The sequence below is a fragment of the Silene latifolia genome, chromosome Y (assembly GCF_048544455.1).
Source record: "Silene latifolia isolate original U9 population chromosome Y, ASM4854445v1, whole genome shotgun sequence".
In the NCBI taxonomy this organism is placed as follows: domain Eukaryota; kingdom Viridiplantae; phylum Streptophyta; class Magnoliopsida; order Caryophyllales; family Caryophyllaceae; genus Silene; species Silene latifolia.
The window spans coordinates 147393088-147537266 of record NC_133538.1 but is presented as its reverse complement, the minus strand read 5'-3'; the positions used below and the strand labels follow the sequence as shown (position 1 = coordinate 147537266).

At 40.4% G+C, this 144179-nt stretch overlaps 2 protein-coding genes, 2 long non-coding RNA genes and 1 other non-coding gene across 5 annotated transcripts; 2 read left to right on the top strand and 3 right to left on the bottom strand.

Annotated features, from left to right (window-relative positions):
* Positions 1-55839: 55839 nt before the first annotated feature.
* On the top strand, positions 55840-64102 carry LOC141626687 (uncharacterized). Its single transcript, XR_012536277.1, has 3 exons — positions 55840-56177; positions 56274-56334; positions 63717-64102. It is a non-coding gene; the product is annotated as an uncharacterized LOC141626687 (long non-coding RNA).
* On the bottom strand, positions 58804-60809 carry LOC141626686 (uncharacterized). Its single transcript, XR_012536276.1, has 5 exons — positions 60726-60809; positions 60370-60630; positions 60158-60261; positions 59521-59588; positions 58804-59110 (listed from the first exon to the last, which is right to left on the bottom strand). It is a non-coding gene; the product is annotated as an uncharacterized LOC141626686 (long non-coding RNA).
* A 19924-nt stretch (positions 64103-84026) lies between the features above and the next one.
* Positions 84027-87632, bottom strand: LOC141629139 (uncharacterized). Its single transcript, XM_074442189.1, has 5 exons — positions 87311-87632; positions 86116-87192; positions 84416-85995; positions 84168-84238; positions 84027-84096 (listed from the first exon to the last, which is right to left on the bottom strand). The coding sequence occupies exons 1-5, from the start codon at positions 87630-87632 to the stop codon at positions 84027-84029; spliced, it is 3120 nt and encodes a 1039-aa protein (XP_074298290.1).
* A 30420-nt stretch (positions 87633-118052) lies between these two features.
* LOC141636430 (small nucleolar RNA R71) lies at positions 118053-118158 on the bottom strand. Its single transcript, XR_012541042.1, has one exon. It is a non-coding gene; the product is annotated as a small nucleolar RNA R71 (small nucleolar RNA).
* A 10808-nt stretch (positions 118159-128966) lies between these two features.
* On the top strand, positions 128967-130042 carry LOC141629138 (uncharacterized). The gene is made up of 2 exons (XM_074442188.1): positions 128967-129261; positions 129402-130042. The coding sequence occupies exons 1-2, from the start codon at positions 128967-128969 to the stop codon at positions 130040-130042; spliced, it is 936 nt and encodes a 311-aa protein (XP_074298289.1).
* The last annotated feature ends 14137 nt before the right edge of the window (positions 130043-144179 follow it).

Genomic DNA, 144179 nt, shown 5'->3' with positions numbered 1-144179 from the left:
AAAATGGATTAAAAGAGGTAAAATGGTTAAAATTAGTTAAATATCGAATTAAGCCATGATATTTTAATATGATGTTACATGCAAGATTTACAGAGTGTATGTAAATTTCTAGATTAAAAGATCTTCTTTAGCATGATTTATGGATTTTTGAGTAAAAATGGCATAAATAGTGACTATTTTAGCAAAAATTAGCTAAAACGTATTGAATGGCTTGAGAAAATTATTTTAAGTTCCATTAATATCCCAATAATCAGATCTAAAGTTGTAAAAATTATTTGTTTAATTTTCGTATACTTTATACATTTTATGAGATAAACACGATAAAAATGCAACTATATTATCTCAAAATTAATTCGACAATTTTAACCATGATTTTTGACATTATGAGTGTCATGGATTTATTCCAGAATGTTCAAAAATTTAAAATTCAAATTTTGAAACTTTTATGATTTAATTTGGATTTATTTCATAAATATTGTGTTTTTAAGGTAAAAAATGAGCATAAAATTAAATCAAGTTGAATTATTGTCAAAAATTTAGTGATGACTGATTTTTGAGTCCTAAAATGTGTTAGGATAATTAACTTGAGCTTAGATGTGATTTAAGTGTTAATTAGTGATTTTAAAAGGTTATTATCACGCATTTCCATGAAACCGGGTTATATGTACGACATAAATTAAATAGGGCGATTTGGCACATGATTTTGCATGATAGGTACATATTATAATGCTGAATATTTCAATTGTTGAATGTCTTTTATTTATGTAATTTTGAATTATGTAATTTTATCTTAGTATGGCCTTAGTTTTAATCGATATTACCCGTAATGAAAGGGAATATTGATTTGGTTGTAATTTAATGTGATCTCGTATCACTTTTATTTTTATTTCATTATTTTTTCCATTTTACAAATATATAATAGGAATAGCTTTGTATTTTTATTATTATTTGTAATTATGGAGCATCTTCAAAGACGGTGCCATTCGGAAATGTGATCCGACAAAGAGGTGTCTTGGGAGGCGTGCCACTTGAAGATTCAAGGGACCAAAGGAGTTGGTTTCCGAATATGTAATAGATTATTTGATTTTCTATTTTAGGAAGGCCATACTAGGAATTTTATTTATTGCTTTGCATTTCTTTTAATATGTTGCATGCATCGCCAAATCGCCATAACAACACATGCATATCATATCGAGTAATCGACCGTGTCAATTATAATTATCGTAGTTCACCGCTTTAGTTCACTTAAAATGTGATAGATAATAAATTGACAAGACCTCTCACATATAATAATTGAGATAAAGCCTTACCAAATAGTAGAAACCCATGAAGTACCAATTTCATGAGGGAGTTAATCCGGTTTCACCGAAATACAAACCTTGTTACGTTGGCGAAGTGGGGTAGTAAAAAGTTATTACATCGAAATTTGGATTGAGCTCAACGGAAGTATTGTTGACCGTAGTCGCAAGTGTTCCGGGCTAAAGATGAGAATTAGAGTAATTTTTATCGACCGAGAGTTCTAAAAGTAGAATCGATTAAAGAGTTAATCCACCGAGTTATATTAATAAGGGTTTAATCGGCTCACCGTGCCCGAGTTGATATGAATTTGGATCTCGGAATCATTTATGTAGTTGGGTGGAGGTCACTATATAAATGTTAAAACTTGTTTAAAAAAATGTTTACAAGTTTAATTAAAATGACAAATGTTAATATTTCCTTTACCTCCAAAATTGTAGTTGATTTATATCACAATGGATCCATCACAAGCAACAACACCAATTACCGTTGAGTCATGTCACAACTTATTCGACGAAATTTGCTCCAACCACCAACTCGATACTACTAGAGAGCTTCATTTTGGGATCGGTTCCGATGGAAATCTCAATTTCATCACTTCCTCCATACCTCCTACTATTACTAGGCCTTATGTGAATGCGTCTCAGGTAGGCCATGTCACTAAGTCTATGAGGTCCCTATCTTTGAAAGAGAAGGATGCCGAAGTAAGTGGGAGTTCAAGCAAGCAAGTTCTTGCTACTAATGGGAAAAGGTTCAAAAGGAAGGGAAGAAAAGGGAGAAAAATCAACAATGGTAAAGGGGCCAAAGTTGATGATAAATGTCATTATTGTCATGGCATGGGACATTGGATGAGAAATTGCCCCATATATTTGGGAAATATAAGGGATGGACTTGTCATTCCACTTGGTAAAATTCCTTCTGAGATTTATGTTATTGATGTAAATTTCACTTCCACGACAACATGGGTACTAGATATTGGTTGTGGTTCTCACCTTTGTAATCATTTACAGGGGCTAAGAAACGTGGAAAAGCTGAACAAAGGCGATGTTGATCTCCGACTTGGAAATGGAGCTAGGGTAGCGGCCGCGTCCAAGGGTACTTATGTACTCGTTCTAGAGAATGGATTTCAATTGTATTTGCATAATTGCTTTTATGTACCTACTCTTTCTAAGAACATTATTTCAGTTGCTATGTTAGACATAGATGGCTTTAATTTTGCTATCAAGAACAATTGTTGTACTATTTCTATAAATGACTTGGTCATAGGCCGAGGTTCATCTATTAATGGTATTTATGTTCTAGAAACATCAAATCCAAGGAATGACATCTATAACATTCAAACCAAGAAACTCAAATCAAGTGATCCAAATGAGTCGTACATTTGGCATTGTCGATTGGGTCATATCAATGAGAATCGCATTAAAAGGTTAGTTTCTACTAACGTGATCAAACCATTTGATTTCCAATCATATGGTATATGCGAATCATGCCTCCTAGGTAAAATGACTCGTAATTCTTTTAGTGGTAAAGGGACACGAGCTAGTGAACTTTTGGGCCTTATACATACCGATGTTTGTGGACCAATGAGTATCACCGCTAGGGGTAATTATGATTACTTCATTACCTTCACCGACGATTTGAGTAGATATGGGTATATCTACTTAATGAAATATAAGAGTGAAGCTTTTGAGAAATTTAAACAATTTCAGAATGAAGTTGAGAACCAATTGAACAAAAGGATAAAGACACTACGATCTGATCGTGGTGGAGAATATCTCAGTAATGAATTTAATTCACACTTGAAAGATTGTGGCATTGTGTCACAACTCACTCCACCTGGCACACTACAACTAAATGGTGTAGCCGAAAGGAGAAATCAAACCCTACTAGATATGGTTCGATCTATGATGAGTCAAACCGAGTTACCTAACTCGTTTTGGGGATTTGCAATCCAAACTGCAATTAAATCATTAAACATTAGTCCATCAAAAGCAACCGAAAAGACACCATATGAGATATGGAAAGGAAGGGTTCCTAATATATCCTACATGAGGATTTGGGGTTCTGATGCTTACGTTAAGGTAAAGACAGACAACAAGCTAGCCCCACGATCCGAAAAATGCATCTTTGTGGGTTACCCTACCACCACCCGAGGTTACTACTTCTACAAACCTCAAGAGAACAAAGTGTTTGTGTCTAATGAGGCTGTCTTCTTAGAAAATAATTTTATTTCTAAGAGACAGAGTGGGAGAAATTTTGAACTTAATGAAGTTCAAGAGACACAAACCGAAGTAGAGACAAATGGAGAGGCACGTGAAGACGTTCCTTCGTCATCTAATTCGGAAGTCGTTCCTCAAATAAGAAGGTCGGGTCGACAAATTCGCCATCCTGATAGATACGTGGGAATTATCGAAGAGGATGGGAGTCTTGATGTGTTGCTTCTAGAAAGCGACGAACCTGCTACCTACAAAGCTGCAATCTCTAGTCCTAATTCAGCTTTATGGCTTCAAGCCCTGGAATCCGAAATAAGTTCTATGCATGAAAATCAAGTCTGGAACATGGTGGATTTGCCTGAAGGAGTGAGACCTCTTCAATGCAAATGGATATTCAAAATAAAGAATGGCATAGAAGGACATGATGATGTCTACAAGGCTAGGCTTGTTGCAAAGGGTTTTACCCAAGTTCAGGGTCTTCACTATGATGAAACCTTTGCTCCAGTTGCCATGCTAAGATCCATTCGGATAATGTTAGCGATTGCTGCATTTCATGACTATGAAATATGGCAAATGGATGTAAAGACCGCTTTTCTAAATGGGTATTTAGAAGAGGAGGTGTACATGTTACAACCTGAAGGTTTTGTAGATCTGAAAAATCCTAACAAAATATGCAAGCTTAAGAGATCCATTTATGGTCTTAAGCAAGCATCTAGAAGCTGGAATCGTCGATTCAATCATGTTATAAGAGAGAATGGTTTCACTCGAAGTATTGAGGAACCATGTTTATACATGAAGTTCAGTGGGAGAAATGTTGTGTTCCTAATATTGTATGTGGATAACATACTACTTATTGGAAATGATATTCCAATGTTATCCTCTGTCAAGGAGTATTTGGGAAATTATTTCCAAATGAAGGATTTAGGAGAAGCACAACGCATACTAGGTATCCGGATCTATAGAGATAGATCCAAAAGGATATTGGCATTAAGTCAAGAATCTTATATTGAAAAGATTCTTCGACGTTTCAGCATGGAAAAGTCCAAGAGAGGCTTGATTCCTATGGGTAGTGGAATTATTTTGAGCAACTCTCAATCTCCTTCCAAACCCGAAGATGTTGAACGCATGAAGTTGATTCCTTATGCTTCCGCTGTAAGATCAATCATGTATTCCATGATATGCACTCGTCCAGATGTCTTGTATGCTTTAAGCATGACAAGTAGATATCAAGAGAATCCAGGTGAGAGTCACTGGACAGCTGTGAAGAATATCCTTAAGTACTTGCAAAGGACTAAGGATTCTATCTTAGTGTTTGGAGGTGACCCCGAGTTATGTGTTAAGGGTTACACAGACTCGAGTTTTCAAACAGATAGAGATGATATGAAATCCCAAGCTGGATTTATATATATGCTCAATGGTGGTGCCATAAGCTGGAGAAGCTTCAAAGAAGCTGTGATTGTAGATTCTACTACGGAGGCTGAGTACGTTGCAGCATCAGAAGCTGCTAAGGAAGCCGTGTGGATTAGGCAATTCATGGAAGGGCTAAAGGTAGTTCCCACTGCCAAAGATCCTATCACGATCTTATGTGACAATAGTGGGGCGATCTTTCAAGCTAAAGAACCCAAGTCTAGCAATAAATCTAGACACGTACTTAGAAAATTCCATGTAATTAGGGATTTTGTTGAAAGAAAGAAAGTAGCGATTTGTAAGGTTGGAACGGTTGACAACATAGCGGATCCATTGACCAAACCTTTATCGCAGACAAAACATGACCATCATGTTGTATCCATGGGTCTAAGGCGTATGCCAAATTTGTATTGGATTATAAGATATGAAATAAAAATCTGAGTTTTTGGTTCATATATGATAATCGCATTTGTCGTTTGAGTTTATACAAACTCGTTTATTTATAACCTTGTTCTATCCAAATGGGTTGTGGAGACAAATTGAACCCCATTAAAGTGAATTGGATTAACATGGTATTCGCCCATAGTTACTTATATGAGGTGACGTCTCGAAGTGACTAGAGTGTGATGCGATTGATGGCAAGTTCAAGTGCCATAGAGTCATATGGGATGACTAGTCGATCACATAGGCGGATCAGTATGGGACAATCGTCGGCAAGCGATGACCGCTTATAGAGTTCTGGTAATTCATAAAGGCTGGTCGTGGCAAGAGCTACTATAGTTTTCTTATGAGTCAATTCTTTTGACTAGAGACTATTCGCCCAAGTTGGCACAACTTCTAATTAGCTTTGATTTATACTCTACGATTTCGTAAATGAGGTCAAAGTGGGTATATTTTGGGTTATGATGGACTGTGGCTGAACGAAGGGAATAGGGCGATAGGAATTGTCCACCCCTTGTCAGGGTTGTTTGAAATCTCAAGGCCACTCGAGGAGTAGTTAACTGGAAATGCGTGGCCACGCTCGGAAAGCATCTATGATAGATAATTCCGGTCAGATAGTTAATCTCCAGATCGAGAAAACCACTCAAGATATGATCAAATGTAAGTACGACCTGCAAGACACCTTGCATTGAGTGGGAGATTGTAATAGGACAAGAGAATTATTGACGCACACTTGTCGAAGACAAGTGGAAGATTGTTGGGAAATGTGTCCTCAACAATAGTGCGATCACATGATTTAAATATCATTATTAAATCTCATACTAAGAATACGTGAGGGATGAATCTTTATACAGTCGACTGACCGTCATTAATCGGTAATGATTGGCTAACTAGAGTTTGACATTAGTGTCGTGTGACGGTGGTGGTCAGTTGATCCCTTTAGGTCACACCTATAGGATGAGGCCCAAATAGATATTTAATTAATTGTATGCGATACGAATTAATTAATTCCTTAATTGTGGGAGTACAATTTTGCGTCTTATTATAATGTTATTAAATAAGATTTAATTTAGTAATTAAGCGTTAAATTACTAAATTAGTTGAGGTATTATATAAGTTTTGAGTTAGAGGTAATTAGTTATTTAAAGTTACAAGAAGTTGTAATTTTAACTAACTAGTAATTATGGGACCCATTATATGTTGATATAATGGAAGTATACTACTGAAAAAGTGGAGTGTATATTATATTATTAAGTGTAATATTTAAGTGTTAAATGATTACATTAATAATTAAATATGTAAGATAGTTAAACATAAGACTTATAAGCATTTGCGGGACAAATGACAAAAGGCAAAAATGGACCAATATTTCAGCCAAATAAGATGAGCAAAAGATGCTCTTTTGTCTTTATTGTTTTATGATTAAAGCTTGATAGTGACCTTTCATACTAGCTTTAATCATTCCAACTCTTACACACTCTACCTAAACAAAACAAGTGAATAAAAACAGGAGAAAATATATTCCCTTGGAGCTCTACAAGCCACCGGTTTTTGGCTTACAAAAGGGGCATTGGTTGCTCATTTTTGTTGTTGCTTCTTCACTTGTTTTTCCTCTTAAGTTTTCCTCACATGCAATTGCATAAAACTCTCTATAAATACTAATACACTCATCATATATTACTAGAGGTAGTAATGCAAGAATATTAGTATTATTAAGGAAATATTTCTACTATATATCTAGTTAATATTAGTAAGAATTTTTGGGATTAATCTTGGGTGCAATTTATTGGAGTGGCTTCTAAACTTGGAGACTTAGGAGGATCATCCACAATATTTAGCTCAAGAACAAGTGAAGGAAGGTGACCTTACTTGTGCCCACATATTTCGAAATACATAACAATGTAAGGAACATTCTTTTTCTTATAAATCTTTCATTTAGTTATGCATGCACTAGATCAAAAGAACAAATAATTAACAAGTTAATTAGTTCACTATTAAAGAAGTCTAATAATAGGTATATGAACCTAACAAAGACCTGCCGTCGGGAAGGGCGACGCCAAGGCGACTCGCGGGTACGAGTCAAGGACCTGTCGTCGGGAAGGGTTCAGAGTCTGTCGACTGTCTGTGCAGGACGTTTAAAGTCCATTAGACTACGTACAAAGGCTCGCCAGCCATAGGAAGGAGTCATACCTGAGGCATCTTCGGATATGTCCTTGCGTGTTTGCGGATAAAGGCTCGCCAGCCATGATAAGGAAATGTACCCGAGGCATCTTCGGGATCTGTCCTTGACGTTTGCGGACAAAGGCTCGCCAGCCAATGGTAAGGAAATGTACCCGGGGCATCTTCGGGATCTTTCCTTGAATGGTTGCGGACAAAAGCTCGCCAGCCAATGGTAAGGAAATGTACCCGAGGCATCTTCGGGATCTGTCCTTGAAAGGTTGCGGACAAAGGCTCGCCAGCCAATGGTAGTCGGTTAATAGACCGTGAGCATAGCCGCGTCGAATGGGCCTTGTTTTGAAAGTAGCGAACTCATGACGCCGCCGTGGAAATAGCGAATTTGGATTTTCACTATCGCTGTTTTTTTGAAATGAGCGGGTTCCGCGGGCAAGCTCCCTGCTGGTATTTGAAGGAATAGTGAATTTGGAATTTTCACTATTAATTGAAGTGACGGTTTATGTTCCGCTGTTGACATTTGATGGAAATAGCGAATTGGGAATCTTCACTATTAATTGAAGTGACGGTTTATGTTCCGCGGTTGACATTTGATGAAAATAGCGAATTGGGAATCTTCTCTATTAATTGAAGTGACGGTTTATGTGCCGCCGTTGACATTTGATGGAAATAGCGAATTGGGAATCTTCACTATTAATTGAAGTGACGGTTTATGTGCCGCCGTTGACATTTGATGGAAATAGTGGAATTCAATTTCCAGCTATTATTTTGAAAATGACGGTTTTAAATTGTCGTCGCTTGAAAATTTGAAGAAATAGCGAATTTTGAATTTTCACTATTATTTTTGAAATTGGCGGTTTTGATCGCCGTTTGCTTAAATTTTTTGAAAATAGCGAATTTAAATTTTCACTATTTTTTGTCTTTGAGGAAATGACGATTTTCAATATCGTCAATGAAAGTCCGAATTTTGTTATGTGGAAATTGGGCCAAAGCCCAAAATTCGCTGAAAGAGTAAGGGACGCCTGATTGAGGCGCGAGCCACCTGACGAACCAAAGGGGCTTCCCTTTTTTCTGTAAAAAGACGCGAGGTTGGACTGCTTCCCATTCACCATTTTGTCTTCTTCATTTTTCGACAAAAACAAGCCAAAATCGCCATTGTTGATCCATTTAAATTTGTTGATCTTTAGCTTGATTGAATTAGGGCGGACTTTTACCCTAGAAAAATCGAATTGGGCATTTTTGATTGAGCCCATTTCGAGTGAAATTGATGCTTGCATTAGGTTAGAAACCTGTTTTGGAGTATAGGGGTGCTTTTAGTTTGCATTTTGGTCCCCGTTCCCGCTCCCTATGCTCGAAAAACGTGAGTAAGATGAGACACCGTCTCATTTCGCAATGCCAAGTTTATTTGCTTGGGTAGTGGGTCCCACTAGGTTGCATTGTAGTTGGAAAAACCCGTATTTATCATTTATGGACCTTTGTTGCGTATTGTGGGCGAAATTGGATTTTTGCCTTTTGTGACGGTCTTATGTCTGACAAAATAAGCTCCTGTTTGGGCTTGAATTAAGTCAGTTTGCCTTGAAATGGACCTTATTGGTGATTTAGGTCGCTTTGAGGCGTGATAAAATCACGTTTGCCTTTTGCGGTCGTTCTCGAATTTTTGACCGGTTTGGGCTCAAATTAGCGTATGAGTTGCCTTTTTGAGCCAAAGAAAAATACCCCATTGTGTCGGGAATGTATTTTGGTTTGTAGGCGGACCTTTATGGGTCTTGAAATGCCGTCTTTTCGTGGTATTGACTCGTCTTTTGCTTGAAAAGATGGGCGAGTCGTTCGGTTTTTTGTTTTTTTTTGAATTGTTTTGTTTGGTTGGATTTTGGGCGGGATTGCCCTTGTTTCCTATTGCAGGTTGTGTTTTTTGGATTTATCCATTTCATGCCATCGTAATGCCAAAATTTCGGCTGACGTTTTTTTTGTTGTTTTTGATTGCAGAGTATCATTTGGGACCTATGGGGTCTGCTGTGAAGGCTTTGGAGGAGGAAGACGATCCTGGAGGGGAAGAGACGACCGAAGAGGCTGCCGGATTTGAGGCGGTGGTGGAGGATGCTTCCGTAGAGGAGGAGAGGCGGCTGACGTGGCCGGCTTGTCCTTCTCATTGTGGCTCATAGACAGGATGGCTGATGATTGGGGGTCAGCACCGGAGTGGTGCATCGAATCATGGTTCTTGGCCTTCTCATCATCCGAAGTCTGCAAGACACTGTCTTCTTTTTTGCCGTGGAGCAGGAACGGGGTATTACCATAATGGTAATCACCTCTGCTTCCGTTGTTGCTCCTTTGTTTGTTGTGTTTCTCTCTTTCTTTTCCGTTTGAGAGGATAGAGAGTGCTTAGTTTGTCAGTGCTTCACCGAGACTTTCGTCGTGCCGGTTGACCCGCCTAGGGTGTTGTTCCAGGAGTCGACCCCTGATGAGGTTGAGGAGTACCTTCACGGTCAGGGAGGTGAGGAGCTGTTGCTGCGGGACGTCGACTACGATACCTTCCGGTTGTAGAGGCTTGCTTGGTACCCGATCGAGGTATGTTTTCCTCTGCTCTTTTGTTTTCATTGCCTCTCTTGGTAGGAGGGTTTGTCATCTTTGATGTGGATCCAAATGGTAAGGAGTCGACCTGCTGATGAGGACCCAGCCCTCAGCTTTCCCGACGGAGACCACTTTTTAGGGGCCGGGTGGCGAGGAGCTTCAGTTGCTCTTAGCAAAGCCCGCGGCGGCCGAGGTGACCGATGCTGGCATGGAGTGGAGGTTGACCGTTCTGAGGGTGAGTTCCTGACTTGAACATTTTCCTCCATTACACTTTGCCTTACATTGTATTGAAGGACATTTTTTTATTTGTAGGTGACGACTGTTACTCACCAGGACTTGTGGCGGATGGCTAACCGCTGGAGGGCGCTTGCTGGTGACCTGGCTGTGAGGGAGGCTCGGCTTTCTCAGGTACGTTTTGTGTACTGTTTTTGTGTGTTTTGTGTTGTATTTCACGTTTTTAGATCTTGATGATCTGTATTGTGTTTTGTAGGGTACTGCGGATCCGGCGGATCTTGCTCGGGTCCGTGCTGAGTTACAGGCATCCAGGTCAACAATCGAGGGCCAGGAGCTGGGGATCATCCATCGGGACCAGGACTTGAGGCATCGTGAGGACGAGCTGTGGAGCCAAGACGCGGAGATTGCCTCTCTCAGGGCTCAGTTGGCTGCGGCGGAGGAGATTCGCGTCGTGATGGAGCAGGAGACGCTGGAGAGTTCTCCGGAGAGGGAGTCTGAGCAGGTGGTGGTGTCTGCATTGGCAGCGACTTCTAGTGAGACCAGGACTGGTCCGACGGGAGACGTTGAGTAGTTGTTGTAGTTTGTCCGTGTCTTGGACTCTTGTCTGTACATATTTACATTTTGCGTGAGGCGGTTTGTATATATGTGTTTTTGGATTGTGGTTTATTTTGTGATTTTTGGCTTTTTGTGTTGTGTTTCGGAGGAGCGTTGTCGGCTGCCGATTCTCCTTTTGCTTCGCACTAGTTCCTGCATTGTTAGTGTAGAAAACAAGCAACGGATAGCACATACGCATAACGTAAAAGCATTTGATTGAAAATACGTGAAGCATTTGATCGAAAACCAAAATTAACCAAGATGACTTGAAGTTAAAATTGAAATTTTGAAAATTCCGTGACAAATCGTCACGTTTGGAATTCAAAAGGAATTGATTTGAAAACTTGAGCAATTAACTCGTGTCGTGAATTAAATTGCGTCGAAATTATTGAAATTGACTCGAAAAATTCAAACTCAAACCGTCAGGAAGGAATTTTAGAAAACGATTTTTGCGAGTATATTTGATTTTTGATTTTTGAGGTCAAGACTCGAATTTGTGAGTGCTTGAATTTGAGGAAAATTGATGTCGTGTTATCAATTTTCGATTTTGATTTTTGATGGAAAATTGCGAAAAAGCGAAAAAAAATACGGAATTTCGACTGACATGGAAACGATCCGTCGCGGATCGGGCGACTAGCCCTTCCCCCCTTAAAAAAAGAAAGAAAAATCCGTATGTTTAAAGCTGCATCATGGAAACCGTGTCGGATTTCGTAAAACGCGAAAACAAGGAATTGTGAGTGTGAGGAAACACAAAATATCCTGGATCGTTCTGAAGAGGCGCGAGCTTCCTGGCGGGAGGTTTGAGGTGTCAGGAGAAAACACAAGTTGAAAGAGACAAGTCAACAGCGGGAATCCTGGGGAAGCCTCAAAGAGGCGCGAGAAGCCTGACGATGGAAGCCGGCTCTCCCCTTTTTCTGAAAAATACGCTGATCACTTTGTATAAATAGGTATGTTTGCGCTTCATTGTTTCATTGTCTGAAACGCAAAAACATCTCTACAAAACCTCTTCTTCTTCCACAAAAATATTTCATGAATGCTTTTGAGAACGCATTGCGACAATGGTGCCGGGATTTGTCGCCTCCCGAAAAGTATCAACTCGGTTGCGTGGGAGTTGGTCAATTGTTGGTGCTCCGTCAAGTCAAGGTTTAACCTTCGTTTCTTGATGCATGTTCTCGGTTTTGGGATTCGAAACATCGTGTTTTCGTTTTCCTGAAAGGTGAGCTTTGTCCTCTTGCCGAAGAAGTTGGAGCCATTGGTGGGTGGCCGGGTTGTGCTCTGGTGCTTCCTCCGACTCGGTTGTGCTATAGAGAGAAATTTCGTTCCATGTTGGGCTTGTCAACAAGCCAAATCAACTTTCTTCTTGCTCCACATGGTGTGGACATGTTGGCTCTTATCAACATCTTTTCAAACCGATTAGATGCTAATGTCTCGGAGGTGGCTAGGAGAAGGGCTGTTGCATTTTGCCCTGTCCATGTGTACCTCTTTGTTGATGTCTCGAAGAAGGAGGGGTCAAGATGCCATGGTAGCATGACCCTTATTCATGTGATTGAGCAAATGGAGTATGGTAGAGATCCATCATGGTTGGTGCTTGGAGAGATCATCCAAGCTTTGGACAAGGAAGGCTCTTGTGGAGAACCTCCCTCTTTTAGGTCCCCAAGGATCCTTCAAGTGTGGCAATTGGAGATTCTAAGGTATGTAGAGCCTCCGGATAGTTTTGCTTCCACCAAGGCCTATTGGGCCGCAAGATTGGCGGAGGAGGGTGGTCCTCATATCCGTTGGGTGGTTCCGTGGTGGCACTTGAGGTCCTTCACGGAGTTGCCCGCTTTGGGTGCTAGTCCTCGTTCTTTGATGGTGGTGGGTTTGAAGGTTGCTTCCTTCATATATCCCGAAAGGCTCATGAGGCAAATGGGACGTCAACAAAACGTGCCCGCTCAAGATACTCTTGTCCAAGAGAATGTTTTCCGGATTTCCGAGCTTGTGGAGGTCTTCGAAAGATGGTGGGCCACTCGGCCGCTTTGAGAAGTACCAAACCCCATTGCTACGACATGGGTGACTCCTGCTTATGTCAAGTGGTCACGTGCTCCATCTTTGGAAGAGAGGTCCAAGTTTCGTAAGGACGAGGTTGTCGATTTGAAGTATCGAGAGGTTGGCAAGGCCAACCGTGCCTTCTTTGAGGAGTATGTTGATGGATTTACCCCCGATGTTATGAGACTACCGAAGAGGAGGAGTTCCGGCCCCAAGAATATGGTGGGCCGTGCATTGGCTCATCTTGGGTCGAATATGGGGTCTTGTGCTAGACCGGAGGTCGTCGCCGTGTTAGACCCGTTGAGGATCCGTTCCGAGGAAGAAGTCCATGCTAGGCGGGCCAACAAGAAGAACAAGGGGAAGATGTACCCCGAAGGAAAAGGCAAGGGTAGAATGGAAGAGTGAAACCTCCATTACCCGCTTTATTATTATGTTGTATTATTGTTGTGAGTTTTTATTATGTTGTACTAGCTAGTTGTTGTGTGTTTTGTGCTAGTTTTATTATGTGAGGTGTGTTAGTTGACTTGGGTTTTGTGGTTGTATCCCTCAGGCATAAGAGGGACTGCCTACGTATTCACCTGAAAAGGTGAAATCAAACCATGCTCGTAGTTCAGGGGGTTTGTTTTAGTGCAAATGGATGTTGCCTTTGACGGATCAAAGGACATTTGAAACGGGTAAGGTGTCGCAGCTTGGACTCGATAAAACATGCAATTTCAAATCAAAACACGTTGAGGAACTTGACTTGAAAAGGGTTGAGGTCGTTGCTAGTTGTCAAACTAGGCTAGGTCGTTGGTTGCTGTGGTTCAAGGGTAATATTTCTTGAGTTGGTCTAGGTTGGTCGGGTTTGTAAAGTCCTCCCCATCTAGGTCACTAAGTCTCAGTGCGCCCCCCGAAAGTATTTTCTTGACCAGGTATGGCCCGGCCCAGTTGGGTTTGAATTTTCCCCTCGGATCGACGGGTAATGGTGCTCGAACTGACTTGAGGACCAAGTTGCCCTCCTGGATGTTTCTGGGTTTAACCTTCTTGTTGAATGCCTGTTGTATACTTCGTTGGTATAGCTGGACATTGTGCAAGGCGTTGAGTCGCCGTTCGTCTAGAAGAGTGAGTTGTTCGTACCTTCGACAGGTCCATTCCGCCTCAGGGACTTGACTCTCCAGTAGGATGCGTAGAGATGGGACCTCTAACTCTACTGGTTGTACCGCCTCCATACCGTATGCTAGGTAGAAGGGTGTGACGCATGTCGATGTTCGGATGGAGGTCTGGTATCCCCAGAGTGCGAATGGGAGTTTGCTCGGCCAATCACGGTAGTTGTCATGCATTTTCTTGATAATGGTGACAAGAGTTTTGTTCGCTGCCTCCACCGCTCCGTTGGTTTGGGGATGGTAGGGGGATGATCGATGTCGTTTGATCTTGTATTTGTCCAGCAAAGCTTGAGTTTCCGCCCGGAAATGAGAACCTTGATCGCTGATGATTTCATGGGGTACCCCATACCGGCAGATGATGTTGTTTTGAATGAACTTGGCCACTTGTTTGGAAGTCAAGACGGCGTATGACTATGCTTCCACCCATTTGGTGAAATAGTCGATGGCGACGAGGACGAAGCAATGCCCCTTGGTGCCTATCAGGTTGACTTTCCCGATGATGTCGATGCCCCAGGTTGAGAAAGGTCAGGGTGATGTCATGGTGTACAAAAGGGATGGTGGTATGTGTTGTATGTTGGCGAAGATTTGGCAATTGAGGCAATGTTTGACGTAGTTACGGCTATCTGCTTCCATGGTGGTCCAGTAGTCACCTAGCCGCATAATTTTCCGAGTAAGCATCATTGCACTCATGTGAGGGCCACATTCTCCGTCGTGAACCTCTCCCATGACTTTTTTGGCTTTGTGATGGTCAATGCAAATGAGGAGAATTCCTTGGGGTGTTCTTTTGTATAGTTGGTTTTGGTTTATCACGAATTGTGATGTAAGCAAACGGATGGCTCTTTGTCCTCTTTGATCAGAGTTGGGAGGGAATTCGTTTTTGGTTTTGTAATTGAGGATGGCTTGGTACCAAGGTTCATCATGGCTTTCCTCGTCGTTGCTAATGGCACAAATGTGAGCTGGCTCGCTCCTTCTCTCGACACATAGGAGCATTGATATCATATCGTCAGGTATGTTGACGAGCGCGGCAAGTTTTGCCAGGGCATCGGCAAATTAGTTTTACTCTCGTGGTAGATGGAAGTAGTCGACTTGGTCGAAGAATTCGGCCACTTGATTGATCTTTGCTCGGTAGGGAGCTAAGCTGTCAGATCGGATTTTCCATGATCCGGACACCTGATTGATGATGAGTGAGGAATCGCCATGGACCCTCAGTCTCTTGATGCCAAGTGTGATGGCTGCTTGTAGGCCGATGAGACATACTTCGTATTCAGCGGCATTGTTGGTGACGGCAAAGTCTAGCTTGACCGAGATTGGAACGTGTTCTCCCTCTGGTGATATTAGAACGATTCCTACCCTGAAGCCTCTCATATTATATGCACCATCGAAGTATAGGTCCCATGCGTCGGAGTCGGCACAAAGGATGTCTTCGTTATGAAGTGACCATGTGTCGGTCGTTGGATCCTCGTTGACGGGGTTCTCTGCCAGGAAATCGGCAACTACTCTTCCCTTGATAACCTTAAGGGGTACAAACTTGAGATCGAACTCGGACAACATGAGTGTCCACCTAGATAGCCTTCCGTTTAGTACGGGTTTTTCGAAGATGTATTTAATCGGGTCCATCTTGGAGTAGATGTGGACCGTGTAGCTGAGCATGTAATGCCGCAGCTTCTTTGTTGACCATACTAGGGCAAGGCATGTCTTTTCCAGTTGGGTATACCTCGTCTCGTACTAAATGAACTTTTTGTTGATGTAGTAGATGGCTCGTTCTTCGTTGCCAACTGTTTGTGCTAGCATTGCTCCCATGGCCGTGTTGGTAACAGTCGGGTATAGGGATAGAGGAATTCCTGGTTGAGGTGGCATGAGGACAGGAGGTTTGGATAGGATTTCCTTTATCTTATCGAAGGCCTTCTGACAATCGTCGTCCCAATCGGTGTGATCGGAGGCACGAAGCTTTTTGAATATTGGTTCACAAATCATAGTGAGCTTGGCAATGAAGCGGCTGATGTATTGGACCTTACAAAGAAATCCCCGAATCTCCTTCTCGTTCTTTGGCCGAGGCATTTGTTGAAGGGCTTTGATTTTAGTTAGATCAATTTCAATGCCTCTTTTGCTGACGACATGTCCTAAGAGCTTTCCCGAGGTGACCCCGAATGCACACTTCTAAGGATTTAGTCTCATGTTATATTTCCGCAGACGAGCGAAGAATTTCCGGAGGGCACTGATGTGGCCGTCCCGTTCTTTTGATTTTACAATCATGTCATCGACATATACCTCTACCTCCTTGTGCATCATATCATGTAGGAGAGTGGTAGCGGTTCTTTGATAGGTTGCCCCGGCGTTGATGAGGCCGAAAGGCATGACCGTGTAGCAATATGTCCTCCACTGTGTAGTGAACGTCGTCTTGTGCATGTCTTCCTCAGCCATTTTAATCTTGTTTTACCCAGCATACCTGTCCATGAATGATAAGAGAGCATGCTCGGCAGTATTGTCCAGCAGAATGTCAACATGTGGCAAAGAGAAGTCGTCCTTAGGACTCGCCTTGTTCAGATCCCTGAAGTCGACGCAAACCCGAATTCTTCCGTCTTTCTTTGGTACGGGCACAATGTCAACATGTGGCAAACGGAATTCGTCCTTAGGACTCACCTTGTTCACATCCATGAAGTCGACGCAAACCCGAATTCTTCCGTCTTCCGTCTTTCTTTATCCCTATCCTAATTTCTTGAGGTGTGTTATCGGTTCTTACATTAATAGGTTCGGTCTCCTCAATGATGGGGGTTCTGGTTTCCCGTTTGTTAAGTTCTTTGGCTAGGTGAGGTGGGTAGTCACTCAAGTCAAATTACTCATAGTCATTCAGAATTGCATTGCAGTTAAAATGAGACGAGTCATAAGCAAACTTAGCGTTCATTAAGTTGACACGAGCGAAAAGCTCGGAAAGGACAGACATCTCGTGGTCATTCAGATGCGACACACCAGAGGAGGCGGCCCCTAGAATAGGCTCCAGGTTGTCACCTTTCATGGGAGTGGGGGTGACCCTAGTAGACTCAGCCTCTGAATCGGCCACGACTTTGTGATAAAATAATGGGAAGGGGACCTTGACTGGGACATCCGGAGTATTAGGAGCTACGACGGACTCAGACTCAGACTCAGACTCAGATCCTTCTTCACTTCCCTCATTGAACATAGGGCCTTCTCCAGTTGTTATCTTGAGAATGCGGCCTTGGCGATCGGTCCACTTGACGGTCTTCCTCCAGCCTTGGGTAGCTTTCTCCGGGTCAGTATTGGAGATCAAGGCAGTTGGATCAAATTGATTGTCTTTCAGGGCGATGTTGATGATGTCCTCATAGTCGAGGTGTTTGACGTTATCTTCCCCAAAAAGGAGTGTGACAGCTTGGCCGTCAAGGCATGGTGACGGTTTGGACTCAGTTGATGTAGCTTCGATGTTGTCGGGGATAAAGTAGCAGTCCTGGAAGACTTCCACTCCCGAGTACCTAGCCCTGGCCACAGAGTCATAGATTGGCTCCGGAAAGCCATGGTAGAGCTCTGATTCTCCCTCGGGGACAAAGTATCCATTGAGAGTCAGATGGTAGAGACGGAGGATAACCTCGTGCTTCTTGCGTTTTCGGACTAGGAGGTTCATCTCCTGGATATCTTCGTCGGTAGGTTCGTACCCCAGCCCAAAGGGAATGTTAGGGACCTTAGCCGGTTTCAAGGGAGGCAATGGGTCCTTTAGTGGATTGAGCGGAAAACCCGGAAAATAACCTTGACGCATCATGATACGGTTGATCGCGAGGTTGGCGAACGGGTCACAATCAGAGGGTGTAAATTCATCAGTTATGGCGTTCACGGCTTGGAAACCCCACATTTCGTTGTCGTCCTCCTCAATGGCTTGGGAGGCTATTCCCCTTCTCATGACAGCTTTGATCGGGGAAGCAGGAATTGAGATCGTTTTCCCGTTGAAGGGGACCATGATCTTCTGGTGGAGAGTTGAGGTGACCGCCTTGACGGCGTGGATCCAGGGACGTCCCACGAGCATATTGAAAGAAGCGTCGATGTCGACCACTTGAAAACTGGTTTGTCTTTCCAGTGGTCCGGTTGCGACGGTCAAAGTGACAAGCCCAGCGACCTTGCGACGAGTGCCGTCATAGGCGCGTACTCCTTGATTCGTTGGGACCAAATCCGCTTCCTTAATACCCAGCCTGTGGGTAGTCTTGAGAGGAATGACATTCACCTCGGAACCGTCATCCACGAGGACCATGGGTACATTTTTCTGGAGGCATTGTACGGTGATATATAGGGCCAGGTTATGATTGGCTCCGAACGGTGGGATATCCTCGTCGGGGAAGACGAATGGGTTGTTTAGATTAGGGGCGTCCCTTGTCATATGCGCCACTATTTCTTCTGGGGAAGATGTGGAGGGCACGGTTAATTTTCCCAAGGCCTGCAGCAGGGCCAGTCGATGCTCAAAAGACGTTGCGATCAGTTGCCAAATTGAGATTTCGGCTTTTGCTTTCTGAAGCTGTTTTAGGATTGAATTCTCAGGAGCCCTTAGTTGAGTGTCCACTTCTGGGACGACTTGGTCATTCGTTGTTGGAACGACCGTTGGATTGCTCGGATTCTGATAGGGACGTCCGGACCGGGTGAGATGTCCAATTTCTTTCGCCTGCTTCTCCCTCCCTGGGATGATATAGACATCCTCAACATCATCTCTCCATATGCCATTAATTTCAGAGTCTCGAGGGTACCTTGGAGGGGTATTCCTCGGTGGGCAGTTCTTGTGAGGGACATTTTTGTGGGGGTGGTTTTTGTGAGGGTGATTTTTATGGGGGTAGTTATTTTGAGGATAGTTATTTTGAGGGTGATTTTCGTGAGGTCTATGCCAGAATGGTCGTGGGAGCAATCCATCCTGGGGTGGGTAGTTTTGAATGCTTGGGGAATTCTCCCTCGGGCGCGGTGGCGGTGGATTGAAAATGAGTCGACGGTAGGCGTCGTCGAGTCGGGTGATTCTCTCGGAGAGGCTGGCTATGGCCTCCTCAACTTGTTGAAACATAGTGAGCATAGTGGCAGCACTAAACACAAACACTCCGTCTGAAGGATCTTTTTCCAAAGTATTCACCTCGTCGTCAATTGGCAGGATGAGGTGAGAGGAGTCTAGGGTCGGCTCATCGTCAGAGATGGCGTGGATTCCCAGAGGATTCGTTTTGTTGTTCGGCTTAGTTGGTGGGGGTAAAGGCAAATCTCCCTTCTCAATCATGTCTTGAATGAGGTGCTTGAGTTTGAAGCAAGTTTCGGTATCATGCCCTTTTCCCTGGTGGTACTGGCAGTAGGCACTGGGGTTCCAGAACCGGGACTTCTTGGCATCGGTCGGATCCGGGGTGGGTCCGATCGGTCGTAACTTCCCCTGGTCCATGAGCCTTTTCAGGGCACTCGCATAAGTTGACCCTATGTTGGTGAACACTCTCTGGGGGCGCTCAGTTCTCTTAGCAGATTGTTCGACGAGGTTAAACTCATCAATCTTGTTTGTCAGGCCGTAAGGGCGAGATCCGGTTGAGGTGGATCCTTGGTAGCCTCTGCCAGTGGTTTTGGCTAAGACACCCTTTCGGAGGTCGTCTTCAATACGTGTCCCCAGAATCTGCAGATCTTGGAAGGTCTTAATATTCTGATACCTCAGTAGGTTGGCATAAATTGGACGGAGACTGTTGACAAACTTTTCCACCAAAGTCGACTCACTCGGCTTACTGACCAGTTGAGTACTCACCCTACTCCAACTTGTTAGGAACTCAGTGAACTCCTCCTTGTCATTCTGGGTTAGCACTTCGGGAGTACGGGTATTAGCCTGGATCTCGACATTGTCGGCATACTGTTTGGCAAACTCAACTGCGGTCTCGTCCCAAGTGGTAAGGTTTTTCGGATCAAGGGATTAGTACCATTGGCGAGGGATCGGTTCCAAGGAGGATGGGAAGATCCGGGTAAAAAGTTCCTGTTTAACCTCTTTAATGGCCATATAGTCCTTGAATGCACGGAAATGGTTGAGTGGGTCGTCCACTCATTTGAACTTAGGCACATCAGTTAGGGTGAAGTTGTCAGGTAGTTGATCCCCAACAGGTTCGAACCTTCAGTTTTTCTCAAGATGGATATTGTTGCCCCGGGCTAGGAGCTGTTCTTCCAAGAGCTTTAGCCTCTTCTCAGTTTCAGTCAGAGGTGGGGTTTTATGTTCCCCAGTTTCCTTGTTCTCCACGGCGTCGATACGGGTCTCGACGCGATACAGGGTGACCTTAAGAGCGGTAAACAGGCTGGCTAGTTGATCAGTCATGACATCTCTGTTGTTATCATTGTTGTTGGACGAAGGTGAAGACGGGGCCATGGCTCTGAGGCAGAAAAGTGGCTCACATTACAACTCAATCTGACACGGTTCCAAGATTGAACGCAGACAACACAAAGGACGAGACAAAGACCAGACTCAACAAGACGAGGGTAACCGTGTGCGGCTCCTCGATGCTGACTCGATTTATGACGTGATGGTGTTTGACCGAACCTTTGACACGAGTCCAACGTAACGGCGCGACGCCATTGGATGGGTCTCATGGTGAGACGACTCATAAGTAAAGACCCATAAGTACGTTTGCTTTGACTCGATAGACACAAGGCGGAATTGGAATGGTGGACTGAAGTTTTCGAAAATAGAAATTTTCAAAAAGATTCATTCGTCGCTTTAATGGATGGCTTCCAAAGATAGAAATCTCCGCAACTCGATCAGTTGAAAGGCGTTGTCTTAAGTTTAATTGCAAAAGACGGTTTGAGTTTGAGTCGGCTCGGAAAACAGTGCATTGTTTCCCAAGACGGTTTTTGAAATTCAAAATTTTATGTTTTGAAAATCGAGTTTGAAATGTTTGAAGAGGTCTCGGGGATGTTGCATGGTCCTCGGGATCTCGAAAGTGTCTCGAGAAAAAGGGTGTGTGCTTTTCTCGGGTTTTGAAAGAGACATTGTCGGCGCGAAACGGGTTAAAATCCGTGTCTAGACGCGGCGATTATAACGGTGCAAAAAGGTGATTTGAAATGGTTGTAAAATACTGGGTTTGAAAATCGTCATTATGACGACCTAGAAAGGCGTGTTGAAATGGTTACAAAAAACCAGGTTTGAAAATCGTCATTATGACGGCCTAGAAAGCCGTGTTTAAATGGTTATAAAAACCAGGTTTGAAAATCGTCATTACGACGGCCTAGAAAGGCGTGTTGAAATGGTTATAAAAAATCGGGTTTGAAAATCGTCATTATGACGGCCTAGAAAGGCGTGTTGAAATGGTTATAAAAACCGGGTTTGAAAATTGTCATTATGACGGCCTAGCAAGGCGTGCAACGGTTGGCAAAAGACCGAAGTTTGAAATGGCCATTATAACGGCGCAAAAGGGTGTTTTGAATGGTTATAAAAACCGGGTTTGAAAATCGTCATTACGACGGCCTAGAAAGACGTGCGACGGTTGGCGAAAGACCGAGGTTTTGAAATGGCCATTATAACGGCGCAAAAAGGTGTTTTGGAAGTTTGAAAATGACACGGAAGGACTTATGATCAAGTAGCACATAAGCATTCGCAGTTCATTATATTATGCATAATGCTGACACGGGTTTTGACTTAAGAGGGTGGGTTACACACCAAGCAATCAAACCCTGATTTGCGAGAGGGATACCAATCCAAAAAAAATGTTTAAGGAGGGTGCCCTAGCCTCGTGCTCGAAAGTGATGAAAGCTCTTTGACGAAACATAAATCGGTAACGTCAATGGTATGCTTGACTCAATCGGGATTCGAAACCCGAGGATGAGAAAAACTCACGCCGACGAGACGAGCCAATTGGTCGAAAAGGATTAGGTTGTGGGCCCGAACAAGGAACCCGACCGTGACCTTAATATCAATTAATGCATTCCAACCAAGACCTCATTCGAGTCTCACCATCTAGGGATCACAAAGACGTAAGTGTCCTAGTTATCCCCAACAGAGTCGCCAATCTGTGGACATGGCCCACCTGCGTATGCCCAGCCGATCTGTGGACAATGGCAGCGGTCTTTTGAAAGCCATGCTCGGCGGCGTAAAGATGCTTTCGACCGGATCGTTTTTAGATCGGTCGGTTTTGTCTCGGTAAGGGTCTCGAAACGATTATAGATGTTCAGAGTCGCCACCAAGCATTTGTGGGATGCCTGGAACCCGTTCAAAATCCACTTTATACCTCGGTCAAATCGAAGCACAAAGCAGCGTTTGACATAGGCACTAAAGATAAGGAAATCGTCCCTCTTTAGCATCCTATCTCTAGAATGACTCTCGTACGCCCTGGATAAGGTCGTCCACTACCCAAAGTTTCTGAGTAAGAGGTGAAGGTACGTATTGGGAAGCCCTTTAATAAGACACCCAATCCCGCCCGCGTTAGCGGCCTCTACTGATCAATCTTGGTTGGTTGAATGCAAAAGTTGATAAAACAGTTTAAATGCATGAATTCGCATCCAATGATTTAAACCTAACATGTGAGAGCTTTCTAAGTCGGTTGATTTAATCCAAGTATCAAGTATAAGATGTCAAGTTGGATTAGTGATTGATTTGCATGCAAGACGGAAATTAAACATCCATTTACCGTATTAGGTTTAGGGTGTATAACATGATCCATTTGTCTTAGTTAGGCATTTTGCAAATATGATTTTGGATAGTCATCTGATCCGTCCTATATCCGGGCTAACCGGAGTCGGGATCGTCCTAGACTAATGCTGGAAGGAAACAGGCCCTGTACCAGACGGCTATATGAGGCGCGAGCCAGCCGGCAGTGTAAGGGGCCTCCCTCTAGTTTTGAAAATGAGAAATGGAGGGCCTGTTTATGCGCGGGTTAGTCCACGGTTTATGTGCCGTGTTCTGACCTTTTAGAAAACGTTATAAAACGTGTTTAGAAATGGGCAATTGAACCCGGTTTGATTTGAAGGGGTCGTTTTGACCGCATTTGTTGATTTGAAGAACTAGACTCGAATAATCATCATTATTTGGATAATATTCGGTGTCGGGTTCGATTTGACAAACTTGACATGGATAGTTTTGAAAGTAATTATGGACTAATTGTTTTAAGTCCATTTGAATGTTATTAGTCGATACTCATCATCGTAGCCGGGTTAAAATCCGGCATGGTATGTAGAACCAATGATGACTTTGTGTTGGGGACTAATATGCTTGTTTGAAAATGTAAAGAAATGAAATAAAAGGTTTTAAAATACCTTTTAAATGTCATTAACCAAATATTATCACCGAAACACGGATTTAACCGTCATGGTATGAGGAACCAAGGGTGAAAAATGTTTTATGGTTAAAACAAATGACATAAAATGAAAAAGGGTTCGAAAATATTTGGAATGATAAAAACCGATTACAAATATTAAAATGAATGAAAGGGAAGTGACGAAAACAAACACGGTTGATCTCGGGTCTGAACACCCCATTTAGGCGCGGGCAAGTTGGCGACCTAAGGGGCTTCTGCCTCAGACCAAAAATCAGTTTTGGCTCGTTTATTCCATGTTTTGGTTAATGTTATGCACGTTTTAGCATGTTATAGTCATGAAACAAATGAAAACATAATAAAAGAGGATTTTTACACCCTCATACTTACATGTTTGGTTATGGCGAGTGATCGATGTAAGTGTAACAACACGTTTGATCGGAAAAGACTCGGTTTAAAACCGTTTTGGTAAGTAAAAAGAGTGTTTTGATGTTAGTGATGGTGTAGTGGCTGAAGTGGTCGGTCAAGTGATTTAATGCACGATGACGGTACCAAAAAATGTGTAAGGCTCGTGTTTACGATCGGCAGGTCGTAAATACGCGTCGGGTTGTGACTTAAGAAGTCGAGTCGAGAATTTTAAGGGAGAAAAGAGGGAGCGGACACTCGCTTAACTCTCAAATGGGGGCATTTGAGGGGTATTTGTGGGAGAATGAGTGGTTATGTGAATTTTGAGCGACGTGGCCACTTGGGCTGCTCAAAGAGGCGCGAGCCACGTCGCGGTTCTTCGAGTTGTGTTGTCACTTTCATAACAAACGCAATCATGATTGGTTCTATCCTAGGTTTTGTACTCACATGTTTGGTACTTGACCAACATGCATCCGGGAAAACTTAAGGTAGAAGGTTTGAAATATTTTGTTTTTGGTGGTTGACTCGGTTTGACTCGTTGTTGGAGTCGGGATTTGAATTTTTGAGTCGGTTTTTGGTCCGGTGTCGGTTTTGACTCTAGTTAGTGTCATTGCAACCCTGTCGTCATACATTAAACACTCCAGGTATTTTTGAAATGTTTTGAGATATTTTATTTTCGAAATCGTTTTAAGTTTTCCGACGTAAAGTTGTACACAAAATGTCGATCAAACGTCGCGATTCCAAAACATGTTGTAGTCCGATAATCATCGGGTGTTTGTTGGAGTCTCAGCAGATACTGGGTATCTACAAAGTTGTTCAATTCTTTGCTAGTGTGTTGGTTAAGAAGGGAATCTTGCATGCGTTGGTTAATGGGGTTGATGTGATGGTCTCTGTTTCGGATTTTTGTTCTGCTTTTTCGGTTCCCGATGACGAAATTGAAATTAATCCGAGTCTTGAATGGTCTAATGTGGTTAGTGAAAAGAAGATGTTAGTTAAAAGGTACTTTGAGGAGGTTGGGACGGACGGAGGTAATATTGTGGTTCGTCCTCTCTCGGCAAAAATCAAGTTCCTCTTGAACTTTCTTTGGAACACGGTTGTGCCGAGGAGAGGAGGTCGAGATAAAGTTTCGAGTTATGAGGCTATTATAATCTATTCATGGTTGGAGGGACAAAAAGTGAACTTGGCAAGTCTTGTGTTGCATCATATCATCCAAACGAGTCTCACGGTTACCAAGGAAAAATTAAGTACAACAATCGACCTACCATATGGGATGTGGGTGTCTCGGTTGTTAGAAATAAAACAAGTGGTGGGACGGGATAGCTACGGTGTAAGTGCACGGGATTTCATGTGTGATCGGTTTATCAAGCTTATGGGTCTTGCCATTGATGGACCCGAGTTACTTCTTGTCAAGGATGTTGAGAAAAGCCCGGGTGATTTGGGTTTGGGGGCTATGGAGGTGAAATTGGAAGGCTTTATGACTAGTTTAATGGAGAAGTTTTAGGAGCATTCAACCAATTTGGCTACGGTCTTATCTCAAGTCGGACCGTCACGGTCTTTGGAGCCGGGTTTGGATGCCTCTCGGGTTTATTCTTGGATGGATGAGATGGATAAGAGGCTAGAGGGTTTTGAACGGGAGTTGAAGGCAATCCGTGGGGAAGTGTTCCCACATGGTGACCGTCTTACATTTCTCAAAAGTCAAGGTGGATCGTTGGTCATGCACGGAAAGGCTATGGCAAGTGATCAATCGCTTACTTTGGAGGCCACTAAAGCTTTGTCCTTGAAGATCCTCAACTTTGAACGTAGTATTCAAGGTCTTTGTCAGCTTGTGCGGAGCTCCTTCGATCGTCTCGATGCCTTGGAGCATCATACTCGGCCCGACTACGTGAACCCTTATAAAACCCGCAACATTTGATCTACCCTCGCCTTACCTTATTTTGCTCTTTCTATTTTTAGCTTTCTCTTTCATTTTCTCATGGTGTATGTGTTTTGCAAACTTATCATTCAACCCAATTTTGGCATACACTTGTGGATTATGGCCCAAGTGTTTCTTTAAACATGTGTTTCATTCGGCCCATCGGCTTTAAACATGTTTTCTTAAGTTTGTTGGATAATTAATCTTCTAGATGCTTATAGTTATGCGTGCTAAATTTGCTCTTTATGACGTTTTATCTCTTGTCTCGTCTTATATTATTCTAGTCATTTTTGATTTGTTCTTAGCTTTTCGATGATGTCAAGAGGGGGAAAGAACGTCTATAATAAGCATCTACCAAAGATTGCTCCTTGTCAAGACCGATTGTCTCTTAAAGTCCTTAAAGTTTTGGTTTTTGATAAATCGTCTTGATCTTGCGTTGATCTTTATTATTAAGATGACGGTATTATATTGAGGGGGAACTCTTTACGTAGTCACAAATGTAGGAGGCTTGCCATCATCAAAAAGGGGGAATTTGTTGAACCATATAGCTTATATGTTTATGTTTTGATGATGTCAAGGTGTTTTATATTTTATATACTTGTTGCGTGTAATCGTTTGTCTAAGTGTTTTAGAATCAACTTATCTACTATAAGCAACAAAGGAGATTGTGATGAAATTATAAAATTTTCAAGCCTCTATTCAAGATCAAACGATATGAAGATTCATTCAAGATTTATGTGAAGACGAAGTCCGTCTAAAGATTAATCAAGCTTGGATGATGACGTAGCCTATACTCGAAGATCTCCTTGAAGATTAGAATAGTATAGGTGATTATCTTATAATGATAACCAAGAATGAGTTTCTTGAATTAGTAAAGTTATAGCTTTGCAGCTATAACATTACTAATAAAAGAGCTCAATGTTATAGCTCTCCTACTATAACATTGAGATGCTGAGTTTATTATACACGACTTATAATGTTTCAAAATTGTTTTGAAAACTGTTTAAAGTTTATTTTAAATATTTTGATAAAAGTATTTATATAATAAAGCCGGTTTACTGCGGAGTTCGGTTTTATGTTGAACGTTGACTAGTGGTCTTGTTGGGTCAACTTATGAGTTGGACCATGCTACTAATTAGGGTTTCAACAAAGCCTCTCTTAAAACCTAAATTCTAACCCATATATTGAGCTAGGGTTTGCACGAGTCACGAGGCTTATGAGCCGTGACATCTCGTGTTACCTAGGGTGTATTTGGTAAAGATTTTATTCCATAATAATATCTTTACATATCTTATATATCTTGCTTAATATATTTATTTATGATAAAAGATATTCTTGTTTTAAGAAATCTTATCATATTTAAAATTTATAGTAAAGATAATATTTGAATAGATTATATTCTATCTTTTGGAATATTCTTTATTATCTTTTAAGGCTTTTTAGGAAAGAAATAATAGAAGATATGATTTGTTAGCATATCTTCTTTATTCGGCCATTAGGGTTTTTGTAAACCGAGTTGCCCTACTCTTTCCTTCCTATAAATACTTTACTCTTTACAACATCTAGGATAGAGACCTTAAGCATAAAAATTGATTTTAATTTTACAAAGAAAACCGTGTGTTTTCAAGCAGAAAAAACCGTTTTGTTATTTTTGAAAAGGTCGTGTGTTTTAAACTCGTATACTCGTTCTTATTGTTATCGTTATAAGATAATAGTGCTTAGTTGATTTCTTACTTGTTCATTAACGTGAACCTTTGCAAGAATCATTAGTGCTTTCTTATTAGCGTAAGTTAGTCACTCGAGTATTTAACGGTACTCATTGAGTTACAGCTAGAGTTAGTTGTATGAGTTGGGTTAGTAAATTTGTAATCCGTAGAAAGGTACTAAATTTATTAATCGAGAATAGTGTATATAGGTTTCGACTTGTGAAACTGAAGCACTTTAAAAACCGTGTGTCTCCTCGTTCTTTCGTTCGTTTGTTTATTTCGTTTTACATTCACTAGTTGATTAGTTAAGGTTTAATCAATAAAGTTTATATAATCAATTACATACGCATAATCGAAACAGCTTTCAAAATTTTTAAATCCTCAATTCACCACATCCCCCCCTCTTGAGTATTTTAGATCAGTAGACTTTTCAAAATTTTATGCTTTATGGTTTGTGAAATGATAATCGTGTTTTATTGTTGTTGGTAAGCTACGAAGTATAAGCTCAAGGACATGGTTTTGCGTTATGAAAAAATCCATGCTTGTCCAAACGTCTGCATACTATATCGAGAAGAATTTGAATCATTAAAAAGTTGCCCTATGTGCAATGTGTCGAGATACAAGCACAGGGAAGGAGTTCCAGCTAAGGTCATGTGGTATTTTCCTAGAATACCAACATTTAAACCATATCCGAAGGTAAAGTGAAATGTTACATAGTATTGTGTTCGAATCTCATTTTACCAATCTTTTATGTGTTAAATTCTCCATTTGTGTTTTTCTTGTGCAACGATTCTTATATTCTAAATAAATAATTTTATATATGTTATATGTCAAGCAGGACGAGCAAGTCCCAAAGGAACTCAATTCAACACAGCCTCGCTCTCTATCTTCACAAAGATCTTCTGCTAGTGATAAAGTTCCTTCTACGTTTTCTCAGCAAATGATTGACGGGCTTAGTGTGGTGTGGATTTCATATGTTAGTGAAAATGATCAGCCGGGTGACAATGACGATGATGATCTATTTGAGATGTAGCTTGATGGTATTTTTCTCGGTTTCTCTTTACTTTTTATCATAGAATTTTTTTTCACTAGGAAAATTGGATTTTTTTTGTACTTGTATGTGATGTTTTATTGGCCTGACCAATCTCATATGAAATTAATCTCAATAATAGCCACAAAGTATGCTCTTATTTCAATCCTCATTTGGTTATGGTAGGGTAGTCATTCATATTCTCTAACTCATCACATACTAGTTGCAGTTGGGTAAAGTATTCGTCAATATTGCTATTATTCAGATTAATTTCATATGAGTCTTTGTTTAATTTTAATTTCCGTACTCCTTTTATGACTGTGTATCTTATTTACAAATTATCTCATACTTCATGATTTTATTTTATCTGAAGAAAACCTATAAAAGTATTTCAATTTCATTTCTCATTCTAAATTGTTCTAAATTGTAGTTTATTTCTCTTTCTATGTTGTTCTAAGTTGTAATCGAGTTAATCATTATTTTGTTCTTGTTTACAATGTGTTTCAGGTTCGGCAATTATTACACTTGAAGAAATGAACAAGGTTCAGGAGCATTGGGATTTATATTGTGAAGAAAATATTTTAGTGAAAGGTTGATTTAGATACTTTAATAGTTAAGGGTTTTTTATGTATGTGATTGTGTTGGTGGATACAAAATGCTGATCTGTTGTATTGGATTTGGTTTTGTTGGTATCCAACTTGATTTTGCAAGTTGTTATTAAATTTGGATTGTTCAATTTATATGGAAATCATGTTGCCAAATTTTCTATAGCTTTTATGATAATAAAATGCACGTCCTATAATATACTTATTGGGAACCAAAAATTATTGGGCACGAAATAAGAAACATGGCATTGTTGTAATCGATGATTGACATCGGTTCCTATGGTACAACTGAATCCAAAATGTGTCAATTGGCATCGGTTATCTGTCAACAAACGTTGCCAATATGTGAAAATTGGCATCGGTTTTAAACCGAAGCCAAATGAAAACAACTGATGCCAATATGTGGAAATTGGCATCGATTTACAACCGATGCTAATTAAAAAAAGGTCATTTACATCGCCTGGATTGGCATCGGTTACCAACCGATGCCAATCACTGTTTATAACCGATGCCAATTGCATTAATTGTACTAGTGATTACCAAGCCCCAAACCCTTATCAAACTCGTCCAAACCCGCTTACTACCATTACCACATCCACATTTTGGCGACTCCGCTGGGGATTAGAGGACTAGTTACACTTTGTTTCTAAAATCTTTTCCTCCGAGGTGAAACTTGAAAAGAAAGTACTGGAACGTAAAACATTACTCGTAGTACTACGATTCATGCATAAACCCTTAAGGACTTTTCCCGGGCCGTCCCAGCGCTTCTTTGTGACGCGTGGGGGCGACGTCCCACTAGGCCAGGTGCTTGCACTTTGCTTGCTTTCACTTCGCCTCTTCGTGGTTCTTGGGGGTGAGTGTGCTCTTCTAGGTACTCTACCTAAAGGCCCTTGCCCTACTAGACCCGAAAGGATGGCGGGTATAGACCTTCTTATAGAAGACTTGCCGAGACTTAGAAATGTCTAGGAGCATACATCCTTATAACATGAGAATGACAATGCGACCCGAGTCTTTTTTCAAAAATTTCCATGTCGATTTCAAAACCGAACTTTTGAAAAACTCACTTTCAAAATAGCATGGTTTTAATAACTCGGAATGCTGCCCGAATAGGATTAGATTTTTTCGGCCCAAAATGAGCTTTTATAGCCGACATGCTGCCCATTCTAAATCTTATTTTCACATCAATCTTTCGTTTTTCAAATCAATCCAAAATGTTTCTTAAACCTTAACCAAGCATGAAATGCTTCGAGTCGTGTCCAAGTCCTGGCCGTGTTTTGTCCCAAGAGTCTAGAAAACGACCTTTTTGGGTCACCCAAGCTCACCTCTTGGGTTTCGAGTCATATTGGTCGACCATTTGGTCCAGGATAGTCCACAGAAACGTCCAAGCTAGGCAATTTTGGACGTTTCTTATGAACCTAAGGGCTATGTTGGTCCAATCACTGGTTTAGTCACACCGAGTCTAATTCAGAATCGAGTTATGATGGCTAGGGTCATGTCGTTTTGTCGAGTCTAAAATGAATCGATGTCTAAATCCAACCGTGAGTGGAACCTTTTGGTTACTTCAGTCTTAAGTCGAGTCTTTGTCTGAGTCAAGTTGGTGTCGTGTCTTTAAGTGTGCAGGGGCTCTTACATTCGAATATTGACTCAGTTCGGGGTTTTCTTGTAGAAAGACCGTCAAAAACCCGACTTCAAGCAATGAAATATGTTATTAACAAGCTCACTGAGGCTGTGAACCTCATGAGAGCCAGAATGGATGTGATTGAATCAAAGATTGGTGAAGATTCCTCTTCATCTGCCCCACCCATGACCGATCTGGAAAAACGATTCAATTTCATTGAAGACCGTCTGAAACTCTCCCGGGGGAAGAACATCCACTATGAAATAGCTAGGGCCTATGCCCCAGTTCAAGACAAGTTGCCCACAAACATGGTACTCACTGATATCCCAAAGTTTAAGGGCACAGAGGATCCAGTTCACCATGTCAAGGCCTATAAGGGGTACTTGGCATTAAAGGGAATACCCGCTGACATGCTCTCTAAAATTTTTGCCCAATCTCTAAATGAACACCCGAAGGCGTAGTTCTACAATCATGACCTTAAGAACTTCCCCACTTTCGAAGATATTACGGTGGAGTTCCGTAAGCACTATGCTGATAATGTCGAGATTCAAACCAACTGTGGACATGGGCCACGTCTCGGTCGGCGGATTTGGGCCACTTACCGATCTGCGGTCACGGGCCACCTGCACGCCAAGCCAAACTATGGACATGCAGAGGTCTCTTTGAAAGCCACGCTCGGCGGCGTAAAATGCTTTCGACCGGATCGCTTTATATCGGTCGGTATCATCTCGGCAAGGGCCGCGAAACGATGTAGAGATGTTCGGAGTTGCCACCAAGCATTTGTGGGATGCTTGGAACCCTTTCGAATCCACTTTATACCTCGGTCAAACAAAGCACAAAGCAGTGTTTGACATAGGTACTAAAGATAAGGACTCGTCCCCCTTTTAGCATTCTATGCCTAAAATGACTCTCGTGCGCCCTGGATAAGGCCATCCACTATCCAAAGGTTCTGAGTAAGGGGTGAGGGTACGTATTAGGAAGCCCTTTAATCGGACACCCAATCCCACCCGCGTTAGCGGCCTCTACTGATCGATCGTGGTTGTTTAAGTGCAAAAGTTGATAAAACGGTGTAAATGCATGAATGCACATCCAAAAGTCTTAACCTAACATGTGAGCTTTCTAAGTCGGTTTGTTATCCAAATATCAAGCATAAGATGTCAGGTTGGATTTAGATTAATTTGCATGTGAGAACGGAAATTAAACATCCATTTACCAAGTTTAGGTTATGATGCTTAACACGATCCATTTATTGAAAAAGGGTGTCAAATGACAAAGTGTAAAAACGTAAGCTTGTCAATCTAATCCGTCATGTATTCGGATTAAACGTAATCGGGATCGTCCTAGAAAAGTGCTAAAAACGAGGCAGAACAGCGCCAGGCAGCCACATTGGGGCGCGAGCCTATTGGCGATGTAAGGGCTCTGCCCTGGTTTTTAAGTATGAGAACAGACGGCCACTTGAGGCGCAAGCCATGAGGCGAGCCAAGAGGGCGTCTCCTGGTTTTTGAAAAGGTTATTTAAAACCGTATTTATGATGAAAGATTTGCAAATATGATTTACATGACTCGGAATAATTACTATTATGTTAGTAATATTCGTTGTCGGATTTGCATGTTTGAAAAGCATAATAAAATGGTAAAGGAAAATGTTTGATTGGAACTAATTATGTTAAGTTCAATTATTTGTAATTAGACAAGTTTGTCATCGTACTCGGATTAAACCGACATGGTATAAAGAACCAAGGATGATTATGAATTATGACTAATATGTTTACAAATGTAAACAAAATGAGAAAAATGGTAAATAAAAGAAAAGGGTGTTAAAATACCTATTAAAATGTAATTAACCAATAATATCATCGAGTCACAGAATAAACCGTCATGGTATAAAGAACCAAGGATGATTTTTGTAATGGTCAAAATATGTTTATCATAAAAATGAAATAAAACATTTGAAATGGTAAAAACCGTAAAAGGAAAGAAGTAAGAATAAAAGAAAGTGTTGAAGGAAAGACGGACTCAAACACGGATGAGTCTGACCCGAGACCCACAAGAGGCGCGAGCTCCCTTGCATAGCAAGGAGCTTCTGTCTCAGGCCAAAAACTCAGTTTTAGCTCGTCTAACCTATATTTGAACCGTGTTATGAATTGTTCATGCTTATAGACTCATAAAAACAGTAGAGACATGAAATAAATGAGTTGTTTACACCCTCAAACTTACGTGTATGATGTTTGCGACATAGACGACTTTAGAGACGATTTGCTCGTAGCGACTACTCACGATCAAGAAGTTTAAAAGAGTGCCTTAAAAAAGGATTTTGTTTTGAAAATATTTTAATTAAAACATGTTGATTGATGAATTGAGTTGGTCAAATGGGTCGGTCGAATGCACGGCGACGGTACCAAACAATATGTGTAAGGCTTGTGTTTACGATCGGTAGGTCGTAAACACGTGTCGATTTTGTGACTTACGAAGTCGAGTATAGAAGTTTAAGGGAGATGTGAGGGGGCGGACTCTCGCGTGAATATTATGGTGTGTGATGGTGGGTATTTATAAAGAAATGTGGGATGGTAGGTCGGTTGAGTTTGCGTAGAAACTAAGCAGACACCCCATTGAGGCGCGAGCCACCCTGTGACTCAATAGGATGTGTTGTCCCTTTCGCAAATTTGGATTTTGCATTTGTTCTAACCAATGTTTTGTTGGTTGTGATTTGTGGTCATTGAGGTTTGCTTAGCCGTGTAAGCTTACTCTTAGGTGATATTTGGGGTAGGTATTTTGTGTCTTTGACTCGGGTTTGACCCGTGTGAGTCGGGATTTGAATTTCGAGTCGGTTTTTGGCTCGGTGTCGGTTTAGACTCTAAATAGGATCATTTTAATGGAAATGACATGATGAAGACATTCATGGCATTATTTTTGACATTCGAGATTTGGGTTGACTCGGGTTGACTCAGGTTGACTCGAGTTGCGGGTTTCTGAGTTGGTTTTGGGTCCGAAGATGGTTTTAACTCTAAATAGAGTTATTTTAATGGAAATGACATGATGGCATTATTTTTGACATTCGAGATTTGGGTTGACTCAGGTTGACTCGAGTTGCGGGTTTCTGAGTCGGTTTTGGGTCCGAAGACAGTTTTAACTCTAAATAGGGTTATTTTAATGCAAATGAAGTTAGAAAACTTTTGAAATCATTTTTCATATTCGAGTAGTGCATTAAACCGTCTCATATATAGCCAATCCATGCACGCATATCAAAAACACGTTATAGAGCGATCATCATCGGGTGGTTTTTGGAAGGTGCGAATCTTGGGTATCTCAGCCCCCCACTTTGACTGAGGCTTGGACAGGGCGAAAGTCAAAGTATGATCTCAAGGTCAATCGAAGATTACAACGTGAAGACCATTGCGACGTCGAGGCGACTCAAAAAGGTTTGAGCCAAGGACCTGCCGTCGGGAAGGGCGACGTCGAGGCGACTCGGGGATTCGAGTCAAGGACCTGCTGTCGGGAACATTTTAGAGTCTGTCGACTTTCGATTAGGGTCGTTTAAAGTCCATTAGACTACGTATAAAGGCTCGCTAGCCATGAGAAGGAATCATACCTGAGGCATCTTCGGGATACGTCCTTCAATCATTTGCGCGCAAAGGCTCGCCAGCCGGTGTTGAAGGTGGTGCGTTTTGAGGCTCGCCAGCCATAGGAAGGAGTCATACCTGAGGCATCTTCGGGATATGTCCTTGAGTCCTATCTCGTGTGCGTGTAAAGGCTCGCCAGCTGTGATAAGGAGTCGTACCCGAGGCATCTTCGGGATACATCTTTGGGTTGTACCTTGTTTGCGGACAAAGGCTCGCCAACTTGTGAAAAGGGGTTGTACCTGAGGCATCTTCGGGATACGTCCTTGAGTTGTATCTTGTTTTCGGACAAAGGCTCGCCAGCCATGGTGGTCGAAAGATCGACTTTGGGAAATAGCATGTGTGACATCCATTTGAAAATCGGCACTCGCTGGGGAGTTAGAAACTTCTCAAGACTCGCCGGGGATATGAGTTGCTGCTCGCTGGGAGGTAGCGTATGCCATGTAATAGACGGGGTTAAAGCCCTTGGACTTGATGGGTAGCCGTTCGTTGGGAAGAACCCAGTACTCAATTTGGAGTGAGTTTGTCTTCTCAAGATTATTTGCATGGTTAGTGACCACACAAATCCGCAGTTGCATAGACAAGCACGTTTAATGCAAACATATAAGCACATAAGCACATAAGCATGTAAACATGTGAGAATGTGAGCAGTTAGTATATAAGCAACTATCATGTAAGAATATATGCATATGATCACATAAGCATGTAAGTAATTAGCACGTAATATCTCGCGTGAGAGGAGATATGAGTTTTGAAAGTTGTGAAGCTTAAAGACGAGTCTTGTTACTCGTAGATCTGTGATTTAATATATTGGAGACACGTGGCCGTTGGGACACGAACTCACACAGACGCATACGGACAGACTGACAAATGGGTAGTCGTGAACGTGATGGCAACTCAGTATTGACACGGCACGGGAGTAATTCTGACAGACTTTGCACATGTAAGTGCAACTCCTAGCCAAGTAAGGGTGACAACGCATATCAAATCCATGGAGTAGAAGGTTCGCTCAGCTGGGGAACATGAATTGATTATCTTCTCCAGACATCTTTGCCTTCGTTTGCTCGTTTGAGATCCCTTCTCGAGGTATGATGATTCGGAGAGCGGAACCAAGACCTTGTCATCGTCCGAACCGAGCCCTAGGCTATGGGCGGTTTATTTTGGACTGTAGTTGAGACTCAAAAGATGTTTGAGGATAAAGGATGGGTGGCGTCTTGAAAGAGAAGCCCCCAAAGTGAGAAGGTGGGAACTTGAGAACAAGGAATGGGCGACGTCTTAAGGAAGAAGCCCCCAGTAAAGAGGTATAAGATTAATTTTTGCGGCTGGGTGGGCGGCTTTTGAAGATTGATGGTGATGGTTGAGATTGAAATGGGTGTGCGGTTGTGTCCTTGTTGGGGATCGCCTCGTATTCGCGTGTGTGCGAAATCAAACCAGATCGTAGTTCTGAGCTGTGTGTGTGCAATGGGTTGCAAATTGAAGGTTTGAAAATTAAATGTGTGTGGGGGTGTGGTTGTGCCCTTGTAATAGGACTGCCTAAGTATTCGCGTGGTTGCAAAATCAAACCAGATCGTAGTTCTGAGCATGTGCCTAAGCGAGATGTTAGGACTTTGAAGTGATTTTGAGGTGTATGGTTGTGCCCTTTAAGGACTGCCTACGTATTCGCGTGTTTGCGAAATCAAACTAGATCGTAGTTCTGAATGTGTGTGCCTAAGCGAGATGTTAGGACCTTAGAGTGTGAGGGTCTCGACGGTAAAAGCCGTTTGGTGACTCGAGAAATTGATTTAAGATAATTCCCCTCGATCATGAATCGAAGAGGTGTAATTTGTAAAAATGTTCCTTATCATGTGAGTACACTAAAAAGTGGACCCTAAGGGTAGATTGGGTATGTCCCGTTCTCGGTAGCAAAACATCCGAGGACTCCGTATCTGGGTCAGGGTGAAAAAGGCTTCGACATTATGGAATGTGGAGCTTGGTAATAATGGTTTGTTTGACAGATAAAAATCTGGAGTTGAGCGTCACGACGGAAAAGTCCGTTTGGTGACTCGAAGGTTGATTGTAGATAAATACCTCTTGATCATGAATCGAAGAGGTGTAATTTGTGAAAATGTTCTTTATCATTTGAGCACACTAAAAAGTGGACTCTAAGGGTAGATTAGGTATGTCCCGTTCTCGATAGCAAAGCATTCGAGGACTCTGTGGGGTTTGTGGTGAAAAATGGCTTCAACATTAGGGAATGTGGAGCTTGGTAATAATGGGTTAAACAACGTATAAAAATGCGGAGCAAGAATTTTGTGGTGTTTAGGCTAGAGGGTAATGGCTTGTAGTGTGGTGCGGAATGGGGTCTCCGGCTTGATGTGGCCTGAGCACGAAATGGTTGGTAAATAACATGAGATCAGATTTCCATGTCTGGACCTTAAAGGTTAAGGTGTGATATTACGACTTTGAGGGGGAATCAGAAGCCTAGATAGGTCTCCCTGCAACAGTCTCTAGAAGGACTTAGGGGTGAAGCAGTTTGGGTTGAGGTTTTAGTGTTTGGTGTTTTGGACTTGTGGGTCCGGGATTTGATGTGTTGGACTTGTTGGTCCAGGCTTTGGACTTGTTGGTCCTAGTCTTGGTATTTTGGACTCACTTGTCCAGGATTTTGTGTGTTGGATGCTTTCTTAGGATTTTGGCCTTTTTGGGAAAAGGGTTTCAATCTTGTTTTGTTTTGATTTTGTCTTGAGTCTTAGCCTTGACGTTAGGTGTGTAGCCTTTGGCTTTGGTTTTTTTGCTTTGAGCGAATTGATTTCGGCTTCGGTTCTTGCTTTGGCCTTGAACTTTTGGCTTTGGGCGAATGGATATTGTCTTGGGCCTTTGATTTTGGCCTTTTGCTTTGACTTTGGGTGAATGGATATTGGCTTGGGCCTTTGATTTTGGCCTTTCGCTTTGGCTTTGGGTGAATGGTTATTGGCTTGGGCCTTGATTTTAGCCTTTCGCTTTGGCTTTGGGTGAATGGCTATTAGCTTGGGCCTTTGATCTTGGCCTTCGCTTTGACTTTGGGTGAATGGCTATTAGCTTGGGCCTTGATTTTGGCCTTTCGCTTTGACTTTGGTTTGGAGATTGGCCGAATGGCTTTCGACCTTTTGGTTTTGGTTTTTGATTTAGCTTTGGCTTGGATGCATTGGTTCTTTGCCGTCCTTCGTTCGAGGCAGGTAAAGGTGCGGATGGGGATGTACCCGTTGGTGAGAGGTTGAAATTTGGTGATGGGATGTTTTTGTGGGGAATGGGCTTACCTTCCGTCATTGATCATGAACATGGAGATGTTCTGGTTTGTTATCTGGGTTCGTCATAGGATCCTGTTGATAGAAGCTTGTTCTAAATTGGGTGCTAATGAAAGGTTTCTATTTCCAGACATGGAATAGGTAAAGATAATGAACACGGAGTTTCGGGTCCTTTGCTTACTCGGTACGGAACGTCACTCGAGTGTACTCACGTTGAATTGGAACATGTTGTTTGTTTTAAATCAACTCTCAAATCAATTCTCGTTGTCAGCGGGAAATGGTAAAGAGGAGAATATATGATAGCTGGAAATTGTGCATTTATTTAGATTAATAAGATGTTTGCACAAACTCAATGAATACATGTGAATTATGGGGACAGCCCCCAGTTTGTCACTTAGAAATAAAAGGACAGACACTCGCATAGATATGAGAAAGCCTAAGACTCAGACTCGGACTCAGACTCAATCATAGATACGAACTCCTAATCATCATGTTTCGTCTTCAAGGTCTCATTTGCAGCATCCAGCGGCTTGAATGTCTAGTCTTGAGCATTGACCCCCTTGAGCACTTCACTCTCGTTGTTGGGGATTATATGAGGACAATAGTCGATGAGGCTTTTATCTCCTTCCAGAAAGAGATGTTCATTAGGGTTGTTTTCATCACTTGGTTGGCATAGGAATGAAGCTATCAGTTCCTGGTTGTCGATCATATCTTGAATAACATGTTTCAGTTTGAAGCATTTTTCAGTGTCATGACCTCTTCCTTGATGATATTGGCAATAGGCATTACCGTTCCAGAAACGGGATTTCTTAGCATCAGACGGGTCCGGAGTGGGCCCGATTGGTTGTAGCTTCCCACCAGTTATGAGCTTTTGAAGAGCTTCGGCATAGGTTGTGTTGAGGTTGGTGAATGTCCTTTGAGAACGTTCAACCTTGCTTTTTGACTTGAGACATTCAGGCAGATTGTCCTGACTGAGAGGTGCAATTATGATTTTGCCAGCTTCAATCATATCTTGAATGGCATGCTTGAGTTTGAAACAGGTTTCGGTGTCATGGCCCTTGTCTTGATGGTATTGGCAATAGGCCTTTCTGTTCCATGAGCGACCTCTTTTGTGTTCAGGTTTGTCCGGAGTCGGACCAATGGGTTGGAGCATTCCTTCTGATGCAAGTATCTCCAGAGCAGTGCCATATGTTATTCCCAGATCTGTGAATACCCTTTGATGTTTTCCCATGGTTCCCACATTGGTGTTTTTTGGGATGTTTTTGTGAGTTTTGTTTTTGTTTTTGTTTTTGTCAATCCTGGGCGGAAGCAAGATTTGGTCATTGTCAATGGGAAGTTCTTGGGAAGTTGTTTTGTATTTTGAAGGGGATTTTGGTGAGGTAATTTCATGTTCTTTGTTGGTAGGTTCGTGGATGTGGGAACCATCGGATGACTCCTCATTTTCAACAGCTGTTGGTTGGTGAACCAAGGGTTGGTTTCCTTGATGGTCAGGTTCATTTTCTGTACTACCAAACCTCTTCTCCAAATTAGCTACCCGAGTGTTCAAATCATCGATAGCCACTTGCAGCTTTGAGAATATGTTGTTGATGGAGACAGAGACCATCATTATACCGCTTTGTATGCCATCCTCATCAATTGCATGAATTTCCTCATTGTCAGGAGAAATGAGGTGAGAGCAGTCTAGGGAAGATTCCTGACTGTGTCCAATAGGGTTTTCTTGGGGGTTGGTTTTGTTGTTTGTTGAGGGAGGTAATGGTAACTCGCCCTTTTCAATTATATCAAGGATGGCACATTTTAGGGGGAGACACATTTCAGTATCGTGTCCGCGACCTTGGTGATATTGACAAAAGAGGTTTCGGTCCCATCTATGTCCTCGCTTGTTTTGAAGAGGGTCTGGGGTTGGACCAATTGGTTTTAGTTTTCCTTGTGAGATTAGCCTTTCCAAGGCTGTGGCATAAGGCATACCCAGATCCGGGAAGGACCGATGAGGTCGTCTGCTTTTGGTTTTGTCAATGGTAAGTAGCTGGCTTTCAAGGAGCTTAACCCTTTGCTCAATATCAGAAGAGGGAGAATTCCTGGTTATCATTTTTTCCTCAACTTGGGAGAGGCGAGTGCTCAAGTCTTCCATGGTAGCTAGGTGTCGAAGGACCATGTTGTTGGTTTCAGCAGAAGTCATGGCAGATGCAGATTGATCGGCTTCTTGAGTTTCTGGTTGGCAATTGATGGCACCCGATAGGCGTTATAACTTGTCTTGGCAAGGGATTGCACAAACAAAAGCAAGTGCAACACATATGTGTAAAAGGCAGTTATGTCATAAAGACGCGACGGTGTGACTAGGTTACGAGTTCATTAAAGATCGTGAATGACCTCTTGTGTTTGAACTCTTGTTGCATGACTTTGAACTTAGACTCGAGTGTCAACTTTGGCATAGTGATGCCTAGACAGTGTCAACTTTGGCATAGTGATGCCTAGACAGACGACTTCTGACTTAGTTTGGATGTGTGTTGCTGGCGTGACGCCGTTGGACAAGACATGTACACAAACTTGACCTTTGACCCGTAATGTAGGGGAAAGACGAGTCTAAAACCCAATAGGTTTCGACTCTGCCAGCGCTATTGAAGATGTCTCGATAATTAGGCGACACGACCTTGACCAGAAGGTAGGTACGAACTTCGGCAGACACTCAACGTTATCTAGACGACCTGACTTGAAATCGTCTGGACTCTAATCGACTCGAGGCCGAATCGGAAAGGTGGACTGAAATTTTCGAAAATAGAAATTTTTCAAAAAGATTCATTTTTCGTTTTATAGACGGCTTCCGAAGAGCAAGGATCTTCAAAAGTAGGTCAGTTGAAGAGTTGTCTTAAGTTTGTTTTCAAAAGACGGTTTGAGTTGAAATTGCGGCGGCTCTGAAAATAAAGTGTTGTTTCCAAAGACAGTTTTTGAAATTTCGAGTCACGGATTAGAAAATCGAGAATCGAATAATTTGGAATCGTCATCACAATGGCCATGAAAACGGTTAAGTTTGTTTTCAAAGGATCTAAAATTGAATTGAAATTTGAAAACGGTTAAGTTTGTTTTCAAAGATTTGATTTTTGAATTGAAATTTGAAAACGGTTAAATTGTTTTCAAAGACTTGATTTTGAATTGAAATTTGAAAACGGTTAAATTTGTTTTCAAATGATTTGAAATTGGATTTGGAATTTGAAAACGATTAAATTTGTTTTCAAAGATTTGATTTTGATTAAATTTTGAAAACGGTTAAATTTGTCTTCAAATGATTTGAAATCGGATCTGAAATCTAAAAACGGTTAAATTTGTTTTCAAAGATTTGATTTTGAATTTGAAATTTGAAAATAGTTAAATTTGTTTTCAAATGACTTGATATTGGATTTGGAATTTGAAAACGGTTAAATTTGTTTTCAAAGATTTGATTTTGAATTTGAAATTTGAAAACGGTTAATTTGTTTTCAAAGACTTGAAATTGAATTTGAAATTTGAAAACGGTTACATTTGTTTTCAAATGATTTGAAATTGGATCTGGAATTTGAAAGCGGTTAAATTGGCCTTCAAATGATTTGATTTTTGAATTGGAATTTGAAAACGGTTAAATTCGTTTTCAAATGATTTGATTTTTGATTTGAATTTGAAAGCGGTTAAATTGGCCTTCAAATGATTTGATTTGAATTGGAATTTGAAAACGGTTAAATTCGTTTTCAAATGATTTGATTTGAATGGAACTTGAAACCGGTTAAATTCGTTTTCAAATGATTTGATTTTTGATTGGAATTTGAAAACGGTTAAATTCGTTTCCAAATGATTTAAATCTGGATTGGAATTTGAAAACGGTTAAATTCGTTTCCAAATGATTTAAATTTGGAAATTGTGAGGATTGAATTCGTCATTACGACGGGTTAGAAAACCGTTTTAACCTTTGAAAGAAGGTATGCAAATCGAAGCTTGTGAGAATTGAAATCGTCATTACGACGGCTTAGAAAACCCAAATTTGATTTCGAAAACAGGATTTGAAATTTTGGAAAGTTGCACGGTTCAAAATCGTCATTACGACGATTTGAAAAACGTTTCTGTTTAAAAATTGATTCTGAATTTTGAAAATTCGAGGGTAGAATTCGTCATTACGACGGCGTAAAAGGGTGATTTGAGAATGCAACGGTCGGCCAGAGACCGAGGTTTGAAGGCCATTATGACGACGTAAAAGGGTATTTTTAAATGGTTTGTGAAAACCAAGGTTTGAAATCGTCATTAGAACGGCATGAAAAGGTGCATTTGAAACGGTTGAACCGGATTTTGAAATAGCCATTATAAGGGCGTAAAAGGGTGCTTCGAAATGGTTGTAAAAACCGGGTTTGAAAAATCGTCATTACGACGGCCTAGAAAGGTGTGTTGAAATGGTTGTAGAAAACCGGTTTTGAAAATCGTCATTACGACGGCCTAGAAAGGCGTGTGGAAGTGGTAATAAAAAAACCGGGTTTGAAAATCGTCATTACGACGGCCTAGAAAGGCGTGTTGAAATGGTTATAAAAAACTGGGTTTGAAAATCGTCATTACGACGGCCTAGGAAGGCGTGCAACGGTCGGCGAAAGACCTAGGTTTGAAACGGCCATTATAATGGCGCAAAAAGTTGTTTTGAACGGTTGAAAAAACCGAGTTTGAAAATCGTGATTACGACGGCCTAAAAAGGCGTGCAACGGTCGGCGAAAGACCGAGGTTTGAAATGGCCATTATAACGGCGCAAAAAGTTGTTTTTTGAAAGTTTGAAAATGACACGGAAGGACTTATGATCAATTAGCACATAAGCACTCACTGTTTCATTATATTGTGCATAATGCTGACACGGGTTTTAGCTTAGAAGGGTGGGTTACACACCAAGCAATCAAACCCCGATTTGCGAGAGGGATACCAATCCAAACAAAATGTGTAAGGAGGGTGCCCTAGCCTCGTGCTCGAAAGTGATGAAAGCTCTTTGACGAAACAGAAATGTGTAACGTCAATGGTATGCTTGACTCAATCGGGATTCGAAACGCGGGGATGAGAAAACTCACGCCGACGAGACGAGCCAATTGGCCGAAAAAGGTTAGGTTGTGGGCCCGGACAAGGAACCCGACTTATGACCGTAATATCAATTAATGCACTTTAACCACGACCTCGTTCGAGTTTCACCTCTAAGGATCACAAAGACACAAGTGTCCTAGTTTCCCCAGTGGAGTCGCCAAAATGTGGACAAGGGCCATGTCTCGGTCTGCGGATTTGGGCCACCTACCGATCTGCGGTCACGGGCCACCTGCACGCCAAGCCAAACTGTGAACATGCAGAGGTCTCTTTGAAAGCCACGCTTGGCGGCGTAAAATGCTTTCGACCGGATCGCTTTAGATCGGTCGGTATCGTCTCGGCAAGGGCCGCGAAACGATGTAGAGATGTTCGAAGTCGCCACCAAGCATTTGTGGGATGCTTGGAACCCGTTCGAATCCACTTTATACCCCGGTCAAATGAAGCACAAAGCAGTGTTTGACATAGGTACTAAAGATAAGGACTCGTCCCCCTTTTAGCATTCTATGCCTAAAATAACTCTCGTGCGCCCTGGATAAGGCCATCCACTATCCAAAGGTTCTGAGTAAGCGGTGAGGGTACGTATTGGGATGCCCTTTAATCGGACACCCAATTCCGCCCGCGTTAGCGGCCTCTACTGATCGATCGTGGTTGTTTAAGTGCAAAAGTTGATAAAACGGTGTAAATGCATGAATGCACATCCAAAAGTCTTAACCTAACATGTGAGCTTTCTAAGTCGGTTTGTTATCCAAATATCAAGCATAAGATGTCAAGTTGGATTTAGATTGATTTGCGTGTGAGAACGGAAATTAAACATCCATTTACCAAGTTTGGGTTATGATGCTTAACACGATCCATTTATTGAAAAAGGGTGTCAAATGACAAAGTGTAAAACGTAAGCTTGTCAATCTAATCCGTCATGTATTCGGATTAAACGTAATCGGGATCGTCCTAGACAAGTGCTAAAAACGAGGCAGAACAGCGCCAGGCAGCCACATTGGGGCGCGAGCCTATTGGCGATGTAAGGGCTCTGCCCTGGTTTTTAACTATGAGAACAGACGGCCACTTGAGGCGCCATGAGGCGAGCCAAGAGGGCGTCTCCTGGTTTTTGAAAAGGTTATTTAAAACCATATTTTTGATGAAAGATTTGCAAATATGATTTACATGACTCGGAATAATTACTATTATGTTAGTAATATTCGTTATCGGATTTGCATGTTTGAAAAGCATAATAAAATGTTAAATGAAAATGTTTGATTTGAACTAATTATGTTAAGTTCAATTATTTGTAATTAGTCAAGTTTTCATCGTACTCGGATTAAACCAACATGGTATAAAGAACCAAGGATGATTATGAATTATGACTAATATGTTTACAAATGTAAACAAATGAGAAAAATGGTAAATAAAAGAAAAGGGTGTTAAAATACCCATTAAAAATGTAATTAACCAATAATATCATCGAGTCATGGAATAAACCGTCATGGTATAAAGAACCAAGGATGATTTTTATAATGGTCAAAATATGTTTATCATAAAAATGAATTACAACATTTGAAATGGTAAAAACCGTAAAAGGAAAGAAGTAAGAATAAAAGAAAGTGTTGAAGGAAAGACGAACTCAAACACGGATGAGTCTGACCCAAGACCCACAAGAGGCGCGAGCTCCCTTGCATAGCAAGGAGCTTCTGTCTCAGGCCAAAACTCAGTTTTGGCTCGTCTAACCTATATTTGAACCGTGTTATGCATTTTTTATGCTTATAGACTCATAAAAACAGTAGAGACATGAAATAAATGAGTTGTTTAGACCCTCAAACTTACATGTATGATGTTTACGACATAGACGACTTTAGAGACGATTTGCTCGTAGCGATTACTCGCGATCAAGAAGTTTAAAAGAGTGCCTTAAAAAAGGATTTTGTTTTGAAAATATGTTAATTAAAGCATGTTGATTGATGAATTGAGTTAGTCAAATGGGTCGGTCGAATGCACGACGACGGTACCAAACAATATGCGTAAGGCTTGTGTTTACGATCGGTAGGTCGTAAACACGTGTCGATTTTGTGACTTAGGAAGTCGAGTATAGAAGTGTAAGGGAGATGTGAGGGAGCGGACTCTCGCGTGAATATTATGGTGTGTGATGGTGGGTATTTATAGAGAAATGTGGGATGGTAGGTCGGTTGAGTTTGCGTAGACACTAAGCAGACACCCCATTGAGGCGCGAGCCACCCTGTGACTCAATAGGATGTGTTGTCCCTTTCGCAAATTTGGATTTTGCATTTGTTCTAACCAATGTTTTGTTGGTTGTGATTTGTGGTCATTGAGGTCTGCTTAGCCGTGTAAGCTTACTCTTAGGTGATATTTGGGGTAGGTATTTTGTGTCTTTGACTCGGGTTTGACCCGTGTGAGTCGGGATTTGAATTTCGAGTCGGTTTTTGGCTCGGTGTCGGTTTAGACTCTAAATAGAGTCATTTTAATGGAAATGACATGATGAAGACATTCATGGCATTATTTTTGACATTTGAGATTTGGGTTGACTCGAGTTGCGGGTTTCGGAGTTGGTTTTGGGTCCGAAGATGGTTTTAACTCTAAATAGAGTTATTTTAATGGAAATGACATGATGGCATTATTTTTGACATTCGAGATTTGGGTTGACTCGGGTTGACTCAGGTTGACTCGAGTTGCGGGTTTCTGAGTCGATTTTGGGTCCGAATACAGTTTTAACTCTAAATAGGGTTATTTTAATGCAAATGAAGTTAGAAAACTTTTGAAATCATTTTTCATATTCGAGTAGTGCATTAAACCGTCTCATTTATAGCCAATCCACGCACGCATATCAAAAACACGTTATAGTCCGATCATCATCGGGTGGTTTTTGGAAGGTGCAGATACTGGGTATCTACACCAACATAAGAACATTGGAGGTGATGACACAAAAAGACACACAAGGTTTTATTGAATTCCTCACAAGGTGGCGCGCTGAAAGCGTGAAGTTAGACAAAAAGCCTGATGAAGTTGAAATGGTAGATAAGTTCGTGAAGAATTTACGACCTGTCTACCGCAATGCTCTGAAATACCAGAATTTCAGCTCCTTCAAAGAATTGATAAGAATCGGAATAAAAGTAGATGATGATGTCAGAATGGCAGAGGCTGAAAAGTCGAAAGGGTACCAAGGGGCCTCATCGTCTAAGGCAAAGGCCCCAGCAACGACCCATTTTGATGAAGCCATCAATCTCTTAGAAGGGAAATCAAAAAGCCTCAGCGCCAAACACCTATGGCGTTCACTGATATTGGGTGTACGTACGTACACTCTCTAAAGGATGATGGCCCAAAAAAAGCTACATCCTATTGGTCCAACTCCGAACCCTCCTGCTGATCAACAAGGTAAATGGTATAAACCAAATGCCTACTGTGCCTTTCATCAGGGGAAAGGGCATGATACTGAAAGGTGCTATCGACTGAAGCACGAAATCAAGGACATGATTAAGAATGGAACACTCCTGATCCAAACGGTTAAACCCAATAACATCACCAATTCATTTGGCGATCACAACAACTTTGTTTCTATCAAAGACAATGTCTATTATTCCGATCTTATCCATCCATGTCACTTGAAAGGGGTGTTTATCGGGAAAATATTTGTGGATTGCTCTAAATTCTTGCCAAACCCGAAGAATGAAATTCAAGTCGGGGGTCTTGCTTTAGAGTGTACTCCTCTCATTAACGAAGTTAATAAAAGACAATTCGATACACCAACCTTGATCACTGGTGTAGATCCTCAGAGGACTACCTCGGGATGGAGGCATACCACCATAGGGATCAAGGACCAAAGCCGAGCATCTAAGCTGACAGCTGAACAAGGGAAAGCTCAAGACCAGATTTGAAAATTATAAGTCGGGATATGCTTCCTAATATTAGTTGAGTAGAGTCTAAGACTTTTCTTTCTTGAATTTGAGTCGTTTGTTTCGCGATGACCTACGGTGTGTCCTAGGAATCGTTCCTTCGAGTCTGTTAAGCAGTTGTCTTTCCAATAAAAAGTTGAAGTTTTATTTCCAAATATGTCTTGTTTTCAATCCTCAATCATTCCGAAAGCATGATAAAATGCACAACACACTCAAAGGCATCCCTGAGGTGGAAATATGTCCTATTTCAAAATGTAAGGTACACTAGGATCCCGTGTTTGATTCCTTTACCTATTCCATGTCTGCCGGTATAAAACCTCCATAAAAACCAATGCTCAACACAAGCATTTAAATGATTCTATGACAAACCCATACTAGCTCCTTGTTTCCCTATCGATGACGGAAGGCAAGCCCATTCCCACAAAATCATTCCCTCTCGAAGAGAGAAAAGACCAACCTGTTTTAACAAGGAATTATTAGTTCTAACCCAAATTAGTTGGCGAAGCCCAATTTTCAGTGTGAATTCAATGGTAACAAGCAGTATGGGTAGAAGATCATTTTCGGAAAGAAAAAAGAAGAAAACGGAAAAGAAGAAAAAAAAGAAAGAAGAAGAAGAAGAATAAAAGAAAAAGAAATGTCGAAATGTTGATCGAAGTTTAAAGGCGAAGCCAAAATGGTCTGGTAGTGCTATCAGCAGTCATCCATACCCCTAAGTCCTTCCCGAGGAATTTACGAGGGAATAGTTAGGGATTCTGAGAATCATTGATCTTGTGTTAGTACACCAAGCCTTTAGGGTCCAGACATGGAAATTTGATCCCGCATTGATTTCCAACCCATTTGTACTCACGTTTCATCACTACTACAATTTAAGGCAAAGAGAACGCTCCTTCAAGAACGGTTGATAGCGGAACCGGTCTCTTTGTTATTTTTAGTTTGACGGGCATATAGAATTCCAATAGAGAACGGTTGTTTGTTCAAACCGTTCTCGTACATTAACAAAGAGAACGGTTAAGTTTGACCAACCGTCTTAAAATTCAAAAGAGACCGGTTATATATCAAAAACTGTTCTTCTTGATAAAACAAAGAGCACGGTTCCTATACTTGGCCGTTCTCTATTCAATCCCTAAACACCACCATTCTAAACCCCTAGTGTCTCTCACTACCCCTTCTTTATTCTGATTCTCTTCTCCCTCAACACCAAACTTCAATTCCCCATTATTTCTCCTCATCTCGACACATAACGGAGGTAGGTGACGCCGGTAGCCAACTTCGCGATTCACCTTGTTACTTCCTAAGACACCTCGTCAACCGCCAGATCGCAATTCTCAATCAGGTTCGTTTTTTATCATTTTTTTGTTTCTAAAATGCTTTGTTTTGCCTCATTTGATTTTGGTTTATAATTGAATTTAGGTTATTTTTATCAATTAGGGTTTATGGATTCAATTATTTTATCTATTAGGGTACAATTAAGTATTAGGGTTATGTTTTTAAATTAAACATCATTTCAATTGGGAGATGAATCATTTTAATCGATTTGAGCTAAACCGTTAGCGAATTTCATGGTTAATCGTTATTTCATGGTCTAGTTACTGCGGCTTGAATGGGTTCCATGAAATCAATATGCTAACCGCTTTTACTGTACTTACGAAAAGTTGGAAGAGAATATGCTAAAGGTAAGAATTTATATGTTCATTTTATCCCCTAATTCATGGATGATATATGGTGTCTTATTGTGGTTAAGGTGTGTATATAAGGCCTCGATTTAACACATCTCCTAAATGGCAGTGTTAGTTGTTTGCAACACAATTTGCGATTTTTAACTGTTCTCTTACGAGATGTATTATCCTCATTTGGCGCCTATCGCTCATTTTCTCGTTGCATTGGTACATATATGAAATGTCTGTATTCTCCTTTCCTACAGCCATTTGAAATTAGATAGATTTAATTTCCCTGTTGATAGGGACGTTAAGTCGTATAAATGATTTGTAAACTGTATTTAGATAGGCTGAAAGAGTTATCCTGTGTTTTATGACGATCTCAGAGTTTAGAGATTGGTATTTAATTTTTTGTTGGTTTATAAAAAAATAGTTACAGATCTTAGAAACAATTAACAAAAAAGGTTTCTTTTAACTGATAGGTAGAATTTTTTAAAGTATTATTCCTTTTTGGTACTTGTTATCATAATTCTTTCTGTTGGCTGACTTAAGTTATACTGCCATTTACTTGGTCTTAGCTCTCAGCTTCCGAGACTGGAGGAGATGATGGATTTAAGTTGTGGCAAAGCTTGGTCTTGTTGGGTTGTTTGAGGATACTAATTTATGTGTTATCATAATTCTTTCAATTGTTTGTTTACTGTTTTGGTTGAGTACTTATGCTCCTTCATTTTCACTGCTAAGTTCATCGAATTGGAGACCCGCTCTCAATGATCATCCTAAACTCACCTTTCCTTAATTTGGCTACCTTTGTGTACTATCAAAAATTACCCAAAACAATATCATTGCAGCTAGTGACTGTCCTGATCACACCTCTTTTTCTGCTTTTCTAAAATTAACAGGTTGTTGGCTCTTTATCATGGCCACTCATTTCAAGATATAGAGTCTCTATAAGAACTCAATCTCCAAGAACTGAGATTATAGATTCATTGTTCAAACCATTGGAGAATGGAGAAGACGATGGTAGCATGAGGTAACTAGTTAATGCATTGATATCATTGCCTGTACATCGCATTGTCTAGTCTGCATTTTGTTTTTGTTAGAGCTTAATCATACCCAAATCAGGTATATTCGGTTATACTGCGGTGTTTTTAAAGAATTCTCTATTTTTCAAATGAGCTTCTAAAGGACTTCTTTATGACGAGCAAGGGCCGTAAACCTAAACACATAGTTATTTTCAGGTAATGCTATGCCTGTCGCCTACTAGTAATTCATTAATTCTTTGAGCTAGAATGTAAATCCACTTATCAGGTGCTACTAATATGATGTGACGAAGTGAATTTTCCTGTATTTTTCATGGTGGTTTGTTGTTTGGAGATCGAAGAAGTTCCTCTCTGCAGAGCTTTTTGTTTCCCGTATTCATTATGCTCTATTGCAGTGAAAACTGAAAAGGATACCCAAATGTCCAAATATCCTCGTAAATGTCGATTGTTCCTGAAATTGGTAATATTTGGTCTCAATTTATAGCCCAAGTTCTTATTTGATTGAGTTGCTTTTAATTAGTTCATTCTGTTTTACCTCTCTGTATCTATGTTTTCTGTTTTTAGGTCAAAAGAACAAGGGCACTCGCCTAAGTGATCTTCTAACACCTTACTGCTACACCTTGCGGCCATATGTTTTTTTGGTATTTACTCTTTTCAACTCACACTAATAATATTCTTCTGCTATTTTCAAATGATAATTTCTTTAGTCACGCACCTTCATACTTTCTTTCGTTTCTCATGCTCCTTAAGCTAAAATTTTCTATGCTATATAGCCATCAAATCTGAGCTAGTTGTCATATAATATATGAAATATTGATGGAATTGTATGATTTATGTAGGCAGGTGTTTAGTAGTTAGTAGAACGGTGTTTAGTAGTTAGTAGAGCTTATTCTGCTGCTATTTGCCAAGTATATAATAATGTTGAGTGGGATTTTTATCGATGGCGACGTTTTCTTAAAGGGAATCAGCTATGGCATTGAATCTTTATCTAACTCGAAGCTGTTGCATTAAAAGAACTTCCCAATGGTAAGTCTTCCCAATTTGCCAATTGGTTTTGTGAGCTTTTGGTTGGTAGTAATAAGCCTATTGTCACTTGCTTAAGCTCACCCCTGGTAATTACAAGTGTTTTTTTGTTTTAGACATCACAAGAAAAATTGGATTTCTGTTGTCTATTAAAGCTCATATAATGATGCTGATAGTGATGCTGATTGGCTGGTGGTGGTTATATTTGCGGTTCTTGTGCAAGTACGTGTCTTCTTTTTTACGAAGGGTTATATTTTCTCAATAGTTGTTTGTACATGTTGAGGCGACCTATAAGGCAGTAACTGAGAAAACTCATTTGGCTAGTTTGCAATTTTGACATTGAAAACTGTAATTGATTTTTTATGTTTTTACATTTTGCCATGTCCCTTTACATCTACTTTATGCATTTGGTCTTAACTTGTATTTGGTTGCATTCCTTTTGCTTACTCTAGCTCACTAAAATTATGGCTTTGATTACGATATGCGTTGACTTTAGAACTGATAATTGGGATTGTTGGTAATGATGTCTTGACGATTCTTAACCCTGTAATTTTAATCCTTAAGAAACCATTCATTGTCTTAAAACTGATTTTTTATAACCTAATTAAAAATTTGTTGGAAAATAAGATATGGGTTGAGTTTAGAATTGATTTCATTGGTATATTCTTGTCAAGAGTCCTTGTTAGGGAGAGTCATCAGGTAATTGGTTTTCATCCTATGTTTACTCTCATGATTAGCTTGGAATTATTTGATCTCTTGATCATAATTTTGATAATTTAGAACTGCTAATACATAGAGTTTTTAATGAAATATTTATCATAATTATATGCCATATATTGGTGTGTTCTATGTGTTTAAGAGCCGCTAAAGAGTAAATAAAGGAGAAAAAAATAATAAATCATGCTTGCCATTTTAATTATGTACACGGTATCAAATATTCACGAGTCTTGCTATAGAAACTTATGCAAGCTTCATTTTTCTCGTATGATGATTACAATTTTTTGAAGTTCGATTTATTTGCACTATGATGCGACTAAGTGATGGGATTGAAGGATTTTTATTTATGTTTTGCACATGGTAGCATATCTTCGATATTTGTAGGCTCTTAACATGATACGATTTTTTATTTTGTTTCAATAGAATTTGTCCTAATGATTCAAATTAAATCGAAAGGTTTATCTTGTGTAAAAATTGCTGGAGTTTCTGAATTGTAACAGGTTTAATTCTTATGAGCTATACGATTCAATCGTGTAGGGTTACAATAAAAATAGAAATATTTTTTTTTAAAAAATAACATGATCAAAGAGAACGGTTAGTACTATCATAACTGTTCTCTTTGAAAAGCTAGAACTAAGGCGCCAAAAATCTAAAACTCTAACAAATAGAACTGCCTTATCAAAGAGACTGATTCTTATATGCAACCGTTCTCTTTGATATATCAAAGAGAACGGTTCTAAAAGGCAACCGTTCTGATTGTTGTTACAAAGAGACCGGGTTGACTTGATTTCAACCGTTCTCTTTTATCTAAGAGAACGCTTGGTCACAGGACGGTCCAAACTACGTATAAGAACGGTTACCAACCGTTCTCTTTGATCATTTTTGTAGTAGTGCATCCAACCTGAGAAACCATTTCCAACCATGTTATAAGCCATAGCCCTTGGCCTTAGCATCACAAAACGAACCTTCAGAATGATGGTTTACCTTTCGAATGTGTTTTTACCAAGTTCCACATCCTAAAGGATCCAAGCCTTTTACACCTAACCCCAGACACGGGATTTAATGGTACCTTATAGGCTAGAATGGGAAGCGGCATTATACCTTAGGTAAAACCTTCGAGTGTGTACACACAATCAAAATGCCAAGTTTATGCACCTTGATCGAACTACGTCGGATTTGATTTCGCTCCACGCGAATACATAGGCATTCCTTCAGAATATGGGATTCAATCCACTCATCAACCAAGTTGTCATCTTGTCGGTTTCTTACGGGTCTTAACCAAGTCCAAATGAAGCCACCTTTGTTTGAGTTGGTCTTAGCACTCGATGTAGGCTAGGCTAAGGATATAGGTTCGGATGAATAGTATCAAGTCTCATAATGAGCTTTATCTAACGGTTTAGGCAAGGACGCTGAGTCATATAGATATGGGTTTGTGTTGGGAACGGAAAATATGAAAAAACCCTCTGAAAAGAAAGAAGATGTGGAAGAAAAATTGTAAAAGCCCGCTGAAACGAAAGAAGGCGATGGCAAGAAATAATGAAAACTCGCTGAAAAGAAAGGAGGCGAGGCGAAGAGTGACAAAATGTTCCCAACAAGAGTGATGTGTGATGTCTAAGTGTTCTCATAAAATCAGTCTGTGTTTAGTGTCTGGGCAAAGCCAACGTTGTTGCTCCGTGAGTTTAGTCCACCTTGTCAATGCCAAGTGATCTTGATTCCCATGTGCCCTCCGGAGCACGCCCATGCCATACAGTATCTCCGTCCCAAGTCTCACGACCTGTTGATTCCCATTTGCCATCTTTTGGCACCAGAATGACCAATTTACATTTCTACTCCCAACAAGTCAATAATTGAAATAAAATCCGCACACACTGACGGTTTTATTTTCCTTTTTTGTTTTACGGTAGCGGGCTACGCCCACGTTATTTACGGGTCATACAGAATGTCTGACTCGTATTTCGTACTCACCCATCAAGGTTCGCTTTCAAAATGCCAAAGATTTCAGAATTTCGAAATTTCAAACACTTTTTTGGTGAATTATGGGCAGATGATCCAAGTAGTGGTACATTTCAAGCAAAGGTTCAAATCTCAAAGTTCAAAATCCAATTTTGGGTCGATGACCCAACATCCAAGTGATTCGTTTCAAATTCAAATTTCGGGTCGATGGCCCAACTTTTTAAGTGATGTCAAATTCAAAATTCGGGTCGATCGCCTAATTTTTCAAAATTTTCAAATCTAATTTTCGGGACGATGGCCCAATCTTTAAAACGATCCAATTTTAAGATCGATGATCCAAATGTGCTTATGTGATGATTTTTGCTCGTACATTTTTTGTGTTTCAAATACAACAGGATATGCTTCAACTGGGGGGCTCTAAAGTCCTCGACTTTAGAGCCATCGCAAACCGGGGGCTCTGAAGCCATTGGCTTCAGAGACCATTATCAAGATGAAATGGATGACATCCACTCAGAATTCAATTCAATACAAGCGTATGAAATGGAAGAATTTATAGAAAATCTGACAAACACCCGATGAAAGGACGACATGTATTATACATTGTCATTATTTAGAGCTTGTTTTACAATGTAGAATGGGCGTCATCGATGAAGTATTTTATTAATTTAAATGATATTTAAGTTAATGTTTTTTAAAATTGAATTCAGTTTATTTTTTTAATTCGAAATTATTTTCTTAAGTTATTTTATTGAAAATAAAATACATATTTGATTTGAAAAATCATTCTTAAGTTACTTGATTTGAAAAATCAATTTAAATCGTTCTATAAATCGTATTTAAAGAACTCGATTTTTACGACGATTTTATACGCGATGTTGAACTCATTTTCTACTTGATTTGGGCTCGATTTTCGACGCACTTTCGACCCAGCCTCTTACCCTTCATAGCCCCATGTCCAAGACCCATGTCCCATTCAAAACCACGTCCAAAGCCATGCAAAAAAACAAACCCAAACACGACATAAACAGCCCACACAACCAGTCCATACCCTTTCCCGTGTTCAGCATTACCAAGCCCTAAACCCTTGTCAAACACGTCCAAACCCACTTACTACCATTCCCACATTCACACAGTCCAATATAATCAAAAAAGTACTCCTCCGTAAATCCGTCACCTAATACAAAAAATAATTATAATTACTAATTATTCAATTTATTTAAATACTTCAACCAATTATAATTTAAGTACGTTAATTATATTTTCTGCTTAATATTAATAATACACAACCCGTCTTAAAACCAAAACTCAAATAACCCATTAAACCCGTATCCAATAGACCCACAAACACCCTTAGGCAAACACGGTTGAACCCGTGTCCACCAACACCCAAAAACCCGTGTCAACCAACACCTCACGGCCACCACTGGCACAACCCAACACAACCACCGCAAGCCACCAACACCATGCACCCAATCTTAGCCTACCACTATCCTAACCACCACCCACGACTCACAAAACCCAGGCTCTAATCACCCTCTTCACCCGACACCAACAACACACAACTCCTAAAACCGCCACCACGAACCACCAGTGGCCACCACCGTGGTCTCCCTTGACCCACGGTGATCCCACCAGCGGCTGTCAACTCTGGGTCAAGACATGACAACCCAAAACACGGTTTTAAGACATACACAACATAAACACCAACCACAATTCAATTCTCTGACAACCACCGCGCAAGGTGTCGACTTTAACCACCCTACCACCACCAACATGGTCGCCCAAACACCAGTAGACCACCCTACCATGCCCAAGTCAAGTCGAATACAAACAAGGGTCAAAATCCGTCTTACCCATTCACGGCTTCAACCCGACAACCCCAACAAAACGCCCTATAAACCAACCCACGATGGTCAATGACGGTCAAGGGCAGTCCTACTAGGGTTGTGGTGGTTCACGTCAGTTCCAAGGTCAACGGTGGGTCATACGTTGATCAATATATGATGATTAATTTAAATAAAACGAGGTAGATTATATTATGAAACGATCTTACCTTGATGCGATAATATGTTATGAAATTCCTATACTTTCTCCCTTTAGATCTTTTTTCCTTTGTTTTTAGTGAATTATTGTGTTTATGATTGTATATGGTCTATGTGGTAGGTGTACCTTGTATATATAGTAGTAGAAAGGAAAGTGGAAGGAAACTTCCTATTTTAAATTATATTTATTATTATTGCATATTACTGCTATTTATATATTATTATTAGTATCGTATTATTTGTATTACCGTCACCATACACCCAAACCACACCTGAGCCACACGCCCCTATGACAAATCCCGACTCACTATTATTTAATTATTTTATTTCCGTCTCACAACACAATTATCCAATTACTATAATTATTAAATACCTATTAAAATACATTTTAATATAATTCCACCGTCTGACTAACCATTAACCTTGTCTTAAATACGGGGTATTACAACTTTATATTAATATTAAAATGTCATTATAAAATCAATTATAACCACTATTTAAATAAATTGAAGAAAAGTTCAAATACCTATTTTATTTGATTTGATAACTTTAAAATTCCATAGTCTTATACACCGTACTTAATAGCAACAAATTGTAATTTTCGGTCCATCAAAAACCGGATCGGACTGAAAAATTCGGGTTTGGTTAGGTCTAACACGAAAACTTATAAATCGGGTTTTCAGTTCACTAAATTTATATTTCTGGTTTTCGGTCTGCTCTGAGCCGATTCCACAAGGTCCACATCTAAAACGAGTAGTGTATCATTTACCTTGGCCGACCGATGAGAAGTAAAATGTATCTCCACTTCGTCCCGAGTCTGGATCGTTTGTCCCTAATTATGTCCCCTTCCCTGTCCCATTAACTCTATTGGGCCACGTAGCATATAACAAATTCACTTGATAATAATCATTGTTTAATATCAATCTCCCACAAATGATTGAAAGCAGGCGCCTTATTCCTACGAAGTAAGTAATTTCAACTAAACTAACAGCAAACATCCCATGTGCCAAGCCAAACTTTCCTTTTCTTTAGTCAATAACTCCTTTTTTTGGGTTCTGTGAAACATGGAGGTAAATTATGTTTCTCCATGCATCTATGGTCATCAAAGGAAAAAAAAAAAAAAAATTCAATCTATACTCCTAATTTCGTCTTGAACACCATCGTTCAAGGATCAATTTAGCTTTTTAATTCCTCCTTCATCAACCTTAGATACTAGGTCAATGATTTAACATATTTTGTTTTAAAACCACATAATTTGGTTTAAGATCTACACCACTCAAACATTCTCATCAACAATGGTAATTTATTTTAATTGTTTGCTTTTGATTGAGATAAATTTTGGACTTTTTCTTCTATGTTTTCATTTTTACTCCTTTTTTTCTATTTTCCTACAGACCAATTCAATTGATTAGCACAGAGGATGAACAATTCGAAAATTCCAATGTATTCTCACAGGTAATCATCTACTTTAAGCTTAACAACCAGTGTGTATGTAATCAAGTGTATAGATGTAGAGATGGATAGGATTACAAAATGCATGTCTTTCTCTTACTTGTATTGAATCCACATGAAAAGAAAACTATAAAGTCGTGATAAATCTGTACTTTTGCTAAAAAAAGCTTAATAAATAGTCTAAGACGAATTGTAGTATAGTCTGAGATGAAAAAAAAAAGCTTAATAAATAGTCTGAGACGAATTATAGTATCGTCTGAGACGAAAAAAAAAGCTTGATAAATAGTCTGAAACGAATTATAGGCTGAGACGAATTTTGTTGTCAGCTCCCTTCTCCAAGTCAGTAGCATCCTCATTTTCCATGTGATTGTTCATCCTAAAAAAAAATTAGCTACATGAATGATTTCTAAATGGACTAAAAGATTGTTGATATGTCAAGTACCTTGTTAGTTTGATTCATTAGCTCTATAAGGTCATACATTAAGCTTTCGACAGTAGGATAGTCCATTCCCAACAAGGCCTGATTGCTATGTATATGATTGCTCGTCTTCGACTATGTAAACATAGAACATCAATTTAATTCCAAGGTGGTGAAAATACACGAAATGAAAAGAAATAAAACTTTCCTGTGGTTGCTCAAGTATGACATTTGTGGAGACATTTTGTAATTTCTGGTGTGCACTTGCCTGCTATGTATGTCCAATGCTAATATAAAAAAATTGCTCGTATAGAGAATAACCATAAAAGCAATGTATAAAAAAAATTAAAACTTGTAGTTAATGGTTATACCTCATTAACTTGTGATAAATTAGTAACCTGCTCCACTTCCAGTGATACTTTTTGTTTACATTTTCCGGTTTTCCTTGATGATTCAAGAGCCCCTTTCGGCCTTTTACTTGAATTTCCAGATTTAGGTTTTGCTTTGACGCCTCTAACAAATTTCTTAGCACCAGTAGAATCCATAATAACATTCTTAACACCAGTAGAATCCATAATAACATTATGATCTTGCACCTTTGAGATTTAGTATTCATAATATTTTTATTCAATCCAACCCTTTCAAGTAGCTTAATGAGTGTGTCATTAACCTCTTTATATTCATCCTCCTTTTCTGCCACTCTTGTAATCAAGCGTGTAGATAAGCGACATAAGTCTCTTTAGCGTCTTCCCACTCTCACTCTTGGGTCAACATTAGTTGCAAATTGGTTAAAGGTCATAAGACTTCCATTTCTAGTGCCTTTTATCCATCTTTTCAGTATGTATTTGTCAGGAATCCCAGTGATACCTCTAAAGCTTAGAACCTTTAAGACATGGCTACATAACATCCCACCAAACTCAAATTTCCTACAAGAACACAATATTGTATCTTATTGTATGTTATATGTGACAGTATACCTATAATATTTCTGGTGTGGGCAAATTGTATATGTTAAAATCACCCCTGTCTCACTATTCTTAGCAATGGTACAATCGTATGACTTAGACAATTCTGTCTGAAAAAGTTTAAAGACAGTTGGTGTATAAGCATTTGCTACGTGCTTTAAAATTTTAACAGGAAAGGGTAACACCACATTAGTTTGGTCAGCTTTAAAATCGGCTATTCTCTCAACATAATGACGATCACTAAGCAACCGTTCAAAATGAAACAAGAATCGTCGTAAATCATGCTTATAACTTACATAGTGTTTGATGACTTTGTTCATGCTCTCACTTCGTTGTGTAGTAGTCATGTCAGCATAAAAAGTATCTCTACCATATACCAGTGACCATTTTCTCTTTTGTTAAACATTCTCTTCAACCAATCGTTACTTTGTAAATCATACTTTGTAAGCATGTCACTCAAAGCATGTAAGAAGTCATCCTCCTGGTCGTAATCATAAACACAAGAACTAAAGTCCCCTGAGAAATCTTTGTACTTGGAAAATACATGACTCAAATGGATGGGAGCATTCTGAAAGATATGCCACACACAAAGGCGATGATACACTAATGGAAAAAACCCCTATTGCGTCAGTTGTAGAGGGCATTTTGCGTCGGTTTTTGACTGACGTATAACGAGGGGACGTATTTGATATGCGTCAGTTGTGGAACCGACGCAAAAAGTTCAACATTTGCATCAGTTTTGTCTTAAAAACTGACGCAAAAAGTTCACCATTTGCGTCAGTTGTGTTTAAAAACTGACGCAATTGATATCATAACTGATGTATTTGCTTTATTTTTTGCATCAGTTCTTTATAGAATCGATGTATTTGCTTTATTTTTTGCGTCATTTGTTATCATAATTGATGCAATTGATATTTTGTTTTAGGGCCAATTCATTTTTCTCAATTGCATCATTTCTTTCAAGAACCGACGCAATTTATTAATGCTTTTTTTATATATAAAAATTTGTTGCAAATCACATAAAACTCTTAATCCGATAATACCAAAACTTAAAACCTGTAACAAGAAATCCAACCAAACACTAATACATCACATGTAAAACAATACATCTTATTCAACCCAACAAGTTCCAAATACAATCCAAAGTACAAATAATCCCACAAACGTCAAAGTTACTAAGCTAATCTATACTAAATGTTCTCTAAACATCTAGTAAAACTTACATAAAACTATACATCAATCCAAACTCGATGCCACAAACCCACTAAAAGATTGACAAGTTCTGGGATGATCAAGAGCATAGTTGAGAGCTTCCTTCAGTCAGATTCAGTGTCCGCAAAACTTCTTTCAACACAGATTTGACAACACCCTTAAGCTAATAATCAGAATTGCAATGCTGTAACAAAAAGCGAACGCAAAAAGAAAGAAATAAGGAGTATGCCGTCGACATTCGATGAAGTTCCTCGACCTAATCACCCTAATCAACAACATATTAGATAGCTCGCTTATCAAATGAATGTCCACCTAATTCTATCTTTGTTATATGGAGAATTATGCCATTAGAGACGAGCAAATAGAATAAAATAATAAGATCTTGCCTTACTCTCGGTCATTTGTTTACTTTTTATTCTTTGTGTGAGGTATTTTAATCAAAGTTAATCAAATGAATTGTACGGTGCTAGTATATCAAACTCGCCATCAAATATACATAAACAAATTTGTGATAGGTGTTGGGGTGATCAAAAGCAAGGCGAAGAATGTTACCATGATCTCGATCGATAAATTTGTGAGGAGAGATTTACTTACTAGGAGTAGGCGAGATTGAATAATGTAAAGTTTCACGGTACCACTTGAATTGATCTTCTCCATTAAACCTGAGAGTCAGACAGCAAACCATCAAAAGCTTAAATAGATGAGTAGTACTAGAATTGTTTCGATAACTCCTTAAAGTGTGGGTTTCTTCTCGAGATGTATTTGTAATGCGGGAAATAAAGTGAAATGGCTCAAGATATTCACGAAACATACTTGTTACTAAAGTAGCGTAGGTTTACGTGATTTTTTAACAAATTTTTCATTCGATCACCCAAACCCGTGTTTTTCGGGCGGAGACTTTAACGCGGTTGAATAATGTTGTTATAATTTGATGTTTGAGGTAAAAAAAACATAAAGTCAATAGAAATGTGGTGATTATGACCTGCATAGATTATATCTAACACACGCGAACAAAGTGCAAAGTATCGTTTGTTTCATCGCTTTAATGTCTTCAGATAACAGCTTCACATTCTGAGCAAACAATTAGTTATCAGAGTACTGAAAACTCCACATTTCATGAATAATGGCTTTAAGGTTTCTGCGAGTCTTATGTGCGACAGTTTCATATGTGAGATCAACCTAAATATTTAGCAAGAAAAATGTAAATTTTTGAGTTAAGGATTTCACTTACCCCACGCCAAAATCCAGATTGTATGCCTAAGTTCAGGTTCCATACCCTAGCCCGTCAAAAGGTTCCCAAGTATCATAATCAGGACCATAACCCTTCCAGTGCACCTATATTGTTTGGTTAAATCACAGGTTTAGCGATAAGGACTATTATATCAACCATGTGTGGTTGTTTAACAGAATAGAAGTTTAAGCAGATTCAAACTTCAAAGATACCTTCAAATATAGGCTGGCCTTATTATTACCCTTGGGGTCACCGTAACAAATGCCAACGATTTGCTTCACTTCATACACTTCTTCATTGTCTAAATCTTCTGCTTCTTCAGATTCGTCTTCCGCAACATCTTCACCATCCTCAACTTTCAGAGCATCAACTATTTCGTGAGTATCACCACTCTCAATCAACAAGTAGCTTGCACATAACCTCTTCCACTCTTTGAGTAGAGTCAAAAAGTCATCGACTGTTTCATTCCTTACCTGATTGTATTGAATAAAACTAGCAACTGATGAGCACTAAATTGAAACAACAAAATAACGCATCAAATAAACGTATTCAAGGCATGTGTCTATACCTTAGTCTCTGGATGATTGAGTTTAAGACTCTCATAAGCATACTTGTTGATGTCCACTGCCCATTTCTATAAGAACAAAAAGTAAAAATAAATATTTAGAGGGATTGAAAATAGTACAACCCGAGGTAGCATAAATAAATTCAAATAAGATAGTACTCACGATGACAAGGTTGATGCCTTGCATGTTAGCACCCAAGCACAACCCCGTTGACATTGCACCACAACCTCGAGTAGAGGTCTAATGTAGCATCTCGGACGTGGTACCTCGTCTACTTGACTCACTTCATCATTTCAGGCTTTCATCTCATCCATTTCACTAGATAAAGAAGAATGTGAATCGCCTTGCACCGAACAACACTTTCCGCAAACATGCTTAAAGTTATCTCATAGCAACAAATTAGCACAACCCATTGGATAACAGTGTGAAGCTAGAGGAAGCCATACCATGTGTTGCGACAATGAAAGTAGAGTACGGCACCAAGTATTTCATATCATAGTAATAATAATCACACTGAGATTGGATCGCTTAGCAACAATGTCAAACCGAAATCGAAAAACGAAAATACACACATATCGATATATGTAAGAGCATTTTATCGTCTGAGAAAAAAATCAATGTTTAAAATAAATAAAGTAGATTAGTAGGACTTACATTAGGTTTCACCCTAACTATCTTAATCTTCTCTATAAGACAGTCTAATGGATTATCATCTTGGATATCGGAAGGAAAAATGCGCTTCCCTTCCCTCAAAGTAAAGGCTTCTTTGATAACTCGACAAATACCAAGGCAAATGAAGCATAAAGATTAATGAAAAAGGGCTTGATACAAAACATCAAAAGTTGTGAAGAAAGCTTCATGAAGTTCACTCACTGTGTCCTTGGATCTGTAATACCATTGTGCCCATCACATATTTCGATGCCGGAAGGTCGTGGTGTCAATCCGGCATCTTGTCTCGTTTGCCTGTGGTTTGTGCTGTGGGAGAGAAGAAGGCATCTGTTTTGTGGGTTTTCCATATTTTTTTCTCGCACGTATAGGCACGTGGCTAGCCCATCCTACCCCCAAATCCACCCCTGCCTTTCATCCTCACTGAGTCACTTTCATCTCAATTAGTGAACTCCATCAGTGATCACCCATCCTACCAAGAGTAATAGTACTTTACTTTTATTTATTATAACTTAGCCAAAATGAAAAACTAGACGACTGGTTATAAATGAGACAAGAAAAATATCAAATACATAAACAATTTGTCGAATATTCATTGGACCAAAGGCAACTTTAAACAAGGGAAGGGTGAAAGCTAAAGACGAATCGGGTACTGAAATATGTAGCCTGCTATCAAAAGAGTAAGCTAATGCAGTACAAGCATTCCACAACAGACACACAAAAGTATAAATACTTGAATACAATGAAATGAAAAGCAGAAAATGTACCTTGAAAGGAATGTAAAAAATCCCCAAAAAAACCAGCAGAAGAAATTTCCGAATCCACCTTCTACCAATATATGATTTAGGGGTTGTATCATTTTGATCAGAGCTATTATTGAGCCCAGGGGCGTCATTGTGATTGTCTTCTTTCTTCCCTGATAGTGTTAAGAGAAGTCATAAGACAAAATCTAACATCAAAACAATTTTTCCCCAATTCTATAAAAAAACAAAACCCTAGCTCAGAAATTAAAGAAACAAACTTGAAACAAGAAAACCAAAACTAACCAACCATCACACAAAATAAATTTAGGCAAAAATCATCAATCAAAATCCGAAAAAAAAACCCAGATCTAGTAGGGCTGAAATAGAAAAAAAAAATTAATGAATCAATGAATTTCACCCAAGAATCGACAAAGACAACATTAATGTTGTAAAAACAAAATCAGAACTAAAATCAACAAATAAATTTAAAAAAATGAGATGGAGAAAAAACGAACCTAGTGAAAATCGAGAGCCACAAGATTGGGACTAACGACGATGGCGACGACTTTGCGACTATCGGCACAGCCTAAGCATTTGCCGGCGTTGTAATAGTGGAGTGAGGCGTCGCACGTGAGGATTATGGAGTGATAGTCGAGAGCGTTAAAACTTGAAGCGTGGAGAGTGACGAAGGTTAGAGGAGGTGTGTATTGAATATGTGGGTAGTGGTATGACTATATGAGTGTTTAATCGTTTTCTTTTTTTAATTAAACATCATTTGCATCGGTTTTAGATATAACTGATGCAAAAACATAATACCAAATAAGTCGGTTTAGTAACATAACTGATGTATTTGATCAAATACATCGGTTTTGCTCAGAACCGACGCATTATATACGTCAGTTTTTTCCAAGAACTGACGCAAAAAGCTTGACTATAGGGCAAAATTGCATTCCCACCAAAACTAAGTACTTTTTGCGTCAGTTTTTATAGAACCGACGCAAATAAATTGACGCAATAAGTGTTTTTTCTACTAGTGATATGTCTCTGGCCATTGGGATGCTAGCGCTTTTTCCATTGCAGCGTCTTGATCAGTTAGTATGGTTTTTGGCAACTTCCCATCCATAGCCTTACAAAATGTATCAAACAACCACATAAAAGTAAATATTGTCTCATCATATAGTAAAGCACCTCCAAATATAATTGTTTGCTTATGGTGATTTACACCAACAAATAAAGCAATTGGTCGTCCATCTTTATGCTTCCTATATGTTGTGTCAAAACAGACCACATCACCGAAATCCTCATAATCCGCCATCATTTTTGCATCACCTAAAATATATTTGTTATCAGATCATCCTCATCCACTTGTATGTAATAAAAGAAGCTTGGGTCTTCTAACTTGTTGAACCATATATATATATATATATATATATATATATATATATATATATATATATATATATATATATATATATATATATATATATATATATATATATATATATATTTTATGTTTTGATAATGTCAAGAGTGCTTTACATTCTATAAACTCGTTGCGCGTAATTGTTTGTTTAATTTCTTCAGATTAGACTTATTATTTGCAAAGCTTAAAGAATTGTGATGAAAGTATACAAGACCATGTTATGATCAAGCCCTCAATCACGGATCAATATATTTCAAGATATTTATGATGAATTATTCAACCATACATGAGAAGATGAAGCTTATTTGAAGATTAATCAAGCTTGAATGGAGTAGCCTACACTCGAAGATCTCCAAAGAAGATTAGAATAGCGTAGGTGGTTATCTCGTAATGGTAATATAAGAATGGATTTCTTATGTTAGTAAAGTTATAGCTTCACAACTATAACATTACTTATGAAAGAGCTCAATGTTATAGCTCTTCTACTATAACATTGAAATGCTAAGCTTATATAATGCACGACTTAAGAAGTTTTCAAATTGTTTTTGAAAAATATTTTTGTCTCTTTTAAATGTTTTAGCAAATAGTATTTATTTAATGAGGAAGCCCATATTCATATTGAGTGTGGTTTTATTTTAATCTTATAATTAGTAATTATGTTGAGTTAACTTATAAGTTGAGTCATATTGCTAATTAGGGTTTCTAATATAGCATACTCTTAAACCCTAAATCTAACCTAATATCAAGTTAGGGTTTTCACGGAAAATAAGGCATATGAGCCGTGTTGGTTTCGTGTAAGCTAAGAATAAAAGTTGTTATTGTTAAGATTTTATTCTCTAGAGTTATCTTAACATATCTTTTATATTTAACTTGATATGGTTATATATGATAAGAATATTTTTGTTATGGAAAATCTTATCATATCTTAAGATTTAAGGAAAATATAATAGAAGAATAATTGATAAAATTATCTTTTAAATATTTTCTATTATTTCCTAAGATTTTAAGGAAAGAAATAACAAAGATATGATTTGTTTACATATCTGCTGTTTTGGCCTCTAGGGTTTCGTGGAAAACCGTGTGCCTTGCTTCCTCCTTTGCTATAAATACTCTACTCTTTGCTACATTTGAAAGTAAGACCTTTGTGTTGGAATAAGTGTCCTCCGACAATAATGCGATCACAACTGTTGATCATAATGATCACATGTTTAAGTCTCATTTTTTAAAGAATACAATTGGGAAGTATTTTTACTTGTAACCGTCAACATATATCGGTAATGATTGGTGACTAGAGTTTGACATTACCTTGTCGTCGACGGTGGTGATCAGTTGATCCCCTAGGTCATACCTATAGGGCAACACTCTTAATTGATCAATTAATTGATCGTATAACGTTACGAGTCAATTAATTTAATTAAAATTGACGGATAATTTTGGAAGTAATATTTACGTATCTCATTGAAATTGATTAAAATGAGATACTACGATCGAGAATCGTCGAATTGTATCATTACTCGGATGAAATTATTGTTTAAGGAAACAATTAAATTTGAATGAATTATTATAAATACAAATTGTTGTGATTTATAATTGGTAAATTATTTTGGTACAAGTAATTATGAATTACTAAGTCGATTTTTGTATATGACGTATTTTTATTAATACGTTGATTTTTAATATGTTCAAAATACATAACAAATTTATGTAACATATGACATGTGACATATTGGCAATTGACAAAAATAAAATGGACTCCATGTTATCCATATGTGCCGAAAAGATGAGGAAGATTAGGCAAATATTAAGTTATTTTATTAGTGGTAAACAACATGATTACCTACTAAACTATCCTTGCATACCTATTGCTCATTGTGAAGAACAACTAGGGCATGCATTGGCTCCTTCCCATGCTCTCTTCCAACCGGTTTTTGGGAAGAAAACCCTTGTGGTTTTTCTTATTATTTTACCTAATATTCACTAAGATAGAGACTAGTGATTATTCATTCATTCATCTCACAAAAATAAGAGTTTTTAGAAAGAGAAAATTTCCTCTATAATTCCTGTCTCAACCGGTTTTGGGAGAGATACCAAATAATTTTGGGTCAATTTTTCTTATAAAATTAATATTATCTAGTATACATTATATTAATTTTAATTAAGAGTAAGTTTTGGGTATAAATCCTTGGGAGAGATCCTACACTTGGGTCTTTGTTCATCCAAAAGGAAAGCTCAAGAACAAAAGAGAAGGAGATCTCTTTTGTGCCCATATGAACCGAAATTCCAATGTAAGGATGAATGTTTCTTCTTTATTTTGTTAAATTGTTTGCATGCATAAGATCATTTGTTAATTTTATGACAAATTAAAATGGAACATATATGAATATGTTAGTATATAGATCTACTTTTCCTTCAATCGGTATCAAGAGCCATGGTTGTTTGCATGCAAATCGGTTAAAAGTTTTTCCGAGTTATAAGAATAACATATAAAACTTGTATAATTTGTGTTATTATGAAATATCACGAAATAAATTTATGCATGTTAAGTTTCTGGTCCTAAAATGTTTTTAGGATATTTTGGTTATTTTACGGATTTTTATTGTTCATATTATGCGATAATGGCATGAAAATATGATTTTATGAGTAAAAATGTCATTTTTGGACTAAAATTAGCTATACTTCGTATTTTCCAGTGATTTTTGGATATGTTGTCACATATATTATTTTGAGATAACTTGTAAATTGTCATAATTTTTGGACTTCTTATGCTCGAAAAATGGATTTTTCATTGTTAAATTCGGATTTAAGTGAAAAATAGGTTAATATGAGATAAATTTCGAATCTGGTCATAGAAATTTAGTATGTTGTCACATGCAATTTTACAAGATGTGTGTAAAATAATAGGCTATAGTGAAGTCTTTTTGCATGATTTATGGATTTTTGAAAAAAAATAGCATAAATAGTGACATTATTAGTGAAAAATTAATAAAACTTTATCTATGACTAAGGATAAACGTCCAATGTTGCATTTTATTATGTTTTTCAGATCTAAAAGTTAATGAATATAATTTTTCTCATGTTTTTATGATTATTTAGTTAAAACCGATAAACCGCAACATTGTTTTTCCGGACAAATTTTGAAATTTTTAACCTAAGTTTTTGAACATTATGAGTGTCATGGTATTTTAGAAATATGAGTTAATTATGGTCAAATAATTAGTGAAGACTAAATTTTGAGTCCTAAGAGGTTAGGGTAATTAACTTATGCATAAATATGAATTTATGTAATTTTAGTGATTATAAAATGTTGAAATCACGCAAATCCGTAAAAACCGAGTAATATACGATATTGGCTAATTAAAGGCGATTTAGCATAAAATTGGGCATGTTCATACATATTATAATGCTGCACTTTCTTTATGATTGTCATAATTTTAATTTATGTAATTTTTGAATTATGTAATTTTTACTTAGTATGGCCTTAGTTTTAATTGGTATTTCCCGAAATGTATGGGAATATCGATTCGGTTGTAATTTTATTGTGATCTCGTATCACCGTTTTGTAATTTAATAGATTTATTTTATTTTAGTTACAAATGTATAATAGGAAATTATGTAATTTGCTATGTAATTTAATTTATCTCGGAGTTCCCAAAGACGGATTTCTTCAAGATGGCGATACATAAAGACGGTGTTACCTCGAGATGCGTGCCACAACCGAAGTTCAAGGGACCAATGGAGTTGGTTTCCGAATTTGTAATAGTTAAATAGTTTTTCTATTTAGGAAGGCCATACTAGGATTTTTTTATGTTTTGCATTTTATTTATATGTCACATGCATCGCTAAATCGCCATAATTAAAACATGAATCATCATCTAATCGAGTTTATCGATTGTGTCAATTACAATTATCGTAGTTCACCGCTTTAGTTCACTTAAAACGTGATAGATAATAAATTGAAATGACCTCTCGCTAAAACAATTAATTGAGACATAGCCTTACCAAAGAGTAGAAACCATGAAAACCTATTTCGCGAGGGAGTGCACTCGGCCACACCGGGGTACAAACCTTGTTACGTAGGGGAAATGGGTGATAAATGTCTATCCACCGAATTCATGTTGATGAGGGATGAATCGGCCACACCGTGCCCAAGTTAATGTGGGTTTGGATCATGGACACATTTATTCGAAATTTGGATTGAACTCAACAAAAGTTTTTGATAAGGGATGTATCGGCCACACCGTGCCCTTGTCGGATGTGTTTTGGGCTAAAGATAATCGTTAATGTAATATTATCGACCAAGAGTTCTAAAAGTAGAATCGATTAAACGTTAATCCACCAAGTTATATTGATAAAGGATGAATCGGCCCCACCGTGCCTAAGTCAATATGAATTTGGGTCTTGGAATCATTTATAATAGTTGGGTAGAGGTCACTATATAAATGTTCATATCTTGTTTAATTTGTTTACAAGTATGATTTAAAAGACAAATGTTAATATTTCCTTTCCTCCATATTTGTAGTTCATTACAATGAATCCATCAAACGCTACCGCACCGATAACTATTGAGTCTTACCACAATGTTTTTGACGACGTTTGCTCCAACAATGATTTCGACACTACTAGAGAACTTCATTTTGGAATAGGTTCGGATGGAAACCTTAACTTCATCACTTATTCTAAACCACCTACTACTACTAGACCTCGTGTGAGCCCGTCTCAGGAAGACTACCTCATACAATCTATAGAGTCTTTGTCTCTGGAAGATAAAGATGCCAAAACTAGTGGGAGCTCAAGCAATCAAGTTCTTGCTTCTAAGGGCAAAAAGTTCAAGAAGAAGGGAAAGAAAATCAAAAACTTCAAGCAAGTTAATGATGAGTGTCATTATTGCTATGGCATGGGACATTGACTTAGGAATTGTCCCGTTTATTTGCGAAATATAAGGGAAGGAATCATCACTCCAAAAGGTAAAATTCCTAAGGAAATTTATGTTATTGATATAAATTTTACTTCCACTATGACATGGGTACTAGATACCGGTTGTGGTTCTCACCTTTGTAATCATTTACAGGGTTTAAGAGACGTGAAGAGGCTTAGCAAGGGAGATGTGGATCTACGCCTTGGAAATGGAGCTCGGGTAGCGGCTGAATCCAAAGGAACTTATGTTTTAGCTTTGCCTAATGGATTTGAGTTGTATTTACATAATTGTTTTTATGTGCCTACACTCTCTAAAAACATTATTTCAATCGCTATGCTAGACATAGACGGTTTTTGTTTTGTCATTAAGAACAATCGTTGTACTATTTCAAGGAACGACTTGGTTATAGGCCAAGCTTCCTCTATCAATGGCATTTACATTTTAGATACCTCGAATCCGACTAATGATATCTATAACATTCAATCAAAGAAACTCAAATCAAGTGATCCAAGTGAAGCGTTCATTTGGCATTGTCAATTAGGTCACATAAACGAGAATCGCATCAAAAGATTAATTTCGACTAATGTGATTACACCATTTGACTATCAATCATATGGTACATGCGAATATTGCCTACTTGGCAAAATGACTCGTAATCCTTTTAGTGGTAAAGGGACGCGAGCTAGTGAACTATTGGGACTCATACACACCGATGTATGTGGACCAATGAGTATCACCGCTCGTGGTAATTATGACTACTTTATTACCTTCACCGATGACTTAAGTAGATATGGGTATATCTATTTGATGAAGTACAAAAGTGAAGCGTTTGACAAATTCAAAGAATTTCAAAACGAAGTAGAGAACCAATTGAACAAAAGGATTAAGGCACTACGATCCGATCGTGGTGGAGAGTATCTTAGCCTTGAATTTGATTCACACTTGAAAGAATGTGGTATTATATCAAAACTTACTCCACCCGGAACACCACAACTTAATGGTGTTGCCGAAAGGAGAAATCGAACCCTACTTGATATGGTTCGATCCATGATGAGTCAAACCGAGTTACCGAACTCGTTTTGGGGATTTACGATTCAAACCGCAATTAGATCTTTGAACAATAGTCCCACTAAATCCACCGAGAAAACTCCATGTGAGATGTGGACGGGAAGGGTTCCAAACATATCCTATATGAAGATTTGGGGATGTGATGCTTACGTCAAGTCTAAGAACGACAACAAGCTTGCCCCAAGATCCGAAAAGTGCATCTTTGTAGGTTACCCCTTAAACTCACGAGGTTACTACTTCTACAAACCTCAAGATAACAAAGTGTTTGTGTCTTGCGAGGCTGTATTCTTAGAAAGAGAATTTATTTCTAAGAGACAGAGTGGGAGAAATTTTGAACTTGATGAAGTTCAAGAGCCACAAACCGAGATAGAGACGCAAGAAGAAGTTCCTTCGTCGTCTAATACGGTTGTTCCTCCTCCTCTTAGAAGAACGGGCCGAGTTATTCGCCATCCCGATCGATATGTGGGACTTATCGAGGAAGATGGAACACTCGATGTGTTGCTTATGGAAAGTGACGAGCCCGCCACCTACAAGGCCGCAATCTATAGTCCAAATTCCACCTTATGGCTTGAAGCCATGAAGTCCGAAATGGATTCTATGCATGAAAACCAAGTTTGGGACTTGGTAGATTTGCCTAAAGGGGCAAGACCCCTTCAATGCAAATAGATATTCAAAGTCAAAAATGGCATAGAAGGACATGATGATGTCTACAAAGCTCGGCTAGTGGCAAAAGGATTTACCCAAGTCCAAGGTCTCCATTATGATGAGACCTTCGCCCCGTAGCCATGCTAAGATCCATTCGGATTTTGTTAGCGATTGCCGCATTTCATGATTATGAAATATGGCAAATGGATGTCAAAACCGCTTTTCCAAATGGGCATTTAGAAGAGGAGGTGTACATGATACAACCCGAAGGTTTTGTTGATTCTAAAAATCCTAACAAAGTGTGCAAGCTAAAGAGATCCATTTATGGTCTTAAGCAAGCATCTAGAAGTTGGAATCATCGATTTAATCATGTGATAGAAGAGAATGGTTTCACTCGAAATGTTGAGGAACCATGTTTATACATGAAATTCAGTGGGAGCAATGTTGTGTTCCTAATCTTGTATGTCGATGACATACTACTCATTGGAAATGATATTCCGATGTTGTCTTCTGTTAAGAAGTGGTTAGGTAACCACTTCCAAATGAAGGATTTAGGAGAAGCACAACGCATATTAGGTATCCGGATCCATAGAGATAGATCCAAGAGGATATTGGCACTAAGTCAAGAGTCTTATGTTGATAAGATTCTTCGACGGTTCAGCATGGACAAATCCAAAAGGGGATTGGTACCTATGGTAACCGGGACGATATTGAGCAAGACTCAATCTCCCTCCGAACCCCATGATGTTGAACGCATGAAGACGATCCCTTATGCTTCCGCTGTTGGATCAATCATGTATGCTATGATATGCACACGTCCTGATGTCTCGTATGCTTTGAGTATGACGAGTAGATATCAAGGAAATCCAGGGGAGAGTCACTGGATTGCCGTCAAGAACATCCTTAAGTACTTGAGAATGTAACACTACGGATTTTCTTTGGTGACTACTCGACCGAGTAGAGCCTACTCGGCCGAGTAGTGCTGCTGTTGTGAGTTGTTTTGGTTCTGCCGATGAATACTCGGCCGAGTATAGTGAATACTCGACCGAGTAGAGGATACTCGGCCGAGTATAACTTTACTCGACCGAGTATTCGGTCTGGCGAGTATTATTTTGACGGTTTGATTAGGGAGTGTTTAAAATTATTTTATATCGCGCGTCAGTTTTCAAAACATCATTTCAACTACATCATTTCTACGTTAACCTAATCTCTCCCTAATCACTCCCTAATCATCCCATAGCCTTGTTGTTTGTGAAAGCTTCGGAGTCCTTGCGTATAATTCCTCATCTTACTGTTGGTAAGTTCTAATTATATGTTGTTTGTATTCGTTGGGGTTACTGTACAATTACGGAATTAGGAATATGGGGTTGTGCAATGTGTAATTGTGTGATATGATTATGGTATAGGAGAAGACTTCGTAGAAGAGCCTTTCTGATTGTTCGAGTTCATTCCACTGTTGATTGCTAAGGTAGGGTTTCCTACTCGCCATTTCGTTCTTTATAAGACATGTTTGATGTGATTATTGTTATCTGTTGATCATCGGAGTATGGAGATTGTTGTGACGATGTTGGTGTGAGGGGATTGAGATGGCTGTGATGTCATGTGATTGTGATTGTGGTGGAGTCACTTGCGGGAGTGGCTTCACACCCTAGTTCGCCCTCCATGGAACCCGCCACGGGAGGGGATGTGCACATTAAGGGACGGGGATTGTTGTCGCTCGTTGAGGAGCTGGACTAGGTGGGATCGGCTGCGGTCACCCACCGGCGGCGAGGGTTACTCATTGCGATGGGTAACTGGCGGGGCTACACACTTTGGTGTGTAGTCGGTTCTTGTGGGAGATTGGATGATTGGGCATTGGTGATGATCAGTTGATTTCTCTCCGTTTGTTTGTCTTAATATTTGAGTAATCGACCCGTTTTTGTTTGTGGAATCTGCGGTGATCCATTCGGGGATGGTGAGCAGGCTTGACAGGTATTGCTAGTGTGAGCTTGGGGACTGTCTTGGGAGATTTGCCATCACGAGTCATAGCATCACCGTCTGAGTCTTAGTTGGATTTCTTTTATTGTCAGACTATGAAGTTGTATTTTGTTAAAACAGTATAACAGTTTTGATGTTGTAAACTTTATACTTTACAGTACTTTAATAAATATGCTCAGTTGAGACGCTTTTGATATGTACTAACCTCGGGCAACCGAGATGGTAACACATTTTCATGGTAGGGTGGTCCTGGTAAGGCACCTTGGTATGAGGGGGTGTTACAGAGAAGAACTAAGGACTCTATCCTAGTGTTTGGAGGAGACACTGAGCTGCGTGTTAATGGATACACGGACTCAAGTTTTCAAACAGATAGAGATGACATGAAATCACAAGCTGGTTTCGTTTTCATGCTCAATGGTGGTGTTGTAAGCTGGAGAAGCTTTAAGGAAGTCAGAATCATGGGATTCTACAACGGAGGTCGAGTACATTGCAAAGATCGGAAGTCGCTAAGGAAGCTGTTTGGATCAGGCAATTCACGGAAGGTCTAAAACTAGTACCTACCGCCAATGATCCCATCACTCTCTATTGTGATAATAGTGGGACGATCTTCCAAGCTAAGGAGCCGAAGTCTAGTAATAGATTTAGACATGTACTTAGAAAATATCATGTAATAAGAGATTTCATTGAAAGAGAGGAAACTGCGATTTGTAAGGTTGGGACGGATGACAACATAGCCGATCCGCTCATCAAGCCTTTATCGCAGGCTAAACATGATGGACATATGGTGTCCATGAGACTTAAACGTGTACCAAGTCTATGTTAGATTTTGAAATGAAATAAAAGTGTTGTTTTTGTTCATGTTCATAATCACATTTGTTTTTATCTTAATTTATACATTGTTACATCCAAACGGGTTGTAATGACAATTGAACCACGTTAAAGTGAACACGGATTAACATAGTATTTGCCCATAGTCACTTGTATGAGGTGACGTCTCGAAGTGACTAGAGTGTGATGCGATTGATGGCAAGTTCAAGTGCCATAGAGTCATGTGAGATGACTAGTCGATCACATAGGCAGATCATTAGAACATTTTGTCGCCTTATGACCGCTTATAGAGTTCTGGCAAATTTATATAGCCTGGTCGTGGCGAGATCTGCTATAGTATTCAAATGAGTCGATTCTTTTGACTAAAGACTATTCGCCTAAGATGGCACAGCTTCGTAATAACTTTGATTTGTGTTACTACGACCTTCGTAAATGGGGTCAAATGGGCATATTTTGGGTTATGATGGTGTGGCTAGTTGAAGGAATAAGTGCGATAGGAATTGTCCACCCCTAGTCGAGTTATAACAATATCTCGGGGCCACTCGAGGAGTAATGAACGGAAATGCGTGGCCACGCTCGGAATGTATCCATGGTGGATAAATCCGGTCAATCAGTTATTCTCCAGATCGAGGAAACCACTCTCGATATGATCACTTGCAAGTACGACCTGAAAGACACCTTGCATTGAGTGGGAGATAGTAATAGGACAAGAGAATTGGTGACGCACACTTGTCGAGGACAAGTGGGAGATTGTTGGAATAAGTGTCCTCCGACAATAATGCGATCACAACTGTTGATCATAATGATCACATGTTTAAGTCTCATTTTTTAAAGAATACAATTGGGAAGTATTTTTACTGTCAACTGGTCAACATATATCGGTAATGATTGGCTGACTAGAGTTTGACATTACTGTCGTGCGACGGTGGTGATCAGTTGATCCCCTAGGTCATACCTATAGGGCAACACTCTTAATTGATCAATTAATTGATCGTATAACATTACGAGTTAATTAATTTAATTAAAATTGACGGATAATTTTGGAAGTAATATTTACGTATCTCATTGAAATTGATTAAAATGAGATACGGTCTGAGTAATCGAATTGTATCATTACTCAGATGAAATTATTGTTTAAGGAAACAATTAAATTTGAATGAATTATTATAAATACAAATTGTTGTGATTTATAATTGGTAAATTATTTTGGTACAAGTAATTATGAATTACTAAGTCGATTTTTGTATATGACGTATTTTTATTAATACGTTGATTTTTAATATGTTAAAAATACATAACAAATTTATGTAACATATGACATGTGACATATTGGCAATTGACAAAAATAAAATGGACTCCATGTTATCCATATGTGCCGAAAAGATGAGGAAGATTAGGCAAATATTAAGTTATTTTATTAGTGGTAAACAACATGATTACCTACTAAACTAGCCTTGCATACCTATTGCTCATTGTGAAGAACAACTAGGGCATGCATTGGCTCCTTCCCATGCTCTCTTCCAACCGGTTTTTGGGAAGAAAACCCTTGTGGTTTTTCTTATTATTTTACCTAATATTCACTAAGATAGAGACTAGTGATTATTCATTCATTCATCTCACAAAAATAAGAGTTTTTAGAAAGAGAAAATTTCCTCTATAATTCCTCTCTCTCAACCGGTTTTGGGAGAGATACCAAATAATTTTGGGTCAATTTTTCTTATAAAATTAATATTATCTAGTATACATTATATTAATTTTAATTAAGAGTAAGCTTTGGGTATAAATCCTTGGGAGAGATCATACACTTGGGTCTTTGTTCATCCAAAAGGAAAGCTCAAGAACAAAAGAGAAGGAGATCTCTTTTGTGCCCATATGAACCGAAATTCCAATGTAAGGATGAATGTTTCTTCTTTATTTTGTTAAATTGTTTGCATGCATAAGATCATTTATTAATTTTATGACAAATTAAAATGGAACATATATGAATATGTTAGTATATAGATCTACTTTTCCTTCACTTTGAGCATAATTTTGATTTTATTTTAAAAGCAAAAACCGTGTTTTACAAACAAAAACCGTTCTGTTATTTTGAAAAGGTCGTGCGTCTTATAAACTTGTGGATTCATTCTTTTTTATCGTTATAAGATAATGGCACTTAATTGATTTCTTACTCGTTCATTAACGTGAACTTTTAGAAGAATCATTAGTGCTTTCTTATTAGCATAAATTAGTCACTCGAGTATTTAGCGATACTCACTTGAGTTACAACTAGGGTTAGTTGTACGAGTTGGGTTAGTAAATTTGTACTCCGTAGAAAAGTAATAAATTTATTAATCGAGAATAGTGGACGTAGGTTTCGATTTGTGATACTGAACCACTTCAAAAATCTGTGTGTCTCTCTTTCTCTTTCGTTTATTTGATTTCTTTAATTCGTTAATTAATTGATTAGTTAATGTTTAATCAATAAACTTTAAATAATTGATTATACACGTGCAATCGAAAAAGTAGGTTAAAGTTTTTAATCCTCAATTTCCTCAATTCACCCCCCCTCCCTTGAGTATTTCGGATCGATGGACTCTTCAATTGGTATCACAGCCTCGTGCTCTTGATTGCCTAAGCGCAAAGAGGTTGATCTGTCTATCTTTATTTATCTTATTGTTTTATATTCCGCTGCCTATCACGTGATAAATGGATTCCAAATACCTCATGTGTCCCGTCTTTGATGGGAAGAATTATGGTTTATGGAAGAACATGATGACTCATTATGTGAAGGGTCATGATTGGGAGTGCTGGAGGATTATCCAAAATGGACCGCATAAAATTTTGGTTGCATCCGCTGAAGGCACTACCTATGAGAAAAAAGAAGAGGATTACGTTGAGGCTGACTACAAGAAGGCCGAAAATAATTCTAAAGCAATAAGCCTATTGCAAAACGGCATGACTACTGCAGAATTCGATCGCTTCTCTTCATGCTCAACGGCCAAGGAAATATGGGACGGCCTTGAACTAGCTTATGAAGGTACTTCCATTGTTAGGAAACACCGCATAGATCTGTTAATGCAGAAATATGAGCTATTCAGTATGGAGCAAAACCAGTCCTTGGATAGTATGTCCGCACGTTTTTCAAGCATCATAAATGAATTGTAAAACCTAGAAAGAAAGTTTAACACCGAGGACATTGCAAGAAAGGTTCTTAGGAGCCTGACTAACAAGTGGCGTGCCAAGGTCACAACAATGGAGGAATCGAGAGATCTTAAGAAACTATCCTATCAAGAACTCATTGGTGCCCTCATGGACCATGAAATAATTCTAAATGCTGATGAAGATGAAACAAGTAGAGGTAAAAATATGGCCTTGAAAAGCGAAGATGTTAGCTCTGACATAGAAGATGAGACGGTCTTGTTTGCACGACGTTTTAAAAATAGAATCTTTCGAAACAAACAAGCAAAATCTTCTTCTAACAACAACAAGTCCTTTAACAAGAAAGCAACAGAATCAAAATCATCATTTGCTAATAGAGGTTGCTTCAAGTGTGGAGAATCTGATCACATGATCAAGGATTATCCAACATGGGAGAAAATTAAAGACAAGGTAAAACGCGAGAAGACAAAGAAGGAGTTTAAACAAGTAATGATGGATTCGTGTTAGGGAGATCTTGACTCAGAAGATGATGAAGGATCTGAAGATGACGAAGTAGCCAATTTTTGTCTTAGCAGCATCAGTCTTGACCTAATCTCTGACAGTGACGATGATAGCACGGTTTCTCATTCAAATTACTGCTTTCTTGGAGAATCAGATGAAGATGACGATGATAAGGTTAGTTATCTTGAACTCAAAAAACGTGTTAAGAAATTATCTAAGAATGCCCTAATTGAATTTTTTGAGCAATCCCTCGACAAATGTCATGAACAGGATATGGAACTAAAGGATCTAAAACAACAGATTCTTGATATTGCTGAGGAGAATCATATTCTAAAGGCAAAAGCTAAGAAGTTGAAATCTAAAGTTACAGCTGATAAAGCTACAACATTAGATACTGCTAATGCTGAAAAGAAGGGATTAGTCCAAGGTTATAGCTAATGAAGCTATAATTTCAGACCTAAAGCTTATAATTAAGCACCTTCAAGCCAAAGTTATAGCTAATGAAGCTACAACTTTAGAACTTAGAAAAGCCAAAGAACTTTTAGAGGCTAAAATCACATCTGGTGAAGCAGTGATTTTAGACCAAAAGAAATAAATCGATTCTCTCACAAAGAAATTGAAGGAATCTAAAACTGACATGATCAATGTTAAGAAACAGCACTCGGATGTTGTATTTATTCTTAACAAAAGGTTCCAAGACTTTCGTGACAATTTCAAGAAGGATAATGACGTAGATCACACGAAATGTCTTGAAGAGATTAAAACCCTAAAGGACTTACTCCTACACGCAAGAAAGGTCCATGATAAGTGGGAAGGTAGCACAAAAGTCTTAAACTTCCTAACCAAACAATCTGACAATAATATGAAGATGGGTTTAGGACATGAGTGCTACAGCCGTAGAGATCACTCTAAATGCAAATCAACACCTTCAGATCATGATTTCAGAAAAAGAAAATATGTCGATTTTCCTGAATATCTGATTTGCAATTATTGTGGTCATACGGGTCACATCCAAGACAATTGTGTCAAACGTGTACATGATATATGAAAAAAATACCGAATTTGGTAAAACGGTTGACATAACAGTCGAGGATGATGAATTCCGTATAGATGAACCTAACGAAGAGAGGAATAATAACTTTCGTTGGTTCTACGACATGGCATTTGATTTCACCAAAAACCGTAGCACTTCACAAATTCCTTGTGAACCTAAAAAAGGTAAACCTCAACATAAGGAGACTAGATATGTGAGACCCAGGTAGTCCCCTAGACCTAGAACTCCTCCTGAACGAAACTACCCAAAGTTTAGAAACACGACTGTTAGACAAGTTTGGGTACGAAAGGATTTAGTATATAGGGTAACTAACCATAAAGGACCCAACTTTGCTTGGGTACATAAAAACTGTATCTAATCCTTTTGCAGGTAATGGTGAAATAAAACAATTAATGGTATCTTGACAGTGGATGCTCAAGACACATGACTGGAGATAAGAATTTGTTTCTTTCACTCAAACCTTTCAATGGAGGAAAGGTGACTTTTGGGAATAATAAGAAGGGCAAAGTGATTGGTGTGGGCAAAGTTGGAATTTCTAAATCAAACGCAGTCAGTGATGTTTATCTAGTGGATGGTCTCAAGCATAATCTACTTAGCATATCTCAACTATGCGACAAAGGTAACAAGGTCGTTTTTCATACTGATGTTTGTCGCATTATAATTGAAAGTACAAGTAATATTATTCTTGAAGGCCATAGGAAAAGGAATGTGTATATGGTAGATTTAAATGTTGTGCCTACTAACTCTTTTTCGTGTATGAAAGTTACACTTGATGATGTAACACCCCCATACTCCAAGTGCCTTACCACGACCACTTAAGGCATGAGAATGCTACCATCTCGGTTATCCGAGGCAATGATAATCAAATAGACAATAACGAAACGTACTTTAATAATAATAAAGTTTAAAGCGATACAACCAAAACCGAAACTGATAAAAGAAAATACAAAGGCTCTCAAATATTAAACCAACTAGCTAAAGAACAACGTTCGACACAGCATAAGGCTTCTAAAACAGCTCGTGATGACTCAACCCAGCTATCCCATGAATCATACCTGCTCAATAACTACTCACCACCCCCGAATGGATCACCACAATTTTTAAAAAATTTAAACGGGATCAGTACTGATTACATAAAACAAACAGCTGCAAAGAAACAGTATTACAAACAACTCAATGAACACAACACAATCTCCAATACTCCATCTCCTCTCCACACATCAGACTACAAATCGAAGTGTGTAGCCCTGCCAGAGTACCCATCGCAACAAGTACTCCTTGCTGCCAGTGGGGGACCGCAGTCGTTCCCACCTAAGCCTCGCTCATCTCCTTCGAGCGATAAACCCAAGTACATTATTGTGCACATCCCTTCTGTGGCGGGTTCCATAGAAGGCGAATCAAGGGCGTGAAGCCACTCCCGCAAGTGACTCAACTCAGCCAGGGACGCACCCCGAAGATCACAGACAGATACACAACCAATCAACAATATACAACCAACAACCATTAAAATCAAATCAATAATATAACTAACCAACAATCACCATCACAAACATCACACATTATGTAACCAATACTGAGTAGGGAAACCCTACCTGGAAAGCAATCACCAAGATCGTCACAATCAGCTAATCACAATCGTTCTTCAACGAAATCATCTCCTATAAACACACAATCATACAATCACAATCTAACATTAACCATACTCCCCAAAACCCCCAAATTACCAAGTTATGGTTTCAACAAAAACCAATGAAACGATATAAAAATCATACTAGGAGCTTACCCACAATGCGACGGTCTCATAGGCGTAAAGAACTCAACGATCCGACGACTCTAGCCCTTAGGTTTTGCTAACAACGCGACGAGAGAGAACTACGTAACTTCTTTTTCTTTTGAAAGGTTTAGAAAGGTGAAAAACTGATTAAAGAAAATGACGGAAATCTTTTATATTAAACTCGCGTTATTAGCAAAACCCGTCAAAACAAACCCGTAAAACACACTTACTCGATCGAGTGAGTGACTTACTCGATCGAGTGCCTCTTACTCGATCGAGTGCCACATGTACTCGATCGAGTACCCATCAGGCAGACTATTGTTTCGTATAAAAACATACTTACTCGACAGAGTAAGTTCCACTCGATAGAGTACCCATAGACATAAAAAACCGTAGTATTACAGTCTTCCCTCCTTAAAAGGAACTTCGTCCCCGAAGTTCAACCCATACATAAAAACAAACATACTGACTCGATCAAGACACAACAATGCAACTAAGAACTCAAACCAAAACCCCAACCTATAAAACATGAACTCTTAACACCAAGTCCACCAACTATTCCTACCTCCACAACATGGTTCACGATATCGTATCAACTACATTATAGTCTCTCTCGACACTAACTCCATACACTACCAACTACCATCCACAAACGCTGCTAGCTCCGTTTCACTAACATATTATCCACTAGAAAATCCAATATCAAGACACTCATAAACATCAAACGGAATGTTACATTCTACCACCCTTAAAAGGAACTTCGTCCTCGAAGTTTACTCACACTCATAAACATCATCATCCCACTGTCAACACTCTCAAACTCCTAAATATCATCATCCCATTGTCAATCACAACAAAGATCCATCCTTTATGCTACACCGACACTCTACTTCCAAATATACTACAACATGCACAACCATGAAACTCTCTTTTATCGCATCCTACTACTCTTAAGACAAACATTACGTCCTCGTAACTCACTAATACTAAATCCTTAGCTATATTTTCTCATTATCCCCATCACCACCGCATGTCAAAGATAATCGCCTATAATCTAAATACTCACCATTCCTATATCCAAGGCTCTCTTACTTAACAGTTCTCATACCTCAATTCACTCGGCACACCACCCAACCTATACCACAAAATCTTTAGCTTAACCAAAACTTCAACTGTTCCCTATTACCGCCAAAACGACATAGTCCTCTATACATGCACTTATCTCCATACTCAAAACTCACGATCCACAATTATTACACACACTCACACTAGGTCCTCAAGTTCTCCCTTTTATTACCACAAACTCATCGACAACTTACCATGATACTAATGTCCAACACCCTATACTCACTGTCTCAACAAAAGATTATGGACCACCTGCAGCTTTCAGATCTGTACAACACATGTTCCACGAATCACTTGCCATTACTAAGTCAACCAATGCCTCCTCTAAAAGAACATCACAAGTACTCCAACAACCTCTCGCAACTGTGTCCCATCAATAGGATATCACTATACCATGACAACAACGAAAACATACACAACTCTCTTCCATATCATACTCTACCCTTACTCCCAAACTAAAATAGGTAAGAAACATAAATAAATAAAACAACCATCTATATGTACAACCCGAAACTCATAGGAAGCAATATCAAACAAAACAACAATCTATGTATAACTGGTATGTACTTTCAAAACTCGAATCGTAATCATCCCGCCTACTTCACCACAACCGGTGACGGCATCGCAACACTGCCACCAACAGCCGCACCGCTGCGCGAAAATACCCGCATCACAACATGAAGTACCGTGCCCGGATCACCGCCCGAGGCACAACAACCACATCGATAGACATCACAACCACATACAATTCCCATAAACACTGACTCAGTATAACTTTTCAGACAAGAAAACTTACTTAAAACTGCTTTACTAGATTATAACACAACATATTATACGGAATAAACAGACAAGAATCTCATGAATATCATCCATACCTTTTCATGGAATAAATATATATCATGAATACACATACAAGTATAACTAGCCATGCTAGATCACTCAAACTATCACTTTTGAACATCATTCCATTAGGTTACCGTATCGAACATATATTACAGAACATTCAGATAACAACATTATGACTATCACACCATACCCCTTATCGTGAGGTCAGAACCTCACACAAACGTTTATACACATCATAGACCCATAATCACATCCAACTAGTCAATCCTGATCACGTAAGTTACCACTTGATAAAAGTTACCTCTCGCCCGAGCTTAACTCGTATGCCCCTCATAACATATTCTCCCATTCGCATAACCATCACCTCCTGCTAAGTATAACCATACCATTAATATTCAACTACTAGCACCCGCCTCATATAACCACATCTTATACTTCCTTACAACCGTACATTTCAATCCGGCCTTTACCAAAATCAACCTCTTTAGAATTGCTATCTTTCTTGTCCATCATCACCTTTAACCACTATTGACAACACCACAATACCACCACTGCTCGTATAACAATCTCTTACACTCACCTCTAAATGTAACAGTTCATTTTCTAGCTTCGGTTAACATTCCAAATAACGAACATCAAATTCATCAACAAAATTTACCCCAACATTCTTCCCAATACTATCCTTAATTGTATCGTCATCTAATTCTCCACCAAAATCTCATATCATGCAGATACTCTACCAACTTCTTACTCCCTTAATTCCTCGAAACTGATGACTAATCATGTTGTCCTGAAACTCCTATATAACCATTAACTAACATCCTCATGAAAGTATCATACATCTCGGCGATTCCTTACTTCTATGTCACATAACTCCGGTCAACATTTTTCTCAGCTTACTTTTATCCTTCTTTTCTCTTTACACTCAACAATACCAAGTAATAGCTCAACTCCTTATTACCTCTACCTAACTCTTTAGTGCTTCGGTTACCTTATCATTGCTCCAAAGCTCAAATCCCATTATTTCATATCAATATCATCTCACTCTTTCTTACCATGGATCTTTTCTTATCATGCTATCACTCACACACTTATCACCAATCAGTTTTTTTTCTTTTTTAAGAATCCCAAAACTCATTTCTTAACGTTACTTGCCCAAGGAAATCACACATTAATTTCACCTCTTGATAATGCAAATTCCCAAACTCACTCACCATCTGCAAATCCTTGTCGCGACATGTCTCCATTAAGTTCACTATATACCACTCTTCTCAATCCCTCTAAAATGACCTTTCACTACTTATATTTTTAACCCACACGTTTCCTAAGCATCTCCCTCCATAATTCTTTACACATCTCAAGTTTCCGCTATCCACATCCTTCCATTCAATCTTTTCATTCTCACGTTCCTTAGACTCGCATCATCCCTTGCCCATATTCACTTACTTTTACATTACTCAACACACAATCATATCACTCATCTCATCTCATAAAACATGCTCCATGCCTTAATAAGCCTTACCAATCTTCCTTTTCTTTTCCACTACTTATCACAACCACATATAACGCATGTCCTCCCCACCGAACTCATACTCACCACAGGTGCCACTCTTTACATCACAAGATTGGGTAACTTACGCATCAGGACCAACACATACGTAAAACAATGCATAAGGAAGCAAAATAACACCTTTGAATTAAACATAATAGGCAACGAAGTTAAAATATAAGCATATGACCCAAAACAGAGGTCACTAGATCGAGTACATGTCACTCGATCGAGTGAGTGACTTACTCGATCGAGTAGTTGAAGGTCAGAGACACGTAAAACAAATTACCAGGGCTACTCGATCGAGTAAAGGTTACTCGATCGAGTAACAAGAGGTGCACTCGATCGAGTAAGGCCCACTCGATCGAGTACCCTACGCATTTCTCAGCACTATCCAATTTTCGTAAAACGGTCATATCTCACTCGTTTCTTGGTCATTTTGGGCGTGTGACCTATAGTTAGAATCGTAACAGAACAAGGTATCACCTCCAATTGGAATATCATTAAAATCATATATACATCTCAAGTTATAACAGTTTAAAGACAACCTCTATATAATAAAAAAACACAACTACTTGATTTCTACTTCCAAACAACTTAAACGACAACAAGGTAAACAAAAATAACTCAATACTCATAAAACCAGTATTCCTAATCACATGTTACTATCTTCAAAAGACAAGCAACAACATTCATCATGCACATAGATTATTTAACTTGTCAATCATGATTTACCCACATGCTTTTATTCTATAGCTTTACGTACAACAATAACATAATATACGACATAAAATCCCCTATTCACTAACATAGCCAAAGTAGAAAATCAACTTCCATCACATAAACATGTTCTCCACATGAATTTTATATTCTCATGTAATTCTTTTTTTTTTGGTAAAATGTAAGAATATATTAATAAATGGATATCATAGTACAAGAGTCATATAGGATAATTACAATAGATTTATGCTATGTAACCATTCAACATCATCATGTTTCAAAAGCTTTAAGTCCCTACTCCTGATTCTTGCTCTATTCTCCTGTATGATCAGTGTGCTAAGCTTTTCAGGCCTGCGAACTTACATTTCCACTCTGCACTTATTCCTTTGCCGCCATATCTGATAAATCAAACACACAAGCATTGCAAAAAATACTCTTTTCTGAACCTGGGAACCATTATGATGCATACTCCATTCCAACAAATCGTGTGTAGCTAGCACTCCTCCCATCACCTGATTTATAGCATGGATAACTCGTCTGCTATAAAAACAGTCAAAAAACAAATGTTCCTGAGTTTCAATTCCTTGCTCGCACAGCATACAATCAGCATCATCTGTAGCATCATATTGCAGAATCCTGCTTTTTGTTTTCAGAGCATCACGAACCCATATGTTTAAGAATGTTCCAGGGATTCCAAATCACAGGATGCCAACAAACCTTAGGCTGAACCCCTCTTAACCATCTGTAATAGCTAGCAGGAGAATAACCATTAGGTTGGTCATGCCATTTGCCAGTCAAGTATCCAGCTGCTAGTTCAGTTTTGACCCTGCATATACGTCTCCACACCAAACTAGAATTAGTACTAGGCTCATAATCAGACCAAGTCCTTCCTTTAAGATGATTACATTCCACCCACTTGACCCAGACAGAATTCCTACCTTCATAAATCCAGTCCACTAGTCTCCCAACTAGAGCTTTATTCCACATCTCCATATCCTGTAAACCCAAACCCCCTTCCTCTTTAGTCCTGCACACCTTGTCCCAAGCCACCAATGGAGCTCTCCTATACTCAGTACCCCCATCCCACAAGAAATTCCTGCAGGTAGCTTCAACTCTTTGTATTATCCCTTTGGGCAGCACAAACAAAGAGGCCCAGTAGGAGCACAGGCTCTTTAGAACAGCTTGCACCAAAGTCAGTCTTCCTGCAAAGGAGAACTTCCTAGCTCCATAGCCATGGATTTTGGAGCATATTTTTTCCACTAGGCATTCACAGTCTTTCTTCTGCAGTCTGGTAGTTTGAATAGGCAGGCCTAAGTACCTGAAAGGCAGCTCCCCCTCTTTCAAACCAGACACACTTAGAATCTCTTGCTTAAGTTGATCAGAAACTCCACAAAAATAAGCATTAGACTTTGCAGCACTAATTTTAAGGCCTGTAGGTCTTGAAAAAGTAGAGAATGATCTCAGTAGCAACATCATTGACTTAGCATCCCCCTTACTAAACATCAAGACATCATCAGCAAACATCAGATTTGTAAGTCCCATTTCCTTGCACATAGGGTGGAAAGCAAAGTCATATCTAGCAGCTGCATATTTAAGAGTTCTAGTCAAGTACTCCATACAGAGGGTGAAGATAAGGGGAGAAAGAGGGTCTCCTTGTCTCAGACCCCTCTTCCCTGGAAAGAACCCAAACATCTCACCATTCAGAGATATTGAGAAGGAAGTAGTAGTAATGCATTGCATTACCAGGACTCTAAATTTCAAAGGGAATTTCAGCATGATCATTAGCTTGTCCACAAACTCCCATTCAACAGTGTCATAGGCTTTTTGTAGATGAATTTTAAACATACACCTAGGAGAGGAGGAAGGACTTTCATACAGTCTAATCAAGTCTTGACATATCAAGATGTTCTCTTGAATGCTTCTGTGTTGAATAAAGGCTCCTTGGTTCTTGTCTACAATGCAAGGGAGGACCTCAGCCAACCTAGCACATAGAAGCTTTGATATGACCTTGTATACAACATTGCAGCAAGCAATGGGACGGAATTGCAGTACAGATTGAGGTCTATCACATTTGGGCACCATAGTGAGATTAATTGCATTAATTTGTTTCAAGATCTTACCATGTTGGAAGAAGTCAAGCACTGCTATGATAACATCCTTGCCTATCTCTCCCCAAGCATCTTTGAAAAACCTGCTAGTATACCCATCTGGACCCGGAGATTTGACATCAGGGATACTAAAAAGAATATCCTTGACCTCTTCACCAGTGACAGGTCTAAGTAAAGTAGCAGAATGAGCTTCAGAACACCTAGGCCCTTAATCAATGATCTTGCTGTGGATTTTCTGCACCCCTTGACTAGAGCCCAGCAGGTGCTTATAGTTCAGAAAAGCATTTTGTACCTTATCAGGAGACTCACACAGGTTGCCATCCATATCCTCAATCAAGATCACCCTATTCTTATTCCTTCTGTGCCTGATAGAATTATGGAAATAAGCAGAGTTAGTATCCCCTTCCTTGATCCAGACACTCTTAGCTCTTTGATGCAGAAAGCTATCCCTAGCCAGGCTCTTAATCTTAAGCTCCTGGTAAGCCTCAAACTCCTGCTGCTGAAGCTGCATATTGTCAGGATCCCTGCCCAATTGAGCCTGTAGACCCTCAACCTCCTGCTGCAGCTTTGCTATTGCCTTTTTAATATCACTAAAAGCATCCCTATTCAGCTGATACAGTCCGGCTTTGAGTCCCTTCAGATTTGTGGTCAATTTATAGAGAGGAGTACCCTCTATGCCTCTGTCCCAATACTTCTTCACAATGTTGAGAAACTCTTTAGAGCTGCCCCACATATTGAGGTATTTGAAACTGCTTTTGCCCCTCATATTGGTAGAACTCCTTATCAGACATGGCGAGGGGTCAAATAAACCCTCTGGCAAGAAATGAGCATATTTTTCAGGATATAGATCACACCATTCTTTATTAACTAAAAATCTATCTATCCTGCTATAAATTCTCTCCTCAAGTCTCTGCTTGTTATTCCAGGTGTACAGGGAGCCAGTAGCAGTAATATCCACCACCTCACAGTCCACAACACATCTCCTAAAAGGTTTCATTTCAGCCATAGTGGATGCACCCCCATATCTCTCACTGGCAGCTAAGATACAGTTAAAATCACCTGCTATGGCCCATGGCCCTTGTGTCTGCCCAGCAATCTTCCTCAGATGATTCCAAAGAGAAGCTCTATCTTGAATGCCATTGAAGGCATAGACCATGGTCAAGTAGCATATGCCTTTGTCAAGCAAAGATTCAACCTTCATATGAATGAACTGTGCATTGTACTCAATAAAATTCACTCTAAACATCTTTGGTTGCCATAAAATCCAAATTCTTCCTCCACTATGATATCCATTATTAGTAGAAATACACCATCCATTATTGAAACTATTAACAGCCTTTGAAAAAATTTTATTCTTGATTTTTGTTTCCAATAGACCAAATAAGCCTATACCTTTATTCTGTAAGAAATAATTAATACTTTTCTGTTTCCCTACTCTATTCATACCCCTAATGTTCCAAAAACCAATACTATCCATGTGAATGTGTAGGGGAGAATTTATTACCATTTACACCTGACTTCATTGGGGGTGGAGAAGAAGCAACCTCATTATAGGATTGAGCTCCAAAGTCCACTTTACTATATCCACCAGTCTCCTCTCTTCTCCTATTAAGAATAGTCAATCTCTTAATTGGGGGAGTTAAAATTTGACCATCCTTGACTGGAGACTTACCACCTGCTTGTTCCACCAGGACTGTATCAATAACAGCTTCATGTGCCTGCTGCTCAGGAGTTTTCTTAGAAACAGGTCTCCATACTTTCCTAGTGGTCACAACTACTTTCTTTCTTTGCTCTACTCTTTTGCATTGGTCCCCATCATGACCCATTCCTTGACACTTACTGCAAGTAATAGGCCTCCATTCATATTCTACCTCCACTTTAATCACATCTCCTTTTTCATCTTTAAACAAAATTTATGATGGAAGAGGCTGATCCACCATTTTCTCCACCATCACTCTTGCAAAGCCTAATCTCGTCCTCTCATTTGTAGCCTGATCACTTTTCACATATTTGCCCACCAAACTTGAAATCTTTGGCAGACTCTTACCCCAGAACTTAATGGGTAAGTTATGCAAGCGTATCCAGGCAGGGACAGACTTGACATTAGCTTTTGTTAATTCAAGATCCTTCGTCCATTCCTTGACTATCATTGGCTTGTTATCAAAAAAATAGTGCCCTGACAATAAGACTTTCTCCTTCATCTCCAGTGACTTAAACCTAACCAAGAATACACCATTTGGAAGGAAGGAAATTTTGTCAATGTTAAATTTTGTCCAAATACGCCTAATAAATCCCACCACCTCCCATGGCGGATTAGCACCCAATATGAAGCACATCACCGCCTGGTTCCAGTATTCTATCTCTTCCTCCACATCCTCAGGTTGGATTTATAACATCTCATCGCACTCTGTTTTGGCATCATCATCCTCCCCAGACTCTGTTTCCTGCGTTTCAGACACTACTGTTTCCTCCTCTTCCTGCACATCGTCTTCATCCTCATGGATAGATTCATCCTCACTATCCGTTTCAACAACTAGTTCAGGGATACCAACAATTTCCTTAACATTTTTCATCTTTCCATTCATATCAAAATCAGGGCCGACATGAATCTCAGTAGGGTTTCCTTCTTTGGTTACGTTCATTTCTTCATCATTAATGGACGTCTGAATTTGCTTAGCAGGGATGCTCCATCCACGTAAAGACATCTCCCGCTGTCGTTGAAGGTTAGATTTCCTCGCCATAGGCGCGGAATCTAGGTCAAACTTCGCTTTCTCTCTCTACGCAGTCATAGGCTTTCTCTCTCTAGGGTTTTGTTTTCTCATGTAATTCCTTGCTTCATCTTTTTAAACCAATTCATAGATCATATTCATACCCGTATTCATACAATTTATTCATCCAATCATATGCATATAAACAATAGTAACTAGTAGCGATCTCCGCCACAATTCATGTTGTCATGAACAATTACCTTCATCTTTTCCACCACACCTCAATTGAATCATATAACACCCATCCATCTAACATATTCATACAACACATCATCCAACATACGCAATAGAACATTAGTAAACACATAGCGATTCCATGACACCCCATAGTGACCGGTTTAAAGTTGTAGGGCGAGTTCGCGACCTTAGGACGTCTCCCAAGTCTTTGCATTAGCTCCTACAACTCCTACCCGAGTTCATTTTAGTTTGACTCCCTATGTTCATTAGGTTCATTGGTTACAGGTTTCAGGATCGTCGCTCTGATACCAATTTGTAACACCCCCATACTCCAAGTGCCTTACCAAGACAACTTATGACATGAGAATGCTACCGTCTCGGTTACCCGAGGCAATGATAATCAAATAGACAATAACAAAACGTACTCGATAGAGTAAGTTCCATTCGATAGAGTACCCATAGACATAGAAAACCGTAGTATTACAGATGATCCTTGTTTGTGGCACAAGTGTGTTGGTCACATTAGCTCACCTATTTTGAGTAAACTTAAGAGATGGGACTTGGTTGAAGGACTAGCTAAAATCAGGTTCGATCAAGATAAGATGTGTGACACTTGTGCTCGATGAAAACATGTGAGATCATCTTTCAAACCTAAAAGAGTGGTAAGCACGAATCAAGCTTTAGAACTAATACATATGGACTTGTGTGGTCCCATGAAGGTAAGGAGTAGAGGAGGATCCAGGTATGTCTTCGTCCTCGTAGATGATTACTCAAGGTATGTATGGCCTATCTTTCTTTATTCAAAAGATGAGACTTTTGATGAGTTTGCTTGTCTTATGAAACTTGTTCAAAATAAATATAAGACTAACCTCGTGTCTATTCGTACGGATCATGACACCGAATTTTATAATCAAGCCTTTATAGAATATTGTAGAGTTAATGGTGTAGGACATAACTTTTCTGCACCGCGAACTCCTCAACAAAACGGTGTGGTCGAGCGTATGAATAGAACACTAGAAAATATGGCTTGTACAATGCTCTTGTGTAGTGGTCTACCTCGTAATTTTTGGGCTGAAGCCATTAGTACTTCATGTTATATTCATAATCGTGCTATGATAAGACCTATCCTTAAGAAAACCCCTTATGAACTTCTAAGAGGTCGTAAACCTATATCTCTCATCTTCGTTGTTTTGGGAGTAAGTGTTTTGTTCATAACAATGGCAAAAATAGGTTAAGTAAGTTTGACCCTAGGAGTGATGAGGCTATTTTTATAGGATATTCGGATCATAGCAAAGCTTATAAGGTCTTCAATAAAAGAACGCTTTGCATTGAAGAAAGTATTCACAATATTTTTGATGAAGATAATATGTTTGATAAGCCCTTACAAGATGAGGAAGAAGACATGGATGAACCTGATTTTCGTCTTTCCAGAGATGATCCACCAGAATTGGAAACTGAGGATAGTGAGATTAAAGGAATAAATGATGAGATTGATCATTCTTTAAAAGATAAAAAGAAGAAAACTAAAGTTATAGTTGATGATACTATAACATTGTCTCAAGATAAGGATTCCCAGTCCAACGTTATAGATGATGTTACTATAACATTGAATCCAAATCAAGGTAATGAGTACGAAGTTATACCCGACTTTACTACAACACCAGAATTGGATTCAGGGGGAACGTCCTTCAATTCTGAGTCAAATGAAGTTGGATCAAGTTCAATTAATGAAGAACCAAGTACTTCAATAAAATAGAAATATAAGAGTTCACATCCAATGGATAACATTCTTGGCAACCTTCAGAGAGTTGTTCAAACACGAAGGTCCTTGAATAACTTTTGCTCTTTTTATTCATTCCTCTCAACGATCGAACCAACAAATATCAAGGAATCTCTCGCGGAATCAGATTGGATTATAGCTACGCAAGAAGAGTTTCAACAATTCAAACGGAACAAAGTTTGGCACTTAGTTCCTAGACCCAAAGATCGATCTGTAATTGGAACCAGATGGGTGTTTAGAAATAAACTAGATGATGCTGGGGTTGTTAGGCCTGGAAATCCGCAGACCTTCCTGATCAGTATCTCATCTAAACCTGACTGTCAGTCTGTCAAAGTGACAGGCTATCAAGGCACATGAAGATAGGCGCCAGGCCATGGAGAGGACAACGGCCAAAATATCAGGACGATATTAGACCATATACGCGTGTTATAAAGGAATTATATACGCAACATTAAGTGTGAAGATTTCGCAGTAAATGCAGTGATTAAGGGAGGAATAATTAGCAATTATTACTGGTAATAATGGAGAATAGTCTGCATTTAATATCGTATCAAGCAGCCGTTCAGGGAAGATGTCTATATAAAGAATACTTTGAAGATATTAGAAGCATCTCATTCACACACAAGAAGAAGCATACGCAATACATAGAGAAATACAAACATTGTTATTGTCATACAATTATTCTCCCAAAATTACATAGTTAAATCCTCTCCTGGCTTGTTGCCCGTGGTTTTTTCCCATTCAAGGGTTTTCCACGTACAAAATTCTTTGTCTTATTATTATTGTCGTTATTTCATTTACAGCTTATTATTATACCCTGACGACCTGACCAACAGACTATCTAGAGCTAGTTAACCTTACACAACTCTACCCTGACCTGATTTCGCCTTACGCAAAATCCACACAAAACAATTGGCGCCCACCGTGGGGCATCTAGCTCTTTAAAACCTTTTTTCTTACCTTACAAAAATTCAAAAATCCTACGAAAATGGCCCAACCCATCATTGAAGGACAATTGAATGCAGCTCTCCAACAAGTCGCTGAATGGGAAAGCCTAAAAGAAAAAGTAGCCCAAACTGAGGCAGAAATCCTGCAACTGAAAGAATCTGAGTCAGCTTTAAAACAAAAATTAGAAAAAACCCAAGGGGCAGGCTCTAGATTCCAACCGGGAACCCTATTTTCATCAATCATTAAAAATATTGAATTTTCCAGTTTTGGGAGCACAAGTATTCCTAAATCCATTAATGTTGAAATGTTGATGGTGATGATGAGCTAAAAGATGATAAGGAGAAACCTGATGAATCCGCAGCAGTCATCATGATGGCAGTGGTTCAGGAGATCAAGAAACTCAATGAAAAATTCGATAAGATACCCGGAGTACCTGCCAGTATGGAAGAAGCTGCCCCTGACAGCTATGCTGATTCGCCTTTTATAGACGAAATAGCAAAGGTAGACCTGCCCAAGAAGTTCACAATTCCATCCATGAGGGTCTATGATGGAACCACGGATCCACAAAATCACGTGGCTCTTTACAAGAAGAAAATGCTAGCTGCATCTATTCCCAGCGAGTTCAGACAAGTTTGCATGTGCAAGGGATTTGGAACGACCCTGAGTGGCCCTGCTCTGCAATGGTACATCAACCTGCCAACTGGGAGCATCCATTCCTTTGCCAACCTGGTCAACAACTTCAACCAGCAGTTCGCGAGTAGCAGGGAGTTGGAGAAACGATCCAGTGACCTTTACCGAGTTACACAGAAGCCTGATGAAACTCTCAGGACATTTTTTACAAGATTCAACAAGGAGAAAGTATCCATACCTAGGTGTGACGTTGGAACAGCAGTGGAAGCATTCAAACAGAGGTTACTACCATATAGTAACTTATACAATGAACTCAGTAAGTATCCCTGCCACACCTTCGAAGATGTTCAGGCCAAGACTCCTGCTTTCATCAGGCTGAAAGAAGATAAAAGCTATAAACTTGGATCACCCGGTAGACCAAAGGATCATGAAAGGAGCAATAGGATGAGCAACAAAGGAAACAACTATAGACCTACTCCATATTCCAGGCCAGATCAGTCAGAAGTCAACCTGGCTCATGAGTATCAAGGTAAGGTTAAAGTTTATCCACCTATCTCCGAACATAACTTCAGTGTTGATATTGCAGGATTGATCCAGAGACTTGACAACATAGGATCAGTTGTTAGATGGCCTAGGAAGTCAGAAAATCCAAATCCCAGAAGAGACAATTCAAAATGGTGTGAATTTCACATGGATATTAGACACACCACGGATGATTGTTTTACCCTGAGGAAGGAAGTGGTCTACCTGCTAAAATCAGGATACTTGAAAGACCTGATCAAGACGAAAGGCAGGAATGCAAACCAGGATAAAGAGAATTAGGAGCATAAGCAGGATCGTAGCCTCCCTCCACCACCACCAATCTATGAAGTAAAATTCATATCTGGCGGTTCGGAGATTTGCGGCCTGACAAGCTCAGCAGCAAAGAAGATACCCATGACACCAAGGACTGCATCACCCTGCAAGCCGAATCATGTTCCAACAATCACTTTCAATGATTGTGACCTAGTGGGCATCCCTGATGTTCATCATGATGGCCTGGTAATTTCTATGCAGATTAGAACAGCCACAGTAAGAAGGATCCTGGTAGACGGAGGCAGCTCAGTGAACCTGATCATGCTTGACGTACTAAAAGCCATGAAGATCAACGAGGACCAAATCATCAAGAAATCCAGCGTCCTAGTAGGATTCAGTTGTGAAACCAGGAGCACTCTTGGAGAAATCCACCTCCCAACCTACGTGGAAGGAGTCTCCATCTTATGAGAAATTTGGAGTCCTTGACTGCCTGTCATCCTACAATGCTATCCTGGGCAGACCCTGGATTCACAATGTCAAGGCCGTACCATTAACCTATCACCAGTGTATCAAGATACCAACAGACTGGGGCATAGCCACAATCAAAGAGGATCACAAGACAGCCCAGGAATGCTACACAGCAGCCTTGAAGCCTTCCAAGGCAGGTAAGTTCCTGGCATAGCAATCACAGTACCCTGTCAGGAGCACCTATGTGGCACCTCCCAGAATGGAAACATATCAGGTAATCCTAGACCCTGAGTACCCTGACAGGTATGTTTTGATAGGATCTGACGCACCAGATAGTGTCAAGCCTGAACTGGTAAAATTCTTTAAAAATAAATCATCTTGGTTTGCTTGGTCACATTTTGATATAACTGGATTTAGCGCTGATATAATTACTTATAAGCTCAATATTGACAGATCTTTTAAGCCTATACAGCAGAAAAGACACAAATTTGCAGCTGAAAGAAATACCATAATAAACGAGGAAGTAGAGAAACTCTTGGATATGGGGATGATCAGGGAAGTAATGTACCCTGAGCGGCTGGCTAACGTAGTTGTTGTCCATAAAAAGAATGGGAAGTGGAGATTCTGTGTAGACTACACTGACCTGAACAAAGCCTGTCCTAAAGATCCATTCCCCCTGTCTCATATTGATGCCATGGTAGACGCCACAGCAGGCCACGAAATGCTGACATTCATGGATGCTTCCAGTGGATTCAATCAAATAAAGATGCACCCTGCTGACCAGGAGAGTACTGCATTCATTACAGACCGAGGCATATACTGTTACACTGCCATGCCTTTCGGCCTGAAGAATGCAGGGGCAACGTACCAGTGCCTGGTCAACATGATGTTTAAAGACCAGATAGGTGACATCATGGAAGTATACATAGACGACATGGTGGTGAAATCCAAGAATGCAGAAGATCATGTGAAGCATCTAGAAATAGCATTTGAGATATTAGAAAAATACAACATGAAGCTGAACCCTGCAAAATGCCACCTTGGAGTCTCTGCAGGCAATTTCCTTGGATATATGGTCATAAAGAGAGGCATAGAAGCTAGCCCTGAACAGATAAAGGCTATCCTGGAACTACAGTCACCCAAGTCTGTCAAGGATATCCAAAAATTGACAGGCCGGGTAGCTGTCCTGAACCGTTTCATATCAAGATCCTTTGAGAGATGCAAAACATTCTATAACCTCCTCAGAAAAAATAAACAGTTCCAGTGGACGGATGAACATGAGACAGCTTTTCAGGATCTAAAATCCTATTTATCATCTCCACCCTTACTGGCTAAGCCAGAAAAGGGAGAGCCTTTGTCAGTATACCTATCTGTCACTGACACAGCAGTCAGCGCAGTCTTGGTGAAAGAACAGGACGGTCAGCAACATCCAGTCTACTATGTAAGTAAAAGCCTGCTAGATGCTGAGTTAAGGTAAGGACTACTTGAAAAATATGTCTTAGCTTTAATTATGTCGTGTACTAAATTGCGACCCTATTTTTAAAGTCACCCCATTATAGTCAGGACCAATCTGCTCATAAAATCTGTCCTGCGTAAACCTGAACTTTCCGGCAGGATGGTCAAATGGTCAGTACAGATTAGCACATACAACATCTCCTTTGAACCCAGGCCAGCGATCAAATCACAGGCCCTAGCAGACTTTGTGGCTGACTTCAGCCCTAACACCAAGAATGGACCCTGTTCATAGATGGGGCATCCAATGCTAGGGGAACAGGGTTAGGGTTAGTACTTAAATCACCACAGGGAGACGTGATAGCTCAGGCTATAAGCTGTGAGTTCAAAGCTACCAACAATGAAGCAGAATATGAAGCTCTAATAGCAGGCTTAAAGGTATGTCTAGACCTCGGTGTTCAAAACCTAAAGGTAAAAACTGATTCACTCTTAATTGCTAATCAAATAAAGGGAATTTATACGGCTAAGGATGCAAAATGATTTCGTATTTAGAATATGCGAAAAACCTTACCGATAAATTTGCTTTATTTGACATAGATCAAATATCAAGAGACCTGAATACCCAGGCTGACGCTCTAGCCAGCCTAGGTTCGAATTTTACCCCCACTGTTTTCGACAAAATACCAATTGTGCACTTATTAGAGCCAGCCATCAGCAAACCTGAACAAGTCAGTCCTGTCAATCAGGACAATAACTCTTGGACTAAACCCTATTATGACTGGTTTCTCCGAGGAATACTGCCTCAGGGCAGACATGAGTCAAGGGCTTTTAAAATTAGAGCTTCAACTTATGCTATCATCAATAACACTTTGTTCAAGAGATCGCAGGCTGGACCCTACCTGAGATGTTTGGAGCCTGACGAAGCCAAACTAGTACTTCAAGAAATACACGATGGACACTGTGGCAACCACAAAGGAGGAAAGAGCCTGGCAAGCAAATTTCTCATGACATGCTACTACTGGCCCACACTGAGGGCTGACTGCCTGGAATACTCTTCAAAATGCTAAGCCTGTCAAATTCATGCACCAGTTATACATCAACCATCTGAACTCATCCATTCAATTTCCGCACTCTGGCCATTCATAAAGTGGGGCATGGATATTATGGGAAAACTGCCCGTAGCTCCAGGACAAAAAGTATTCATGTTAGCTATGACTGATTACTTCTCCAAATGGATTGAGGCTGACTCTTTCAGGCAAGTAACTGAAAAAGAAGTAATATCCTTCATCAGGACAAACATCATTTGCAGATATATAGTCCCATCAGAAATAGTATGCGATAATGGAACTCAATTTGTGGGGAAAAGGACCCAAGCATTTTGCCAAGAATGGAATATCAACCTGGTAACATCAACCCCTGGATATCCAAAAGCTAATGGCCAGGCTGAATCTAGCAATAAGGTAATCATAAGTTGCCTAAAAAAGAAGCTAAAAAGAAGACGAGGCAGATGGGCTGAAGAACTTCCATTAGTACTATGGGCAGACAGGACAACCCCAAAAACTGCAACAGGCCAAACACCTTACTCCCTGGTGTATGGGCGTGAAGCCGTCATTCTGCGAAATACGGGTACCAACATCCAGATGCAGCCTGAACAATGTTGAAGCATACAAAGATCTAATGCAAGACAACTTGGTCCTAACAGAAGAATTAAGAGACGCTGCCAAAATCAGGATGGCATCATATCAACAAGCGGTCGCCAGGACTTACAATAAAAATGTCAGGGTCAGGGTCTTTAAAGAAGGAGACCTTGTCCTACGCAAAGTATTTCCAAATAAAAAAGAAAAATTAACAGGCAAACTGGCTCCCACATGGGAAGGCCCTTACTTAATTGATTCAATTGTTGGACAAGGAGCATACAGGCTCCAAACGCTAGAAGGGGAAATGATCCCAAGATCCTGGAATGTAACTCATTTAAAATTATTCCATATGTAAAGACCAGGCTACAATCAGGTATAAATTCAATCACTACTCAACCTAACATGCTATGTGATGAACTACATGTTTTACATGCCTTGTCTTTATTTTATATCTGTTCAACTAACCCATCTATTTACTTCTTGAATCCTGAACAATTATACATGATAAAATATTATATGCATAAATATTCAGGATTGAGGGCTACTTTATTATACATTCCTGAAACAAAAATTTTGCACTTAACTGTGCCTGACGAGTTGGTAACCGCCACCAGATACAGTAAAGAGTCAGGACCAATCAGGAATGAAATAATTGCCTGACCTGACTAGGTTTACTGCCACGGATTACAACCGGCTGGACGCAGCAAGACAGGTGTAAGGGTGTTCTCTCCCAAACACTTAGTCTAAAATGCCCTCTTGACAGGCCGAATACCAAGCCCTCCAGCTAGGCAGGGGACATAAGCCCTCCTGACAGGCCGGTTTTCCCACCCCTTCAACCATTATAGCAAAAAACTATACTTGGTTGAATTACTCATGAATAACAAAATAAAACGAAAATAATGTGCAGGTTATTCAAACAGAATGTTTGACAGGCCCAACAGGATGAAACTCACAAAGGAATATCAAAAGCAGAATAAGCCAAAAGAAGGCCATCATGCCTATATTAATAAAAACCTTTACCCCCTAGGGCAAAGGTGCCAAAATATTCATAAAAGCCAGGGATAACCTCCCTGACCCAACACATGAAAAGAAAAATATTGTTTGTCCAGGGACATCCCCCTGGATGGGCCAAAATACCAAACTGAAAAAATAAATTACTGCTTCTCCTTAGAAACAGTAGAAGCATCAACAACCTGCTCCCCACTCTTAGCCGGATCAGCGTCAACATCTTGCTCCCCTAGAGAGTCGACCTCCTGTTCATTCTCCATATTATGCAGGTCAGGATACTTTGAAGCAGCAAAAGCCATCTCAGCCTCAGGGTTCCACTTCGTCCTGGCCTCGACAGGCTCCGACATAGCAGCCGCCCTTCCCTTGATATAGAAGTATAGGGAAGCATCATCCAGCTTGAACTCCAAGTCATCCCTCTCTTGGGTGAGATCCTCATTTCTGTCCAAGGCCTCCTGCAATAGCCGCTTGCTCGAAACTGCCTCAGTCTTAGCAACATCTCTCTCAGCCTGCACCCTTGTCAAGTCAGCAGCTTTAGCAGCCAGGTCAGCTCGTGCAAAATCCAGCTCAGACTTTAGCCTATCATAATCTGAGCTCATCAGATCAATTCTAGCTACCAAAAAAGTAGCCTGATAGGCATTATGGAGACAGGTCACAGCACCCTGATCAAAAACAGAGAGAAAAGTATGAGTAACTTACCCTAATAATAGAAAACTACCAAAACAAAACACACATAGAAATTGTTCCAACCTACCTCCCTTACGGCAGCCAAGGCACCAGCCAAGAGGTCGATCAATGATCCATCAAGAAACTGCCTGAGTAGCAGTCTCAACAGGGTCAATGGTGAGCATGACATCTGATTTAGAAGCAGCGTAGTCCCTGATCTTCACCCTAGCAGCCTCCATATTGTCCACCCTGGCTCTCACTTCCCTGACCGGGGTAGAAATGTCAACATCTTCAGTTTTCTTTTTTTGGGCTGCTGAACTTGTCTCAACAGGGCAAGAGTACAAAGCAGCTGACCTTGGCGATCGATTGTTCAGTCAAGTCAATAACAGGCTCAGCATCCCCGCTTCCCTAGGAACCTTCCTCCTTAATCTTAGCCAACCTGGCTGAAAGGTCAGCCATACCAAACCTGACAAGGCGAATAGATGACCTGGTGGGTGCAACACGAAATACTATATTAGCAATATAAACTAAACATTACCAGGAAGCCAAGGCAAAAATAAGAGAAAGACTAAGATAGACTTACTGCCTGAGGTAGTAGCACTAGTAGCCCCTGAAGGATTAGCCGCCCTGGCAGCACCATCAGCCATTAAACAGCGAGGAAGGTGACCAACCCCACAACAAAGAGGCCAAGACCTCTCCAAAGGAGGAATAGCAAGGAAAGCAGAAATATTGGGAGTGGGATACTCAGTTTCAGTAACCCAATCATCAACTGCACACATAAGAGGTATGACTCATTATAAATTTCATTTTATTTTTCACTAACAAGTAAAATATGCAGGGCAAAGAGAGAAACCAAAAGACTCACCAGCAACGCAAGCCTCATGATTCAAATACGCCAAGTCAGGACCCACACAATTGGTCCTGATAAACATGTACCCAGCAGCCCAGCCTTTATCATGGCTGCTGTCCAAGTTACTCAAAAGAAGAGTAGTAGACGCCCTGACCTTAAAACTTATACGGCCAGGACTGTTTGTTTTAACAGCATAACAAGTCTTCAAATCATCAAGAGAAAAAGAAATATTGTGTTTTTTACAGAGATTCTCAATGGAACATACAACCTTCCACACCATTGGCATTAACTGATAAGATGGAACACCAATCTCCTTAATAACCTCAAGCATAAGAGGAGAAAAAGGAAGCTTACACCTGTCCCCTTGGAAGCCCAAATCATGAATACAGAACCAACCAGGACAAGCCCAGTCGGCCCTGATGGGAGAATTCTCAGGGATCCAGACTTCAGCATCAGCAGGGATGATCCCCTTATCCTTCAAAATCTTCTCAAACTCAGGCTTCAAATGGTTTGCAGGAGACTGGTCCTCATTTAAAGCCTTCGTAGGCTTCAATTGAAAATCATCATGGAATATTGAGATCATCTCCAATGGAGAATCACTCGGCTTATTGACTGTGGGAGATGGAGCAGCAGAAGAAGTAGGCAAAGTTTCAGAAGAAGTTTCCTCAGGATTCTGAGGAGGAGGAGTTGCAGGAACCGCTGCCCTGGTAGACTTCTTCTTTGTAGCCATTATTTGAAAGATTGTAAAGAATTGATTAAAGATTGAAGAAGTTGGAAATTAAGAGACCTGAAGAGAAAGATTATTAAAGAGAGAAAATGAGAAGAAATTGCTTTGGTGAGTTTAACTTAATGAAGCACGCATGTATTTATAATGAAGAAGATTAGGGTTTCAGCCGCAAAGGAAGTGGATAATCATTAAGGAAGTTGCAGTAAATATCACACGCGTCATCAACTGCAGTAAAATAGACGTTACAGGAAACTGACTAGGCAAAACTTAATCGTTGGGTAATCTTCCTAAAAATAAAGTTATCTCCTCATTTTTTCGTCCTGGCACACTGCAAATAAGGAGATAAGGGGCAATTGTTAGGCCTGGAAATCCGCAGACCTTCCTGATCAGTATCTCATCTAAACCTGACTGTCAGGCTGTCAGGGTCCCTGGCTATCAGGGCATATGAAGATAGGCGTCAGGCCATGGAGAGGACAACGGTCAAAATATCAGGACGATATTAGACCATATACGCGTGTTATAAAGGAAATATATACGCAGCATTAAGTGTGAAGATTTCGCAGTAAATGCAGTGATTAAGGGAGGAATAATTAGCAATTATTACTGGTAATAATGGAGAATAATCTGCATTTAATACCGTATCAAGCAGCCGTTCAGGGAAGAAGTCTATATAAAGAATACTTTGAAGATATTAGAAGCATCTCATTCACACATAAGAAGAAGCATACGCAATACATAGAGAAATACAAACATTGTTATTGTCATGCAATTATTCTCCCAAAATTACATAGTGAAATCCTCTCCAGGCTTGTTGCCCGTGGTTTTTTCCCATTCAAGGGTTTTCCACGTACAAAATTCTTTGTCTTATTATTATTATCGTTATTTTATTTACAGCTTATTATTATACCCTGACGACCTGACCAACAGACTATCTAGAGCTACTTAACCTTACACAACTCTACCTTGACCTGATTTCGCCTTGCGCAAAATCCACACAAAACAGAGGTCATAGTTCGAAATAAGGCAAGATTGGTAGTGCAAGGTTATAATCAATAAGAAGGAATAGATTATGATGAAACCTTTGCACCCGTTGCTCGTCTCGAAGCTATTCGACTTGTGATAGCATTCGCAGCTCATAAAGGAATGAAACTCTTCCAAATGGACGTCAAGACAGCATTTCTAAATGGGTATTTACAAGAAGAAGTCTTCGTAGAACAACCTCCTAGATTTAAGTATAGCAAATTTGAAGACCATGTCTTCAAATTAGACAAGGCCTTGTATGGATTGAAGCAAGCACCAAGGGCCTGGTATGACAAATTATCGAAATTTTTGCTTGACAGTGGATTTAAGAGAGGTTATGTGGATAAAGCCCTATTCCTAAAATCCGAGGGTTTTGACCTTCTGGTTGTTCAAATCTATGTCGACGATATTATCTTTGGATCAACCAACCGCAATCTGTGCAAGTATTTTTCGGAGTTGATGACTTCCGAATTTGAGATGTGCATGATGGGAGAATTAAAATTCTTCCTAGGTCTGCAAATTCAACAAACTGAGGAAGGCATCAAAATTTATCAACGGAAATATATTAAGGAATTAATTAGAAAATTCGGAATGGAAAATTCCCATGCTATGTCTACTCCAATGGTCGCAGACAAGAAATTGACTTTAGATGAAGACGGTAAGTCAGTTGATGAAACAACTTACCGAGGAATGATTGGGTCATTGCTATATTTAACTACAAGTAGACTTGAAATCATGTTTAGTGTATGCGTTTGTGAGAGATATCAATCATCTCCCAAATAATTGCATATGACGGTCGTAAAAAGAATCTTACGATATCTCATTGGGACGTCTAAACTGTATCTATGGTATCCAATGGAATGCAATTTCGATTTTGTCGGATATTCAGATGCCGATTATGCAGGATGCTCCCTAGACAGGAAAAGTACGTCGGGTGTTGCCACGTTCGTTGGACCTTGTATTATCACATGGGGTTCAAAGAAGCAGAATTCAGTTGCCCTTTCAACAGCAGAAGCCGAATATATTGCAGCAGGACTGGTATGTACTCAATTATTATGGCTTAAGCAACAGTTATGTGATTATGGTGTTAACTTAGGTTGTATTCCTATTTTATGCGACAACACGAGTGCTATTATTATTTCCAAAAACCCCGCGCAACACTCGCGTACCAAACACATTGAAATTAGACACCATTTTATACGTAACCAAGTTGAAAAAGGGAATATAAAACTAGAATTTTGTAGTACTGAGAAACAATGGGCAGACAGTTTGACAAAACCTTGAGCTAGAGGACGTTTTGAGACTTTACGATTGGAAATTGGTTTAATTGGTGGAACCTAAGCTTCTATAAATGTTTAATCTCTCAATGATTGATTAGTATGAGATAAGATTGTATGACTGTGTCCATATATTACGTTGCATGAATATCTACGTTTTATAGAAATTTATTTATCATATATATTCTGTTTGTATTTAAGAATTTAAGTTGCATACAAATTTTATTCTCGTAACAAATTTGAGATACACCATACTATTTTATTTACCAATATTCTATCAAAAATCTTTCCAAAAATCCTATATGTCATATCTCGTCTAACTTGTGCAATATTGTGGACAAGGCCCTCGGGAACTGCGTCCGCGGGATCCACACTAGGCATAATCGACTCGAGGTTCTTTCGAATCGAATTAAGACCAATTAGAGTCGCCACCAAGTTTTTTGGGAACTTGGAACCGTTCAAGTCAACTTTACACCTTTCATCGAAAAGCATAAAGCCAATCGACTACGAGTGATTAAAGATAAAGACTTGTACCCTATATCACTCGATTTGAATGACTCTCGTAATCCAATGGTATTTAGACGGATCCACAAACCATAGATCTTGAGTAAGGGGTGAGGGTACGTGTTAGGAAGCCCATAAGGACACCTAACCCCGCCCGTCAATAACGGCCTCTACTAAGTCAAGTGTCGGATTTCAAACAAGGTCATAGCTACTACGATATATGATATGCAAACATCGTTTTAAACCCTAACATGTGACAACAATTTCTATGTCGTTTTAGATGCAACTAAACTAACTTTGTCAAAGTTGTAATTTAGCATGTGGGTTGATTAATCTAACAACATACAAAACAAAGCAAACAAGGCTTAAGGGGGAATGGGGGAGCCATTGGGATCTATCCTATTACAACCCAGGCATTTCATGCCGACACAACGAGAAATAAATTACAACTCAATCTAATTACAACAACTATCGTAATTACTTTGACTCAGATTACAATACAAACTAACAAAATACAACTTAAACTATTAAGTCTTAATAAACGAAACAAATGTAAACAAAAAAGCTAAAGCTAAGTTAGACTAATTAAAGATGTTAGCCGAATTATTAGTTAATAAACAAATTAGATTAGAATTAAACTAATTAAATTAAAATAAATAAGTACAAAGGCTTGAAATAAATTAGGTACAACTTATTAATTAAATTGAACCCAACTTATTAAAATTATTCACCAATCCATATTTATTAAAATAGGATTAGTAAACAATTAAAGAAACAAAAGAAGAAAAGAAACTAAAACTGGCAGACCCGTGCAGTGCACGGATCAGAAGTCCGACAGACCCGTGCAAGGCACGGTTTTTGTAGAAAAGCAAAGTTAATTATGTTTTAATTACGAAATCAGTAAAATAAATTACGAAAAAATTAATTAAATTAAATTTACAGATTTTGAACCATAAAAGATAATTAAAACGACTTTTAAAAAAATTTGAAATAAATAAAACAAATTAAAGGTTAATTAATTACAAATTGAATTAAATAAATACGAACTAGGTTAGGTACAATTCTAAATCGTCAACGAGTGCAAATGGAAAGGTGTTAAGCACGCACTTCCATGCTAGCGAGAAAATTAGTGAAAGGGAAGATGAATTCAATTAAGTTCTGAGAATTGTTAATCGGTTTTTAAAGCTATGTCGATGTACCCTAATGTGTCTAATTAGGTTATCAAATCGATCTAATGTCATCTAAATGAGTTATATGTTAACAATCAGAGGTCAAACTAACATGTGAATGGTCCTAAGGTGGGTCGAATTGGCCGAGACAACAAAGGGTCAAAAGCGAGGAACGGAAGTTAGAAATTGTTTTATTTATGCCCTACCTTGAACACGAGGATATGTAAATGAGACGGGGGTGTACGACCGACTGAAGTAGCGGTTTATTTTCCCATCTCAAGTCAACGCGGGTGTTCATGGTGGTACTTTAACTCATACTCGGACTAAACTAGTTTCATAGTTAATTTAAACGATAAATAAAAGCGATGAACAAACAAAAATAAACTATAAGAAAAACAAACATAAAAAACGAAATAAAAAAGGAGAAAGAGGAGGATTTGATGCACCCTCAACCTACATGTATCGTTGACACCGTCTTGGGTCGTAATCGATGGTAGATTTTATTTCGAGAGGCCGTCGTCGACGAAGAAACAAAGCAAACACGCGTTTTTGGCAAATCTGGACAGCAACTTTCAAACGATGATTTCTCCCTCGTTTCACGATGAAAATTCGATTTAAAAGATGTTTTGGAAACTAGAAAGGGAGGAGAACAGAGATCTTCAAGCAACCCCTGCTCGTTTTGGGTTATTAAGATTTAAAAACGAGCACAAACAGAACTGGACAGACAAGAACAAACCGCGAAAACAGAGTGTATAACACTCTGTTTTTCGAGGGATTTCGTGTACTCTCAAGGGCAATTTGGCTCGTAAATATTTATCTAATGTGTAGATGGATGTTATGTGGTTAATTAGGAACAAGAAAATCGAGTTTTGATGGAGGTTTGAGGGAGGAACGAATTGTTTTTCGAGGAGGACACACAAACAGTTTCAGTTTGTATGTCGGTTTTGTGGAGGGTTTTTGAGAGGCAATTAGGGTTTGTTTCTGAGGTTTAAAGCTTGTGAGTGATGGTAGGATGTATGGAGAACTTAGAGGAATGAATGTATGGTGAAGGGGTGGTATTTATAAGGAGTTAAAGTAGGTTAAAAGAGAGGGAGAGGCAATCGGGCTTCATCCCGTATGGCTGCTGTCCAGCAGCTTTTGTGAGGGTTTGAGGGGGGTTTTCTTGGTGATTAAGCTAGGATAATATGGGTAGGATACTAGGGTATGGGTTAGGGTTAATGGGTACGGGTCTTGGTAGTGTTTGGAGCGGGTTTTGGGCTCGGGAATTGGCACGCAAAACAGGGGGCTGCATTGGTTATGCGCGGGCTGTTGGGGGGTGTTTGGGGATGAAATTTGGGCCGTGGATAGGGGGTTCGAACAAGGGTGGATGGGTATAAGCTTGGGTTGGTTAATGTACTCGAGATTCGTGCCAATTCGTAAAGGAAACGGGCTCAAAAACCGAGCTAAAATCGAGCTCAAAAACAAGTGTTCAAAACGAGTTCTTTTCGATTTTCAAATCGATTTTTCAAATCAATTAACCCATTAAAATAAATGACTTTTCAAATCAAATATACTCATAAAATGATTTTTCAAATCAAATATTTATTTTATTTCCAATAAAATAAACTTGGGAAAATAAATTCAAAATAAAATAAAATAAATTAAATTTACCTAAAAAACCATAATTCAAATATCATTTAAATTAATGAAATGAACTCACTTAAAAAAACATTAATTTAAATATCATTTAAATTAAAAAATACTTCATCAACGACGCCCATTCTACCTCGTAAAACGAGCTCCAAATAATGACAATGACAACTAAAGAATACATGTGTCCTATCATCATCGGGTGTTTGTCGGGTTCTCTATAAATTCCAATATCGACGGATACGGGTATCTACAGAGCCCCCACTTTGACTGAGGCTTGGACAAGGCGAAAGTCAAAGTATACCCCAGGTCCCTCTCGACCTGAGGATTCTTCGGGTCGTTTATAGTCCATTAGACTTGCGTATATAAGCTCACCAGCCATAAGAAGAGACCATACCTGAAACTTCGTTGGAGATTGACTCTTGCTTCTGTTGCGTCAAATTATCGTCGTTGGTCATCGACCCATAAATTGCATAAATGGTGGGTTGAGCCTTATCCTTAGGCGCCTACGTATCCGTTTCTGACGGAATCAAACCCGCGTCGTAGTTCGGCACCTGCTGACACATGCCCAAAGTTTATCATCAGCTGGCACTTGTCCGAAATTCATCATCTGCTGACATTTGCCCAAAATTTATCATCTGCTGGCAGGTGTCCAAATGGGACGGGACTTTTCGAGGAGGTTGCCGCCGCTTTCATCATTTGCTTTCAGCTAAGGAATTCCTCCATTTCATACTCTTGTATTGAATTGAATTCTTGGTGGATGTCATCCTTTATATCTTGATAATGGTGTCTGAAGCCAACGGCTTCAGAGCCCCCAGTTTGCAATGGCTCTAAAGTCGAAGACTTTAGAGCCCCCAGTTGAAGCATATCCTACTACATTTGAAACAATAGAACGTACTGGCAATAATCATCACATAAGCACATTTGGATCATCGATCCTAAAATTAGATCATTTGAAAGATTGGGTCATCGACCCGAAAATTGAATTTGAAAATTTTGAATAATTGGGTCATCGACCCGAATTTTGAATTTGACATCACTTGGAATGCTGGGTCATCGACCCGAAATTTGAGTTTGAAAGACTGGGTCATCGACCCGAAATTTGAACATGCTGAAAATTTTGAATAATTGGGCTATCGACCCAAATTTTGAATTTGAAATGAATCACTTGGATGTTGGGTCGTCGACCCAAAATTTGATTTTGAACTTGACTTGAAATGTACCACTACTTGGATCATCTATCCATAATTCGCAAAAAGTTTTTGAAATTTCGAAATTCTGAAATTTTTTGAAATCGAACCTTGATGGGTGAGCATGAAATACGACTCAGACACTCTGTATGACCCGTAAACAACGTGGGCGTAGCCCGCTACCGTAAAACAAAAAAGGAAAATAAAACCGTAAGTGTGCATGGGTTTTAGTTCAAATATTGACTCGCTGGGACAGAAATGTAAATTGGCCATTCTGGTGCACCCAAAAGATGGCAAATGGGAATCACAAGGTCGTCGGACTTTGGACGGAGATATCGTATGACATGGGCATGCTCCCGAGGGCACATGGGAATCAAGATCACTTGGCATTGACAAGGTGGATTAAACTCACGGAGCAATAACGTTAGCTTTGCCCAGACACTAAACACAGACTGATTTTATGAGAATACTTAGACATCACACATCACTCTTGTTGGGTTCTGTCCCTCTTCTCCTCGCCTCCTTTCTTTTCAGCGGGTTTTCATCATTTCTTGCCACCGCCTTCTTTCTTTTCAGCGGGCTTTTACTATTTTTCTTCCACGCCTTCTTTCTTTTCAGCGGGTTTTTTCATATTTTCTGTTCCCAACACAAACCTACATCTATATGACTCGGCATCTTTGCATAAACCATTAGATAAAGCTCATTCTGAGACTCGATACTATTCATCCGAACCTATATCCTTATCCTAGCCTACATCGAGTGCTAAGACCGACTCAAACAAAGGTGGCTTCATTTGGACTTGGTTAGGACCCGTAAGAAACCGACAAGATGACAACTTGGTTGATGAGTGGATTGACTCCCTTATTCTGAAGGACTGCCTACGTATTCGCGTGGAGCGAAATCAAATCTGACGTAGTTCGATCATGGTGCATAAACATGGCATTTTGATTGTGTGTACACACTCGAAGGTTTCACCTAAGGTATCATGTCATATCCCATTCTAGCCTGTAAAGTACCGTTAAATCCCGTGTCTAGGGTTGGTACAAAAGGTTGTGGTTTTTTGGGATGTGGAGCTTGGTAAAAATAGGTTCGCAAGGTAAACCATCATACTGAAGGTTCGCTTTGTGGTGCTAAGGCCAACGGGTTATGGCTTATAACGTGGTTGGAAATGGTGTCTCGAGTTTGATGAAACCCGAGTACAAATGGGTTGGAAATCGATGTGGGTTCAAATTTCCATGTCTGGACCCTAAAGGCTGGGTGTAGCAACACAAGCGGAATAATTCTCAAAATTCCCGACTATCCCTTTGTAACTGTCTCAGGAAGGACTTAGAGGGTAAAGAGGTTACTACTTAAGCTTTTGGGCTTCGCCCATTGAACTTCAACTATGGGTACTTGACTTGAATTCTGGCTTCCGTAACTTCGACATCCAACCAAAAGCACTCTGTAATAACTTCAACATTTTTTTGTCTTTTTTCTTTTTCTTTCATCTTTTTTTTTTTCATTTTTCTTTTTTTCATTTTTTTCATTTTTTCAAATTTTCTCTTTTTCTAATTTTTTCATTCTTTTTCATCTTTTTTCTCTCTTTGAAAATGATCTTCTATTCATTCTCTTAGTCATAAATGGATACACCTTGAAAACTGGGCTTCGCCAACTAATTTGGGTAGGAACTAACAATTCCTTGTTAGAACGGGTTGATATCTTCTCTCTTCGAGATGGGATGATTTTGTTGGGGAAAAGGCTTGCCTTCCATCATCGATAGGGGAAACAAGGAGCTAGTCCGGGTTTGTCATAGAATCATCTAAAAGCTTGTCACAAACATTGGTTCAGATGGAGGTTTTCTACCACCAGACATGGAATAGGTAAAGGAAACAGACACGGGATCCTAATGTATCCTTACATTTTGAAACGAGACATATTTCCACCCCAGGGATGCCTTTGAGTGTGTTGTGCATTTTATCATGTTTTGGAATGATTGAGGATTGGAAACAAGACATATTTGGAAACGAAACTGCGACTTTTATTGGAAAGACAATTGCTTAACAGACTCAAAGGAACGATTCCTAGGACACACCCTAGGTCATCGCGGAACAAACGACTCAAATTCAAGAAAGGAAAGTCCTAGACTCGACTCAACTAAGATAAGAAAACAGATCCCGACTCATAATTTCAAATCTGGTCATGAGCTTTCCCTTGTTCAGTTGTCAACTTAGATGCTCGGCTCTTGTCCTTGATCCCTTTGATGGTATGCCTCCATCCCGAGGTAGTCCTCGAGGATCTACGCCAAATGATGAAGGTTGGTGAGTCGAATTGTCTTTTATTAACTTCGTTAATGAGAGGACAACATTCTAGAGCAAGACTCCCGACTTGAATTTCATTCTTCGGGTTTGGCAAGAATTCAGAGCAATCCACAAATATTTTCCCGATAAACACCCCTTTCAAGTGACATGGGCGGATACGATGGGAATAATCGACATTGTCTTCGACAGAAACAAAGTTGGCGTGATCGCCAAATGGATTGGTGATGTTATTGGGTTTAACAGTTGGGATTGGGAGTGTTCCATTCTCAATCATGTCTTGAATTTCGTGCTTTAGTCTAAAACACCTTTCAGTATCGTGTCCCTTTCCTTGATGGAAAGCACAGTAGGCATTCGGTTTATGCCATTTGCCTTGTTGTTCAGCAGTGAATCCGGAGTTGGACCAATAGGCTTGACTTTCCTTGGGCTATGAGCCTTTGGAGAGCGTATGTATAAGTGCATCCGATATCGGTGAATGCCCTAGGTGTTCGGCGCTGCGACTTCTTCGATTGCCCTTCTAAGAGATTGATGGCTTCATCAATATGGGTGGTTGTTGGGGCCTTGGCCTTAGATGATGAGGCCCCTTGGTACCCTTTCGGCTTTTCAGCCTCTGCCATTCTGACATCATCTTCTACCTTTATCCCGATTCTTATCAATTCTTTGAAAGAGCCAAAATTCTGTATTTGAGCATTGCGGTAAATAGGTCGTAGATTGTTTACGAACTTATCTACCATTTCAACTTCGTCAGGCTTCTTGGCTAACTTCACGCTTTCAGCGTGCCATCTTGCAAGGAATTCGGTAAAGCCTTCTTTATCTTTATGGGTCATAACCTCTAGCGTTCTTATATTGGTTCGAATCTCGACATTGTCAGCATAGTGCTTACAAAACTCCACCGTGATATCTTCGAAAGTAGGGAAGTTCTTAAGGTCCAGATTGTAGAACCACGCCTTCGGGTGTTCATCTAGAGATTGAGCGAAAATTTCAGAGAGCATGTCAGCAGGTACTCCCTTCAGTGCTAAGTACCCCTTATAGGCCTTAACATGGTGGACTGGATCTTCGGTGCCCTTGAACTTTGGGATGTCAGTGAGTACCATGTTTGTGGGCAACTTATCCTGAACTGGGGCATAGGCCCTAGCATTTTCGTAGTGGATGTTCTTCCCCTGGGAGAGTTTCAGACGGTCTTCAATGAATTTGAACCGTTTCTCCAGATCAGTCAGAGGTGGGGTAGATGGAGGGGAATCTTCACCCAGCTTAGATTCGATTGCATCCATTCGGGTCATCATGAGGTTCACGGCCTCAGTGAGCTTGTTAACAGCCTCTTCCATTGCTTGAAGTCGGGTTTTTTGCGGCCTTTCTACAAGAAAACCCCGAACCGAGTCAATATTTAAAGAAAGAGCCCCTGCACACTTAAGGACACGACCCCAACTTGACTCAAACAAAGACTCGACTTGAGACTGACTAACCAAAGGTTCGACTCACGGTTGGATTTAGACCTCGATTCATTTTAGACTCGACAAAACGACATGACTCAAGCTGTCATAGCTCGATTCTAAACTGGACTCGGTGTGACTAAACCCGTGATTGGACCAACATAGTCCTTAGGTTCGAGTGAAATGTCCTAAAGGGCCTAGCTTGGACGTGTCTGTGGACTATCCTAGACCAAATGGTCGACCAACATGACTCAAAGCCCAAGAGGTGAGCTTGGGTGACCCAACAAGGTCGTGTTCTAGACTCTTAGAACGAAACACACCCGGCCTAACACGGCCATGACCCGGACACGACTTGACGCATTTCATGCTTGGTTGAGGTTCGAGAGGCATTTTGGATTGATTTTGAAAAAACGAAAGATTGATTCGAAAATGAGATTTGAAATGGGCAGCATGCCGGCTATAAAAGCTCATTTTGGGCCGAAAATTCTAGTCCTATTTGGGCAGCATTCCGCGTTTTTAAAACCATGCTAGTTTGAAAGTAAGTTGTTCAAAAGTTCGGTTTTGAAAAGGACATGGGAAATTTCGAAAAGACTCGGGAAAACAATTTGCACATTGTCATTCTCATGTTATAAGGATGTATGCTCCTAGACATCTCTAAGTCTCGGCAAGTCTTCTACAAGAAGGTCTATGCCCTCCATCCTTTTGCGGTCTTATAGAGCAAGGTGTCTTAAGGTAGAGTACCTAGAAGATCGTCCCCACCATCAAGAACCACGCGAGGTGAAGTGGAAGCGAGCAATGTGCAGCTTCCTAGCATAGTGGGACGTCGCCCCCCACGCATCACGAAGAAACGCTGGGACGGCCCGGGCAAGTCCTTAAGGGTTTATGCATGAATCGTAGCACTATGAGTAATGTTTTACTTTCCAATACTTTCTTTTCAAGTTTCACCTCGGAGGAAAAGACCCTAGAAACAAAGTGTAACTAGTCCTCTTTTCCCAAATAGAGTCGCCAAATCGTGGACAAGGCCCACGGAACTGCGTCCGCGGGATCCACACTAGGCATAATCGACTCGAGGTTCTTTCGAATCGAATTAAGACCAATTAGAGTCGCCACCAAGTTTTTTGGGAACTTGGAACCGTTCAAGTCAACTTTACACCTTTCATCGAAAAGCATAAAGCCAATCGACTACGAGTGATTAAAGATAAAGACTTGTACCCTATATCACTCGATTTGAATGACTCTCGTAATCCAATGGTATTTAGACGGATCCACAAACCATAGATCTTGAGTAAGGGGTGAGGGTACGTGTTAGGAAGCCCATAAGGACACCTAACCCCGCCCGTCAATAACGGCCTCTACTAAGTCAAGTGTCGGATTTCAAACAAGGTCATAGCTACTACGATATATGATATGCAAACATCGTTTTAAACCCTAACATGTGACAACAATTTCTATGTCGTTTTAGATGCAACTAAACTAACTTTGTCAAAGTTGTAATTTAGCATGTGGGTTGATTAATCTAACAACATACAAAACAAAGCAAACAAGGCTTAAGGGGGAATGGGGGAGCCATTGGGATCTATCCTATTACAACCTAGGCATTTCATGCCGACACAACGAGAAATAAATTACAACTCAATCTAATTACAACAACTATCGTAATTACTTTGACTCAGATTACAATACAAACTAACAAAATACAACTTAAACTATTAAGTCTTAATAAACGAAACAAATGTAAACAAAAAAGCTAAAGCTAAGTTAGACTAATTAAAGATGTTAGCCGAATTATTAGTTAATAAACAAATTAGATTAGAATTAAACTAATTAAATTAAAATAAATAAGTACAAAGGCTTGAAATAAATTAGGTACAACTTATTAATTAAATTGAACCCAACTTATTAAAATTATTCACCAATCCATATTTATTAAAATAGGATTAGTAAACAATTAAAGAAACAAAAGAAGAAAAGAAACTAAAACTGGCAGACCCGTGCAGTGCACGGATCAGAAGTCCGACAGACCCGTGCAAGGCACGGTTTTTGTAGAAAAGCAAAGTTAATTATGTTTTAATTACGAAATCAGTAAAATAAATTACGAAAAAATTCATTAAATTAAATTTACAGATTTTGAACCATAAAAGATAATTAAAACGACTTTTAAAAAAATTTGAAATAAATAAAACAAATTAAAGGTTAATTAATTACAAATTGAATTAAATAAATACGAACTAGGTTAGGTACAATTCTAAATCGTCAACGAGTGCAAATGGAAAGGTGTTAAGCACGCACTTCCATGCTAGCGAGAAAATTAGTGAAAGGGAAGATGAATTCAATTAAGTTACAGAATTGTTAATCGGTTTTTAAAGCTATGTCGATGTACCCTAATGTGTCTAATTAGGTTATCAAATCGATCTAATGTCATCTAAATGAGTTATATGTTAACAATCAGAGGTCAAACTAACATGTGAATGGTCCTAAGGTGGGTCGAATTGGCCGAGACAACAAAGGGTCAAAAGCGAGGAACGGAAGTTAGAAATTCGTTTTATTTATGCCCTACCTTGAACACGAGGATATGTAAATGAGACGGGGGTGTACGACCGACTGAAGTAGCGGTTTATTTTCCCATCTCAAGTCAACGCGGGTGTTCATGGTGGTACTTTAACTCATACTCGGACTAAACTAGTTTCATAGTTAATTTAAACGATAAATAAAAGCGATGAACAAACAAAAATAAACTATAAGAAAAACAAACATAAAAAACGAAATAAAAAAGGAGAAAGAGGAGGATTTGATGCACCCTCAACCTACATGTATCTTTGACACCGTCTTGGGTCGTAATCGATGGTAGATTTTATCTCGAGAGGCCGTCGTCGACGAAGAAACAAAGCAAACACGCGTTTTTGGCAAATCTGGACAGCAACTTTCAAACGATGATTTCTCCCTCGTTTCACGATGAAAATTCGATTTAAAAGATGTTTTGGAAACTAGAAAGGGAGGAGAACAGAGATCTTAAAGCAACCCCTGCTCGTTTTGGGTTATTGGGCACGAAAAACGAGCACAAACAGAACTGGACAGACAAGAACAAATCACAAAACAGAAAGCAGTGTATAACACTCTGTTTTTCGAGGGATTTCGTGTACTCTCAAGGGCAATTTGGCTTGTAAATCTTTATCTAATGTGTAGATGGATGTTATGTGGTTAATTAGGAACAAGAAAATCGAGTTTTGATGGAGGTTTGAGGGAGGAACGAATTGTTTTTCGAGGAGGACACACAAACCGTTTCAGTTTGTATGTCGGTTTTGTGGAGGGTTTTTGAGAGGCAATTAGGGTTTGTTTCTGAGGTTTAAAGCTTGTGAGTGATGGTAGGATGTATGGAGAACTTAGAGGAATGAATGTATGGTGAAGGGGTGGTATTTATAAGGAGTTAAAGTAGGTTAAAAGAGAGGGAGAGGCAATCGGGCTTCATCCCGTATGGCTGCTGTCCAGCAGCTTTTGTGAGGGTTTGAGGGGGGTTTTCTTGGTGATTAAGCTAGGATAATATGGGTAGGATACTAGGGTATGGGTTAGGGTTAATGGGTACGGGTCTTGGTAGTGTTTGGAGCGGGTTTTGGGCTCGGGAATTGGCACGCAAAACAGGGGGCTGCATTGGTTATGCGCGGGCTGTTGGGGGGTGTTTGGGGATGGAATTTGGGCCGTGGATAGGGGGTTCGAACAAGGGTGGATGGGTATAAGCTTGGGTTGGTTAATGTACTCGAGATTCGTGCCAATTCGTAAAGGAAACGGGCTCAAAAACCGAGCTAAAATCGAGCTCAAAAACAAGTGTTCAAAACGAGTTCTTTTCGATTTTCAAATCGATTTTTCAAATCAATTAACCCATTAAAATAAATGACTTTTCAAATCAAATATACTCATAAAATGATTTTTCAAATCAAATATTTATTTTATTTCCAATAAAATAAACTTGGGAAAATAAATTCAAAATAAAATAAAATAAATTAAATTTACCTAAAAAACCATAATTCAAATATCATTTAAATTAATGAAATGAACTCACTTAAAAAAACATTAAGTTAAATATCATTTAAATTAAAAAATACTTCATCGACGACGCCCATTCTACCTCGTAAAACGAGCTCCAAATAATGACAATGACAACTAAAGAATACATGTGTCATATCATCATCGGGTGTTTGTCGGGTTCTCTATAAATTCCAATATCGACGGATACGGGTATCTACCAATATCTATCCTAATCTTCTCATACATTAGTTACCTTATTTATGTAAACAACTACCTTTCCTAAACCTAAACCTAGATTCCTAGCTACACCCTATATTTACCCCCAAACCGTGTAAACTTGACCAAACCCTCCACTTGCTTTCACCATTTTACTTTACCAAATCAATACACAATCTTCATCATCATTATCATTTAACCTCTCAACAATGACACCTCCACATGCACACACATGGTCCTCAACCCGAAATCAACACCAACATCATCCATGCAATCAACCACAACAACCAATATCCCATCAACCTAATTCTTCTAGCTTTGCTCCAAAAAACCAACAACCATCACCTCCATCCTCCCTGTTTCGTGGTCGGGATGAGTCGACTTCCGAGAAAAAAAGGCGTCGGCTTAACAAACGGAAAAATAAGATGGTAGTAGATGAAGGTGAGGAAGATCATGAATCCGAAGTTGTTGTTCAGGACGGGATTCGAGGACTCTGTTTCGGGAGTCCTCGAAAAGAGCAACCAAGGCCGATTTGAACCGGGTTCGCATGACCAAGGGAGAAAGCATCTTAGTCTCTCGAGTTTTACAATATTCAATTCATAGTGGAAGGTATTATCCTAAATCTTGGTTGTCTCAAATTCCGTCTCTTAAGTTCTTTGCCGATTTTCTTGAATTTCAAGGTTGGAGTGATGTTAGTAGGTTTTCGGGTCCCACTTACCCGATTGAGGTCATACAGTTCTTTACATCGGTAAAAGTTAAGGAGGGTGTGTTGCATGCAGTCGTGAATGGTGTCGACATTACTGTCACTATTGACGACTTTTGCTCTGCTTTTAAGGTTCCTCATGATGGAATCAATATTAATCCGAGTTTAGAGTGGTCCAATGTCGATGATGATAATTAGTTGGTTATTAAGAGATACTTTGATGAGGTTGCTTCTGATAATAGCAACATTGTGGTTCGTCCTCGGCTGTGACGGACATAACTTGTTTTACCTTTTCTCACCTGACCCTCACTATTCCCATATCATTTGTAAGCCCTCGGCTGTGACGGACATTATTGGTTGAATTGTGTGTATTAGTACTTGAATCGTCTTTCATTTTTGTTGCATGCATGCTATGTAGGTCGCAGTTAGGTGAGTGACTGCTTCTCTTTCTCTCTTTTACATATAATATTCACCCTTTGCTTCATGAGAGAAGAGTGACCACGTAAGAGTCCGATTTTGTTGGTCTTGCAAGGTCGATAGGTCAGCTATATTTCTGAACAGCTTATAATTCGTTTGCGTATTGACTGCTTAGCTATAACTGTTAATTTTTGTTGCATAAAATTGGTTCAAGTAGACAAGTTAAGTCAGCTCTGAGTTTTCATTTCCGTTCCATTAGTTGCATTTTAGTTTACTCGAGGACGAGTAAAGGTTCGGTTTGGGGAGATTTGATACGTGCATTTTGTATAGTCTTTTTAGCCTATTTTAGCACGTATTTCTATGTACTTTCGTACTGTTTATATTGCATTTTGCCCCGAATTGGCTACTTTGGTTCGTCTTACCCATTTTGTAGGAATGAACGTGAAAGTAGTAGAATCGTACCATTTTCGACCTACTTTGCATGCATTTGGAGGACACAGGATTTTCAGAGTGAGATCTTGCATTGGGATGCGTGAAGGAACGGTCTACGAAGCAGTCGGTTACGAGTTTGAGCTGTTTCAAAGGAAGAAATACTCGATCGAGCCCTTTATTGGTCGATCTAGTGGTTTCTATGGCTGAGGATGGTCGATCGAGTTGTTTGTTTACTTGATCGACAAGGCTGAAATTGATGGTTACTCGATCGAGCAACAATTCTACTCGATCGAGTAGATTACTTGGAGAAGTACTCGATCGAGCTGTTTCAGACTGCTCGATCGAGTGGTTTTGTCTTTCATGGGCTTTAATTAGTCCGTGAACTTGTTTTTAGCTTATGGACTTAGTAATTTTTCTATTTAAACGCATAATAACTAGGTCATTGGCATTAAGTTTTTATCTCCTCATTCATCTTTCACTGTAAACACTACGTTGCTTTCTCTCCTTCACTGTAACTTTTGCTTTCGGATTTTCTCGCTCGGATTTAGTTGTTCTTTATGCCGGATTCTTGCGATTGTAATCCCTTACTCTCTTTTAATCTTAATTCTTCATTTTGATTACTTTAATTACTTGTTTTATTCTCTTTAATTTCTGCCCTGATTCTTTTATGCAATTTTATTATTATTTCATTATGTTTAATGTTAGTTATTTCATTGTTATTAGTTTTGATAATATTAATAGCATGAGTAGCTAAATATGTTTCATGTTACGATTAGGGGGTCTACGGTAGAAATGTGACGATATAGTAAATAGGTTAGATGAATTAATTGTGAGACTCTGTCCCCATAGCAATATAACTGTATTTACCGACTTAGTTGACTGCACGCTTCTGAGTCACCCTTTTAATCTGGTTAAATTTAATCCTGGATCAGAAGATTGGACTAAATAGGCCTGTTATGAACAGTAGACTACCCTGACGAGGACGGAAGTTAAGTTAGTGGGAATTTAGGGTAGAAAGTGGACCGGAAGGACCTTTCCATATCCCTCTCGTAGTAATTTATCTAAGTTGTTTACAGTTGAGTCACTGGACTACCGTAGTGAACCAAAATCCTGACATGTCCCCTCTCTATTGATAGTTTATTCTCATTTTCTGTCTTTATTGCTCTTTCCTTGCTTCTCTTCCTTTAAATCTTTTAGTTTAGAAAACTAATTACAAACCCCCCATTTGTGACCAAATAGACGGACTCTTACAGATATCTTGCCTCTCTGAGGAGATCGACCTGACTTCCCTAGGTATAAAGTTAGTTTAGTTAGTTATTTTTAATAGGTATACGACAGCCCTGTCAAATTTTGGTGTCGTTGCCGGGGAGGCAATTGCCCTATCTATTTTTGTTTCGTTTATTTTATCCGTCTCAGGGAATTTTTATTCCTTGAGACAGTTCTTATTCATTTTCTTTCAGTGTTGTGTATGCCCAGGTCAAACAGGTTGGAGTTAGTTTCAGCTGATTCTGAGCCAGAGAGACTGTTCAGGCATAGACTCCATCTGCAAAGAGAATCACAAATGGAAGCCTTGAGTATTTTCGAACCCGAACTTCAGCATTTCCTATTTACAGAAAAATCGCCTTTTGAAGAAGACACTTTCAGTTCTGTAAACCAATCAGTAAAGATGCCGAATATTGCAAGTCATTCGGAGCCTAAAGCATCATCTATACCCAAAGGTTTCAATCTCCAGACCGAGGATGGGAATAAATTTGACATCCGTTCGTCCTATATCAATCTGGTGGAGAGAAATATCTTTAGAGGTATGGCAGGTGAAGACCCGAGGAAGCATATGGAGGTCTTTACGGACTACTGTTCCACTATCCCCGCCACAAAGGGGGTAACTCAACACAAGATTAAGGTGGTGTTATTTCCTTTTTCTTTGATTGACTCAACCAGGGAGTGGCTGACTGACTTGGACCGCGCGGCCGCAGGGGTTACTAACTCGGAGACCCTTGCTCTTGCTTTTTATAAGAGATATTTCCCTCCGCAGCGCACTAATCAGCTGAGGGCCAAGATCACTAGTTTCAAACAGGCACCTGATGAGACCTTTTATGAAGCTTGGTGCCGGTTCAAGAGGTTGGTGAGGTCTCTTCCTCACCATGGTTTTGATCCGTGGTTCTTGTCCAATCAGTTCTACAATGGGCTGTTTGATGATCACAGAGCTATTCTTGACGCCTCATCCAACGGAAGATTTCAAAAGAATACTGATGATGATAAGGGATGGGTGATTATTGAGGAGATCGCGACCCATTGTGCCGAGTATGGGAACCCGAGGGATGGTATTAGAACAGTTCATGCAGTCGATAAGCAAGTTGTGGCTCAGCTGGAAGCCATGAATGCTAGGTTTGATAAGTTGGAGCTGCATTCTGCTGGGGAGCCTCAAACGGTTCATTTTATCACTAGAGGAGAAGCTGTCACATTTGAGAGGTATGGGAGCAACGACGGTCACACTGCTGTTGGCTATCTTACAGAGAAGGAACAGGTCCTTGCTTTTCAACAATACAGGCAAGGAGGGGGTTCTTATTATAATAACCAAGGGGCAGTCCATCCCAGTTTGAGGTGGATAAGTCAAAATGTGCTCAATCCTACCCCTCCTCCACAGCAGCAACAGCCATATGTCCCTCCTCATAAGGCTCAATAAGGCTTTCAGAAGCCTCCTTCCTTTCCTACACCTAATCAAGGTGCATCATCTTCTGGTGGGGTAAGTGAGATAGGTGAGTTAAAGATGATGTTGCAGTCTTTGACAAAGCAGTGGCAGCTAAGTGACCAACAAAAAGATGCATCTATCAAGTCACTTGAAACTCAAGTTGCCCAGTTAGCCGCAAACCAGTCCACAAGGAAACCGGGACATTTACCGTCACAAGCTGATAAGAATCCGCACGAGACGGTGAATTTAATAAATCTGAGAAGCGGTCGTTCATATGAGGGACCGGAATTGTTGAAATCAGACCCGAATGAGGTAATTATTGCTGATGAACAGCGCACTGTTGAAGAAAAAGAGCTAACGACAAAGAAAATACTCGATCGACTGGTTTCTGGGGGTCGATCGAGTAAAAATGCTGAAGAAAGGACTCGATCGAATAGAATTTCTGCTCGATCGAGTGAACGGGAAAGAGAAGAGCTCGATCGAGTAAATAAAACTGCTCGATCGAATGATTTTACTGAAGATTCTACTCGATCGAGTGATTTTTTGCTCGATCGAGTGCTGCTGACAAAGAAGACCTTGATCGAGAGCCTGCTAGTGCTCGATCGAGTGAAACATCGCCTGAAAGACCTCGTTCGAGAGAAAAGAAGTCTCGATCGAAGGATTTAGAGCTTCATCCGGCCGATACATTGGAAGAGAGGAACAAAGGGCTCGAGATACCCATCACGGTGCCTTTCCCGAGGCGTTTGCAGAGTACTAAGGTTAATCAACAATTCGTCAAATTTGCCGAACTCCTGAAAAGCATGAAAGTCACTGTGCCATTCGCCGAATTGCTGACACAGGTACCCTCTTACCTTAAATTTATGAAAGAAATTCTATCACGTAAGAGGCACATTAACGATCATGAGACGGTAGCTTTGACCGAGGTAGGTACGGCCATAGTTCAGAATAAGTTACCTCCCAAACAGTCAGACCCTTGTAGTTTTTCGATTCCGTGTCACATTGGCACCCACTTAATTGATAACGCGTTATGTGATCTTGGCGCTAGCGTGAGTGTCTTACCGCTGTCTCTTGCTAGGAGACTTGGTTTGACCAAGTTTAATTGCACCAATATGACTGCTCAGATGTCCGACCGTAGTATATCACGGCCACTAGGTGTCATAGAAGACATACCTATTAAGATCGGGAGGTTCTTTATTCCCGTTGACTTCGTTGTACTTGACATCCCCGAAGAGACCCATACCCCTATTATATTAGGGAGACCATTTTTATTCACTGCTCGTGCAGTGATAGACGTCGAGGGCAAGACATTGACTTTTGAGGTTAGGGACGAGGAATTGATATTCCATCAGTGTAAGTCCCGAAGGGCTCCCATGCAAGCTCAGCCTTGTAATTCCCTTTCTTCTACTGACCCTCCTATTGACACTCCAAATGAAGATTTGGAATATTGTGCTGCTATCGTGACCCCACCGCCTCAGATTGAGAGCAAAAAGGAGGAAAGTTCATTTGTTTTCCTTGCTGCAGGTACAGATGAAAATAATAAAGGAGCTGTCAATGATTATTATGTGATTAATGTCAGTCAAAGTGGGAGTGATGATGTTAAAGCTGGTGAGAAAGGAGTAAGGACGATAAAAGTTCGCGCGTATGTGGACGTCAACTATTCTCCTCTTAACGATTCAAGTTCAAGCTCATGGAAATTGAAGAGGACGATTAATGTTGCTGAGGTGACGTCCTTCAGTCAGAAGCCCTTCGAGGGGCTACTGAATTGGTTTGAGAAGTGAGCGGGGAAATGCCCCATGTAACAAATTGTATAAACAATTTTTAATTTCTTTTGGATTTGTTTATTGCTTTTAATTAGGACAATTAGAGTTTAGACATTTTTAGCATAGATTAGAAGACTATAGACTGTTACTTTTCATATTTGGTATTTTGGGATATTTTTGCTAGTGTTTTTATGCAGGTTTGGGGAATTACACGCAAATTCAATGGCTTACACGAGGTAAAGAGCTCGATCGAGTGAAATTTTTACTCGATCAAGTGAAAGTTTATCGATCGAATGGTTTCTTATTGCTCGATCGACAAAAGCAAAAAAGGGTAGTACTCCATCGAGTAACTTTTTACTCGATCGAGTGGATGCATACAAGAAGTTCTCGATCGAGTAGTTTTAAACCACTCGATCGAGTGATTTTGCAAAGGACACGCAGGGAGTCTCTTTAACTTCCTTCTTTTTCTTATTACTTCATTTCTTCTTTCATTGTCTCGTTCTACCCCCATTATTTGCGATCAAAAAAACCCCCAAATCCTCCATTTTTCTTGCCCATTTACCAAATCCACCACCTACATTTTGTTCCTTGCGAATTAATAGTCATTTTCCCTCTATTTCCTCTTTGATTCTTGTTGTTTTACACAGTCAATTAGAGGTTTTAGGGTTTTTCGGTCAAAAATCGCCCAATTTGCTTGTTGATTGTCGATTAATTGCTATTTGTAGGTTCTTCATCATCAAGTAAGTAATTCCAATACTTCTTTGCATTTTAATTTCATTAATTTTGTTTTTTATGAAGTGAATTAGGAATTAGGGTTTCGAAATTCCTTATTGGGTCGAATTTTTCGACTATAAATGTAATTCTTTGCCCAATTTGTCTTACTTGATGATTAAGTCCGGTACCTCATTGATATTTACATGTTTAATTCAAATTTTTGTGAGAAATTTGTGACTAGGGCTCCTGTTAGTCGAATTTTTCGACCAAAATGTGGGTCTTTCATGACTGTTTTGCTGCCATTAATGCATGTTACACGCACCCTATCACTGTTTACTTGTTTTATTCGAATTATTTGAGGAGAATTGTGGGAATTAGGGCTGCCAGTCGAAAATCTCGACTGTTTAGGGAAATTTTCATGCTGTTTTCACGCTGTTTTCATGCTGTTTTCTTATCAATTTCCCCTGCCCTATTTGTTTATGATGGATTCTAGCTCTGTGCCTTCCACTAGCTCGATTTTCAGTCTGTCCTTGCCTGAGACGGTGGTCCCTGCTGTCACCACCGCCTCCGTACCTGCTAGTACCGCAGCCAATGGCTCTGTTTTCCTTGTTTCCGCTGCCGGTACTGTTTTTACACCTGTTAGCACTGCTGCTAGCTCCGTTTCAGCCACAGCTGCTAGCCTTTCTTCCTCAGTGGCAATCTCTGCTACATCTACTATTGCAGCTACAGCTTCTACCTTAGCCACGGTGAGCACCCCTGTGGCGGACTCACATGCAGTCACAACTGCCTTCAGAGCGGCCTAGTTCCTCGTACCGTCACTGGACGGTCTTCTACTTCAGGTTCTAGAGGCCGCGGTCGTGGTCGTGCTACACCTGGTGCTGGCCGTGTTACGATTCGAGTGGACGACACCCTCGACTCCCACCCTGAGTACCCGCAGGTAATTTTTGTTAATGGTGTACATCGTACTAGATTTTCTAACTTAGTTGATTGTGACTTTCTCCCTACGCGCTTTCTTTGCCGTACGTCACTTCAGAGGCTCGGCTTCTATGAGCCAGTCTTTGAGCTTCTACGGGGCACGGGGATGACCGGACTTATTACCATGAGTGACCACACCTTTAGGGAGATGAGCCTTGAGTTCCTCAGCTCCTTTACCTTCTCCTCCAGAGCACACGATGTTGTCCCCACTAGTATTTCTGTGTCCTTCCGGTTGTATAAACCGGACCTTTTCTATGACACTAGAGGAGTTTGGTACCCGACTCGGCCTTTCCTTTACGGGCGCCACTGTTGCCCCTAGGAAGGTCATTAGTCTGCTTTGGCGGGCTTTGGCACAGACTCCTTTTCACGAGTGAAAGCTCGCCCAGGTCCATCTTTCCCCCGCCCGTTACTTCCTCAGACTGATGGGAAGTACTATTTTTGGCCGAAAGGAGCCAAACAACATCAACAACAACGAGCTCTCCATCTTAGGCGGTTACCTGAACATCGACGGCGAGAGTCCCTTTACCCTCTACATCGCTTATTTGACCGCCAAGTACTTTCAGGCTCAGGGAGAGAAGCTCATGGGCACTATCGTCTGCGGTGGCATAGCCACCTTTCTTGCCCGTTCTCTCCTCCCCGTCTTGCCTCGTGACTTACCTTATATAGACGGTGATAGGTATCTGAGCCTAGCTGACATGCACTCTCAAACTTGGCTAACCACAGACTACCGGACACGGAAGATAGATGGTTCCCTGTCAGTAGACCTTCCTTGTGACACCCTGCCTCGTCTCGCCCCTTTGCCCACTGTTGCACGGGGCGCCCGACCACCACCTATACCCGAGTACCACTTCCAGATCCGCCCACCTACTACCTTACCCGCCGCTAAGAAGCGGCGTAGACTTGAGACCGGAGAGGGATCTGCACCTTCCATGGGTGGCCAGACTTCCACGACCACACCTACCCTAATCCCTACTCCTACTCCTACTCCCGCGCCTGCTGACCAGACACAGACACAGCCACTCCTACCGGCTAATTATGTACCTCCTCCACCCTTTGAGGCGTCCTCGGTCCTGGACCAAGGGCGTCATGACGGTTTGTTGATTGAGATTGCAGAGAGACAGGCTCGTATGGAGCGGGACATAGCTTTGACTTTGTTCTCTCTATACTAGTATCACATGAGGCGACACTATCCCATCCCAGAGGGTTGGCCACACCCTTCCTTTTATCGGTACCCAGCTGAGGGGTACCTGGAGCCTGCTAGTGAGGAGGAGGAGGACGAGGACCCGGTGGCAGCGTCGGAGAGAGCTCGAGCTGAGCAGAGGAGGAGGAGAGAGCAGGAGGTGGATCCGAACTACACTGTGACGGTGGAGGACGTGACGGAGGAGGCTGACGAGTAGCTGCTGGTCTACTCACTTCCCCAGTTTTCAGGCTGATTTGGGGAAGTTCGTGTTTTGTATGTCTATTCTCGCTCTTTTATTTATTTTGTATCCTTTTTATTTTATTGTTATTCATTCTTTATTGGTTGTATACTCCCGTTCCCCTGTATATATTTGCTGGTGTATGCTGGAGGACAACAAGGACGTTGTCCGTTTTGGTTTGGGGTGGGTATTGCATCCTTTTGAGTCTGCATTTGTATTTGTTTTGCATTCACGTTTATATTTTCAGCTTGCATTATTTATTTATTTCATTTAAATTCAAAAAACCTAAACAAAATTAGAATAATTTCAAAAATTCAAAAAATATTCACGTTTATTTTGCATATAGGCTGAGTCGGAACGGTTGATTTTCGTGATGATATTGCACTATAACTTGTCATTTTACTTGAGCCTTGCACTTCTATTGACAGTTATTAGCTTTGTCATACGCATAGTCTACGAGTTTTTTTCAATTATAGCTGACTGTTTAGACTTGACCTGATAAATTGGCAACCTACTTTACATTTTCTGGGATTTAGAGCCCATAACTGGTGACATTCATGACCAGTTCATTAGGAATTGAGATTAGTACTCCTTGCATAGCATGTTCATCATATTTGCACTTTTATGACATTCGATTTCTTGTCAAATGCATACATTCGGGTTTGTGGTCGGTGTCACATGCAGGGAGGTTGTTAGGGATAAAAATATCATTTAAGTATCCTGACATGGCATCATATTAACAGCAAAAAGAAGTGGCAAAAGCGCGGCCACGTGTAGCACAGTGATTGATAGAAGGGAGGAGAGAAGGATTGCTGAGGTGGCATACTAAGGACCGCTGGATTAAATAAGGAACAAACACAATATAGCCCAAAAGAAAGAAGCCCACGCACAAGAGAGGATAAAAGACTCAGTCAACCAACAAACTCCTACTTTGTAGAGAATTGACCCGATATTCCGCAACAGACGCAGAAGCAGCTTCCAAACCCTAAGTTTTGACTCCAACAGCTATAAAAGCAAGGGCAAAGCAACGTGCAAGAGGCATTCGAGAGATCATCAAGTAACACGATACTCTACGGAATTGACCAACAATTAAATATAATTATCTAGCAACACAAAATTTGTATTTCCTTACTTGGGTGTTTTTACACCGATTATAGTGCATAAATTGGCGGGATTCCGACTCCCCCCGCGGTTGTTCCCACACTGGGTTTTCCGCGTCACCAAAAATCTCTTGTGTCATTCCTTTGTTTATCTTTTCCTTCTTTATTTCATCGTATCTCCACTCTTTGAATTAGCTATAAACCAATATTATTTGGCCGTAGATCAATCACTATCACTCACCAATTAAATAGATAACTCGGTAAATTTTTACCTAAACAATTTGGCGCCCACCATGGGGCATAGTGATCATTTTCTATAGCCGAGCCTCGCAAAATTGAACCAGCCATCGCAATGTGCCGGAACCGCCCGAGAATCCTTCCGAATGCGGAGTATGTCGGCCCTATCTTCCGCGGCGGAGTTACTTACGCATCTGCAGGACCGGTCGATGCATCCCCAGATCCACCAAACGATCCCTACCAGATGTCGACCCGAGCCATGCCCGGCCTCGAAACCACCGCAGATTCCAAAGGCGCGGTGCATCCGATCGATCCAAATCCAGCGGGAAAGCGGCCTCGAGAGGAGGAGAGCGGTATCCGGCCCGACCGGAAAGCTCGGGCGCGAAGTTCTCCGGCGGAGGGTCCCCGGCGACTCGATCCGATCGGGTGATGATTCGGGGATGGACATTCTGTCGGGCCGTTGAGGATCGAGGAAAGACAACCGAACATGATGGCTCAAATCGTGACGGCGATCCGGTCAAACCAAAGATCGGCACCAGAGGCTCCAGCCAGAACCAGCAGTGGAGGATCGGGTCGACCAATCCCGTCAGAACTAGTTACCAGGCTGGATCTTGCGGGGTAGCACCCGCCCGAACCAATCGAGCCAAGAGGATTGGGATGTCTCGTCATTCGATAATCCACCCGGTCTGCGGCGGACAACGAGTAACGCTTTGTTTAGCACCCCTTCTGGATCTGACCTTCCACCCTTTTCAGGTACTCCCGCACACCAGACACCAGGATGGCAATCTCGACCTGTCCCCAACGCAGCAATTTCATCCTGCAGCCAGTTCACCAGTGGAGCCTGGATCGGAGGGTTACTGAAGCGAGACACCGGGATGGCGGCTGGATATATAATCGATCAACACCGGTAACTTGATCCTCAAAGCACCAGGCCAACTTTCGGAGCACCCTGGTTAGGAGGTACACTGTGCCCCCTTTCCTGTTTCTAACCCTCTTGCGGGAGCGGGTAACTCGTTGGAGCAAAGAATATCGAGGAGCGAGGGAGCTAATGTATAGGATACCAGGCATAGCCCGTCCGCTGGAGAAAACAGCCAAAGATAGCTACGCAGATTCACCTTTCGTGGATGATATAGCTCTAATCGGTGTTCCTAAAGGATGTGTGCCGCCAGCTATGACACTCTACGACGGAACCACAGATCCACTTGACCATATCAACCACTACAAGCAGAAAATGATGGTGATAACCGCAACTGGATCTCTAAAGGAAGCTTGTATGTGCAAAGGTTTCGGATCAACACTGTCAGGAGCAGCTCTGCAGTGGTTCGTCGGCTTACCAAACAAGAGCATATCCAGCTTCGCCGACTTAGTCAACGCCTTCAACCAGCAGTTCGCCAGCAGCAGAAAGCCAGAGAAGCAGACCAGCGACCTCTACAGACTAGTGCAAGGGTTTGAGGAATCTACCCGTGATTACTTGAACCGGTTCAACAAAGAGAAGGTGTCAATCCCGAGGTGTGATATAGCAACAGCTATACAAGCCTTCCGCCGAGGGCTGCACCAGGATTCACAGCTATACAAGGAACTAACCATGCATCCATGCACTACCTTTAAGGAGGTGCAATCGAAGGCGATTGCTGTCATGAGGCTGGAAGAAGACTCTGCACCCAAGAGGCACTTATGATTCGGACCAGTATCGAAAGGCTCCGGTAGAGAAGAAGAGTGAAAGATCCAAACCCTACAAAGCGGAGCGTGAATAAAGTTTAAAATGCGAAGGAAAATCCGAAGCGGATCTCGCCTCCAGAGTAAGTGAGTATGGTTTCACTACCAATCTTGCGGGATTATTCAAAGCCTTGAAGAAGCTGGGATGCGAGTCGAGATGGCCAAAACTTCCGAAGGAAACCCCGAGCGAGAGACACGGGCAAAAGTATGAGTTCCACGGCGAACACTCACAACACCGATGAATGCCACTCCCTCAGAAAGGAAGTCAAATTTCACTATGACCAAGGAAACCTGGATCATCTCCTACCCAGAAACACAACCAGAGTAAATTCAGCGGATCAGGTTCTGCCCTCCCCTCCTCCTCATTGCTCTAGAACTGTGAATGTCATTACAGGTGGATCGGAGCTGTGTGGGCTGACCTACTCAGCAGCTAAGAGGCACGCAACCAGGGCTAAGGGAGACAGACCAGAGAACTCCTGCAGGGTTAACCACCAGAATCTGCCGTCAGTCACCTTCGACGAAACAGACGCAGGATCTACCCCAGAACAGCACCACGACGCTCTAATCATCACGCTTCCCATAGGAAATTGCAAGGTGAAAAAGATCCTGGTGGATACCGGAAGCTCCGTCAACTTGATCATGATGGAAACACTCAAAGGAATGGGATTCACCGAGAAAGATCTAGCAAAGAAGGCAATTCCCTTAGTTGGTTTCAGCGGCGAAACAAAGCACTCCCTAGGAGAAATCATCATCCCGACCTACGCCGGAGGTGTAAACAGACAGGTAAGGTATTTGGTTATTGATGGGCCCTCTACTTACAATGTAATCCTTGGCAGGCCCTGGATCCACGAGATGAAAGCAATTCCCTCAACGTACCACCAATGCCTAAAGTTTCCAACACCTTGGGGGGTGCAAGAAATACGTGGGGATCAGGAAGAAGCTAAGGATTGTTACAAGGTGGCTCGAAATCAACAACGGGTTCGCCCGCATAGCAATTCTGAGCCGGCGCATCCGGGACGAGTACATTGAGCCTCGCGAGTGAACTAGACGAAGTAATCCTGGACTCGCTGCATCCAGAACGAACTGTTCTCATTGGATCTGAGTGTAGAGGTAAGATTCGTGAAGAACTCGTTCGATTGTTGAGAACTAACATAGATTGCTTTGCTTGGTCGCATGATGATATGATAGGGATAGACCCAAGTGTGATAACTCACAAGCTAAGTGTGGATCAAGCTATAAACCTGTGCGAGAAAAAAGAAAGTTTGCTTCAAAGAAACCAGGTCATAAATCAAGAAGTAGATAACACCTTTGCTGCGGAAAGATTCGTGAAGTAAAATACCCTGAGTGGTTGTCTAATGTGGTAGTGGTCCCAAAGAAGAATGGCAAGTGGAGGGTCTGCGTCGATTTCACGGATTTAAACAAAGCTTGCCCAAAGGATCCATTCCCTCTACCACACATAGACGCCATGGTGGATGCTCTGCGGGCCACGAGATGCGACATTCCTGGATGCATGGAGCGGATATAACCGGATAAAGATGCACCCGGTGACCGGGAAAAGACAAAATGCGTTCGGTCAGAGAGAGGTATCTATTGTTATAACGTCATGCTTTTTGGTGAAAAATGCGGATCTACCTATCAGAGGCTGGTGAACATGATGTTTAAAGAACAAATAGGCCAAACTATGGAAGTATATATAGACGATATGGTCGTCAAATCGAAGCAGGCTTCGCGGCACCACCAGCATCTGGCAGAAACTTTCAATACCCTCGGAAATACCAAATGAAGCTGAATCCTACGAAATGCACCTTCGGAGTATCCAGGTGGAAAGTTCCTAGGGTACATGGTGACCCGAGGGGAATAGAGGCGGACAGAGCAAATAAGAGCAATTCTGCACTGGAATCACCGCGAAAAACCAAAAAGACGTCCGGCGCATTTGGGAAGAGTGGCGACCTTAAATGATTCATATCCGGATCCTCGGACGGATGCGAGGCTATTCTATGATATACTCAGAAAAAACCAAAGATTTGAGTGGACGGACGACCACGAGAAAGCATTTCGAGGCGAAGCGTTATCTCGGCACCCCACCTCTCCCCATCAAAACCAGAGCCGGAGAACCACTTTTCTGTATCTCGATCCACGAAGCGGCGATCAGTGCCGTACTAGTGCGAGAGCGGGAAGGATCACATCCAGGTATACTACATCGATAAGTCTCTCTTTCCGGCGGAGACCAGTACACATCGCTAGAAAAACTTGTCCTTGCACTTGTTCTCGTGCATCCTATAAATTGCGTCCCTACTTTGAATCTCATACAATTTCTGTGATAACTAATTATCCTCTTAAAACTATCATGGGAAAACCAGAATTGTCAGGACGAATGGCTAAATGGTCCGTGCACTTGAGCGGGTACGATTTGAAGTTTGAGCCCCGTACGGCCATAAAGTCTCAGGCTCTGGCAGACTTTGTGTCTGACTTCTGTCCAGCACTCCAGACCCAGGCCGAACAGGACATCCTGAATCTGGAAGAAGACAAAGGAGAACAAGTGTGGGAGTTACATGTGGACGGAGCCTCAAACGCCAAAGGAGCAGGAGTAGGGCTGGTCCTCAAATCACCCCAGGGAGACCTCATAGTCCAGGCCATACGATGTGAATTCAAAGCCACAAACAACGAAGCAGAATATGAGGAACTAATCCTGGTCCGGCTGGCTCGGATCGAAAATCGAGACACCTTCGGGTTTGCGGTGATTCTAAGCTTATAGTTAACCATGTAAATGACTGCTATGAAGCCAGGGACCCCAGGATGATGGCATATTTAGATGTAGCAAAAGAGTTGAAAGTCAAATTTGTCACATTCAACATCAAGCAAATCCCCAGGGAGCAGAATGTAGAAGCAGACGCACTAGCCACCCTGGGGGCAACCTTCAAGACAGGAAATATTTCCACGATACCAATTGTCCACGTGTTGGAGCCAGCAACTCTAAAATCTCAGCAGGAAGCAGAAAAAGTGTGCAGCACCAGCAGTGAAGAAAGTACCCCAGACTGGAGGAAGCCCTACCTAGACTGGTTGCAGAATGACGTCCTACCAGCAGATAAAAAGGAGGTGAGGGGCTTTAAAATGAAAGCATCCAGATTCCTATTAATCGACAATGTTCTTTTCAGGAAATCCCACGCTGGACCCAACCTCAGGTGCCTGGATCGAGAAGAGTCTCAGGCTGTTTTGCATGATATCCACAGTGGAGAATGCGGAAACCATGCAGGGGGCAGGAGCCTGTCCAATAAGGTACTGAGGCAGGGATACTTCTGGCCCACAATGCGCAAAGATGCCATGGAATTCGCAAAAAGATGCGACGCTTGCCAGAGGCACGCCCATGTTAGCCACCAGCCCGGCGAGCCTGCACACGGGTTATCTCACCATGGCCTTTCATGAAGTGGGGGATGGATATCGTGGGACCATTACCCGAGCACCGAGAAACAAAGTCTACATGCTCGCCATGACGGATTACTTTTCCAAATGGATAGAAGCGAATCATTCTCCCGGGTTACGAAAAGCCGGTGATATCTTTCATTAAACGCATATCATATGCGGGTTTGGCATTCCATCTGAAATTATATGTGATAATGGGTCCCAATTCATTGGAAATAAGACGGAAGCTTTTTGTGCTAGGTGGAATATCTCGTTGCGAAAATCTACTCCCGGAACCCCCAATCCAACGGACAAGTCAATCCGGAATAAGATTATCATCGAAAACTTGAAAAAGAAACTAGAGGATATTGGGGGCAAATGGGCGGAAGAGCTACCTCACGGTTCTTCGGGGTGAAACCACACCAAAGGTTGCAACGGGGCAAACCCCCTTTAGCCTGGTGTTCGGAGCAGAAGCAGTCATCCCATCTGAAGTCAGGGTCCCGACCCACAGATATGGATGCATCACATAAGATCGGAACCAGGTGGAAATGGCAAGCAGCCTGGACACGATAGATGAACTCGGAACCGGCGCCCGGATCGGGATGGCTTCCTACCGGCTGATGTGGCTAAAAGCTACAACAAGAACGTAAAAGTAAGAACTCTGCGGGTAGGAGATCGGTCCGAGGAAAGTCTTTCGAATACCAAGAACCAGCAAGCGGGAAATTTGCCTACAATCGGGAGGGTCATACCAAGTAGAAAGCACAGTCGGAAACGGAGCCTACCGACTCATGACTATGGAGGGGCAAATGGTTCCCAGATCCTGGAATATCACTCACTTGAAAAAATATTTTACTTAAGTCACCGGCATGGTCAACAACTGGTACTCGAGTCTACGGATCTGATTCGACGGGTTCTAGATATTGCCTTACATATTTTACGCTCAATATTTTTCCGCCATAAGATATTTTCCTGCTTCTAAAATATTTTTCTATTCCTAAATATTTTTAAAGGTCCGAATATCTCCCGATTACGAATGTTTTAAATCTAAAACGTTATTTCGAATTCAACATTTAAGTTCTAATAGCCTTGCTCGTATTTTAATTCTAACAAGTTTTAAGTTGTAAAACCACCTTGAATAATTTAAATTTTTTCAAATAAGCCAAGTAAATAAAATGCAAACTAATGCGCGAGAGCTGTGTATTCATTACGAAGGGTGTGTGTCCGTGGCTAAGCACGTACAACCGGGACAACCAGCCTCCCGCGATGCATTAGCACCCACGCAAGCCTGGCTCCTCTGGATGAGTGGGCATACTAGACCCCTTAGCCAAAGAATCTAACGATGATGGCCAAACAAACGACGTGCATGCACAAATCAAAGCACCAGAAACGGTACGACACAAAGAGATAACCATTGGAAAATACTTAAGTTGCAAAAGCAAGGTACGCCTGGCACCAGAGCCAGACCAAAGTACATCAACTGTTCAAAATAAAGATGTTATGCCCCGTAGGGCCAGAAACTAACTAAATATAGCAAAAGTCTTTCAGATGCAGGAAAAAGCTAATCTACGTCAATATGCTCTACAGCTTCAGAAGTAGCTGCCTGAGCATCAGGAGCAGGAGAATTCACCTCTTCCTCGGACTGGATCATCGGCGAGAAAGTGCCGTGCTCCACCAAGCCGGCCAAGTATATCCGTTCGGACCATCCTAAAAGTAGCGACAAGCCTCCCCTCTTCGACTCCTAAATCCCGGTAGAGTGCTCCCCCTTCCGAACGTCTTTATACGGTGATCTTCGTTTCCCGAGCAAAGATAGGACAGAGCATCCACTAGAGTCCTTTTCAACTCCTGCACATCAGAAACCTTCTCCTCCTGAATCTGGGCAGCACGAGCCTCTGCATCAGAAGCACGTTTCTCCACCTCTGAGATACGCCTCTCAGCGTCTGAAGCACGCCTTTCAGCATCAGCAGCCTTCTCTCTAGCATCAGCCGCCTCCTTCTCAAAGATCGGCGACTTTCTTCTCAAAGACGGAACTTTCTTCTCGGCACGAAAATCCGCCCCTCGAAGAGAAAGACTGTGCAAACTCCGCTCGAGTGGCCTCCTCCAACAGCAAATCCTGGGACTTGTTTAGATCAGCCTGAGTCTTCAACCTATCCTCATTGGCTTCTTTCGCCAGCTTCCGGAGTTTCGCATTTTCTGCAACCAGGAGAGGCACCTTCTCCCGCAGATACAGGGCCATCTGAAAGGACTGGTGGACCAGAACCAAGCGTCAAAAAAAAAAAGAAGTATATATAGCAGCGGCCAATGATCATTTACCTCAAAGGAATGCTCAGTAGCACGATCCACCAAGTCAGGCAAAGGATTGCTATCCAGCGCAGACCTAGGAGCTGGAAGAAGCATCTGGCTCATTAAGTCCAAGCTACTCGTAGACTTAGCCTTACCAAAATTGTCTGGAAGTGTAAAAACAATAACCCCGGAGCGGTTTGGAACCGTAAGTAGCCCCGAAGCGGGGGCGGATCTAGAACTGTAGTAGCCCCGGAAGCGGGAGCGGCTCGAGCGGGGATGATTTCGAGACGTTGGAATCGCACCGGACGTAGGCATAGGCAGGGTAGAACCAGGAATGCGGCTTTGAAACCGGAGCATCTCCGAAGCAGATAACCCATGACCAGGTAGCGGAGGCCTCACAGCTAGAGGTGTGGCTTCAATAGGAGATCGCTCCTTAGCCGGTTCGCGCACGACCTCCTCTTGGGACGAGGTCCTAACTAGGGGCGGGGGTAGACTTCCTTTTCTCAACGAGCTTGGGGGCAGCCGTAACTTTGCTCTTTCACTCTCTACGAGCCAAAACATCTTGCAGCGAAATTCTAGATTTTGCGAACACGGAAGCAAAGCGAGAAATTAAGTCAGAACCAGATACATAAAAAATCCGGAAACAGAACCAAGTCAAAAGGGGAAGAACAACGTACTAGTCGACATTGAGTCTTTTTCTTCAGCAGCTGTTTTCTTCACCACAGCAGCAGAATCCTGAAACAGATTAGGAAAGGTCCTATTTTCTGGAGGTGGACTGAACAGCTTGGAAAGAGATGCGGTTTTGTCAGGAGACAAAGGCAAGGGGCACAAACCTGCACAAAAAACCAAGTAAGGAAATATGAGCATCAAAGAAAAATACACAGAATAAGGGCATGCAAGTACTGTCATTTGATCGCCGGTTAATCGACAATATAGTCGATCGGAGCGGGAAGAGTGTCAATTTTCACAAAAATAAAGCGGGAAAACCACTTGCTTGTCATCCTAAACTTCACGGAAGATGATGCAATTCTTTTCCCCGTCTCGAACCCGAATGGTCACTTGACCCCGAGCAAGGGACCTGACCGAGAACAAGTGTGCAAGGTCCGAGAGACCAATCTCATAACCAAAACGGTTATTCATAGCATCAATCGCAAGCAAGGTCCGCCAAGTGTATGGGGCCACTTGGCAAATAGCCAGCTGATTCAAGTTCAGATACTCTTGAACCAAAGGAGGGAAAGGAAATCGCAGACCCAGGCGAAAGGCGTATTCGTACAAACAAATCCACCCTTCCCTCACTGAGTCGGCCTTCTGGCCAGGAGTCGGAATGTGGAACACCACATCATCAGAGAAACCAAAGGTTTTCTTGATATAATCAAGGTCCTCGGAGGTAAAATCGGAATCACAAGAATGTTTGTCGGAAAGGACGCCGCCGGAGAGAAAATCGTCAGGCGGCATCACCGGATCCGAGGCCGGGTCGAAGAAACGGATTTTTGTGACATGATATGCAAAGAAATGAAAAGAAAACGAAGATGGAGACAAAGTACCTGTGGAAGAGCAACCAGCAAAAGGAAAGAGAGTTTTTAAAGAGAAGAGATGAAGGTGATTGATGGTGATGGAGAAGTGAGAAAGTGGGGAGTTTTGGGAATACCGAGTGAATATAAAGAGAGAGGAAGAGTTAGTGGGAGAGTGGGATAGTAATTGTGGCGGTTGAGGAGTTATTAAGAGGAGAAGTTGTAGAAACCAAGATAACTGCTAAAGCTTCGTCAGTTCTCCGCATCGCAACTGAAATTTCCGCCTAAAAATATTTGAGACGGAAATTTGGGGGCAATTGTTAGGGATAAAAATATCATTTAAGTATCCTGACATGGCATCATATTAACAGCAAAAAGAAGTGGCAAAAGCGCGGCCACGTGTAGCACGATGATTGATAGAAGGGAGGAGAGAAGGATTCTTTGAGGTGGCATACTAAGGACCGCTGGATTAAATAAGGAACAAACACAATATAGCCCAAAAGAAAGAAGCCCATGCACAAGAGAGGATAAAAGACTCAGTCAACCAACAAACTCCTACTTTGTAGAGAATTGACCCGATATTCCGCAATGCACGACGTTGACGACTTCCAAACCCTAAGTTTTGACTCCAATAGCTATAAAAGCAAGGGCAAAGCAACGTGCAAGAGGCATTCGAGAGATCATCAAGTAACACGATACTCTACGGAATTGACCAACAATTAAATATAATTATCTAGCAACACAAAAGTTGTATTTCCTCACTTGGGTGTTTTTACACCGATTATAGTGCATAAATTGGCGGGATTCCGACTCCCCCCGCGGTTGTTCCCACACTGGGTTTTCCGGCTCACCAAAAATCTCTTGTGTCATTCCTTTGTTTATCTTTTCCTTCTTTATTTCATCGTATCTCCACTCTTTGAATTAGCTATAAACCAATATTATTTGGCCGTAGATCAATCACTATCACTCACCAATTAAATAGATAACTCGGTAAATTTTTACCAAAACAGAGGTGCTTGCAAATTTTCCCCTTTTCTTATATTTTTCATCCATTTAGCTCCACTTAAGCCAAAACTTTCCTTTTTGACCCATTAGCTACATCCCAAACTGAGCCTGCCTAGTCAAGCTAGTTTACTATGTCTTTTGTGGTATGATTTTCCGTCTGCAATTCGGCCCGTATCATTTTGATTGGAGTTGATGTAAATAAAGGAAGGAGGAAAGGAAAAAAAAAGAATTGAAAAAAAAAAGAGGAAAAACGTGAAAAAGAAAAAAAAAGAAAAAAAAAAGAAAAATGAGTGTATGATTCACGTGAAAAAGAAAAAAAAAAGAGTTGAAAAATATTTGATTTATATCAATTGATTCATTCAGACGGTATTAAAAAAGAGAAGTTTGTGACCGTCTAACTCCTCCGTTCTTATTCCATATTTTTGAGGAGATTGTGTATGAGATTAGTGAGCTATGTGCCGAATGAAGGGCACTTGTACCTTATTTTTCAGTCGGTTAAGATTCGGACGGTCTAATATGGTCCTGTTTAGGAACTAGCTTGGCGCTTTTACCTCCACATTACCATAACTTGTTTTACCTTTTCTCACCTGACCCTCACTATTCCAATATCATTTGTAAGCCCTCGGCCGTGACGGACATTATTGGTTGAATTGTGTGCATTAGTACTTGAATCGTCTTTCATTTTTGTTGCATGCATGCTATGTAGGTCGCAGTTAGATGAGTGACTGCTTCTCTTTCTCTCTTTTACATATAATATTCACCCTTTACTTCATGAGAGAAGAGTGACCACGTAAGAGTCCGATTTTGTTGGTCTTGCAAGGTCGATAGGTCAGCTATATTTATGAACAGCTTATAATTCGTTTGCGTATTGACTGCTTAGCTATAACTGTTAATTTTTGTTGCATTAAATTGGTCCAAGTAGACAAGTTAAGTCAGCTATGAGTTTTCATTTCCGTTCCATTAGTTGCATTTTAGTTTACTCGAGGACGAGTAAAGGTTCGGTTTGGGGAGATTTGATACGTGCATTTTGTATAGTCTTTTTAGCCTATTTTAGCACGTATTTCTATGTACTTTCATACTGTTTATATTGCATTTTGCCCCGAATTGGCTACTTTGGTTCGTCTTACCCATTTTGTAGGAATGAACGTGAAATTAGTGGAATCGTACCATTTTCGTCCTACTTTGCATGCATTTTGAGGAGACGGGATTTTCAGAGTGAGATCTTGCATTGGGATGCGTGAAGGAACGGTCTACGAAGCAGTCGGTTACGAGTTTGAGCTGTTTCAAAGGAAGAAATACTCAATCGAGCCCTTTATTGGTCGATCGAGTGGTTTCTATGGCTGAGGATGGTCGATCGAGTAGTTTGTTTACTCGATCGACAAGGCTGGAATTGATGGTTACTCGATCGAGCAACAATTCTACTCGATCGAGTAGATTACTTGGAGAAGTACTCGATCGAGCTGTTTCAGACTGCTCGATCAAGTGGTTTTGTCTTTTATGGGCTTTAATTAGTCCGTGAACTTGTTTTTAGCTTATGGACTTAGTAATTTTTCTATTTAAACGCATAATAACTAGGTCATTGGCATTAATTTTTTATCTCATCATTCATCTTTCACTGTAAACACTACGTTGCTTTCTCTCCTTCACTGTAACTTTTGCTTTCGGATTTTCTCGCTCGGATTTAGTTGTTCTTTACGCCGGATTCTTACGATTGTAATCCCTTACTCTCTTTTAATCTTAATTCTTCATTTTGTTTACTTTAATTACTTGTTTTATTCTCTTTAATTTCTGCCCTAATTCTTTTATGCAATTTTATTATTATTTCATTATGTTTAATGTTAGTTATTTCATTGTTATTAGTTTTGATAATATTAATAGCATGAGTAGTTAAATCTGTTTCATGTTAGGATTAGGGGATCTACGGTAGAAATGTGACGATATAGTAAATAGTTTAGATGAATTAATTGTGAGACTTTGTCCCCATAGCAATATAACTGTATTTACCGACTTAGTTGAGTGCACGCTTCTGAGTCACCCTTTTAATCTAGTTAAATTTAATCCTGGATCGGAAGATTGGACTAAATAGGCCTATATGAACAGTAGACTACCCTGACGAGGACGGAAGTTAAGTTAGTGGGAATCTATGGTAGAAAGTGGACCGGAAGAACCTTTCCATATCCGTCTCGCAGTAATTTATCCAAGTTGTTTACAGTTGAGTCACTGGACTACTGTAGTGAACCGAAATCCTGACATGTCCCCTCTCTATTGATAGTTTATTCTCATTTTCTGTCTTTATTGCGCTTTCCTTGCTTCTCTTCCTTTAAATCTTTTAGTTTTTTTTTTTTTTTGGTGTTGACCAGGAGTATCCCCTACCGACAGCTGGGGCAATCTCCTTCGGGTACTGAAGGCAATTTAATGGGTTGACCCTTATCAAGTTTGGTTTTTTCCATTCGCAAGAGTCATGAATCGAACCCCTGACCACTTGTTTAAGAGATGAGAGCCCTTACCACTCACACCAGCCAACTTTGGTAGTAAGCCTCAGAATTGCAGAATAAACATCAAATAGACGGACTCTTACAATATCTTGCCTCCTGAGAAGATCGACCTGAATTCCCTAGCTATATAGTTAGTTTAGTTAGTTATTTTTGATAGGTATACGACAGCCCTGTCATGTGCTTTGGGTTTAACAAATGTGTTTTAGTTTACTATATCTTCTAATTAATAATGCTGCTTTCATATATAGTTAGCTAATTTGAGAGATTAGTTTCAAATAATTTAGCGTGGAGCTTAACAATTTCAATTATAGACAACAATTTTCGCAGTTGTTTGTTAGCTTAGAATAGCACGGAATACATAGCACACCAAGTGTTCGATGAAAGCAACAGGGCAAGACGGCAAGTGTTTAGGCTATATGACTTCCGTCTTAGTGTTGATATCCGGGGTCTTAAAGAACATGTTAATCGTGTTGTTTGTAACATGTACAACGAGGCTGACGATGTGTTCTCGATATCTCAAATTAATACCATGCAATGACAAACATTCGATACATGATAATATGATATCTCAATTGTTTTTTTTGAGGGAAGATATCTCAATTGTGGTTGTACGCTAATGAATGTTCCAATATGATTTATAAGATGAATACTTATCATCGCTTGCCGGAGTTAGATTCATTGTTCAGTACATGTTTGCAAATTATCTCTTTAAGGAATGAGTTCATTAACTTTCGATATTTTCGGAAAAGCTAAAATTCTCCTCCCCTTTATAACGACGTTTATGGTTACAAATATGTTCAACTGATGTTGTGTGCTCTGTTGTTATACTGTCAGTCTTGTAATTTATTTGTTATGAATTGTTGTTTCCTAATTTGTTAGGGGTTTTTATTTCCTTTTGAATGCCCTCTAACTAATTTTATACAGTACTGTCAGTCTTGGGTAAAATTGTTGTTTTGGAAGTTATTTCACATTATGCCAGTTAAATTAAATTGACTACACTCTGATATCAAGGAATTATTTTAATTTAGTTCACTTGAATCTTCATTGCACCTCTGCACGGCCATAGATTGGTGGCGTACCGTTCACCTAAGCCTTTCGTCCACTGAAACTGAATTGCATTTGTTGAAAGCGAATCACAGGTTTTAGCTTTGCTTTGTCTGAACAGGTTATTAGTATATATATGTGGTGGTGTTCTAATATGCATAATGGAAAATGAATATTACTCCGTATTGAAAGTGTATGAATCCTTGATTAGGGTTTCATATCATTGATGGTTAAATAGGTATAATGTACAAGAGGTTACCTAATTACATGGAGAGAATCTCTCAAATTAAGTTAGTATCCTAACTAAGGAAATACATGGTAAATATAAAGATATATACAATCTTCTAATAATATTTACTAATACACCCCCGCAGTCGAAGCGGGAGGACAACGGACGCTTAGGCTGGACCTAAAGCGCGTGAAAAGCGGCTTGGGAAGACCTTTGGTGAAAATGTCCGCATATTGGTACTCAGCTGGGACGTGGAGTACCTTAACTTTCCCAAGTCGGACTTGATCGCGAACAAAGTGAATGTCAATCTCGATATGCTTAGTTCGCTGATGTTGAACCGGGTTGCCAGACAGATAGACAGCGGATACATTATCACAATAAACAATACTAGCTGAGGAAATAGGAACATGAAGTTCAAACAAGAAATTACGTAGCTTGACTTGTTTCGGCAACCGCATTCGCAACACCCCCTATATTCTCGCTCCGCACTAGACTTAGAAACAGTAGCCTGACGCTTGGAAGACCAAGACACCAAGTTATCCCCAAGGAAAACACAGTACCCGGAAGTAGAACGGCGTGAGTCGGGACACCCACCCCAATCAGCATCAGAGTAAGCAGTCAAGGAAGTGGCGGCTGATTTGGTAAATGTAATGCCGAGTTCGAGAGTCCCTTTAATATAACGCAATATGCGTTTTAAGAATTGAAAATGGGGCTCACGCGGGGAGTGCATAAAGAGACAAACCTGTTGAACCGCATAGGTGATGTCAGGTCGAGTAATTGTGAGGTACTGTAGGGCTCCAGCGAGGCTCCGATATAGAGTAGAATCGGCAATTAAGGGGCCAGCCGTGGAGCTTAACTTTGACCCAGCTTCAACAGGGGTCGTTACGGGATTGCACGATGCCATCGATGCACGATCAAGAAGTTCACGGGCATATTGACTTTGAGATAGAAACAAACCGTTAGAGGATCGTGTCACTTGAATCCCAAGGAAATGATGAAGCTTACCGAGGTCACTCATAGCAAATTCCTGTGACAAATCAGAAATAATTCGACGGAGCAAGGAAGTGCTAGAGGCTGTCAAAACAATATCGTCAACATATAGTAGCATGTAGGCCGTATGTGAGCCGTTTTTATAGATGAACAATGAGGGGTCGCATATGCTACTGGTGAACCCTTTTGAGACAATAAAAGTCGCAAAACGCTGATACCAAGCTCGGGGAGCTTGCTTAAGACCGTAAAGAGACTTGCGGAGGCGACAAACATAATTCGGTGTAGTCGGGTTCACAAAACCAGGGGGTTGATGCATATAAACCGTTTCGGCAAGATCCCCATGAAGGAAGGCATTCTTAACATCTAACTGGTGTATAGGCCAAGATCGTGAGACAGCAAGACTGAGGACAGTTCGAATAGTCGTTGGCTTAACTACCGGGCTAAATGTTTCATTACAATCGATGCCTACTTGTTGACATTTACCATTAACTGCCAGTCGGGCTTTGTAGCGTTGAAGGGTGCCATCGGATTTAAACTTGTGACGATAGAGCCACATACAACGAATGACGGGAGCATGAGATGGACGAGGCACGAGTTCCCATGTTTGGTTATTAATAAGAGCACAATATTCGTCATTCATGGCGGTATTCCAGTGAGGGTCCCGGAGGGCATCCCGCGGGTTTTTGGGCAGTGGGGATAGGGTTTGGGTAGAGGTGGCAGCGAGGGCACGAGGTTTGAAGATCCCGTTCATTGCTCGGGTCGTCATACGGTGATCACGATGGGTGGCAGGAGGTGGGTCAGGGGAGTGGTGGTTGTAGTTAGAAGCATGGGAGTTTGCAGGGGTATGCGGGGTAGGGGTATGCGGGTTAGTGGGGGTGGGATTAGAGGCAGGGGTAGTAGTTGGTGTGGGTGGGATGGTGGGGGGTGGGGTTAAGGTGGATGTAGCTGGGGTGGAGGGAGGGTCGTTGACAGTGGGTGGGGAGTGAGGAGGTGTGTCAGGTAGAGGGGCAGGGGTTGGAGTTCGTGGTGACTCAGGTTGTTCGGGTGGATGGTGGGTAAAGGGTTGTAGGAAGGCTTCGATAAGGGTCGGGGTGAGCTGGCCATTGGTTTGGTCACGGGTGTGATCCGGGTTTGGTGACGGTGATGTAGCGAATGGAAAAACCGACTCATCGAAAGTAACATGACGGGAAATAATTAGCTTACCAGTAGATAGGTCAAGGAATTTGTAACCCCGGAATTCTTGAGGATATCCGAGGAAGACACACTTTGTGGAGCGTGTGGCGAGTTTGTGGGGTGACTTGGCTGTGAGATTCGGGTAACATACGCAACCAAAGACGCGAAGATGGGAATATGAGGGATGTTTGTGAAAAAGGGCGGAAGTAGGTGAGCGGAAATGGAGGATTTTGGTTGGTAAAATATTGTGTAAGTGGACAGCAGTATGTAGAGCATCGACCCAATAAATAAGAGGAATAGATGCGTGATGGAGCAAGGCTAAGACAATTTCATTAATACGTCGGATCATACGCTCGGCCTTGCCATTTTGGGATGACGTTTGGGGGCATGAAAAACGGAAAACTAGGCCATGTTGGTCACCGAATTTCTTAAAGTCATTATTATCAAATTCTCGGCCTAAGTCACATTGGAAAGTTTTAATTTGACAATTGAATTGGGTCTTTACATAATTCCGAAAATTGATGAATTTGGAGAACGTCTCGGATTTGAATTTTAACGGATATACCCAAACAAACTGTGTGAAATTATCGATTAAGATTAGATAATATTTATAGCCTGCTTTGCTTTTAATCGGGGATGTCCATAAATCACTGTGAATAATATCAAAAGGCGCAAGAGTGTTGGACAAAGAATCATAAAAAGGTAAACGCTTATGTTTGCTTATTTGACATGAATGACATAAGGAAGAATTTGTTTTTCGAGTACAATCAATATGAGAACGAGATTGAAGCAAATTTAAAATAGACGAACCCGGATGGCCTAGGCGAGTATGCCAGACATCGGGTGAAAAAGCAAGCAGAGTGTGGCTGGACGTGGGGTGATGGGACGCAGTGGACACGGCGGACACGGGGTAAAGATCACCGTCACTATTGCTCCTCAGAATCAGATTCCCATTCGCTAAATCCTTTACAGAAAAACCACGAGGATCAAATTCAACGGATACGTTATTGTCTTTGGTAAATTGTCTTACGGATATAAGATTTTTAACAATTTGGGGAGTGTATAAGACATTGGTAAGGCGAAGGGACCGGTTAGGTGTGTCAATGGTGGTCTGTCCGGAACCGTGTACTGGAATACTAGCACCATTCCCGACGTAAATAGATTTAATCGTGCTAAAATTAAGAGGGGAATGTATCATACCTGCGTCCGCGCTGAGGTGAGATGATGCGTCGGTGTCCATATAAAACGGACTGTTGGGCTGCATGGTTAAGGCGTTGAAAGCTTGTCCCATATCCGTCATTTGAGCACCATCATCAGTAGCTGCAACATGCGCCTGACCATAGCTAGGAGCACTGCCATTTCTGTTTGCAGTGTTGCGAGATGGAGGGCGAAAAACAGGGGCTTGTGGCATAGCCCACTGTGGCGTCCACCCGGGATAGGTGGGGTAGGGACACGGTGGGGGAGTCCACGAAGGTGGCCACCTCGGCATGGGGCCCCACATCTGAGGCGAGGCAGAAAACGAGGCCTGGGATGTCGAATTGCGATTTCCCCCACCCTTTTGACCACCAGATTTGTGACCGTGTTTACCATTGTGGTTGCGGGTATTGCGGTTCTGGCCGGACTTGGGTGCATCTTCCCAGGTGCGAGAGTCGGCAGGGGGGGAATTGGGAACAACCAGGGCCGCGGGTTCTTCACGGCTGTCCTGGCGATGGTTTTCAAGCTCGATCATACTCCTTGCGGTTTCGAAATTGGGCAGCGATTGGTTTATATATGCTGCAACAGTATCATAATCCTTGGGGAGACCACGTACCAATTGCAAGACCAATCGTTGATCCGTGACGGCGCAACCGACATCGGACATAGCTACAGATAAATCCTTAAGTCGTTAACAATAAGAATCGAAATTAGGGAATTTACCGAGTTTGATATTGACGAATTCATGTTCGAGGCTAGCAGCGCGGGCGCCCTTGTTGTTGAGAAAGATATTCTCGACTCGAGTCCATGCTTCACGAGCGGTGGAGTCACGCTTGAGAACACGAGGAAGAAGATCGTCTGACAGTGTGCCATAAATCCATTGTAGAACAATGGCGTCAACTTCCGTCCAAGAGTCATACAACGGGTCCGAGTTTACCGGAGGAGCGGTACCGTCAATGTGATGCAGAACCTTGTAACCACGAGCATGAAGGGTGAAGAGGTTTACCCACAACGAGTAGGAGACTTTAACACCGTCAAGGACACGGACCTTATTTTGGATGTTGGTAACCGTGTAGACGGGGTGAAGGGAGGACTTTTGGTTTTCAGATTTCTCTTCTCCGGGCATTTTGGCGTGAGGCTAGTCCGGATTTGAGAGGCGTCGCTTTGTGTGGCCGTGGGCGAAAATCACAAAGGAGGAGACCTGGTTACTGATACCATGAAAGTGTATGAATCCTTGATTAGGGTTTCATATCATTGATGGTTAAATAGGTACTCCCTCCAATTCATCATAATGTTCCCATATCAATATGGCACAATACTTAAGAAAGATGATTATAAAATAATAAAGGACAAATGTGGGGTTGGTGTTAGGAGAGAGAGATGAATTAATAGGAGTTAAATAAGGAGTTGTGGGGCCAAAATATTAAGAAAAGTAATAAAATAGGAGTAAAAGAGTTGTGTGGGGTTTGATTATAGGAGAGAGAAATGAATAAAATTAGAGAAAAAGTTACCAAAAAAGGAAAGGGGAACATTACTTGAATAATCCGTTTTGGGAAATAGGGAACATTATAGCGAATTGGAGGGAGTATAATGTACAAGAGGTTACCTAATTACATGGAGAGAATCTCTCAAATTAAGTTAGTATCCTAACTAAGGAAATACATGGTAAATATAAAGATATATACAATCTTCTAATAATATTTACTAATACGTATTACTTAGCAAAGTACTCCAACCATATCTATCTTGCTATTATATATCTGAATGAATATCATTAGTTACTGTATTTAGCAAAGTACTCCATGCATATCTATCTTGCTATTATATATCTGAATGAATATCGTTAGTTACTGTATTCCAAGCATATTTATCTTGCTATTATGTTTTAGCTTACACTTTGACTTGTGTTAGTTGTTGGTAATGGTATTACTGTTACTCGGAAGAAATGAGAAAAATAGAAAATGATATACAGATTTATCCGAATGAGAAAAATGGAATTATGGAAAAAAACAAAGATATTCTTACTGCATGAGAAAACAACTGAAACCACCTTAACTCATAAATATTACAAGCGCAATCGTTTAGATTTGCTCGGGGTTTATTTTCATCTTTTAGATTACTAATAGTATTTTGACAAAGCTAACGACTGAAATTGTACTTAGGTTCTAACAGGTGCATTAAGCTGCTGAAAATAGGAGATATTTAGAAGGAACTTCCTTTGCAGGCTCTCCCAGAAACAC

Bases quoted from the DNA above. Each gene is read 5' to 3' on its own strand.
- LOC141629139 (XM_074442189.1), bottom strand. From the start codon at position 87,632: ATGGGTCATGATGGGGACCAATGCAAAAGAGTAGAGCAAAGAAAGAAA. The intron at 87,193-87,310 runs GTAATAAATTCT...ATAAAGGTATAG, and splicing joins AATGAAGTCAGGTGTAAATG to GCTTATTTGGTCTATTGGAA. The intron at 84,239-84,415 runs GTTTGTTGGCAT...CTGTTTTTATAG, and splicing joins TAAGAGGGGTTCAGCCTAAG to CAGACGAGTTATCCATGCTA.
- LOC141629138 (XM_074442188.1), top strand. From the start codon at position 128,967: ATGGGAAAACCAGAATTGTCAGGACGAATGGCTAAATGGTCCGTGCAC. The intron at 129,262-129,401 runs GTGAATTCAAAG...ACTGCTATGAAG, and splicing joins CATAGTCCAGGCCATACGAT to CCAGGGACCCCAGGATGATG.